Raw genomic sequence first — 111,209 nt, forward strand, 5'->3', positions numbered from 1 at the left:
CATACATACACATACATGCATGCATTGTGGAATGATTAAATCAGGCCAATTACATTTCTATCACTTCACATTCTTAATCTTCCTTTATGATGAGAATATCTAAGATTTACCCTCTTAGCAATTTTGAAATATACATTAATTGTAGTCACCATGCTGTACAGCCAATTACTAAAATTTATTCCTCCTGTATCACTGAAACTTTATTTACCCCTTGACTAATATCTTTCCTTTCCCCACCTCTATCCTCTGGTAACCACTATTCTGCTCCCTAATTTGTGTGTGTGTGTGTGTGTGTGTGTGTGTGTCCATGCGCACGCACACATGCACGTGCACACACATGCGTATGAGCTGGGGATTGAACCTAGGACCTCATGATTGTTAAGCCTATACTTTACCATGGAGGTACACTTCCAGCCTCCAAATCCCATTTTTAATAGGTGCACAGAATAGTCAAGTGATAAATACCATAAAAGATAATAAACACTATAAGATTGAGAACAATTATAATAACCAGGAAGGGAGGAATCAGGGTTAAAGCTTTGCCCTAGGTATATAATTCAAGTCCACAGCCCTAGCCCCCAAGAGTACCCAGCAATTCTACCTTGTCTTCTCAGGTATAGGAAGCTGGTAGGGAGGAAAATGCAAGAGAGGAAAAGGGGGTGATTCAACACATTAATTCTTAGGCCAGATTCTCTCTTTTTTTAATATAATTTTTTAAAAAATATTTATTTTTTAGTTCTCGGCGGACACAACATCTTTGTTTGTATGTGGTGCTGAGGATCGAACCTGGGCCGCACGCATGCCAGGCGAGCGCGCTACCGCTTGAGCCACATCCCCAGCCCCAGGCCAGATTCTCTATGAGGACATGTGAACTAGTTTAAGCAGGATATGAAATGCAATTTCTGGAAAATACTTTTGTTGATTCCTAAGAATCAATCTGGATAATGCTGTTGGATTTCTACCGTACTGATTTCTGTAATATTCAAACACAGCAAATAAAAGACATTTTTTTTTAAGTTAAAAAGCTTCTATTGTAGGATTTGCCAAGAACAGGAGAAAAAAGTCACATAGCAAAAATTTTTTTTCTGGTTAACTTTGGGTATTAGGGTCATGTTTCTTATTTATTTATTTATTTATTTGCACTTGTTAGTTTTTAAATTCTTTTTATATACACATGACAGTAGAGTGTATTTTGACATATTATACATACACAGAGTATAACTTATTCTAATTAGGATCACCATTCTTGTGGTTTAACATGATATGGAATTATACTGGTAGTTTATTCACGTATGAACATAGGAAAGTTATGACTGATTCAGGCTACTGTTTTTCCTATTCCCAATCCCCTCTCTCCCTCTCCCTTCCCTTCATTCTCCTTCATTAAATCCAATGAACTTCTATTCTTCTCTCCCTCTCCCTTTATTGTGTTAATTTCCACATATCAGAGAATATTCAGCCTTTGTTTTCTGGGGGATTGGCTAATTTCACTTAGCATGATAGTGTCCAGGTCCATTCATTTACTGGCTAATGCCATAATTTCATTCTTCTTTATGGCTGAGTAATATTTCATTGTGTGTGTGTGTGTGTATGTATCACATTTTCTTTATCCATTCATCTTTTGGAGGGCACTTAGGTTGGTCCTATAACCTAGGTATTGTGAATTGAGCTGCTATAAACATTGATGTGGCTGCATCATTATAGTATGCTGATTTTAAGTCCTTTGGGTATATATTGAGGGGTGGGATAACTGGGTCTAATGGTAGTTCATTTCAAATTTTCTCACGAATCTCCATACTGCTTTCCATATTGGCTACACCAATTTGCAATCCTACCAGCAATGTATGTGTGTATGTGCTTTTTCCCCACATCCTCACCAACATTTATTGTTACTTGTGTTCTTGATAATTGCCATACTGACTAGAGTGAGATAAAATCTCAATGTGGTTTTAATTTGTATTTTTTTAATTGCTAAAGATGTTGAACTTTTTTTGCTATATTTGTTGACCATTCATATTTCTTCTGTGAAATGTTTGTTTAGTTCCTTTGCCCACTTAATTGATTAGGTTATTTTATTTTATTTTGGTGTTAAGTTTTTTGAGTTCTTTATATATCCAAGAGTTTAATGCTATATCTGAAGTGTAGGTCGAAAAGATTTTCTTCCATTCTGTAGGCTCTCTCTTCACATTATTTATTGTTTCCTTTGCTGAGAAGATTTTTAGTTTGACACCATCCCATTTATTCTTTTTAAGTTTTTTTTTAGTTGACACAATGCCTTTATTTTATTTATTTTTATGTGGTGCTGAGGATTGAACCCAGTGCCTTACAGGTGCAAGGCAAGTGCTCTACTGCTGAGCCACAACCCAGCCCCATTTATTGATTCTTGATTTTACTTCTTATGCTTTAGGAGTCTTATTGAGGAAGTCAGTTCTTAAGCCGACATGATGGAAAGCTGAGCCTAGATTTTCTTCTAGTAGGCAAAGGATCTCTGGTCTAAAGCCGAGGTCTTTGACCCACTTAGAGTTGAGTTTCATGCAGGGTGAGAGATCAGGGTTCAATTTCATTCTGCTACATATGGATTTCCAGTTTTCCCAGCACCACTTGTTGAAGAGGTTATCTTTTCTCTAATGTATGTTAATGCAACTTTGTCTAGTATGGGATAGCTGTATTTCTGTGGGTTTGTCTTGGTGTCTTCTATTCTGTTCCATTGGTCTTCATGTCTCTTTGGTGCCAGTACCATGCTGTTTTTGTTACTATAGTTCTGTAGTTTAATTTAATGTCTGATATTATGATGCCTTTTGCTTTGCCTTTCTTGCTAAGGATTGCTTTGGCTATTCTGGGCCTCTTATTATCCCAAATGAAATTTCATGACTTTTTCTATTTCTATAAAGAAAATCACTGGAATTTTAATAAGAATTGCATCAAATCTGTATGTCGCTTTTGGTAGTATGGCCATTTTGACAATGTTAATTCTGCCTATGGGAAATCTTTCTAAGGTCTTTTTCACTTTGTTTGGTGTTCTGTAATTTTCATTGTAGAGTTCTCTCACCTCTTTTGTTAGATTGATTCTAACAATTTTTTTGAGGCTATTGTGAATGGGATAGTTTTCCTAATTTCTCTTTCAGTTGATTCATCATTGATGTATAGAAACACAATTGATTTTGGGGTGTTAGTTTTATATCCTGCTACTTTGCTGAATTTGTTTATAAGTTCTAGAAGTTTTCTGGTGGAATTTTTTGGATTTTCTAAATCATGTTGTCAGCAAATGGTGATAGTTTTTCTTCTTTTTCTATTCAGATCCGTTTAATATCTTTCATCTGTCTAATTGCTCTGGCCAGAGTTTCAAGGACTATGTTAAATAGAAGTGGTAAAAGAGGGCATCCATGTCTTGTTCCAGTACTTAGAGGGAATGCTTTCAATTTTTCTGCATTTAGAATGATGTTAGCCTTAGGCTTAGAATAGATAGTTTCTACAATGTTGAGTTATGTTCTTGTTTCTACAATGTTGAGTTATGTTCCTACTATCCCTAGTTTTTCTAATGTTTTGAACATGAATGGAGTCTGTATTTTGTCAAATGCTTTTTCTGCATCTAATGGGATAATTATGTGATTCTTGTCTTTAAGTCTATTGTTGTGGTGAATTACGTTTATCAATTTCTGCATGTTAAACCAACATTGTATCCCTGAGATAAATCCCACTCAATCATGTTGCACTATCCTTTTTTTTTTTTTTTTTTTTGGTGCTGGGGATTGAATCTAGGGCTTGTGCATGCAAGGCAAGCATTCTACCAACTGAGCTATATCCCCAACCCTACACTGTCAATTTAATATGTTTTCGTATATGACTTGTCAGTATTTTATTAACAATTTTTGCATCTATGTTCATCAGAGGTATTGGTCTGAGGTTTTCTTTCCCTGATGTGCCTTTGTCTAGTATTGGTTATTGGGGTGATACTAGCTTTATAGAATGAGTTTGAAAGGGTTCCCTCCTTTTCTATTTCATGGAATAATTTGAGAAGGTCTTCTTTGATGGTCTCGTAGAACTTGGCTGAGAATCCATCTGGTCCTTGGCTTTTCTTTGTTGGTAGGCTTTTGATAGTGTCTTTAATTTCATTGCCTGAAATTGATCTGTTTAAATTTTCTATGTCTTCCTGATTCAATTTGTGTAGGTCACATGTCTCTACAAATTTGTTGATGTCTTCAAGATTTTCTATTTTATTAAAGTATAAATTTTCAAAATAGTTTCTGATTATCATTTGTACTTCTAAAGTGTCCATCATGATATTTCCTTTTCATCATGAATTTTAGTAATTTGAGTTTTCTTTCTCTTCATAGCCTGGTTAATGGTTTATCAATTTTATTTGATTTTTTTAAGAACCGACTTTTTGTTTCATTGATTTTTGGGATTTTTTTTTTTTTTGCTTCAGTTTCATTGATTTCAGCTCTGATTTTTAATTATTTCCTGTCTTCTACTGCTTTTGGTATTGATTTGTTCTTTTTCTAGCACTTAGAGATGTAATGTTAGGTTATTTATTTGGTGACTTTTTATTCTTTAAATAATGCACTCAATGCAATGAACTTTCCTCTTAAAACTACCTTCACAGTGTCCCAGAGATTTTAATAAGTTGTGTTGCTATTCTTATTTACCTATAAGTTTTTTTTAAAAATTTCATCCCTGATTTCTTCTGCTATCCATTGGTCATTCAATATTGTATTATTTAGCCTTCAGGTGTTACAGCAACTTCTATTTTTTTTTTATGTTATCATTGATTTCTAATTTCATTCACCATGATCTGATAGAATGCAAGGTATTACATCTATTTATTTGTATTTGCTAATAATTAATTTGTGACCTGAGATATGGTCTATTCTAGAGAAGAATCTGTGTGCTCTTGAGAAGAAAGTGTATTCAGTCAATGATGGATAAAATATTGTATATACGTCTGTAATTGTATGTTAGTTCTATAGCTTATTTATTGAGTTTTTGTTTGGAAGGTCTATCCAGTGATGAGAGGGGCATGTTAAAGTTACCTGGTATTGTTGTGTTGTGGTCTATTTGATTCTTGAAAATTAGAAGGGTTTGTTTGATGTACATAGATGCTCCATTGGGGCATAAATATTTATGATTGTTATGTCTTGTTGATGTATAATTCTCTTAAGCAGGATGAAATGACTTTCTTGATCCCTTCTGTTTAACTTTGGCTTGAAGTCCACTTTATCTGAGAATAGAAGCCCCTGCTTGTTTATAAGATCTATGTGAATGAGATGGTTTTGACCATCTATTAACCTTCATTCTGTGGATGTCTTTGCCTATCAGGTGAGTGTCTTGGACAGCATACTGTTGGGTGTTGGTTTTTAATCCAATCTGCCAGTCTATGTCTTTTGATCTGTTGGGTCTGTTGTAATTTTGTATATTTTGGGGTCCTATAAACCTCCTATATTTGGTTTTCCAGTTCATTCTTAAGGTTTGGAAATTTTTCTGATATTATTTCATTGAAAAAATTTGTGCATCCTTTAGTTTGCATCTCCAAGCCTTCATTTGTCCCAGTAAATATTAAGTTTGGTCTTTCCATTTTATCCCATATTTCTCGTTCTGTTCATGGTCTCTTAACATCTTTTCTCCATGGTCAACTTTATTTTCAAGGTTATATATTTTGTCTTTAATGCCTGAAACTCTGTCTTCCAAGTGGTCCTGTCTGTTGGTGATGCTTTCCAATGAATTTTTAGTTCAGTTTATTGATTCATTTCAAAGGTATCCAACTGAGTCTTCTTCAGAATTTCTATTTCCTTATTAAGGTGATCTTTCACTTATTTTTTGATTTCATTTCTTATGTCATCTTTTAACTCATAGATAAGTTTAAGCATGAACTTTCTGATTTCATGTCTTGACATTTCCTCCATTGTGGTATCAATGGAGTCTATCATTGAGGTATTCTGTGTTGTTTGGGATGGTTTGTTCTCTTGCTTTTTCATATTGTTTGTGGGTCTGCCCAACTATGTGGATAGATCTGATGCTGTAGAGTTTCTACTTTATGAGTTTATAGGATCCCTCTATATTACTGGTACCTTACAGATGGGGTGGGGCAATAAGAGCAACAGTCTACTGTTGAGAGCCACAGCCGAAGGGGCCCCAGCAAACTTCCAGCTGCCGGCTGATGATTGGCTCACAGCAGCCCCCAGCAACATCTAGCTGATTGGCTCCTCTGCGGTGATGCTCATTGGGCTGTTTCCCTGCCCTTTCAGACCACGGAGCTGCTCATTGGGGGACTTTTTTGGCTCCGCCCACGTGACCCAGCCAATCGGCCTCAAGAGCAGGAGGATTGTGGGAGGTGGAGAGAGGCTTGTGAGAGAGAGAGGCTTGTGTTGGAGAGAGAGGCTTGTGGAAAGCCGGTGGTGGCAGTTGGGGCTCTGAGGGTTTTTCCTGAGAGGCTGTTTTGTTTGGCGTGTGTGGTTCTAAAAATAAAGTTAGTTTCTTTTGACAAGTGGCTCCTGATTGTGCCCAGCCAGACTGCGGCAGTCTATGCAAACAATATAAAGCAGTAGACAGGTACTTAGATGCTATTTTGATGTCTACTGTTAACTGGTACACTATGTAGGAACAGTAGGATCAACATTTCCATGAGTAAAAACAATAGAGTCATGAATTATGTTTGGCTCAAAATCAAACAATAGGTGTTGTCTGACTTCTGCTGTATTAATTATTGCTGTGACATTGGTGGTAGGGGCAGACATTATATACATCAATTAGTATTATGAGGTGTTAAGGATAGAGTTGAGGATGAGGAAAGAAGAAGAGATCAGAAAATTGTTTACAATTTCAAAGGATGAATAGGGCAGATACAGTGGTAACTTAGAATATGTTGTTAATGTGAAAGGGGAAGAAAAAGTAGAATATAGAAGAAAAGAGAGAAAATGGAATTTAGGTGTCAGCAACAGAAAAAAAGAGAGGGAGAAAGGGAGTTAGAGTAGTGGCAAAGACAATACAAAACAAAATATGATAATCAAAAACCCTAACCCTCAAAATAAAGAGCATGGGAAAATAACATCTTCAGAAAAAGAAAAAAAGGGGGTGGGGGGCTAGAAAAGAGGAGAAACAAGTATGTGTATGTACAGAAGTGTTTGAATCAATCAGTACACATCCAAATAAAAAACTCAATATAGAAATCAAAAACAAAAAGGAAAACAAAACAACAACAAAAAAGGAAAAATCTTGGTGAAATGCTAAGAAATTAAGGAGTCATTTCCACTATCATGGACAAAACAGTCAGTGAGTATATGTTCACTATGCCCAGCTGATTTTATTTTTGTTTCTTCTTGAGGTATGGTCTAAGCGTCAATATGTGGGTTGCCGAGTCCTTCCTTTTTATTTTGTTGCTCATTGAGTTGAAGGTGGGGGTTTAAGACTTCCCAATTTCCCTTCTTGGGACATCAGTTTGGGTAGGACAAATGGTGAAGCCATTAGCTGGGGTAGATGGGCCTAGTAGTGGATTGGTGTGTTAAGCAAGCTGGGCTGCAGCTGGGCAATGACACAACTGGCCATGACCTAGGGGCCTAGCTGGCCTGGGCCAGGTGGATCAGGGGCAGATGCTAGGTCCTGTGGACTAGTGGCAAAGATGTGTGCTGGGCCAGAAAGGCCTGGCAGCCAGGTGGCAGCCTGGCTTGCAGGGCTATGGGCCAATGGTAAAGCTGTGGGCCTAGTAGGCTGAGCTGTGGTCCAAGGTCTGAGGATTGGGAGACTGGGGACTCAAGGTCCGGAGGGCCCAAGTTGAGTGCTAGACTGGTGCAGCACCTGGCATGTCTCTGATCCAGTGGGTGTTGTAGACTGGGGCGGGAGCCAGGGACAGAGCTGGTGGGCCTGGTGGGCAAGCCAAGAGCCAAGTACCCTCACACCCAACCTTCTAGTCTCCTGACCTGCTACAGCCAGCCCTGTCATCCCCTCAAGGCTGCAGGACTCATAGGGCTGGGGAGAATGGGTATCTCTCCAGCCTTTCTAACCTGTTCTCCTGGGAAAAATGCTCCTTTCTGACTTTCCAGGGTTTGCTTGGCCCAATCAAGCTCTTGCTAGGCTCAGACAGGCCCACACAGACCTAGCTACAAACTCACAGATCTGGGTTTCTAGTTTCTGTTTGCTCCACTGCCTGTCTTTTTGTTCTTTGTGCATTCTCATTTTCTCAAAATAAATGTATGTTGCTCTGGTATTTTAAAAAAATATTGTATAGAGAGAATCTACTTTGTAAAAAGTTACTGTTTCTACCTCTAAACTAAATAAGAGAAAGTTGGTTTAGCATTTGCAAAAGTATCCCTGTTTGAACTCAGTGTCCATTACCTGGAACAGATAACCTGATCCAGGAACAAACTACAAAACACCAGACTTTTCAAATTCCACTTTCCTTAAGAATATATTTTTTTTAGCTATATGACTATGGGCCAATCATATGTTCTATTAATTTATCAAAAATAGTCATGTGGAGCACATCTGTAATCTTACTGAGGCAGGAAGATCCAAGTTCAAGGCCAGACTCAACAACTTAGACCCTGTCTCAAAAAAAAAAAAAAAAAAAAAAGTCATACCATGGACATCTGCCTTATCTTAGGCATGTGTTTTTTTTTTCTTTTATAACTTGAAAATTGATGATGGGGATGAAAACCCAGGGACACAATCAGTCTTAACATATGAACTCTCTAAAATGCCTCATACTGAATTGTGGGAACTTTTTTTTTTTAATGTCAATATGAATTTGGAAGCAGATTTGAGTCAGATGAGCTTGTTGAAGAGTTCCAGTCCTTAGGGATTCACTCTTTGACACACACTTGTATAGTACCTGGATGAAGTCAGAACATAGTTTCAACTAAATATAAAGATGAATATTGAAATAAGGCAGTGTTTTTTAAGTCTTTGCTGGCTATCCTAGGACTGTTTATTAAATAATCTCACATTTTTAGTGAAATATATTTCCTTGAAAGAAACATTTATCTTTATTGGTTCAACAGTTTCAAACAAATCCAGAACAAGTTTTCACACTTTGAGCCTTAGTGCAAAGACACTATGTCATGCAGGAAATAAAATACTTATTCGGTAAAGCTCTCTCCTGATGCAATTAGATATTAAAATGATCAGGCAGAAGACAATTTATGTGATGGAAATTTGCTTGAAAAAGGACACGATTAAAACCTCTATTAAGGTTGTTCATAACATAATACTTATAATTTCAAAACAAAACACCCCAAGAATCAACTATCCCTTTAAATAAAAAAAATAATCAATTTATACTCTTCTTAAAAGAATTCCAACAATTTAAAATAAGTTCCAATTCCATATATATATATATGTACATTTATAACTTAGGTGCTCTTTTGCACTATATACTTTTATTCATGCAACAGTGATGGGACTGGACTTGAGGCTCTACAGTGGTCTTTCCGAGAAAGCAGTATAACTCCTTACTCTGGCAAAGAACAAGGGGGTGTACATCTTGTCAATCTCAAAAGCACTGACTGCAGTCTCACCAGTTGATCTGGAAAGAAAACACAAAATTATTAGTACTGGTATGGATCGGAACATCTCCCAAAGGCTCATTTGTTGAAGGCTTGGTCACCAATGCATCAATGTTCAAAGGTGGAGCTTGTGGAAAGTGACTGAAATTATGAGAGGTCTGAGCTCATCAGTGGGTTAACTCACTGATGAACAATCTGATGGCATTATAGAGGGTGACAGAAACTATAGGAGGTGAGGCCTAGTTAGAGGCATGTCCTGGAAGGAAATTTCTTGTCTCTGGAACCTTCCTTTTTCTCTTTCTCTGCTTCCTGGCTGCCGAGAGGAGAGCAATCTTCCCCTGCCTTACCTCAGCCCAAGGCAATGGAGCTGTCCCACCACGGACTGATAACCTCTGAAACATAAATCTTTCCTCCTCAGTTATTTCTCATAGTGATGAAAAGCTGACTAACAGGAAAATTCCAACTCCTTTAGAAACCTTCTGTGTTTGTAGGGGTGAGTTTATTTTATGCATCATTAACTTTTTAATTTTTAATTTATCTCAGTAAGTTCTAAGTAACTTAGGCACACTGTAGAACATTTAGAAAATTTAGGAAAGTATAAAGGTTACTAATTGTTCTACCACCCATATGAAGTACTTCTCATGCTTTTCCCAAGCACCTGTCTATGGAGGGATCATACTCCATCATTATTATGGTTTGGAGAGAAGGTGTTCCCCCAAAACTCCTGTTAATACAGGAATGTCTAGAGGTAAAATGATTGGATTGTGAGAGCTGCAACATAATCATTCTGTCCTTGTTTGAATGGACTGGGTGCTACCTGTAGATAGGTGGGGGTCTGACTGGAGAGTTTGGTCACTGGGGGCATGGCATAGAAAGGTTGTTCATTCAGAGGCCCCTTCCTCTCTCTGCTTTTTGACTCCATCATTACTCCTCTGGGCACTTCCACCATGATGTGCTGCTGCACCTCAGGCCCAGAGCAATGAAGTTGGCTGTCTATGGACTGAGACATGAGCCCCAAATAAACTTTTTCTCCTCTAAGTTGTTCTTATGAGGTATTTTGGTCTCACAGTAATGAAAAAGTAAAACAGTAATCCTGTTTCCTCTACATTATACTGCCTGTCTGAACAATTTATTTAATTCTTCTTTTGGAGATTCAGGTTGTTTTTGGTATTTGGCAATCTTAAAATGGTTTGGTTTTTTTTTGTGTGTGTGTGGTGCAGTGGATGGAACTGAGAGTCTCATGCATGCTAGGCAATTGTTCTATCACTGAGCTATAACCCCAGCCTTTTTCATTTTATCTTAAGAAAGGGTCTCACTCAATTGCCCAAGTTCACTTCAAACTTGGGATTCTCCTGCCTGAGCCTCATAAGTAGTTGGGATTATAGGTATATGCTACTGTACCCTACAATGTGGTACTTTTATTATGTCCTTCAAACATATTCCTAAATATTCCTAAGAGAATTTCTAAGATACATATAGATAATTTAAAACTCTTGTTAAAATATGTTTCAAAATAAATTATATTCCTAGAACAAAATACTTGCTTCCACAACGGAAAAATAACAGGTGAAGAAGAAGAAAAGCAGATGATAAATTATGCTACCACAGCCTTTTATTACACTGTTCCCACTAAAAAGAGACATAAGCAGAAAATTTAAGTGATTTTGCAAATATTAAAGTAAATCAATGTGATCACTAGTAGCTTCAAACAACACCTATTATAATATCCTTTTTGTCCTAAAAACAGATCCTAGTGAGTGCAGTGGCACTTGCCTACAATCCCAGCTACTTTAGAGGCAGAGGCAGGAGGACTGCAAGTTTGAAGCCAGCTTCAAGCAAGACCCTATCTCAAAAGGACTGAGGATGTAGCTCAGTGGTAAAGTGGCCCTGTATTTAATCCTCAATACTATCAAAACAATCAATAACCAGAACAAAACAAACAAACTAAAATACCTAGTCCCAGTTTTCTATGGGTCAAGCATGAAATATAGCTAATAAGTATTAGCTTGGTTCTACTTAATGGCTTTTCTTTCTTTGCACCAAATTACAAACAGAAGCAAAAAGGACTGGTAGCTAAGGTATACAAAGAAAAATATTCTCAGTTGTCAGAGCTTATCCAAATAAGTAGGGAAAAGTCATATGTAAGGTGGAAATGTAACGAGGAAAGTTTTCAATAATATGTCAAGATTGCAAACTTTCAGGATTTTTGATTCAATCTGAATGGTGAATCCTTAGTCATATACAGATATTCTTTCAAATCTACCACTGCTAACTTTAATTTATCAACATGAGTTGGTATTTCACTTCCAATTCCTTTGTTTTATTTAACTTATTTTTGTACTGCTCCTTTTTCACACACATCCTTCAGTTCATTGATTATTCCATACAGGTTAAATCCTACCTCATAAGGACCTTTAAACACAAGTCACCTACTATGTTTGACTTTGAAGTACATGAAATCTTATTATTTTTCATTTTATTTCCATTGATTCATCTTAAGGAATTCTAAAAAATAATACTGAACTGTAGGAGAGTAAAAATGATCTGGAAATTTAAAAGTGCCTTGAGTATGTCAATGAATAAGTAAGTAATAAAATGCCAATTTCATTTCCATGATGGTAGTACCAATTCACTGTGAGAGTGCTCTGCATGCTCTACTTCTTCACTTAGGCTTAGCCTTTTTAATTTTGGCCTTTTTTTTTGGTTTGCAGTAGTATTACATTGTGGTTTTGCTTTGTTACGCAAATTGAAAACATTTAAGAGTTTCCTGAGCTGGATATTAACTATACATTTATGCTAATTTTGGTACTTTTTATTGCATTCACCTACTTGTAGGTAATGTGACAAGAATGATGGATCCAGATGAGTTTGTTGAACCTCTGGTGGCCACTGGAACACAGCTGTAGCCCCACATGAAAACTGTGATCTGCTTCTTGTACAGGGACACGACGAAAATATCTATATTTGTAGTCAAGTGGTTTCTGTAAAAGAAAAGGTGCATGAGCAATAACAAAGCTATTACACTTGTATATAAACATTTATGTGATATATTATGTAAGAGTAACACTGGAAGTAACAATATTTGCACAAAATAGAGAGCTGTCTTGGGCATCACTTATATAAAAGTGTACAAGTTCTTTGAAAAATGGCAGGCACTCTAAAAATATAAGGTTTCCCCCATCATCATAATAACTCCATGTGTTAAACATGACTGCATTATTTCTACTAATGGCTGAAGAAAAGAAGATCCAGAGAGGTCAAACAAATTAACCAAAGTTAAACTACCATCCCTTAAACCTAGTACTTCCTTCTACTAAAAAACACTAGGAATATTTTATTAGAATGTGATAAACTGGTACAAGCTGCAGAAAAAGTGCAGAGTAAAACTTAATGGAGAAATAGATGTGACAAGGTTCATTAAATCACACTTTTGTAAACGCTAAAGCACAAAAATGGAAACACTGTGAATGGTTTCATTATAAAAGAAAACTGAAAATCTTCATGGTATTTCCTAAACACTTATATTAGACAGAGCCTACTCAACTAGAGTCTTATAATTCCCAATTTTGACCTCAGAACACTCTTGGTTGTAGTCAAAGCAGTTATCTCTGTTCCTTAGACTGCTGCCCTGCATTCTCAGGGAGGCAGAGAAGCTAGTGACAGGTGGTTACAAGCAGAGAGGACTCACAGATGAAATGCTGCCCTATTTTGATACATGAGGCTAGAGAAGAGGGATTTCATACAACAAATTCCTTTCGAAACCTACTATTTACAAAGGCAATAGGCAAATACTTATTCTACTTACCTACCAACTGATTTCTTACATACACATTATGTTTTTTAACCAGGATTTAAAAAAATACATAAGGAGAAAGTTGTATAAAAAATTAGGTCTAGGGGAGGGGGGACAGTAGAGGATAGGAAAGGCAGCGGAGCACAACAAACACTAGTATGGCAACATGTAAATCAATGGATGTGTAACTGATGTGATTCTGCAATCTGTATACGGGGTAAAAATGGGAGTTCATAACCCACTTGAATCAAAGTGTGAAATATGATATATCAAGAACTATGTAATGTTTTGAACAACCAATAATAAAAAATTTAAAAAAAATTAGGTCTTCAATCTGTTAAGAGAATTTAAAGTACTCTAGAATACAGAATATATCAGTAATCACATTTGCTTAGCATTTTTTTTTTTTTCTGCAAGAACAGGAGGAAGGAAAGCAGATTTCTAGTAGAAACTGAAATTCTCTCCAAGATACCTTTATATTTACTATATGGCTAACTTAGAAAGAAAAAACCTCTATGATTCAAAGTGAGAAGAGACAGAAAATATATTCAGGTTTAATTTTTTCACAGGAGATTTTGGCTTTACCTTTCATGTATAAAATCACTAGACTAAAAAAAGGAAACTCTCCAGCTCCCCTCAGATACTTTAAGTTGCCATATATTTTGTGAAGTAGTATAATAAAACAGCACTTTATTCTGAGAATGCTTGAATCAATAGTTAAATGAAAATTCTCAATTCCACCTTGCATACTCACTTCTTCTTTTTTCTTAGTTATTACAGCAAATACTTTGGTCTGATTGTCTGTATCTTGTGACAAGCGATAATGACCCAGCAGAATTGCATCGGTTCTAAAAAATAAAAACAACACTTTATTTATCAGTTACTGTGAGTATTTAAGTAATCTAGGAAGTTATGAATTACAATAGCATTTACTCAACTTGCCTAAAGACAATCAGGTTATAAGTGAACCTTGATTCCAAGTCCCCCCAAACCTACTAAAGTATATTCTCTTGGAAGAGGCCCTGGTATTTTCACAACTGTCTTCCCCACCCCCATGATTGCTTTTTTGATTATCCAGGATTAATAATCCAATATTAATGTAAGCACTAGCTTACATGAACCTGAAAATGTGAACTGCATAGAAAGTTACAAAAAAATACTACCTGGTATTCCTAGTTCTTAGACGCGGAACAATGGACTGAGGCTCTTCAGGGGTTGTCAACATCATCACATGGCCATCAGGAAAGAATCTTATGTATCTACATTAAAAAAAAAAAAATCACCAGGCTGGGGTTGTGGCTCAGTGACAGAGTACTTGCCTAGCATGTGTGAGGCACTGGGTTTGATCCTCAACACCACATAAAAATAAGTAAATAAAATAAAGGTATTGTGTCCATCTACAACTACAAAATATTAAAAAAAAAAAAGAAAAAGGAAAATTTAAAAATCAAAGCATACTATACACACAAAGCATAAAACAAGTCCTTATTTTTCAGTATCTAAACCTGTTCATGGTTTTGAAACCAAAACTGAAATACCATGGGCCAAAAAACTGAAAAAATATCACTGAAGCAAAATTTGATGGACAATCTGTTAGTCCAGTTGGTTTTGTTTTTTTCCCATTTCCCTTAGGGGGAACTGGTAAACTTAATTTCACTCACTGAATAAAAATGAAATATTGCTCTTTTATTAAAGTTCTTTGCTTTTCTAAAGCACTAATTAATGTCACACAAAAAGTAAAATCTGATAATTAATACATACATCTATTTCTCAATGACAGTAATATTTGGTGAACTGTGAATAACTATGGCTAGATAAAAAGCTATTTGAGGGCTGGGATTGTGGCTCAGTGGCAGAGCACTTGCCTAGAATATGTGAGGCACTGGGTTCGATTCTCAGTACCACATATAAATAAATAAAATAAAGATCCACTGACAACAAAAAAATTTTAAATAAAAAAAAAAAAGCTATTTGAAAAAGTAAATAGGTAAAGCCATGACAAAAGAAAAGGAGAGCTTGAAAATATATTTAGAGGCCAGAAGGAATTACATAATTTACATTAAACTTTTGGTTTGAGCGCAGTTTCTATGTCATAACACTGGATAAAAACACCAAGGGGCTTTTGTGGATAAACCAAATGTGACAAAGAGCAGACCAAATAACTATTGAGCTAATACTTGGAGAGAGAATTTTCCACTCACTCAGTTTACTACAGTTGTACCTGTAATATTCCACTTGGTGCCAGGCTCTATAGAAACCATCAAGAGACTGTTCCCCTTGACGAATATATGTAGTTTTACTGATATACACGCCTATTAACAACAAAAAAATTTTAAAAGCACATAAATAAAACTTTAAAAGTTACAATCATAACACATATCCAGCTTTATTTTTATTGTTTCCTTTAAATATGCTCATAGTACTTATATTTATTACAGAAAATTAAAATCATGTAATTATCAAATACATCACATATCATTATTTCTCCTGGGTTCTAGGGTCCAACTTACCATCAAATCGAACACGAGGCCGTTCTAAAAACATCTCTCTCCATGATGAGTAAGGAACAAGTTTAATACAGCTTCTGCCCCACACTTTCAGGCAGGCCAGACGCCATATTTCAGGGTCTCTAGGTTTAAAAAAAAAAAAAAAAAAGGACAACATCAAATATAAAAAGGTAACCTATAGGTAGCCGTAAAAATTTCTGCTATCAACTATCCTTTTTTCAACAAGTATTTATTAAGCACCTGCATGGCACAGTTCTAAGGGAGAGAATAAAAGGCAAGGGAAAGGCTCTGTTCCTTTAATGATAAAAAAGTAAAATGAGAGAGAAAACTTTCAGGCAGTATACTCAGTACAAAAATTCAATTGACAAAGTAGAATAAGTGGACAGGAATGATAATGTGTTGAGGAAACAGACTACTTCAGAGAAAATGGCTGGGAGAGGTCTCTGGGAAGGTATTGCCGGGATGGGAAAGAGTATGCTGGGCAGCAGCCACAATAAGTACAAGGCTCAGAGGCCAAAGGGTGACCTGTGGGCTCAGCTAAGAGTCAGAAGTAGCATGTGGCTGCAGCAAGGTGAGAAGAGACTACATAATCTAACAGGTAGTAAGGAACAGATGAGGTAAGTACCTTATAGCAGGGAGTGACTATTTATACAAGATGGAAGCCAATGGAGCATTTTATGCATGATTTATGCTTTTAAAAGATCACTGTGGTGGGGTTGGGGTTGTGGCTCAGTGGTAGAGTGCTTGCCTAGCATGTGTGAGGCACTGGGTTCGATTCTCAGCACCATATACACATAAATAAAATAAAGGTCCATCAATAGCAAAATAAATAAATAAATAAATAAATAAAAGATCACTGTGGGAATGTCAGGCATGGTGGTGCATGCCTAATCCCAGAGACTTGGGAGGTTATGGCAGGAGGATCACAAGTTCAAGCCCAGCATGAGCAACTTAGCAAGACCCCATCTCAAAATGAAAAATTAAAATGGCTCAGTGGTAAAGAGTCCTTATTTTGTACCCCCCAAAAAGAGATCACTGTGGGAGAGAGGGCAGATCAAGATGGTAGGACAGGACTCTGATAAATTTAACAGAAATTGAATGAAAAAAATCTGAAATCCTGAGCTGAAAAATACAATGAATGACACAATTCAACAGAGCATCAACAGAAGAAGTGATCAAGCAAAAGAATTTGTGAAGATAGGTTATTTGAACAGTCAAGAAGAGGAAAAAAGAAAAAAATGAAGGTAGGTCAGGAAACTTATGGGATAGTATCAAAAGAGCAAACGTAGTAATTAGTGGTGCTCAAAAGAGTAGAGAATGAAAAAAGAATAGAAAGCTTTTCTTTCCTTCTTTTTCTTTGCTGACGATTGAACCCAGAGCCTTGCATGTACCAGGCAAGTGCTCTTCCACTCAGCTACATCCTCAGCCCTGGTAAAGACCTTATTTAAAGAAATAACAGTAGACAACTTTCCAAACCTAGAGAAAGATAAATATCCAGGTATGTGAAGTTCAAAAAATTCCAATCAGATACAAACCCAAATAAGACTCTTTCATGACATATCATAATCAAACTGTTAAAGATCAAAAAGAGGATACTGAAATCAGAAAAAAAAAATAAAAGGAAAGAAAGAAAAAAAGCAAATGACTTGTAAGGAAGTTCCAATATGCCTCGCAGCAGACGTCTCAACAGAAACTTAAAAGACCAAGAGAATGTAGGACAATATAGTTCGAGTGCTAAAAGGAAAACAAAAACAAAAACAAAACCAACAACCTGCCAGTTGAAGATGAAGGATCCAACATGGCTAAAGAGAGGTGCTCTGCATGCAACTCTACCACAGAGAACCAGGGCAATCAAGGAAAACCTATATTTCAAGGAGAGTGATTATAGAAGAACTCTGGAAATGAGCAAGGAAGTGATGAGAACTCTAAAAAGCAAGGAGAATTAGAAAGGCAACATGGAGAAAAGAACAAAGTAAATCACAACTTCAATCCTAGTGTCCAGTCCGAGGAGCTCCACACTGCTAATAAAAGGGAAGCAGGAAATACCAGCAACTGCCATCGCACCAGGAGACTGGCATCCTAACTACAAACTTCCATGGTCCTTACAAGCTTTAAGTACAATCTGGGAAGCTGGCTAAGAGTGGCTGCCCGTCTCCTAAAAGGGAACTCACATTGGATGTCCCCTACCCTCCAGAACCCCCGAGCTGCTACAACACCCATGGCAAGATTCCACCCTGCCTTAGGTGCCATCAGTTCTGGTTTTCTATAGCACAGCAGAGTGACTACTGGTTAAAAAATGATTTATGCTATTTAAAAATGACTAGAAATATGAAATTCCCAGCACATAAAAATAATTTATATTTGAGGAGATGGAAGTGCTTATTACCCCAATTTGATTGAGGTACACTGTATACATACATGTATTGGGTTACTATAATATACATTGTAAAGAAGTACGTTTCAATTTAAAAAGGGGGCATAACAAGATGACACTTGAATTAAGATTTTCCTGTAATCTCTTTCTATAGAAATACCAAACTGTTCACAGCTACTTATGCACCAAACTACCTTCAAGTGCTAAGAAAATCAGGTGCCTGCAGTATAACAAAATGGAAAAAAAGCATTGAAGAAGGAAAAGAGATGCCCTTGTCACACCTGCCAACTCCAAGCAGCTCTACATGGAGAGAGAATTAAGTCCAGGCCTTGAACTTAAAATCTAGTACCAGGCCTGCCATGGTGAAACCTAGGCTGGGCAAAAACCCAACCCCTACTGTCAGGACAACACCCAGGACTGAGCCTATGGAATTGAGTTAGGCCAGGAGGCCAACTCCCGCTACCACTTTTCCTTAGGCAATAAAGAGGAGACAAGACTTTACTTACTGGAAAGTAGGGTACAAAAGCTAGCAGAGAGCCTTGGAGTCTAGTACCAGTCCTGCTGAGGTGATACCAAACACTGGGGTAGAAACTGAAGGCCTTATACACAGGCCACACCTCACAGATGGAGACTCTAGAACAGCCCTGGCGCTTGGTGGAGACCTGTGTGCCAGTAATACACTTGAGTTTTGCCCTACATCAGTTCCAGCCTTAGAATGGACCACAGGCACACCCAGTGCAGGCTACTTGCAGCTGGGAGACTTAAGTACAACCAAGCTCAACACCAGCCTTGACAGACAAGGGGTTATTTCCACTACCCATCTCTCCAACCCCAGGTAGCACAGTTATCACCAGGCCAGTGCTCCAGAAGGGGAGCACTACTCCAGCACAAAGCAAAGACCTGCATCCAAGTGGGATGAACTATGTTTTGGCCGGCATCACTGCCCGCTGTGGCATGGACCCTAGTGCACCCTTGAGCTATTCAGGTCCTTGTGGATGTGAGACTCAGGCACAACCCATCTTACCATCAGCCTGGATTGGAGAAGTCTGCCTTCAACAATGCATAGCATGGTGTAAGACCCCACATGCTGGGGATAGGACAGTTCAGTAAGCACAAGAGTTTGCCCTGGATCTCAGTACTGGATAATTTAAAACCTGATACTCAGCAGATCCTAATGGTCCCTATCCTTAGGCCTTCTTGTGAATGGAACCTGTGGAATAGTTCTAATGCATGGGTAAGACACATAGCCCTAGTCCATCAGATTGCTATTCCAGCTGGCATCACTTGTGACAAATTGCAGTGGTCTTGGGCCACAAATCTACCTCAGCAATAGGCAGCCCATAGCAATGTGGGCCACTGCCCTACTCCAGTGTTACTGCTAATCTTAGCAGGCTGTGAGCTCAAGGGTATGAGACGGCTTGGAAGCATGGGTCACCACACCCATGATGTAGGAGCACAGGGATGGTCCACATATGATAGCCTGCATCCTGAATTCCTGCACACAACAGACAAAACACTGCACCCTCGGAGCAGTCAGCTGCAGGCCCCTGAGGTGGCAAACCAGAACCAGTTGGTGGGTAGTCCATAGGAACTAGGGAAGTGACTCCTGTGCCCTAGCAACTCTGGAGGGATCCACAGTCAAAGAATGATGGACACCTGCTAAATGTCAAATGAAATCCAAACCAAGATTCAACAAGAATTTTCTTCACCTTTGCATGGTTTATTATAAATAACTCTAATGTCAACTGAGATCACATATATCATTCTCTAACTTGATTGACAGTTATTACCCTAAAGGCCAATATTGCAATTTATCTTTAACCCATTTGATTGTATATCTTCTTCTTCTTCTTCTTTTTTTTCTTTTGGTTGAAAACAGGGACACTTTACCTCTGAGCTACATTCCCAGCCCTTTTTACTTTTTGAGACAGGGTCTTGCTAAGTTGCTTGCACCTTGCTAAGTTGCTGACATTGACCTTGAACTTGTGATCCTTCTGCCTCAGCCTCCCAAGTTGCTGGGATGACAGGCATGCTCCACAGTGCCTGGCTGAATGCATGTTCTCTAATTATTTAAAGCATTAATTGGAATCAACCTTTCTATCTTTGTTTATTTGTCCTCTTATATTATCTGCTACTACCACAAACAGCCACCATTCATTTCTCCTTTCTACTTTGGTGTACATTATTCTTTTCTATATTTTCTTTCTCTCTTTTTTGCCCAATCTTTCTTCTTTTCTCCTTTTAGTCCTCATTTAATGTTATAGCAATTTTGCTAAATTTAATAACTTATTTTTCAACCTACCCCAGAACTTTACTACAAAGTTTATACCTGGATTTGAGGAACTGGGAGAACAGTATCAACAAGCTTTTTGGTTTTCCTAAGTTTAAACAATATGAGGCTTGGCTCTCAAGTGATTGTAGTAAATAGGGTTCAGTGGCACCTCTCAAAGTGGTGCTGATAATGGATCAAGCAGTGGTCACACACTGACTTAAAACATCAATAGATGGATATTCACCCAACCTAGGGCTCTTAAGAGAAAGAAATTCACAGAGTAGAAGTGATAACTATTCCAGGAGATAGGTAAAATTGAGAGCCAATAATGCTTCAACAACTGACTCCATTGACAACACAGTGGAGGAAATGTCAGAGAAAGAATTTAGAAAGTTCATAATTAAAATGTTGTATAAGCTAAAAGAAGATGTAAACAATAAAATTAGAGAGAAAATAAGGAAGTGAAAGATCACTTTCAATGAAGAGAGATTCTGAGAATCAAACAGAAATTCTGGAAATGAAAGACTCAAAAAAAGCCAATTAAAAATTCAATGGAAAGCATCACCTATAAATTAGACAATTTTGAAGACAGATTTTCAGGTATATAATCTTGAAAATAAAGCCAACCATAAAGAAAAGATGTTAAGAGACTATGACCAGAATATTCAAGAAATCTGGGATAACATCAAGGGGCCAAATTTATGCCAGGCATCATATCATGTCTCTATAATCCCAGCATCTTGAGAGGCTGAGGTAAGAGGATTACAAATCCAAAGTCAGTCTCAACAACTTGGTGGCCCTAAGCAACTTAGGAAACCCCATCTCAAAAAAGAAAATAAAAAGGGCTAAGGACATGCTCATGGATTAAGTGCCCCTGGGTTCAATCCCCGATACAAAAACAAACAAACAAGCCAAATTTAAGACTTATTGGGATAGATGAAGGCTCTGAAATACAAAATAATGGGATACACAATCTTTTCAATGAAATAATATCTGAAATTTTTCCAAACCTTAAGAATGAGATGGAAATTCAGATATAAAAAGCATATAGGACTCCAAATATATAAAATCACAACAGATCTACTCTAAGACACATAATAATAAAAATGCCTAACATACAGAATAAGGATAGAATTTTAACAACTGCAAGAGAAAAGCACCTGGTCACATTTAGAGGTAAACCAATGCAGATTTCAACTGATTTCTCAACCCAGACCCTAAACACCAGGAGGGTTTGAAATAACATATACTTTGCTCTGAAAGAAAATGAATGCCAACTAAGAATACTATACCTAGGCAAAAGCTAGCTTCAGAATTTAAGATGAAATAACCTTCCATGATAAACTGAAGCTACAAGAATTCATAACCAGGAAGACTGTACTACAAAACATACTCAAATATTTCATGAAGTAATTAAAAAAAAAACAGTGATGAATAGTCAATTAAAGGAGAATAAAGTCCAACTTAGAAATACATCAAATGGCACAAATAAGTAGCATCTCTGCATAACAATACTGGATGTAAATGGTCTAAGCTCTTTAATCAAAAGACATATATTGACAGATTGGATTAAAAAACAAGACTTAACAATATTGTTTATCAACTCACAGGCACAGACATCCACAGTCTGAAAGTGAAGGATGAGAAAAGACATACAATGCAAAAGGAACTTGAAAACAAGCAAGGGTAGCTACTCTTTTACCAGACAAAGTAGATAGTAAATATTTATGTCCCAAACAATGGTACATCTATATATATACAACAAATCCTTCTCAAAACTAAGAATCAAACAGACCACAATAAAATAATGTCAGGTGACTTTAACAGACCTCTATCATCACAACATAGATCTTCCAGACATAAACTAAAGATTCTACTAAACTAAAAAATACAATAATCTGGACCTAACAGACATATAAAGAACATTTCATCCATCAATGATTTAATTCATTTTCTTCTCAGCAACATATGAAATATTTTAGGAAACAGATATATTTTAGGTTACAAAACAAATCTTAGCAAATATGAAAAAAATGGAGATAATACCTTCACTCTATCAGATCATAATAGAATGAAAGGAGAAATCAATGGTAAGATACAAAACAGAAAATTCTCTAACACCTGGAGATTAAATAATACACTTTTGGCTGGGCATGGTGGTGCACACCTGTAATCCCAGAAGCTTAGGAGGCTGAGGCTGCAAGTTCAAAACCAGTCTCAGCAACTTAGTGAGGCCCTAAGCAACTTAGTGAGGTCTTGTCTCAAAATAAAAATAGAGAAGGGCTGGAGATGTAGTTCAGTGGTTGAGCATCCCTGGGTTCAATTTCCAGGTACCTGCACCCCCCAATACACTTTTAGATGATAAATAGATACCAGAAGAAGTCAGGGGAAAAATAAGAACGTTCTTAGAAATTAATGAGAATAGTGATGAAACATCAAAATCTCTGGGACAGTAGGAAGGCAGTGCTAAGAGGAAAGTTTATAACACTGAGTTTATACATTAAAATATTAGAAAGATGTCAAATAAATAACCTAACATGGCCCCAGAAAAGGAACAAACACCCAAATCAGCAAAAGACAGGAAATAATAAAAATCACATCAGAAATTAATGGAATTGAGAATAAAAAACAATACATAAGATCAATAAAATGAAGAGTTCATTTTTGAAAGCATAAACAAGACTGAAAACCCCTTAGTCAAACTAACCCAAATAGAGAAAATTAACAAAAGTAGAGATGAAGTATCATGACAGTCACTACTGAAATCCCGAAGATTACCAGAAACTATTTTGAAAATTTGCACTTCAATAAGCTAAAAAATCTTGAAGATATTGACAAATTCCTAGAGACATATGACCTACCCAAATTGAACCATGAGGCTACAGAAAACTTAAACAAATCATTATCAAGTAATGGAAATGAAGCAGCTATCAAAAGCCTTCCAAAACAGAAATACCCAGAACTGGATGGATTCTCAGTTGAGCTGTACCAGAACTTAAAAAACTAATATCAATACCTCTCAAATTATTCCATGAAATAGAAAAGAGGGAACACTGCTAATCATTCTACAAAACCAGTATCACCCTCATACCAAAACTCAACTAAAACATATCAAGAAAAAAATTTCAGGTCAATATCCTTCATGAACATAGATACAAAATTTCTTAATATTGGTAAACCACATACAAAAACACATTAAAAGGATAGTGCACCATGATCAAGTGGGTTTCATCCCAGGGATACAAGGTTGGTTCAACATATGTAAATCAATAGAAAAAGCCTTTGACAAAGTATAGCGCCCATTCATGTTTAAAACACTGGAAAAATGAGGGATAGAAGAAACTTGTCTCAATATTGTAAAGGCCATATGTGACAAACCCAAGGCCAATTACACTAAATGGAGAAAAACTGAAAGCATTTCCTTTAAAAACAGGAACAAAACAAGGATGCCCACTTTCAACACTCCTATTCAACATAGTCCTTGAAACTCTAGCCAGAGCAATAAGGCAAGAGAAGGAAATTAAAGGGATACAAATAGGAAAAGAAGAGCACAAATTATCTGTTTGCTGGTAACATGATCCTATATCTAGAAGACTAAAAATGCCACCAGAAGATTTTTAGAGATGATAAATAAATTCAGCAAAGTAGAGGATACAAGATAACACTTATGTTCCTATACTCCAATAATGAATCGGTTGAAAAGAAATTGGGAAAACTATCCCATTCACAATAATCTGAAAACAAAACAAAATGAAAAAAACAAACAATAACAACAACAACAACAACAACAAACCTTGGGAATCAACCTAACAAAAGGGTAAAAGACCTCTACAATGAAAACTTTTGAACACTAAAGAAAGAAACTGAATACCTTAGAAGAGAGGAAAGACCTCCTATGTTCTTGGATAGGCAGAATTAATATTGTCAATTACCAAAAACACTATATAGATTCAACACAATCCCCACAAAATTCGAATGACATTCTTCACGGAACTAGAAAAAGTAGTGCTGAGGGGCTGGGGATGTGTCTCAAGTGGTAGCGCGCTCACCTAGCATGCATGAGGCACTGGGTTTGATTCTCAGCACCATATAGAAATAAGATAGAGATATTGTGTCCACCTAAAACTAAAAAATAAATATTTTAAAAGGAAAAAAAAAAGAAAAAGAGTGCTGAAATTCATTTGGAAAAATAAGAGATTCAATAGCCAAAGCCATCCTTGGTGAGAAAAGTGAAGTTGAAGGCATCACAATAATGGAGCTCAAATTATACAACAGAGCAATAGTAACAAAAACACCACGGTACTGGCACCCAAAGAGACATGAAGACCAATGGAACAGAACAGAAAACACAGAGACAAACCCACAGAAATACAGTTATTCCATACTAGACAAAGGTACCAAAAACATAACTTTGGAGAAAAGATAGCCTTTTAAACAAATGGTGCTGAAGAAAACTGGAAATCCATATGTAGAAGAATAAAATTTGATGCTTATTTCTCACTCAGCACAAAAATCATCTGAAACTGGATAAAAAAACCTAGGAATTAGACCAGAAGCTCTGCAACTGCTAGAAGAAAATATATGCCCAACCTTCCAAAATGGTGGCACAGGAACCTACTGACTTAATAACTGATTTTCTTAACACTCCTAATGCACAAGAATAAAATCAATAAGTAGGATGTCATCAAATTAAAAAGCATCTTCACAGCAAAGAAAACAATTGAGAACATGAAGAGAGAATGGGAGATCATCTTTGCCACTTGCTCCTCAGAGCATCAATATTTAGAATATACACAGAACTCAAAAAACTTAACACTAAAAACAAACACCAAGAAACCCAATCAATAAATGGGCAAAAGAACTAAAGAGAAACTTCTCAAAAGAATACAAATTGTCAACAAATATTTGAAAAAATGTTCAATATCTCTAGCAATTAGAGAAATGCAAATCAAAACTACATTGAGATTACATCTCATTCTAGTCAGAATGATAATTATCAAGAATACAAATAATAAATGTTGGCAGTAGAGAAAAGGATACATTCATACACTGTTGGTAGGACTGCAACTTCATGCAACCACTCTGGAAAGCAATATGGATGTTCCTCATAGAACCAGAAATGGAACCACCATATCACCCAGCTATCCTACTCCCAATATATATACAAAAGATCTAAAAATCAGCATACCACAGTGATACAGCAATTCACAATGTTTATAGCAGCACAATTCATAATAGCCAACTATGGAACCAAACTAGATACTCTTCAACAGATGAATGGATAAAGAAAATGTGGTGTATATACACAATGGAGTATTAGTCATAAAGAAGAATGAAATTACTGCATTTGCCAGTAAATGGAAGAAACTGGAGACGATCATAGTAAGTGAAACAAGCCAGTCTCAAAAAGTCAAAGGTTGAATATTTTCTCTGATATACAGAAGCCAATCCAAAATAAAGCGAGGACAAGGAGAAAGAAAAGGGAGAGGGAATTTCATCAAAATAGAGGAAAGATCAGTAGAGTAGGTAAACGGGATTAAGAGGGAGGAAGGAGGGATGGGAAAAGAAAAGAACAAGTGGAATGAATCCGACTGAACTTTCATATGTAAATATATGAATATAGCACAGTGAATCCCGATATCAAGTATATACATAAGACACTAATTTAAAAAAACTGTAAATAAATTGTAGAAGATCAGTAGAGGGAAGTGAACAGGGGGTAGAGGAGGGGAGGAGAGAAGTGTTGGAGACTGTATCTAGTAAACTATGTTCTGTGCTTTTGTGATTATGTTAAAATGTATCCTTTTTATACATAAATAAAAAGAATCAATAATAAAATCTCATCAAATTTCACACTTTAAATAGATGCAATCAATTGTATTTCAATAAAGCTGTTTTTTTTAAATTCTAAAAAAATCCTTGATCTACAAAATATACTCAGCAAATTAAAAACATAGCCTAAGAATCAATAGCAGGATAGATCAAACAGAGGAAAGAATTAGCTTGAAGACAGACTATTTGAAAACATAAAGTTGAAGGAAAAAAGAAAGGAGCAAGAAAGTTTATGAATTTAGGACAGTACTAAAAGAATAAATATTCAGGTAATTTGGGTTCAAGAAGGGCTTGAGGATGTCAAAGGGATAGAAAACTTATTAAAATTATAAGAGAAAACTTTCCAAACCTAGAGGATACAAATATCCTTATACAGAAAAGTGAAAGGTTACCAGAAAAATTTAAGCCAATCTACCCCAAGACAGCTTACAATCAAGCTCTCAAAGGTAAATGACAGAAAAAATAATCACGTGGTATTACAATTCTCCTGACAGCAGACTTCTCAGTAGAAAGTTTACAGACCAGGAGAAAGTGGCATGAGTACTGAAGGAAAAAACTTGTCAACCAAAAATACTGTACCCAGAAAAGAAAGATATCCTTTAGGAATGAAAGAGGAATAAAGACATTCCTAAACAAAAGCTGAGCGAATATATCTCCACCAAACCTATTCCATAAGAAATGCTAAAGGAAGTTCTTCAAACTGAAACAGATACTACTAAGAAAGAAGAAAACTCACTGGTTAAGAGTAATTATACAAACGGGCTGGGGATGTGGCTCAAGCGGTAGCGCACTTGCCTGGCATGCGTGCGGCCCGGGTTCGATCCTCAGCACCACATACAAACAAAAATGTTGTGTCCACGGAAAACTAAATAAATAAATAAATATTTAAAAAAAAAAAAAAAAAAAAGAGTAATTATACAAACAAATTCAGAATGCTCTGAATGGGTAAGCCATTCATATTACTATGAAGCTAAAAAACAAAACAATTAAAAATGTACAGATCTAATGCAATCTCCATCAAAACACCAATGACATTCTTCAAGGAACTAGAAAAAAAACAATTCAAAAATTATACAGAGCACAAAAATCTCAGAATAGCTAAAATCATACTTAGTAAAAAGAACATAGCAAGGGGCAGTATATCACCTGACTTCAAAACATTACAGAGCTTTAGTAATCAGAACACGAAGCTACTGGCATAAAGTCAGACACACAGAACAGAACAGAGGGCCTAAAAGGAAGCCCATGCATCTCTAGCCAACTGATTTTTTGACAAAGAGGCTAAGAACATGCACTGGAGAAAGGATAACCTCTTCAGTAAATGGTGCTGGGAAAATTGGCTCTTTGTATAAAGATTAAGGAAGCCAGTTACAAAAATCAATTCAAAATGGGTTAAAGACTTAAATGTAAGACCTGAAATTATGAAAACAGTAGAAGAAAACATAGAAGAAACTTCAGAAGGTTGGAATGGGCACGAATGTTTTGGACAAGACCTCAAAAGCAAATATTGACAAATGGGATTATATCAAACTGATGAATTTCTGCACAGCAAAGGTAACAATCTACATAGACCAGAAATAAAGGAATATCCTATAGAGTAGGAAAAAATATTTGCAGACTACATATTTGACAACAAGCTGATATCTAAAATGTATAAGGGACTCTAAAAACTCAATATATCCCAATTAAAAGTGGGTAATAGGCCAGCACAGTGGCATACACCTGTATCCTCAGAGATTTGGGATGCTAAAGTAGGAGGATTCCAAGTTCAAGGCCTTGCTACTTAGAGAGGATCTGTCTCAAAAAAAATTAAAAGGGCTGAAGATGTAGCCTGGGTTTAATCCCCAGTATCAACAACAACAACAAAAAAGTGGGTAATAAATCTCAATAGACATAAAATACAAATGGCCAATACATACATAAAAAATGCTTAGCATCAGTAATTAGCAGAAATGCAAATCAAAACCACAATGAGCTATTCCTTATTCCAGTAAAGAACGGCCAATTTCAAAGACTAGGTATAACAAATGCTGGTGAGGATGTGATAAAAAAGGAACCCTTGAACACTGTTGGTGGGAATGTAAATTGGTATAGCCATTATGGAAATCAGTATGGTGGTTCCTCAAAATATTAAAAATAGATCTACCATATGATTCAGCAATCACACTACTGGGTATATATACAAAGGAAATGAAATCAATATGTTGAATAGACACCTGCACTCCCATGTTCCCTGTAGCATTATTCATAAAAGCCAAGAAATGGAAACAACCTAAATGTCCATTGACTGATGAATGGATAAAGAAAACAGGATACATATACACAATGGAATGCTATTCAGCCACAAATGGGAAATCCTGTCATCTGTAGCAAACATGGATGAAAATATAAATCATTATTAAGTGAAATAAGCCAGGCTCAGAAAGATAAGCACCACATAATCTCACTTATGTGAAATATATATATAAAAAAAAACTGATCTCATAGAAGTTAGGAGAATGTTGATTGCCAAAGGATGGGGAAAGTAGCTGGAGGAGGAATGAGGAAAGGCTGATCAAAGGGTACTAAATAATTATAAGATAGGAGCAAGCTCGGGTGCACTACTGTACAGTAGGGTAATTACAGATACCAATAATATGCTGTACATTTCAAAACATTGGAAGAAAGGATTTTAGAAGTCTTCACTGTAAAGAAACAATATTTGAGGAAGAATGTTTAAACTTATTTGAATATTATGTGATATATATGTGTATTGAACACTAATTATGTGGTACTCCATTAATATGAACAATTTTTTAATTTTTGTGAATCAAATAAACAGTAAATAAACACAAAAATTCAAACAAAACAAACTTGCCAACCAATACTGTATCAAGCTAAGCAGTTCTTCAAAAAAATGACTTTCCCAGATAAACAAACCTTATGGTGTTCACCGAACACCAACTTGTCTTACAAAACACAACATACCCAAATCAATGGAATTCAGCAAAAGCAGTTCTAAATATTGCACCTCAAGGAACTGAAAAAAAAAAAAAAAAAGGAAAAAAACTCAACCTAGAATCAGAAGAACATAAAGGTGAGAGCAGAAATAAATGAAAGAGAACAGTAAAATATGAAAATAAGCCCAACAAAATAAAGGATATTTTTAAAATGAGAAAAATCAACCAACCAATCAATAGACTAAGGAAAGAGAGGACTCAAAATCAGAGACGAAAAGACAGTCATTATAACTGATACTGCAGAAGTACAAAGAATCATAAGAAGAGATAGTCTCTTCAATAATTGGTGTTGGGAAAACAATATTAAATGTGCAGTAGAATGAATTAGACCTTTATTTCACACATATACAAAACCAACTCAAAGTGGACTAAAGATTTAAAAGTAAGACCCCAAATCACACAACTACTAAATATGTATATGATAAGCTCATGACATGGATAAGAGTTTTTGATACAACCTCAAAGGCACAGGCAATAAAACCAAAAATAAACAAACGGAATTACAACAAATTAAAAAGCTTCTGTACAGTAATGGAAATAATTAGGATGAAGAGAGCCTACAGAATGGGAGAAAATATTTGTAAACTATATATCTGGTAAGATATTAACATACAAAATATGTAAGTAACTCAATCAACCTGATAGTAAGAAAACAATAACCCAATTTAGAAATAGGCAAAAGATTGAAACAGTTCTCAAAATAAGGTATATAAATGAAAAACGGGTTCATGAAAAAATCCTCAACATCACTATCAGGAAATTTAAATCCAAACCAGTGAGCCATTACCTCATGCTTATTAGAATGGCCATCATCAAACAAAGAAAAGATCACAGGTGTTGACAAGGATATGGAGGAAAGGGAATCCTTATGAATTGTTAGTGAGAATGTAAATTAGTACAGCCATTATTGAAATTGGTATGGAGATTCCTCAAAATATTAAAACTAGAACTACCATATGATTCAGCAATTCTACTTCTGGGTATATATCCAAAAGAACTGAAATTAGTATGTTGAAGAGATATATTCACTTGCATATTTACGACAGCACTATTCGCAACAGGCAAGATACAGAATCAACCTCAGTGTCCACTAAGGGATGAATGGATAAAGTAAATGTGGTACATATACACAATGGAATATGATTCAGCTATAAAAAAGAATGGAGAACATTATGTTAAGTGAAATAAGTCAGACACAAAAAGACTCTGCCGCATGATCTCACTAAAAACAAACAAACAAAACCAGTTGATTCATTAGCTAAACTATGGAACCAACCTAGATGCCCTTCAACAGATGAATGGATAAAGAAAATGTGGTACATATACACAATGGAATATTACTCAGCCTTAAAGAAGAATGAAATTATGGCATTTGCAGGTAAATGGATAGAACTGAAAACATCATGCTAAGTGAAATAAGCCAATCCCCAAAAACCTAAGGCCAAATGTTTTCTCTGATAAGCAGATGCTGATCCACAGTGGGGCAGGGAGGATAATGTAGGGAAGAATGAAGGAACTTTGGATCAGGTAGAGGGGAATGAGTGGAGGGGTGGAATGGTGGGGAAGGGAAGGACAGTAGAATGAGACAGCCATTATTATCCTATTTATGTGTATGATTACACTAGTGGTATGACTCTGCAGCATGTACAACCAAAGGAATGAGAAGTTCCATTTGTATACAATGTGTCAAAATGCATTCCACTGCCATGTACAACTAATTATAACAAACTAAAGAAGATAGAAGTGAGACCAACAGAATAGAAGAGGAACAGGGGGAGGAAGAGGGGTAAAGGGGATAGACTGGGGATTGAAATTGATCAAATTATATTATTTTATTATGTGACTATATGAATATATTATAACAAATTTTTTTTTTTTTTAAATTGATCTCATACAAGTAGAGAACAGAATGGTGGCTAACAGAAGCAGGGGTGGTTCAGGAGGGAAGTGGAAGATGTTGATTAAAGAATATATAAACACAGAAGAAAATACATTCAAGAAATCTATTGTACAGCAGGTGACTAGAGTTAATAATAACTGTATCCTTTGAAAATGCAGAGTGGATGTTGAGTACTATCATCACAAAATGATAATTATCTGAACCACTCCACAGTATAATAAATGGAATAACACTGCTTGAAGCTTCAATTTTGAAAGGTTGGTTATGATTCAACAGTTGCTTACCATTTTAAATTACAAGTTTTCAATTCTGCAAATACTTTAATGACACAGGTGCATTAAAATAAACTACTTCAAAGTATATGTACTTCAAAACATCATGCTGTATGCAATACACATATTTTTTCTATCAATTTTTTTTGAGAGAGAGAGAGAGTATTTTTTAGTTTTCAGTGGACACAACATCTTTATTTTATTTTTATGTGGTGCTGAGGATTGAACCCAGTGCCCCGCGCATGCCAGGCAAGTGCACTACTGCTTGAGCTACATCCCCAGCCCCGCAATTTTTTAAAAATAAAAAATTTTAAAAACCCAATTACTGAGGATTTATAGAGATATGTGCTAGGATTAGAAGAGTGAAAGCAGCAAGGCCATGAAAGATGCCACTGCATTTTTTCATGCAGAATGGTGGCTGAGTAGGAATGTCAGTTGCATAAGTAGTGAAATGGTCAAACTGGGAATAAATTTCCAGAATAAGCCAAACCCAACAGAACTTTGTTATGGAATTAGTAAAATGAGCTGAATAAAAGATGTATTGAAAATTGACATGATACTGATAAACTCAAAATATGTTTAACTCCATTTACAACTTAAAATACCCAGTTTTAAAGAAGCAAAATCTACTTATATTGGTGTCAGACTCGAAAAGATAAATCCTTCAAAATTTATGTTGAAATGTCTATTTAAATTTTTTTCTCACTTTTATGACACATGAAATTTTATTCCTGAAAATTTCCTTTCTTAACCAAATTTTTGTTTCTTATACATAATAAATGGAATAATACTGCTTGAATCTCCAATTTTGAAAGGCTGGTTGTAATTCAACAGTTGCTTACCATGTTAAATTACAAGTTTTTAATTCTGCCAATACTTCAATGACACAGATGCATTAAAATAAACTAATAATACTCAATTTAAGTGTTCATAGGTGTTCTACATCTGGAATGATAATGGGATAAAATGCGCTAATAGGTACTTGTTAAGTAGAATAACACAGAGAATGAGCAAAAACAAAGGTTTCAAGAAATTATAATATTTTATGCAAAATAAGATTCCAAATGGAATTAGGTTATTAAAAAATAATGCATCTGAATTTTAACAACCAGACATGAAAAGATTCTAGATTCTAAGGACTACATATATTAATTTATATAAGAAACTCATGAAGATCAGCTTCAAACAATTTTATACTCAACTATTTTTCACATAAAAATATTTTAAAAGTTATATTATTTAAAGAAAGTTCTTGTACAATATAAATTCAAATCATTATCACTTAATGGGTTTAGAATCACTATAAAAATAACTTAAGCCTTAAAGAAGAATGAAATTATGGCATTTGTAGGTTAAATGGATGGAGCTGGAAAATATGATAAGTGAAAGAGGCCAAACCTAAAAAAGCAAAGGCTGAATGTTTTCTCTGATAAGCAGATGCTGATTCATATTGAGAGGGGCGGGAAGAATAAAGGAACTTTGGATTGGGCAGAGAGGAGTAAAGGGAAAGGATGGGGTGTGAGGGTGGGAAGGACGGTGGAATGAAATGGACATTATTACCCTATATACGTATGTGACTACACCACTGGTGTGACTATAACATGTCCAGCCAGAAGAAGTTGTGCTCCATTTGTGTCCAATGTGTCAAAATGTATTCTCCTGTCATGCATAACTAATTAGAACAAATTGTTCAATTTTCAAAAATAAAACAAAAAAATAACTTGAACATACTTTTCTAATATAATTATTTTTTCCAAGTGGGCTACTCTGGCATACAAACCCTATGGAAGCAGGATGTGAGACTGCATCTTTTCTACATATTTTTTCTATACCCTGGAAATAGTCAAATCGTAAATGCTAAGTTATTTTAGAAAATCATGCTAAGTATAGCTTTGCAAAACTTTTGTTCATTCTAAGCTTTTACTCAAAACACCAACCAAGTTCTTTAACGATACTGGCAGAAAAATAATAATCCTTTTCCCCACTTCATGAGTTATTTAAAAAAAGAAGCACCTGGCACAGATATAGAATCCTCTGCACACTAGAGACAACTGCTCTAATGATCTGAGGTCCAAGTCACTGGACACCACCCATCGGAAGATGTACATCAGGACTTCCATTGGCAGCACTGCAAAAGAAAATCATCCTTCAATTACTCTCCTGTTTGTCATTGCACTGTCAAAAAAAACTACATTCTCAGTGCATTTGTGCATTACTAGAAATTTATGAATGTATAAATCACACTATTAGTACTGCTCAGAGATACAGCATTAGTGTATTTAACTACCCAATAGTATCAATATTTTTAGCATCAAAAGACAAATATCATTGTTTTTTTCAGTAGAGAATAAATTTGAAGCTACTTCTATAAAGCACACTTTTCCTTTATAAGATTATTTTACCAGGAAGTTATATTAAAATAAATGTTAGAAAAATAATCTAATGTATGTGTGTGATCCATATTGCATTCATTAACACTAAAGAATTATTTGCTTGAAAACTTTAAATTGTCTTCCTCTGAAAAATTCTTTAACAATATTCAACATTTGAAGAAAAATTACAGTAACTTCAAACATTTGGCTGCCTCAAGACAATTTTCTACCCTGCTAAAATCTTTATGGTAGCAGCATTACTCCAATTTTCTGAGGACTACTTCAGCAACTCCAACTGACCCATTCAGATCTTCACTGAAAAAAGTATGGCACCCTTGAACAATTGCATTTCAACTCTTATCTGTTTCAGATTTTGAAAAGTTTATTAGTATATACAAACAAATCTAGGTAAGTGGATCTCTCACCATATTGCAATTATCTGGCAATATGTAGGTCCAGAAAACTTCAACCTAAGGTAAAAACAACCAAGAATCCACACCTGATATGTGAGTCTGACTGCTCTCAAGCTCAGGCTGACACAGTTTGAGCACAGACTCCTGAAATGTGAGCTGCTGCTGGAAGTAGGACAAGAGATCTGCCATCTTGCTATCATCATCATTATCTTCAATGCTGAAAAAAGAAGGGAGATGAATAAAGTGTCTCAGACTATGAACATAAATTTAGAAACTGATTTTTCATAACACTTTCAAATCTGTTTTAGAAAGTCATTAAAAACAAGCTTTCTTACTGCTTTAAAAAACTGCAATAGTAGTTTATCCTGCCTTGCAAAGGAGTTATCACACCAAGTTTTTCAAAGAAAAACATTTCAGTGATAACCCATTAAGAATTAGGGTTTGGGGATTTAGGTAATGAGATTACTTAGTTTCATTTTAGACATTTCATAAGTTAAGTGAAAATTGTCAAATGAACTGAAAATCTTACATAAGTAATTCTTTAAGTAATCTAAATTCTTTCTAACTAGATAAAAATCAAATATTCTGATATCATTTGAGGTTCTTACTTACCAAGATTTTTCTTATAGATATATCTATCTTTTAAAAGAAAACATCTACTTTGGAAAGATCTTAGGGTCCACACGTATCACCTACCATGATATAATAATGTGTAGTTAAGAATTTTTAAAGTCTAGCTCTCCATTTTTCTTGACATTAACATTAAAGATGATCAGACTTATAAAAGGCTTGAATGAGAAATAAGGGAACCAGAAAGGTTTTTTTATAATACAACAAAAAGCAAGTCTGACTGAGGTTAGTTGGACTCAATGGCTAGTTTACTAATATTTTACTGGGGAAGGCAAAAACCAAAACAATAATAAGCCCATCAAACTTCCAAGGTTTATCAATCAGGTAATTAAAAACTGACTATCTTTGAAAAACTCTGATAGTACTTGGGTTTGTATAAAAGAATGGGACAGAAAAACAAATGCTTCTTTAATGTTCTAACACAATTTTCCTTAACAGCACTCAGCCCTTTTTTTTTTTTTTAATTGGCTAAAGACCTAGCTCTGAATGACTCTACCCAAACTTAAAGAAGGTTTAGAAAAAGCCCAAATGATTCATTTTAAGTATGAACTCTCTCACACTGTTAACTCCAATTTGGTGAAAAATACTGTTAGATCAAAGTCTCAAACAGGCAGTTAACATTGACTTCATTGGATGTTTACAATATGGTTTATCCAATTCTTAAATGCTTATATATGTGTGTTTATATACATATGTGTGTATTAAATATATATACATAAAATATACATATACACATACACATATACACATACACACACATCACACATGCATTTAAGAAACACTGGCAAATGCATGCCTATAATCTAAGTTACTAATGAGGCTGAGGCAGGAGAACTGCAAGTTCAAGGCCAGCCTGGACAAGCTAGCAAGACCCTGTCTCAAAAATAATTAAAATGGCTTAGAATTTAGCTCAGTGGTAGAGCACCTGCCTAATATGCATGAGGACCTGGCTTCAATCCTCAAAACCACACACACACACACACACACACACACACACGGCAATAAGCATATATCACTGATAAACGTAACCTAATTATTCATAACAATGAATATAGTAATAGTCAAAATCTCCTTACCAAAAGTCTATTTTTAAAACCTGACATTCTCCCATAGGTACAGACACCCTTTCCTTCTAATATCATCAAAATGGACTCCTGGGGATAGAGGTATTGGACCAAAACAATTTTATAGTTGTCTTACAAATATCTTTGATAACATTGACTTAAAAATATGTTCTCTTGGTCTTTGTTCATATTAAACCTTCAGTGTAACTTCATAACTTTGATGCAAATGACATCCACAGAGTGAAATGCAATTTCTTTTAGAAATATTTCCATCTTACATCTTTTTTTTTTTTCTTTTAAAGTATTGGGAATTGAACTCAATGGTACTCTACCACTGAGCTACATTCCCAGTCCTTTTTTTAAATTTGAGACAAGGTCTCACTAAGTTGTCCAGGCTGGCCTTGAACTTGTGATCCTTCTTCCTTGGCTTCCTAATTTGCTGGAATTTTAGGCCTGTGTCACCCTGCCCGGCTATACCTATAGTTTTAAACAATGTTACTTTAGAATTTATGAGATTAATATTTTGTTAGAGTTCAGCATTTTCCTAATAAAATCCCACTTTTAAAATGTAAAATGTTTTGCTATGCTCTGTGGCACACACCTAGCAACTTGGAGGCTAAGGCAGGAGGATTGCAAGTTTGAGGTCAGCCTCAGCAACTCAGTGAGATAAAAAAAAGAAAACAAGGACTGGGAATGTAGCTCTGTGGTAAAGTGCCTCTGGGATCAATCCCTAGTACTGCAAAAAATAAAAAATAAATAAAGTTTAAACACAAAAGCAGAAAGACTGATGTAATGAAATTTCATGTACGCACCATCTGATTTTAACCACTATTAACATTTGGTCAACTAGCCCTATTTTATATTTTAGTATTTTTATTTCAAATGTTTCAAAAGGATGAAGTGTATTCTTTAATTTACTCCTTTCAGCAATCATTGCTTTTATTTAAAAAATTCATCACCTTACTTTTGTTAAAGCTATTTAAAATGTACATTTTCATATTTTAATCTAAGAGTTTCCTAATTTAAAAATTTCTGTAAGTTATAAATAAGGATATACTAAATACTACATAGCTTAACAGAATTAGCACCATCTTCTCATCATGTTAAGAGTCAGCATGGCAAAGACACTTAACTTTAACACACTATGCATTACTGTCTATCAAATTATATACGCACTAGCTGTTTCCAACGCCATCACCATCTGGAGACCGGGTATAAGTAATCTTGAACTCTATATCAGGTACAAGTTGCATAGCCCTACGATAAAACTTGATGGCTAAAAGAAGAAATAAAGCTAAATTAGCTAGGACCACACATTTTTGTCATTTCCTTTGATTACCCTTAACTGTAGTTTAATTTTGTAAACTTCTTTACAAACAGCCAAACTCTCTTTTTATAGATGCAATAGAAGCATAGTGAAGAAACTTATTTCCAAATCTTACTAGAAGATTTGGAAACTTTTTCTCTTAAAGTTAATGTGTTATGGAAACTCATGATGTATTTTACTGGTATCTTTTTTTCCCGTCTCAGGGTTTTCCTCACCCTTTTATGTCTCTCTTCAGAAGTCTTTCTTCTGACTCTGAAATTGCAATTTCTACGGCCCCAACAAAAAAATTTCTAAGCAAATATTTTCATTCTAAGACACAGCTATTAAAATCAAGTGCCTCCTACTGGATGTAACAGAAAGTGTTTGAAATTTTACCTTCAAATCCAATTTCCTTTAGCTTAGTTGCTTCTTATTTAGCTAAATAACTTTAAAACCGATTTTTTTATAATCCTCCTGGCCAAGTGGTTTAGAACTGTAATACTCAATAGTCTGGGGCTGCGGAGGCTAATTAGTTCTTTTTCCCCTTGGATGAATTCTATTCAATTCAATATATTCTGCCATGTTCATTTTTTCCACCTTTTAAAAAACTGGTGCATTAATGATGGTATTCGTTATTACATATTTGTACATGCACACAATATAATTTGACTAATATCACTACCCAGCACTTCTTCCCTCCCACCACTTGGTCCCTTTCCTCTACTGATCTTCCTTTGATTTTCATGAGATCCACCCCCACTTTTTTCTTTTTCCTTTCTAGCTTCCACATGACAGAAAATATACAACCCTTGACCTTCTGAGTTTGACTTATTTTATCAGAATGTTCTTTAGTTCCATCCATTTTCCTGCAAATAATATGTCATTCTTCATTATGGCTGAATGAAACTCCACTGTGTATATAAACCACATTTTATATGTTGTTGGCCATTTGTATTCCTTCTTTTGAGAAGTTTAATTCATTTGCCCATTTACTAATTGTGTTATTTGATTTTTTGTTGTAAAGTTTTGACTTCTTTATATATTTTAGATATTAATCTTGTCAGAAAAGTAGTTAGCAAAGATTTTTCTCCCATTCTGTTGGTTTTCTCTTCACATTCCTAATTGTTTCCTTTGCTATGCAGAACCTTTTAAATTTAATGCTGTCCCATATTAACTCTTGGCATTATTTCCTATGCTTTAAGGGTCCTATTGAGAAACTTGCTGCTTATGCTAGAGTGTTGACCCTAAGTTTTTTCCTAGGAGTTGCATAGTTTCTGTTCATATATCTAGATATTTGATATATTTTAATTTGATTTTTGTGCAGGGTGAGAGATAAGAGTCTAGTTTCATTCTTCTACTTATGGATAAGCAGTTTTCCCAGCAACATTTGTTTTAAAAAGGCTCTTTTTTTCTTTAATGTATGTTTTTGGCACATATGTCAAGGATCAGATGACTGCAGGTGTGGATTTGTTTTTGTGTCTTCTATTCTGTAACACTGGTCTATGTGTGGTTTTTTGCCAGAACCCTGCACTTTTTGTTAATATAACTCTGTAGTATAATTTGGAGTCAGGTATTATAATGCCTCCAGCATTGCCTTTTTTTGCTATGTTCTATTTCATTCTGGGTGAATTACCATATTTTAAGCTGAATTGGAAGTATTACAAACAAGACGGAAGACTGATAGAGATGTGACCAACTGGACCCTTTAAAAATGTGTAAGAAACTTGCAAGTAAATAAAGTAACTGTAAATGTTGTTTTTTTTTTTTTTGGTATTTCCAAATGCTTCAAGCAAGAACATTTTCCCCATGATTATATTTACCATAAAAAATGAAAACACATTTGAATTTCTATTGGGTTATTAAAACAAACTATTAAAGATGAAGCATATACTTTTGACAAAATGTAAATTAGAACTCAAAAAGGAAAACATCTATGTATTCCTTGATTTATCCTTTATATTTTCCTCCTTTGAAGTAACTTTCACCTATGAAAATATACCCTATTTTAAGATGAATACAATTTTTAAGGTTTTATTAATGAAGAATAAACACTAAAACTAAATGTAGAAAAGCATTGTTTTACTCATCCTTCCAATACAATGTTTCCCAGAAATTATTTTTTGAAACAGACAAGTTCTATAGAAATAAAGTCTTAAAACTCTTTGACTTAAAAACTCATTTCAAACATAGGAACATTGATGTTCTTTACTAAATAAGATTTAGTTTAAAAAAAATCAGTAACAAAGAGTTGTTCTTAAAAAAAAGTCATAACTACATAATCTTGGGCCTTGAGTTTTACCTTCATAGAGAGCTCCATTTTGTTCTTCTTCTACTGCTTTTAGGAAGAGTTCTCGAGCCTATATAAATAAAAAGTGGAAAATAACTTTTGAAAATCTGTATTAAAAGTGAATATGGATAGCAGTAGAGTCTTTTCAACAACTGGTGCTAGAGCAATTGCATACTAACAGGCAAACAATGTACTTCGATCTAAATCTCATATCTTACATAAAAATTAACTCAAAATGAACCATAGACTCAAATGTTAAACCTATAAAATTATTAGAGAGGAAAAGAAATGTAAGAAAATCTTGGAGACCTAGGATTATGTAAAAAGAGTTCTTACACTTGACACCAAAAGCAAGATTCATAAAAGAAAAAAGTTGGTTGGTAAACTGGACTTCATCAAAAAACTTTTGTTCTAGAAAATTCCAGGACTTGTATCTAGAATACATAAAGAACTCTCAAAACTCAACAGTAATAATATAAGCAATCCATTTTAAAAGGGCATAAACATTATTTTACAGAGAGATATATAGATGGGAAAAAAAGCACATGAAAAGATATGCAACATTATTATCCATTAAGGAAATGCAAGTTAAAATCATAATGAGATATCACTACACCTAGTAGAATGGCAAAAATTAAAAAGCAGTGACAATACCAAATGCTAATGAGGATGCATAGAAACTGGATCCCTCAGATATTGCTGGTGGAAATATGGTACAGACACTTGGGAAAAGTTTGGCAATTTCTCTTATGACAAAACATGTACTTACCATAGAACCCAGCAATTGCATTCTTGGGTATTTATATCAGAGAAATAAAAACTTACTTTTGTAAAAAAAAAAAACCTGCATACAAATATTCATAGCAGTTGGTTAAAAAAAAAACTGGGGAACATTTATACCAGGCAATACTACCCTGAAATAAAAGAGAACAAACTGATGACACACAACATGGACAGATTTCAAAGGAATTATGTCCACTGAAAAAGTCAACTTCAGGAGGTTATATATTGTGTGATGCTACTTTCCAAACATTCTTGGAATGTAAAAATTATAAAATGAAGAACAGATCAGTGGTAGCTGCCAGTGGTTAGGAATAGCTGGGGAAAGTGGGAGGAAAGGGAGAGCATAACTATAAGAATAAAGGATCCTTGAGGCAATACAATAATTTGTGAAAGTTGTCAAGACTCTAAATGAAGTCACTATGTCGACTTTAGCAAAATAAAGCTGGAGGATCATGAGGGAAAGGCTCTCACATATGATTTGCCTGAAAACAAGAACAGACTCTGCCATAACTGCAAACTTGCCCAAAGACCATGGCAGCTCACAAAGAATACTTCTATAAGAACATTTGCCCAGCAGTTAATTGCCTGTCAACCTTGAGTTGATACCACAGTTGTTATTAACTCTTGAATACAAGGTTAATTGTTTCAAAACAACTTATGCAATCTTATTCATTGTACCTTTTAAAACATTTCATTTGCCTCCCTGAATATGCCTAATAGATCTATCATAGCATCCATATTCCAGATTGCAATTTGCTCATTCTACAATAAAATCTTTTTTTTTTTTTTTTTTTGTACCAGGGATTGACCCAGGGGTGCTTAACCACCGAGCCACATCCCCAGCCCTTTTTAAACTTTTTTATTTAGAAATAGGGTGTTGCTGAGTTGCTAAGTGCCTCACTAAGTTGCTGAGGCTAGCTTTGAACTCAAGATTCTCCTGCCTCAGCCTCCCAAGCTTCTGGGATTATAGGCATGTGCCACCTCCAATGGGGAGACAAGTTCTATATCTTGATTGTGGTAGTGGTTATATAAGCTACCCATGTAATAAAATTACATAGAACTATTTATACACATACACATGGATAAGTAATTGTAAACCCAGAGAATATGAATAAGCTCTAAGGACTGTACCAATGTTTATTTCCTATTTTTTTGATTTTGTACTATAGTTAGGTAAAACATTACTAAGGAAAGTAGGGGGAGGCTAAGTGAAGGGTGCATGGAACTTCCCTGCATCTGTGAACCTATAATTATTTCTAAATAAAAGTTAAAACAAGTTTGGCAGATTTTAATCGTCATTAATAATGTCAATTATTTGAGTAATTATAAACAAAAACTTGGATCTGGTTGTGTGAAGATGAAGCCTCTATAAATGAGGATAATGAAAAATGAAATGGTGTGCTGTGCTTACTCCATGTGACTAAGTACAGGAGAGCAGTGAGCATTAGTATTCAAAATATTTTCACTGTAAGCACATTCAAATTTTTCCAAAATAACTAATATAGCATTATAATATTTCGACTTAAAATATAAAGAAACATTACACGAAGTAAAGATTGCCTTTCAAAAGACATTAATATTTGAACAATTTCTTTTTTATTTCTGGGTTTCTATTAATAAATTCAGAGGCATCAATCTTTTAGAGACTAAGTGATTCTAAAGGTTCTACAAATTAACAAAAGACAATACCATGATGATAGCATATCTACAGGGAGAGAAGCCCATGGCAGTGGTATCAAGAAAAGCATCTGAAAATTAGGAATGTATAAACTGGCATTTTAGTTGAAATTTTTTTACATAAAGAAAAACTCTTTTATTTTACAAATTATATGTTTATGTCACCAGAGTATGATAAATGATTACTTATGCCAGTGAAAATTCTATGTGGCGAAAAAAAAGTAATTTGTTAAAATGTCATTAATACTTAACTTTTCTTCTTTTGCCAGTTCTTGTTTTCCTTTGGCATCTGCTGCTGCTTTCAGTAAAGAGCCTCTTGTTGCTTTGCAAGGTCGAGTTTCTAAACTGCTAGAGCCTACACCTGGGGCAAGTTCAAACATCCACTGAGCACGGAACATCTGGAGTTGTGCCTAAAAGGGAAAAGCATTTTAGGACACATTAAAGAAGGATAGCTAAACTCTGGAACAATTCATCAATATTTCCAGGTATATTTCTTGTTATTCTAAGACCAGAAAACAGTCTTATAAATTACTAACTACCCAATAAATATTTATCATCTTCTCAAATAATTTTCTACTTAAAATCTTAAAAAATTAAAATTAACCTCAAATAAGTCTGATTATACAGCAAAAGAATTAATAGTATTGGACAGCCAAATTTAAATTAGAATTAAAAATATAAGTCATGACTGAGGGACTGAAATGTAAAGCTTCCAATAATTTGTTAATAAGTTTATCATTTGGTAGACATTAAGAATGCTGCTATCGTGCGAGGCCCTGGGTTCAATCCTCAGCACCACATAAAAATAAATAAAATAAAGATATTGTGTCCAACTACAACTAAAAAATAAATATTAAAAAAAGAATGCTGCTAAAAGTTCCGTAGATGAGTTCAAAGTATTTCTTTTAATAAAAGTCTCTATTTCAAAGAGAATATAATTTTTTCTAACACCTACCATATTAAATATGTAAAACAAAAATGTGAAGACCTGTATAAGGTAGACTATGATGAGCTCTTTTTTGGGGAATAAAGAACTTGTAACCCCAAATTTCTGAAGAATTATTTGAAAACAGCCCTGAACTGTCAACCCTTCTGGTATTGCCTCAGCATGGTCACACTGCCCTGGGCACTGATGCTAAGTGCCCAATAAAATCTAGCATGGCAATTTCCACTCCTCTGCTTCCTTCCCACTGAGCCCACAATGGGGTATCCCCCCTCCCAAAGATAGCTATTGTTAATAGAACTGTATTATTGTTAGATTCCTTCTTAATGGTAAATATGAAATGTTTTAAAAATAGTTTGTCTATATCCTGGACACTGCTTGGTCCCACACATGGTTCTAGCATGTCATACATGTACCTCTTACAGCATCTTCAATAGCATTCCAAATAAACAAGTATTAGAAAGCTTATGAATTCCCTATTTCAATGCACAAAGATTTACACCATCTTTTTAAACGGCTGTAGTGTATCTCATCCTATGAATGCATCATTATTTAACAAAAGAAGTGGATATTTAGAGCTAGGCATGGTGGTACAAGCATGTAATCCCAGAGGCTCTGAAGCTGAGGCAGGAGGATCATGAGTTCAAAGCCAGTCTCAACAAAAGTGAGGTGCTAAGCAAAAAAGAAGTGGATATTTAGGCTGTGTGACACTTCTGCATATAAACATTTTTGCCTATGCGTATTTACTCACTTCCTCCATTATTTCCTTAGGAATGATGTACTAGAACTGCTATTCAAGGGGAATGCATGGTTTTCATTTTGATCCATATTGCCAATCTGACTTCCAGAAAAGCTGTGGCAATTTAAACTTTCATGTATACTGCATGAGTGATCTCATAGCCAGCTCAGCAATAAACACTATTTACCATACAGATTAAAAAAAAAAATTTTGTTTTCCAGATGGAACCCAAGGGCACTTTACCACTGAGCACCCACCTCCTCCCCTTTTTTGGTCTTCTGAAATTGCTGAGGCTGGCCTTGAACTTGCAGTTTTAGCCTCCTCAATAACTGGGATTATAGGTACTTTTCTGTTAACTGTCAATTCACATATTTCTACCCCATGTTCCTCTAATTTACTAGAGTGGTCAGCAGATTAAGAATATGAATCCTCTGCCCATATGTGGTAAACAGTTGTTCTTAGCTATTTGTTAACTTTATTTTATATGGGTTTTAAAACTTTTAGCAGGTCAAACTCATCAATCTTTTTCTTTAAAGTTATGAGTTTTGAGTGATGCTTAAGCCTTATTTTGAATACTTCAAAACCATATAATACATGGCAATAATTAATACTTCTTTCATAGAAAAAGAAATCTATAAGTTATGTTATATAAGTATTCTATAAAGCAATATGAAAATTGTTAAATTCAACACAAACACAAACCTGCAAATTTCCATAATCATGACCAATTTCTGTTTATGTATGGGAAGCAGTGGAATAAGAATCAAAAATATAATTGAAAATACATGCCTGCAGATCTGTTTCAGCAGGACTTTCATTTTCTTCATCATCTCCTGCTCTGACAGTATCAGAATGACAATCTTCCTCAGCTTCTGCCTGAGGAAAAAATAACAAAATAACATAAGGATTAATACACTTAATTTTTTTTTTTAATATTTATTTTTTAGTTATAGGTGAACACAATGTCTTTATTTTACTTTATGTGGTGCCAAGGACCGAACCCAGTGCCTCATGCATGCCAGGCGAGCGCTCGACCTCTAAGCCACAACCCCAGCCCCAGGATTAATACACTTTCATGTATACTGCATAAGTGTTTCCCTTTGTAATCTAATCTCCTACTCAGCTACTTGGTACTTAATACCACAATGTCAATAGTTAGTGGAATCCTCTTTAAAAAGCAAGGCTGTAGGGTGCATTGGGGACCTTACTATTTATTTCCAAAGGAAAATAAGTCTGAAAGGCATATTCTTAATTCAAAACCACAGTATTAATATCACCATGAATCTTAACATTCTGTTCCCCCAAATTTAACATCAACTCCATTCATCCTCCAATCAATCTAATCTTATATAAAATAATTCAACTCCATTACTATAAATAAATGATTTAATATAATTAGGTAAATGAAGCCAATTCCTCCATCAATATATATCCTGTAAGCATTAATTTATTATCTAAACTATTTCACTTTTTCTTAGAAAAAGATGAAATAAAATACAACATCTCTGTTTTCCTTTTTGGTTCCATAACAACAACAACAACAAAGTACTGTCTTAACTTTTTATGAGAAAAATATTTAAATATACTCAAGAGTAAGGAGAATAGTGTAATTAATCTCCAACTAATTATGATTCAGCTTTAATAGTTATCTATATAAACAAAAATTTCTCAATATCAAATATCCATTCTTTGTATTCATATTTCTGAAAATAGTTTGTGAAATTAAGATTCAATATGTACATGATTTCACAACCAATGTAACTCTACATTATATACAACCAGAAGAATGATTGAGTTATACTCCAAATATGTCAAATATATTCTACTGTCATGTATAATAAGATTTTTTAAAAAAGATTCAAATAAGGTATCCATATCCTAGTTTATTGGTACATTTCAATTCTTTTGTAATCCTCTCATTCTGTTGTTCTCCCTCCACCACCACCTCCATACTGGGGATTGAACGCAGGGCCTCAAGCCTCTAGGGAAGTACTCTGCCACTAAACTATGTCCATAGTCCTTTTTTGGAGACAGGGTCTTGCTATGTTGCTGAGGCTGTCCTTGAACCTGTGATTCTTCTGCATTAGCCTTCTGAGTAAATCTCCTGAGTAGTTAAAATTACAGGTGTGTGCTAGAATGTCTTGTTTCTCTTTTTAATAATTTATTTGTGGTGAAAAGGGGACATTTTTCTTTATGGTTTGCAGCATTAGTAAATATGTTCCTTTGTCCTCTTACTTCCTATAAATTGTGACTAGATCTAGACAGGCTTATTTGATTTTGGTTTATTTTCTTCTTCTTACCCAAGACTACCTCTTGGGTGAGGTTACATTTTCCATCCAGAAGGGAAGTTCTGAAATGCCACTGACAAAGTGAAATGGCAGATGTTTTAAACACAATTGTTACAGTACAACAGACCAAAAAAAAAACCCTCAAATAATTTTAGTGCCCACAAACTTCAGCAAGTTCTTAAACCAGAATATTGTTTCATATTAATGAAACAGGGTTGTTTTCCCATAGATTATCTTCTACACTGGTAAGTTTAATGATAACCAATCAGATAAAATTTGATACAATTTTTTTTAATACTATAAAATCAACTCCATTGGACACTAGTTTACCATGTTTTAGTAGGTGGTCAGAAAGAACAATTTTGCTCAGAAAATGCTTAGTTGTGGTACAGAATTATGTAAACAGTTTTTATTTTATGGATGGCTTAAGATTACAGTCCAGGGCTGGGGGTGTAGCTTAGTGGCAGAACACTTACTTAGCATATGATCCCTGGGCTGGATCCCCAGCATCACAGGGAGGCAAAACAAAATGAAAAACTAGTCCACAGAAAGATAGCCCTTCTTTTTTATAAGAGGCACATTATTAAATGTGCTCTCTGTACTATGACTTCTGCTTATTAATATTTTAAATGTACTAGAAAAGCTTATCAAAGAATTATAACAAGAAACCTATTTTATTTGTCTTATAATCCGACTTTTACATATTGGAGTGGTTTAAGGTGGAATAATTCTGGACTAGAAATTGTGTGTGTGGCTTTGGACTTAACAGAGGTCTCATGTTGGAATCCATCCATTTTATCCTTTTATTTTCAATGTTTGTTAAAATGAATCCTACCTTCTAGTGAAAATGTTGCCTCAGTTCAGTCTGTTAGCTAACAGACTTATTAGCAAACAGAATTTGCTCAACATTCAATGTGCTCAGTCCTATTTAGAAATGTGGCAATCAGGAAAATTATGTTGGAGTTTAACTAGAACTAATAATAAAACCAATTTTACCTAGTTCCAAAGTTGGCAAGTTTTATGATTGCAAATTTTAGCTGTAAATTATTTCCAGGAAAAAAAAATGTTTCTATAACACAGTTCTTTGAACACAAAAACTTGATACACTTGCACTACATTACAGTGCAACATAAATAAGTCTTTTGTATCTTATCTCTGGAAGCCAGACTCAAAGTAGGGATGCTTTTGACACTTGAACTAGTTACATTAGTAGGTAGTAAAATACTTGGCAACTGTGAAGGCTAAACCAGTAAAAAAAAATAAATATGAGGCAGTTAAATTGGCAGGTTTGCCTACTGCTTTGGTTTGGCTTAGTGTCCCCCCAAGGTTCATGTGTTGAAGGCTCAGTTACCAGGGTGGCACTACTGGGATTTGGCAGAACATTTAGGATGTGGAGGCCTGTGGGTGTAAGTGTCCTTAAGTCACTGGGGATGTGCCCTCCAAATGAGTAATGTGACTCCCTTTTTTCCCCTGCTTATTAGCTATAAGATGAGCAGTTTGTTCCATGTGCTCCTACTATGATGTACTACCTCATCAGAGGCTCAAAGCAATGGGGCCACTGGATATTGAAGTAAAACCTCTACAACCATGAGCCAAAATAAACTTCTTGTCTTCAAAAACTTAGCTCAGAGTATTTTGTTATACTAACAGGAAGCTAATACTAAGAACATCACTAGTAGGAAAATACGAGGGACTGAATTTATAGATCTCTTTGAGAAGTGTATTTCTCAGGAGCCTGATTTATTACTGTAAACTCGAAGCACTGCCAATGGGAGAAAAGGGTTCTATAGGTATTTTTTTTAGTAACGTACCTTTCTTTCTCTTGCCTAGCAATGAGACTATGCTGATTTCATCTGAAGAAATGCCCCTGCTTTCTCTAGATAGTGCTCTTGGTCAACCTTTCTAATTATCCGTTTTGTGTCCTCTAATACTGATAAATTATTTTTGATTCCTTCACTGGAGTTAGTGCACTGAGGACAGGGAATGCATCTTGGTCATCTTTGTAACCTTAGGGCCAATACATTGCTTGATTCACAGTACAGGCCCATCTAGGCTTCAGCTGTCCCCTCTTCAGAAACTTCTGTGAAGAGATTTGGTGATTTCTGAGATCCCTTTTCAGACGTGACATTTCATGATCAAAAGTTTATCATAAATCACCTTACAGATTTGGTTGAAAATGTATTATACTAAAGTCTAACACCATACCAGGCTGAAAACAGGTACTCAAAAAAATTAGTTGAATTAATAAAATGTCATGTGGCTATATAGTGCATACCTCAAGAATGGAGAAAACTGTAACAAGGCAACATCTTCCTTCTCCCCTGAACTTTGTGTTATAATACAGTTCTAGCCATTACCTTGATTTTGACAGTAAAAAATTGTTGTTTTACTACATTTGGTCAATTCAAATCGTACTTGAAATAAGTTGGTCCTCAGTTACCACCCAGAAGTTTCCACTTTTCTTCATAATTGAATTTGATCTAAATATCACCTTTCACTAGAATAGTTCATATGTTGAGGAGCTCAAGTCTTCATTTTACTTATTCGGCAGATAGGATTAACATAAAGGTTAAGAGCTTAATTCCGGGCAAAGGACTCAAAGTTTAGAGAGAGAGTCAAATGGTTCTTCTTCCATCATCCAGCACTAGTTACAAGAAATAAATGCATTCAGCCATTTGCTTATTCAATAAGTATTTGAGTTTTCTAAGAGCTAGTGTGGTACTATTTCATTCTTGATTCATCCAGCCCTGGCCAGAGTACTTTTATCAGATGGACAATTTATTCGATACCAAAGAAAGGCACAGGGGAAGGTCTATATAGTTCATGCAACAGTTCCATGACATTTGTGCTGTCAAACTCTGGAGCTTAGCTGTTTCTCCTTTCGGACTTTAAAGAAGCTGCTTAGGCCCTCAATGCCATGAAAGTGAGACAGGATCTTTCCATCCCCACTCCTCCAGGACCACCTGCCAACATCCTAGCCAGGCACTGCGTTTAAACTCAGAGCTCCTGAAAGGGGCTGGAATCGCCGCCTCTCTGTGGGCTTTGCTTTCCAGAAGAGGAGTAATCAACAAGTGTCTGCTTGCCAGGGCTCCCTCCCAAATTCGGATGCTGGGAATGCTCACCTCAATCCTCAAAAGCACACTGCTTTTGATAAAATCACTGAAGAGGGACGAGACTAGTTCTGACTAGTAAGTCTGGGGCATTTTTCTGCGATGTACTGCAAAACGCTCACTCCTCGCATCAGGGCTCACTTGGGTGGGGGTGTCGTTTACCAGAAATGAACCCTAGGGACCTGCAGAACCAGTATCCCCTTCACTCCCCCTTGGACCAGGGCCCTATATTGGTGGTGACCGTGCAGCTCCCACTCGGCCTTCAGCCCCAGGCCCGGCCCCTCTTGCACACCGCACCCGCGCCCGCCCCGCAGCGTCCCCAAGACCCCCTCCCCAAGTTACCATGCTGGCGGGGCGGCTGGCCGCGGTCGAGGGGCTCTCTGCGCCCCCTCTGCACCGCCCCGCTGGAGAGGGGTGCTCGGTGTCGGGTGTCTACTCCTGCCTGTCTACTGCAGCTGGGCTTAGCAGAGTTCTCGGTCGGAGAAGCGCACCAGGCAGCGGCAGTAACTGCGGGCCCGGCGTACGGCAGCCATCTTCGCGGGACAGGGGGCCAGATCCGGGCGCGCTGGAGCGGCGGCCGGGAACTCGGGCTGCGGAGGGGCGCCGGTTGCCCACCGAGGACCGTACGAGCACAAGAGCGTCGGCCCTGCTGGAGACCTCAGACGCCGCTGCGGAGCTGCCCGCTCTGCTGCGGAAGCCTGCGCCGACGCACCGAGCATGCGCAGTGTCGCCTCCGCGGTCCGTGCGCGCCGCGGGCTGTCCGGCCGCTTTGCCCTAGCTACGGGCCAGCGGGGCGTCGGCCTACTATGTGCGCGACCAGAATCCGGAGTGCGGCACTCTGTCCCCTGTGTTCGGCCCAGTGAACACCCAGGGAAATGTGAACAGACATTAACTCAAAAAAATGTTTTCTCCTAAATTTGAGGGTAAGCCCTAATTAAGCCGTCCGGAGGAGAATCAAACCCGAGACTCCAGAAGATCGCGACACCGTCCTGGGTACTCTGTGTGTGCGCGCGCCAGAAATGCAGCCGCACTCATAGGCTGTTATGAAAATTAATCTTAAGTGCACAGACTCTTAAGACTGAGGAAAGGATGCGCTTATGTGCGCTGCAACAGGGTAGGAAAACGGCCAAAGTGAGGAGCATCCCACTACAGATCCCACAATGCAATGGGGGAGGCGTGCAGCTCTGGCGGAGCTGGAGTCCTGCCGAGGCGGGCTGGCGGTGCACTCTGGGATTTACAGTCCGCTACTGCACGCTGCGCGCCAGGATTTACTCACCGGCCTGCCCCACCTCTTAAAGCTCAAACACCTCATTTCACTTGAAGGGGAGGCCCACTGGTTTAGCACTACAAATCTTTATGGGTGTATGTTTTAAGAAAACATATAGGCTACATAGCCTCTTACCTTCATTTAGCAAATAAGAGTTTCTAAAGTTTCTGTAAGTGCCAGCGATTAATGGTCACCAGGATTCCAAGAACCCACATTTAGCAAGCTCACAGAATTTAAATTTCATTATTTTATTCTGAAGCGCCTAGAAATGCATCTATTGCAGAGAACTGGATGCCAAAAAAACAAAAAACAAACAAACAAAAAACGGGCAGGTTTGATGAGCTACAAATAAGAAAACCCAAATGCTATATTTTAATTTTAGGATACACCTTTTGGTTGGGTGTGTTTTTATTTATACCCCCAAACTAACTACATATAAAAAAGTACCCCCATATTTAACAAGGGCCAACAATTTAATAGTTTTAAAAGGAGACTATAAGATTTAAGTCTTTTAAGGAAAAATTTCCTCCCAATGACCTCTTTAAAATTGAATTTTGAAATTTAAATTGAGGAAAAGGTTTAGGATTTATAGCAGAAGAAAATGATTAAAGGGACTCTTGAATTCTAAATATCAATTTTGCAAACGAAGAATGGGATTTGAAATAGTTTGAGAACTATTGAAAAGTGTGGCATGTTTAAGGTGGTCTGGTCAATTAGCACAGATGGTTTTTGTTATTCTAGCAAGTAATTAAATAATAAAAATAAATATTTATAAAGATAAGTTGAATACCCGTTTTATTAAAATACTGTTATACTTCACAGTTATTAGTTTTCTCATTTAGATCAGTTCCACTGTATCAAATAGCCCTCATTACAGGATTGTATTTTGTCATATTGTATTTACAGGGCTGTAATTTTTCCAGAAAGTTTGTTCCATTTGTGAGGTAGACTTGCCTGGACAATTAGACTAAAAACTAATCATTTTAGTTACTTTAAAAATTGTTTTTCATAAGAGTAGTATATGATTCATTAGACTCCTTGTCTCCCTATGTTTTCACTGATGATGATTTGCAATTTTCATTTGCCATATGGTTTGGCTATTGCTAAGTAAACACAAAGGTAGATAAATGTTATATGTTTCCCCAGTAGGATGACCCTTTATCCCTTGGGAGAGGAAACCTAAGGGTTCTTAACCAACTAGTAGGTTTCTTCAACAGGAGAAAGAGGAGGGATATAGTGATGAACTGGGAAATTTAAACTCAGAGAAAAATCCTCAATGTGTTGAAGAGTTACTGATTTGTTAATTAAAATTGTGTTGTTTAAGGAAGTCTGATTCTCCTGACCAGCAACATCAACACCAGAAACGCCAAGTGTAGGTCCCTCAAATTTGTTTTAAATAGCCCTCCAGGTGATTCTGGTTGCTCCTGAAAATGATTGAGACGCACTGGCTTGCAACAGTTAGGTAAATTTAAACGAGGGATCTGAAAGCAATTTCTTTTTATAAAGTGCTTCACAGCCAAGCCTTATGATTTAAGGTAAAGTCTATAATATAATTGTGAAAAAGATAATATGTTTAAAAGGCATATGTGTTAGATGAAACATAACTAGCACAGAAAGAACGAATATTATGTAGAGGACATGTATTAAGCCTCCCAACCTGGATAAGGAATTCAGTCTTTTAAGTTAAAGATGCTAATATTGTAGACACTCTTAAAGATTCAAGGGAATGCTACAGTGAATTGGTTGAGTTTTTATTTTAAACATTTTTCTATTATAAAATATATATAACAAAATTTGCTGTTTTAAACATTTGGGAGGGTACCATTCAATGGCACTGGTTGCACTCACAATGTCGCTCAGCTTACATTTTTTAAAACCAGGAACATGTTTCAGCCGGATTACCTTTAATTAGTGGTTCTCAGAGCATGCAGCGACAGTCTCCATTTCTAAATCTTGACAGCCCATCTGTAGGTGGACTTCGGGTCCTGGGCAGCCGGTCCCCGAGCTCTCAGCCTCCTCGGCGGGGCGCAGGGCGAACTGGCCGCGCTGCAGGGACGCGCAGGGCCAGCGAGGGGAGCTGCAGGGTAACTTTTCCCAGGGAAAGCGGCCGGTCGTCCTCACTAGCAGCCACCCTGCCTTTTGTTTGTTTTCCTGAAGGAGGCTGGAGAGCAGCCGGGTTCCAGCTGCACTGCCATGCGCCCCGCGGCCCGGGCGACTCGCCGGACCTGCCGGGCGTCCCTACGCGGAGCCTGCGGCCCATCCTAGCAGGCATCGCCCCGCTTGCCAGTTCCGGGGCCGGCGGCGGCGCCCCACTCGCCGACGAGCTGCGCTCTCCGCAGGGGCGGGCCCCCGCCTGAGTCCGCGGCGCCAGTAAGTGGGGCTCGTGGATGGAGGGGCTGCACCCCGCACCTTGCCAGGCGCGGTGGGGAGTGGGCTGGGGCAGCTGAGGTCCCCTGTCGATGGCCCCGCGAAGCCTGGGGGGGCAGGAAGAAGCTAAGCCGCCTGTGGTTCCTCAGAAACCGCGGTTGTATGGGTGTCTCTCTCCTGGCATGAAAACTCTGGACGATTTTGATGGGTGTGTTTACCTTTTCCTCTGAGAGAGGGGGGAAGATCTTGGCCCTCTTGAAGCCTCTCTGGGGATGTTGAGGACTTGGTCTTGCAATTTTCTTAACTAGGCCCTTGGCTGTCCCGCAAGGGGTCTGTCTGAGCAAGAACCCCCACATACTTATTTGCAACCATTTTTCACTGAATATCTTTCTGCTCTGATTTCTGTTTTACTAACCTGAGTAGATGTTTTGAGAAGAAGACTGAAGGATTTGACTGAATAACTGTTTCTTTTGTAACGTTGGCCTTTTAAACTTTGACAACAACAGTAAGAGCTTATGTAGAACGTAGTTTAATGCATCATTCTGCTGAGAAGAACATTCATTCCCACTTATAACTAAGTAAAATTTTGTGTTTGCTATAAAGCTGGGCTAGGCTGAGGGAATACCACCCTGAATTTTGCCAGCGGACTGGATTTTTATAAGGTATTGATGTTCGTTATTAATTTATTTTTTTGGCCTTCAGCAGTCTTTATTAATAGAAGTTTGATAGTTACAGTTTTCATTTCCTAGTGAGTAGGGTTTCAGGGTGTGCCTCAATAGTGAGTGGTGCCAATGCTGAATATAAAATTTAAATGAGTTTTAAATTTGATTAACATATAAATTATTAAGAAGAATTTGTGCCTCAGCCATATGCCTAACTGTGTAAGGAGTTAATATATGCATAAATATGCACATTTGAAATAGTTTCGGAACAAAGCTCTACAATTTGGTAAAGAATCTTTACCAAAAAAAAAAAAAACCCTCTTCCTATCTATTTGAGGACCAAGAATTATAAAACCGTAGGAAGTGGGTGTAGAAATGAGAGAAGTGCTGGGATGTTTTTATTTTAAATGACATCCTGTACCATTTCCCATCCCAATCCCTAAGGTCTAACTCTATAGTGACCCTGCACATTTTTGGTTTCTCCCTTTCCACTTTGTCTTGTCCCCTCTGCCAAGTCAAAATGGTGGCTGGGTGGGAAGGGGGCAGCCATGATTCAGATGGTGGAAGGCCCGTGTTGGAGGCTTGATAGAGCTTCCTGGGTAAGCACAACCGCTCTTCCTTGCCAAGGCAAGAGCATTTACAGCAGTCACAAAGAAGTGTTTTTCCTCACTGAAGTTTCTTCCCTACAACGTGTACAGGCACTACCAGGGTAATGAACAGGCCATTTGGAGTTTTATTTATTGACTTTTCAACATCATCAAAGCCCTTTTCATACTTTCCCTGTTTGCTGTTTGTTTTTATCCTCGTTGCCTTTTGAGGTTCCTAGTAAAGGTGGAAATTATGTCAATCTTGAAACTTTGGAATTTCCCTTTATGATCTTCTCCTTCATTTCTGACATCCTTTGTATTATCAAGTCATCAAGACCTTTGAAACATGTTTTCTACAGATCATTCCCTCTGTACTCTACTTCTGCCCTCGCACTTCCTCTCCTACAGCACTGGATCCACCTTTTATTCAGCCTCCCAAGACTGACTCTTAGTGAGCCTTCAATAAATGTTTGCCCAATGAATGAATGAACAAATGAACGAGAAGCTTCCTTCTCTGGGCTCTTCAGCCTTCTGTTGCCCATCTAATTTTCTTAAATGATCCTTTTATCATGTCTCTTCTGGCCTTGCAAACTTTAGTTCCTCTCCATGATCTATTATCTCAAGTCAATTCTAGTATGTCTGATTTTTTTCAAGATTTTTCATAATGGGCCTCACCCTTCTTTGTGCAAAGGATTCTTTTGGTTTTCTTTCTGTCCTGAGAGGCCCAGTCTTGTTTCTACTGAAATGTCATTTATATTGCTTTCTCTAGAAATTCCTTTCCTTCTCTCCACTCTTCTGTACAACTCCATCCTTTGGAGAGGAGTCCAAGTCCTACTTTTTTATCATATTTTCTCTAAGTATTCATTTCTCTTTCTTTAAAGTCTTGAGATACTTGTTTGTTAGCCCTTCATTACATTGCCTGTATTGATCTCTAATTCGCTTAGGTTATTTTAAGCCTCTTTAGGTCAGGAGCCATATTTTATGCATGGTAATGTGGTATTGTGGGCTTTGGAGTCAGGCAGAATTGTGGTCAGGGCTTGACTACTCTTTTTAGTCACGTGGCCATGTGGAATATTTCTAGCATTACGATTCTTGAGTGTAAAATAGAGGAATGTTTTCCCCAGCCAATTGTGGTGTGAAGGTGGTCTACAGTGCCTACTCAGTAACTGCCATCCACCTGACGAAGTTCTGTTCCTCCCTTGACAATGACTAGTTCTGAATATGTGGCGTATATTTAGTAAATGTTTATGGTCAGATTTGTAATAGACCATAAGTCATGGGTCAGCCAAGAGGCCCAGAGGATCAGGGTAACTATGCTGTGAATCCTTAGTAAGTATTATTCTGCCCTTACTGAATATGACTTGAGCTTAAGTTATTCCTGGCTACAGCTCTGCTTCTGGGATCTGTTGCTATTTTTCCATCTGAACCTTGCCAGGAACACTCTGCCTTTGGAAAAAAAAAAAAGAAAAAAAAATTTTTTTTTTAACTTCTGCTCTTGCAGCAAGCTCTTCCATTTTCTTTTATAGGATCTTACTGAGTTAAAGATGTACCTAACCCTTCTATTGATGTCTGCCCTTATAAAAGCATTTTTCTTCTTGTGGAGTATATGATTTATGCAGGACTACTTACTTGTGGTTTTGGGGCAGTTTCTGTGTATTGTGACCTTTATATGTAAGTATATGAATAGTATCTCACTTACTGTTGATTCTTTAATCAACATTCTTTAGCCATGGCATTCTGAGAAGGCCTTATGACTAGAATATCAGCAATCTACTTCCTGTGACCCTTGGTATTTATGGGTGATGTGGGTGACTAGGAGAATATACAGAGGTGTGTCCTGAATGACTTATGTTGTCTTGAGGTCAACTGTATGCTAGTGTGTAGCTGTGCTTACCTTTGGATCATAGCCTTAACTTTCTTATAAAAATACATATTTTCTAGAAAGTTACATTGTAAAAATAATTTGGTGAATCAAGTAATTTTCCAGAACAAATAGCATTAAAATTCTAAGGAAATATTGTGGCAGGGAGAAAATCAGAGATGTTTTTACTGCAGCCAGAGAAGAAAAGTAAAAGAAGCCACTCAGAGTCACCTGAAAATGATAACTGAGGTTCTGTGTGCATTCATGCTCAGACTCTGCTCCCCTTGATCTGCTGACTGATGTTAGGAAATTACCACTGTTCAACAAATTTTTGGGAAATATTTAATACAAGCAGAAGGCTGCCTCCATTCCTGATTTCCTTGCAGGGAAATTGAAGTGTCCTTGTACGTTAAGTGTCTCACTTGCTGTGCCTTGAACATTGAAATCTTCATTGACAAATGCAGATAGTCCCCCTCTCATGAAGAAATTCCTCTCTCATGGTGGGACTCGCTGTGCAGGCTACAGTCATAGCCTATGTAGATTGGCTTATGAAGTTTGGGCTCAGGATTAGCAAAATATTCACATACATTTACCAAAGAAAGGAAGAGGCATTGTGGTACATCTTTTGTAGAATAAAATATGATATACTCACACATTTAAAAAATATGCTATTTCTGAAGATAACAAAGGTTCTTTTGTTATTTGTTGAGTCTCTGAACCTCATCTTTCAAAGTGAGAATGTTGGATGATCATTAAGTTCCCTTAGAGGAAGAAAAAAAAAGAGTTTTTATTTTATGGTCTGAGGGTTTCCTTAACATTATGCTTTGAACTTAGATCATACTGAACTTAGCTTTCAAATCTACCCTAATGAGCATTCAGTTATTTATTATCATACTTTAAAAATTTTCCTAAACTTTAAGTTTGTCATCCTAACTCAATTTTTGAAATGAAATAGCCACCGTAGAACCTCACATTTCACTTGGTTCTTTCTCCACCACGATGGAGTTCTGTACTGGGCCCTTGATAAAATCTATGACATGATAACTGAGAATTGGGAGAACCACACTTTTTTGAGGAAAGCTCAAAGTCGATTTTTAACCTTTCTGTGGGTACAGAATGACCTGTGATGAAGTGCTGTTGATATGTGACTGCCCTTGTGACTGCTTTAAAAGATAAATGCCCCAGAACCACAAGGATAAAGTATTATGGTGTAATGTAATGTCTAACTACTAATTGGACAAGACCATGAATGTTACTAAAGATTGAGCATTCTTAACCCAGAAATTCAAAATCTGAAATTTTTTAAGCACCAACCTAATACTACAGGTGGAAGATTCCACACCTGACTTTATGTGATAAATGGCAGCCAAAATACAGGGGTACTCAAAATATTGTATAAAATTACCTTCAGACTATGTATATACAATATATATGAAACATAAATAAATTTCATGTTCAGACTTGGGTCCCATCCCCAAGCTATCTCATTTAATATGCACATATTCCAAAATCTGGGAAAAAAATCCCAAATCTGAAACACCTCCGATGGCAAGCATTTTGGATAGGGATATTCAGCCTTAATCTGCATAAACTTGAAGTTCCCAGAATATACCAGTTAATGGTTTTGTCTTTTTGCATATTAACTTTGTTTTCAAAGTGAATTTATCAGAATGATTTAACTAAAACAAAGTTGAATGAGAGGAAAGCAAGATATACATGTCTTTCTGTTAACTGTTGAAAAGCCAGTGTTTTCCAAATTAATGTTACGTTTTTAGAAGTACTCATATTTTGGTACCTTAGTCTCACTATCATTATTCAATTTTGAAAAGAAAAAAGAAAAAGAAGGGCATTATGGATGGCAATGGGGTGAATTTCATGGTACAGGAAAATCAGCAATAATCAGAATTACCTTCAGAGGTCTATAGTTGCTCATTCATTCATTCACTCATTCATTTAATACATCTTTCTTATGAGAACCTATAAGTACCAACTGTATGCTAGATACTCTTCTAGATATCAGGAATACAGTTGTGAACATAACAAAATTTCTATTCCCATAGAGCTTACGTTCTGGTGATAAACACACTTTTGTGTAGGTGACCCTGTAACCTGGAAGTAAATAAGCTGTATATGAAAAGTGCTGAAGTAAGCAAAAATGTTTTTGCTTATATGTGGGATTCCTATTTCACGGGTTGATAAGCTATGGCCTGTGGACTATATCCTACCTGCTGCCTGTTTTTTGTAAATAAAATTGTCTTGGAACACGGTGAAGCCATTTATTGATGTATGGTCTATGGCTGCTTCTGCGCTACAACAAGAGAGTTCAGTAATTGTGACAGACATGTAGTCTTCAAAGCCCAAAATAGTCACTGGCCCTTCACAGATAAGTTTGCTGACCCCTACTCTGTTTTATTCTTGTATTAAGTTCCTGTTTCTTCCTTAATAGACTTGTTGATTTATTTGTTATATATGGTAGTGAAGTGCCTTATAATGAGGTCCACTCCTTAGTTAAATGTGTAATATCTGTATAGATTATGAATATATGATATTTTTATTTGTCCCTTCCCCCATCTTAATCTCACCCACCCTGCCCACCTCTAAAACATGGGGTGGCAAAAAGTTGGAGTGAGATTATTGCCTCCCTCGCTGCTCTTTGTTAAGCTGGGGAGCTCTCATCCCAGCTTATCCAGTTTCACAAAACTCCAGATGAGGTTATTTTTCTCTAACCCTCGAACATTTTGCTCTTCCTTTAGTTCTTCACATTCCACAAAAGCCACCTATGTGTCATAGTTGAAAATCATCTGCAGGTGATCGAAGATTTTTCCTTCAGGCGTGGGGCATGAGCACCCTTGGTGGTACAGGAGAAGTGATGGGGAGCCATAGGCCCTTCTTAGAAGATTAGGACTTGGTGCGTGAGGAATTCTTTTCTCAGAAGCTGGGGTTAGAGGAGTGGGGGAAAAAAGTATGAAGCAGTTTCTTGGGCATAGAAAGCACACCAGAATAACTGATTGTCTTCTGTTAGCATCTAGTTGAGGCAATAACTGAAAACATCTTGAGTGAAGTCCTCTGTCAAGGTAAAGATAAAGCAAGTTCCACAGAAATAAGTTCATTTGGCCTTGTAGCTAGCTGTTGTTCTCAATGAAGAAAAAAGCACTCCTCCAAGAGGCAAAATGCATAAAAGATTTGTTTGCCAAAATGTGTATGGACAGAAGAATTAGACCCTAGAGTCATAAACAAGCTATACTTACTATTTTTAGTACCCCTTTAAAATAATTTATTCACTCTTATGAAGTTATGGCACACTTGAACCTAGAATGTGAAGTGTAGTTATAAGCCTGTAAAGGTAGAATGAATTCAAAAATATCATGAGAAGGGTCATTTATGAAGTTTTCACATAATCCAGGTTTCTTATGAGGACAGATGAACATAACAGAATCTTTTCAGTGTACAGTGATTAAGACTAGGGAGCCAAACTTCTTCTAAGGGTCTGAAGAGTGTAAATGTGCTTGGTAAATCACAACTCCCAAAGAATCCCAAGTTTGCACATAATTTTATGTCTGTGATCTTTAAAAAAAAAAAACGTATAATTGTGACATTTATCCCATAACTATTAGGATTTCAAAATAAAAAACAGAATACATTTGTCCTGGCTCCCAGCTTGTTTTCTGGGCTATGAATGAGCAGGGCCCCTGATGTTAGTCAACTGGTGGTCATGAACAGATGTTCTTTGCCTCCACTGAGGATTGAAGCTGAGGGGAGGGAATTGGGGCAGAGGACAACAGGAAGGCTTCCCCAATATAGCCTAGCAAGGAAAGTCATAACGTGTACTTCAAATTTGCTAGAATCCTTTCTCTGTTTGTGGGATACAGCCTTACCCAAAGGCCAAAGACCTGATCTGGTAGCATAGAGAGGCCTCTCTGTGATTGAGGGCCCCCAGCATTCTATGGTATTTACTATTTTTCCACTTCAGAACTTCAAAACATTTCTGTTCAAGTCAAACAATTTTCTGATCTTTACTTTGGACATGAGGAAATAGAAGCACTGAGAGTTTTGAAGTACTTATATAAGGAGGTACAGAAAATAAATTGCTAAGTTTAAACTTCAAATTTGGGCCAAGCAGTCTTTGAGGACCTGCTGTGTGCAAACACAAAGCCAAAGGTGGTACAGGTTGCCTTCTGGTGGACATGCAGAGGACTAGCTTGAGAGTCATTCACCACAGGGGCAGGAGCTGCAGTGAGGTGAAGGGTGAGGTGTTGTCATGGGTGAGGACCCTTAGCTATTTCTGTCTGTGTGGGTTGAACAGGAGGCCCTGGAAACTATGCGTTAGCTGGACTGATGGAAGAAAAGGAAGCGATTCTTAACTTTGGGGCCTGGCTGAGGCACTGGGGTACCTGTTCCTCTCTTGACTGAGAGACATTGCATAGCATAGAGAGCCCTGTCTTCTTCATTAGCCTTTGTGCATGGGATGAGAAAAGTGGAAATGTTTATCCATCTTAGACAAACTCTAGCTTCACAAAATCACAGAGCATTCAAGGAGGTAATCACCTCGCATCATTGAGTCCAATGCCTGATTCCACTGAAAAAGTAAACCTGGAGACTAAGAAGTGCCCTAAGAAGTTATAGTTGGCTAGTGCTGAGTGAAAACTGGGACCCAGTCCCTCTTCATCTGCATTCACTTTGCATCTACTGAGGCTGTTTAGTGCTACTAAAGGCCCTTGCAGATTTACTGATTATTATCATTGAATTTTGGGCTTATTTGATGTATGAAGACACTCTGTGTGTATTAGTTATAATGAGTGATTCATTCAGGTTAACTCTGTGACTCAGTGGTATTTAGGAGTATGCTGGTTCTGACATGCTAATTCCCAAGATAATGAATGGGCCCCTACATTCCATTTTCTTCCTGGCAGTGTTAGCTGTCTATACCAGGAGCTGAACTTAAACACACTCAGTAGTAGGGAGGAAATAGAAGAGACTCAAGAAGCTGCGTGTGTGCTTATCAAATGGTCAGAAATAGTGCTTCTTTTCTAAAAAAGAGCATTTTTTTCTTCTCTCTTAATTTTTCTTTAAACAAAAACATTTTTTTTTAAATTTTTTTCTTCATCCTTTTACTTTGTCACTTTGGGTAGAGGCATAGGAACAGGAATTTATTTTTTTTTTCTAGTAAAACAAGTGGCTGTGAAGACACACACAAGGACAATTGAAAAACAAACAAACAGACAAAAAACAATGGCACCTGACAACAGGGAAGATAGGGTCCTGAAGAACTGCAGAGCATACCCAGCCACAAAGCTAGTAGCATTTCTCTAGCTTTCTATTGGTATGGAGGGCAAAAGACCCTGTGTTGTTAGCTTTTTGGTTTTCCAGGGAAACCCCAAATTTGGATTTATATATGAACTTTGTTATTTTTAAACATAGACTCAAAACACACTTCTGGATTCACCACCCAGACTGCCCATTTGTGGCCTATGGTCATACAGTGTGAAAACTCCATATGCTAATGTCATGTATGTGGAGATTTCAGGCTAGAGGTGTGAAGTTCAGTCCACTGTGCAAAGTTAAATAGAAATCCTCTATACTTCAAAAAGGAAAGCCCTTGTGTTCATTGGGTAAGCATAGATTTCTGATTTCATTTTTTTTTTTTTTTTGTACAGGGATTGTACTAGCGTGTGTAACCCTTTTTATTTTTTATTTTGAGAGAGATTCTCACTAAGTTGCTTAGGCCTTTATTTAGTTGCTAAGGCTGGCTTTGAACTTGTAATCTTCTTACCTCAACCTCCCGAACCACTTCCATTTATTTCTAATGTACTCAATTTTGAATGAATGAATACCAGTGCTGTATAATTTAGATAACTGTGTGTCTTTGGGATGTTGTATTGGAGAATGTTAATTAACTTCTTAAAACTATTTCAGCTATTCCTGTATATGTGAAATAAATAAATAAATAAATATGGGTGTGTGTGTGTGTGTGTATATATATATATATATATATATTTTTTTTTTCTTTTCTTTTTTTATTTTCTTGGAATTTAGCCCAGGGTACTTTACCACTAAGACAGGGTTTCTGCTGAGGCTGGCTTCAAACTTGCAATCCTTCTGTCTTAGCTTCCCCAAGTTGCTGGAATTACAGTCATGTGCCACTGTGCTTGGCTTGAAATACATATTCTATAAAAATAAATATTTCACATATTTTTATATCATACAACACAAATGTGGGTAGACCTCACAATCATAGAAAAGATATGTGTTAGTCTTTTTACCAAGTTGTAAAGAACCCAATGGTAGAAACTGCCTTCTACTTTTGGACTGAGGGGTAAGTGGAATGACTTATGGGTAGATGTAGAAAGGAGTAGACAAGATATGCTTGAGTGGAACCAGAGTGGCATGGTAGTGCTTTGTTTCTATACTGAATTGAAACTTGAGTTAGATATAATTGAAGACACAGGGTATATTTGTGGTCATTGTTTTTAAAAGAGCACTCCAAAACTTTGGGTCAATAAAATCTATCTAGGAATACAACTTAAAAATAGCTGTTTCACATATGCATTTTACATCTTTGGTATTTTTTTTTCTTCTTTAAAGAACGGACTCTAGATTTAGATGTCTCCCATTAAATATCAAAGAAGAATTACAATAAAAATAGTTGTTAATGTGCTAAAGCCTTTTTTTCCTGCTTAAACCTGAGAGTTGTTTTCTCTTGCTGCTTTTGACATAAGCTCTGCTGATAACTGTGGTAAATTTCATCAGTGACATGGAGAATGAGCCCCACTGGACTCTACTTGTCATGCAAGGTATGATCCATTCATGATTGCCACCTGCCATGTTACAGGGTTGGGGCGGATTCTAGAAGCTCATGCAACATGGATTGAGGAAGAGGTTCTACTGGAGAAACTTTCAAATCAAGAGTAGCAAGAAAGAAATGGAGGTTGCAGTTTCTTATCATTTTCATGGAGAGCCATACTGGTCCACCTTCTTTGTTGAACATGCCATGTGGGCATGAGAACAGTCCTGTCTGAGGGGGAATAATCAGAGAATTGGCAGTCTGAGTTTAGATGCCAGCTGTGGATAGCAGTTTTCTGGGAGAACATCTGCTCACCCTGTGGGGAACTTAAAGTTCCAAAGGAAGTCTGGTTTAGAAACAACCCAGGTAGAAGACAGAAGCCTCAGTTCCAGCTAGCTAGTTGTCCAGGTAACCCTGAATGATACCCAGGGCCTTTTTTTTTTTTTTTTTTAACATTCTTTATTGTATCACATTGGTTTATGTCATTTTTATATTAGATATTCTTCCAAAATGGAAGCACATAATGGTGGGTTAAAAATGAACCTTAGGCTAATAGAGAATTACTTCTAATTTGTCTCCAGCTACATACCTTTAAAACTATGTTAACTATCAAGGTCTATCACCCCCTGTGTAGAATTTTGTATTGCATTTCCTTTGTGAGTGAAGCCTTAGCCTGCTGTATCTGGAATGCAATCAGCTGTACTTGATAGACTAATAGTGACTGTGGCAACAAAGACCTTTAATTAGGTCATCTAGCAAGAAATCAAAGGCAGTTTTTTTTTTTTTTTTTTTTTCCAGAGATCATGCAGCAGCCCACTGATGTCATGGAGGACTTAGCCTCTTTGTTCATCCTCAGTGGACAGAATTCTTATCTTTAGAATTGATTTCTTATAGTCACCAGGCTTTCTAAGCCCTATATAATACAGTTTTACACAACCATGCTCATGGTGGAAATGATACAAAGGGTCAACTGTTTTTATCAGGGAGTGGATTCCTTCTTAGAAGCCTTCCTCTCCCTCACCAGCTCACTTCCTTTTATTCCCATAAGTGAGAGCCATAGTTATAGTCCTAAACAGCTTTCAGTAGTAAGTACAATTGCTTTGCTTGGCTTAGATTTATCTAGTTTATACCCCGGAGCAGGAGTAGGGGGCTCCTGAGCCTAACTATGTTGAATTCTGAATAAAATCAGTTCTATAAACTAAGCAATAAGGGTAATGTGGCTGTTGGGTAGACAAGCAATGGCATCTGCCAGAGCTCCCTTCTTTTCCCTAGGGCATTGTCCAATTTCCCTATTGTTTTCCCAGAGCAACAATGAGTTTTTTTTTCTTTACTTTCTGATTTTGACATGAGTCAACATATTTGGGCCACCACAAAAATGATGAATAACTGAAAAATAGGGATCTCACATGAACATAACCACTTCTTGCTAGGATATGCTTAGAACCGATTGTGGGCTCATTAATGCTTCTTGTCTGAAGCTAATTTGGCTAATACCATTTCATTTTTTTTTCTTTGTATGAGAACTAATTCACCAGTGTGAGGATAGAACTGTGACAACGATCATGGTTCTATTTTATGAGTTCATACATAAATGCAGCTAATCTTTCTCTATGTTGTCCCTTTGTATACTTGAAATAATTATTTTGACTCCCCAATTCTCCTTTGCCTCTAGCATCCTGTGTTTCTTCATCTACTCTTCTTGTGTTTTCATTTAGGCCCTCATTATGTTCTTTACTCTCTCTCTCTTGCAGTTGGCATCGGAAATTGAACAGGAATTCAGTGATGTGATGAGACTGTTGCATCCCTAGGTCTGAGCCCAGGGCTGCCCTGTTGTTTAACTCTGCTGGGAACATTTACGTTGTGTTCTGTGTGAATGCAATACTCCACAGTTGTGCAGTCCATTAGCCTTGTCTGAATGCTGTGTTCCTAGTAAGAACTAAATAGAACAGCCTTAGACCTGTTTGCAGCCGCCTTGTGAGAATTTCTGGTGAGAGCTTTTATACATACCTCGAATTCAATACCCTAGAAATCAGAACCCACATCTCTTCACATTGCCAAAAAGCACATGCCCACACATTCCCTATCCCAAAGTGAATGTCCCTAGGTATCTCAGATTCACCCAGTCTAGTGCCTTTGTTCATGTATCACCTGGCCTATTACAGTAGCCCTCTAACTACTCTCTCTGCCTGAATTCTAACATCTATTAATCTCCATAGGGATCCTTCTCTTGCTGTTTCTGTGCTTAAAGACTCTGGAGAACTTTCCTCTGCAGAATAAAGACCAAACTCCTACATGATACACATATCCTTCATAATTAGTCCCTGCCCTGAGTTTCTAGCTGGTTCCTGCTATTTCTCCACTGTCTTCCATTGATTTGGTGCCCTAACCTCACCTGGAGAGCTTTCAAAGCTACCAAAGTTCTGTGCCCACTCTTGACCTGCCTCTTGGGTAGAAGTGGGCATCAGTAGATGTTAAAAGTTCCCCAGGTGATTCTAATGTTCAGTGAGGGTAAGAACCATTAGGCTTTTGCCCTCCTGTGAGCATGTGAAGCTCTTTTACCTGCCAATCGTTTGCACAGTTTTTTCCACCTTTCTCTCTTCTAGTGATGAACATTGCTTATTCTTCAGTATCTCAGCACTGTCTTTTCTCTAAAGGATTGTCTGATCTCTCCCGTCCTTTCAAGAGTTGGCTCCTCTCTCTCATCACTTTCTATTATGTGTCAGATATGAATTATTTAAAGGAAAGACTCTCATCTTATATCCTTAATGTGTCCCCAAAGCCTTGTATAATGTTTAGCATCTCAGTAAAATTTGACTAGAATTTTATACTGTCAACTTGGCATATAAAGAGACACTAATCTGTTGTAGAATTGTTATGTAATTACCTGAAACAACACATTAGAAAGCAACTACTGTGCTGTGATAAGAGTAAGATCTTGCCAGAATAACTAAATGTTGTTCCTTGATAATATGACAAACTGTAGCAAGGAGGAATATTAGTGTAACTGTGTGTTGAATGAATGTCTCTGTCTGTCTGTCTGTCTCTCTCTCTCTCTCTCTCTCTTTTTTTTTTTTTTTTTTGGCAATACTGGATAAAACCCCAGGGGTGCTCTACCACTGAGCTACATCCCCAGCCCTTTTTTATTTTGAGACAAGATCTTGCTAAGTTGCCCAAGCTAACCTCAAACTTGGGATCCTCCTGCCTCATCCTCCTGAGTAGCTGGTGTTTTACAGGTGTTTGCCATTGTGTTGGGGGACCCAATCTATCTCCATTTCAGTAAAGTTTTCAATTCATTCAGTTTTCTCCATGATAATCTAGGAAAATCTTGATCTAATTATACATCTTAATTGAGGCATTAGCTGTCACAGAAAGATTTCTATTATTATTATTTAGTAATAATTGGTAGATTATTATTTATTAATAATTGGTCATGCCAATGCAAAAAAAAGAACTATCACTCTAACATAGATCATTATTATTATTTCTTAAATCTTTATGTGTTTATTTATTTTTGTGGTGCTGGGACTGAACTCAGGGCCTTGTACTTGGTAGGCCAGCGCTGTACCACTGAGCCACATCCTCAGCCCAACATAGATCATTATTAAGTTTTGGTCACCAGAATTCATCAAGGAAATGGAGAAGTATGTGAGGATTCAAAGATGAATGCCAAAGATAATTAAAGGAGTGGAAAATAGGTCCTATGAGAAAAGGTTGTGCAATTAGGGTAGAAGAAGGCTGAAAGGCACACACTTGATTACTAATTTCACGTGCATACAATTATGACATGGTTTCATTATATACACAAAAAATTAAACACGAAGAAATTAATTTAAATTAGCTTTGCTTGAACATGAATTAAAATTTTCTAACTGGATTATAAAGTGCAATCTTGATTATGTTATACCCTGGTTAAAATACGACAAACAAACTAACGACAACAACAAAATAAAACCTTAATTGACCATGTTATCTCTAGGACAACGCTGCCTTTTTTTTTTAATAAAAGACATAGCTTATTAGATGATTTTTGACAAATCAAATTTCCAGTGATTTATTTTTTAAAGGGAGATGACATGCAATGATGGGTTGGAAATTTTAATTTGTTAGAGAAATAAATTATTATAAATAAATATGATGCTATAGAAAACATATGTGCTATGTCAAAAAATAGATGAAGATAAATATGAGAAAGAAGAAAAAGAGTAGTAAACAATGCATAGCCATGGTTGTTGATGCTGTGACCCAGATGCCCTTTTTATGTTATGTTGAAGTGTACCCTGAATCTAAAACGCTCCACCGTATAGTGACCATAGGCAGAGGAACGCTCTTACAGTGTTGTCTTCTGAACAACTCAACATTAAATAAGTCTACACTTTTTTTTTTAATATTTATTTTTTAGTTGGACACAATACCTTTATTTATTTATTTATTTTTTAATGTGGTGCTGAGGATTAAACCCAAGGCCTCCCCACTGAGCCACAACCCCAGCCCCTACACTTTTGTTTTTTGAGCTAAAATAAAATGTTTAGTAAGACGTACCTATTATTTTAAAGATTTAATTCCTGTACCATTTTGAGGAGAATTTTTAACACTTTTAATCATTAATAATTTGAAATTTGCAGGAAAGTTATAAGAGCAGCACAAACAACTTCATATATCCTTGGTTGGCTCAGGCCACCAAAACAAGGTATCATAGATTGGGTGTCTTAAACATCAGAAATTTATTTTCTCATTGTTCAAGAGACTGTGAAGTCTAAGACCAAGGTTCTCATAGGATTGCACTTCTGCAGGCAAGGGCTCTCTTCTAGCTTTTAGGTATATGGCTTGCAGAAGGCCCTCATGGCAGGGACTGTGCAACACTCATCCTTTCTTATCAGGGTCCTGCCTTTATGACCTATGACCTCATTTAACCTAATTATCTTTTTAGGCTCATTCTCCAAATACAGTCACATTGGGAGTTTGAGCTTTAAATTACAAATTCGAGGGAGGGAGATACAATTCAGAACATAATTTATCCTTTACCAAGATTTACCTACTGTTAACATTTTACCCTGTTTGTTCCCTGAAGCTTTGTGCAGGTGAGCACACACACACACAATTTTGTTCTACTCACTTGAGAGTATAAATGATCCTTGACTTTACAATGGTTCGACTTAAAGAGTTTTTCAACTTTATGTTAGTGTGAAAGTGACATGTATTAGGTGGAGACCATACTTTGAATTTTGGGTTTTGATCTTTTCTCAACCTAGCAATATTTATTACTGTACTCTCTCTCATTGTTGAGAAGCATCAGTGAGCCCCAGTTCCCAGTCGGGCACACCATCAGAGGAGAAGCAGCTGATAATCTACAGCATACTATGTTGCCAGCACTTTTTAGATCTTATATTTTGTGTTTTCACATCCCATCATGTCTATGAATTTTATCTCTTTGTGTACATAAGGTATTCAATATTTTATCATAAAATAGACTTTGTAAGTCTCGATGATTTTCCCCAGCTGTAGGCTAATGTAAATGTTTTGAGCACTTTGGAGATAGTTAAGCCAAGCTATGATGTTTGGGATGTTAGGTCTATTAAATGCATTTTCAATTTACAGTGGTTTTTTCAAGACATAACCACATGGTAAGTCAGGAGACTCTGTCAATTCCTTTACAGATAAATTCCTCTGTTTGTAAATTCTTCAGGGTACGTTTTCCAAAAATAAGACTGTGTTCTTTTGATGGTACACAGGCATCATCTTCAGTAAATTTAACAGATTCTAGCTTTTTCTAATCTATTGTCCATATTCCAGTTGTTCCCATTGACCAAATAGTGTCCTTGATAGCATTTTTTTTCTTTTCCAGTACAGAATTCAGTTGAAGTCTCTTTTTGGGGGGAGGAGGATACTAGGAGTTAAATCAGGGGTGCTTTACCACTGAGCTGCATCCCTAGACCTTTTTATTTTTTTCTTTTGAGACAGGGTCTTACTAAGTTGTTAAAGGTCTATTTAAGTTGCTGAGGTTGGCCTTGAACTTGGGATCCTTCCCCCTCAGCTTTCAGAATCTTTGGGATTGTAGGCATATGCCACCACACCTGCTAAAGCCTATGCCTTTAAAATGCCATCCAAAGTCCTCCAAAATAAAACTCAGGGATTGTTTCCTTGCAGTTTCATGTTCCCCACCTTCTCCCCAGTTCCAGGTTAAGCCCCTATGCCTTCATTTCTATTCCTTGGAATGTTAGAACCCCTATCTGCCACACAAAAAAAACCCCTACTTTTTCTGACTTAATTTGTTTTTGACACGGTTTTCTTACTGCCTCCTGAACTCACATGGGATTTACCCAGTTGGAAGCCAAAGGGACTTTCTCCTTCCCCCTCCCACAGCTGACACCCTAACCAAACTTGGAATACCTTAGTTTGTATTCATAAGGAGTATATGGCCTCCCACTTTTATTTCCTGCTTTGAGATTCTAAGTTCTTTGAAAGAGGGGACCATATTTTTATTGTTCTTTGTATCCCCAGAACTTAAATATAGGATCTGTCACATAGGAGGTGCTTCATAGGTATGTATTAATTAGCAGCAGAGTACATCACTGTAAAGAGCTGCCTAAGGAAATTGTAGAGTCTGATCCTAAAGGGTTTTAAGAGGAAACCTCTAACCAGTGGTTTTAAAATGGTTCCAGGGGAAAGAGGAATGAGTAGGTCCTTGCTAGATCTCCAGAGTCCCTTTCAGTTATATGTGGAGTATGGTGAAATCAGTCATGACCTTGTTTTTCTTTAGGCTTCTCAATCTCACACATACCCTTCAGGAGAACACAGTCTATATTTTTAATTTTTAAAAAAAATTTGAACTAATTTTAAACAGAAAGTTTACAAAAATAGTACTGCAAGTTCTAGAAACCCTTCATCCAGCTTCTAATACTAAAATCTTAGATAACCATAGAATGATGATCGAAAGCAGGAAATTAATGATGGTCTTGAACTTAATCACTTGGGTAAAGGGGTTTCTGCTGAATTTCTTCTTGTGAAATTACCATATTTCTCCTTGAAGTTAATAATTTATCTTAGAGATTCTCCAAGACTATGCAGATATCCTGTTAATCCCATCCATTGGTATTTGTACCCATCAATGTTCCTTGCATGAAACAAATCTTATTTTCTTTATCTAATAGTGAATTTCTTATTCTTCTCTTTCCTTCTACATTTATTGATGGGAGCTTGTCTCAAATGAGAAGCTGCATGGACTGTATTTGATGATACAGAATGTCAAATCCTTCCAGTCATTTCCTATCTTTTCATTCTTCAGATTATTAGTTTGACAGTCATATATATTTTTTAAATATACCTTTATCATTCTTATTTAAGCATTTACATGTTATTAATATTGTATAAAGTCATTGAAATTATTTCAGTTTTTTTAATTACAGACAGACTGATTGACTCTCAATTATATAAGTGAAAAAAATCAGCGACTTATTATTTTAAAAAACCACAAAACTGAGTTATATTAAAAGGGGCATACTCTATAGATCTTGAATTGTTAGTTCTTTGTTTAGCTTCTAAATGTCTAGTTGTAAAAAAAAAAATACTGTTGATGCTTAGCCACAAAGAGTTTATGGAGTACATGCTGATTCTCTTTTTGTTTAACTTAATGTTAGCCTTCTGTGGCTTTTTACATGTTTACATGGTTAATTGTAGCTGAAATGAACCTAACAGTATATTTAGGACTAATTTTCATAAGTCAGCAATTTTCACCAACCATAGTTATTGGGAAGAGTTTGCTCAGAATGGTCAGCAGAAAAGCATTGAATTGGAGCTGATTCATTTCATTACTTTCTAAGCATGGTATCTCTAGTTTTATAAAGTGTTGGAAAAGAACATTATTTAGACCATGGGTTAACAGTTTTTTTTTTCTGTAAAGAGCCAGACAGTAAATACTTGAGACTTTGGAAGCCATACAGTGTCACAAACATCAACTTTGCTGTTGTAGCCACAGACAGTCTGCAAGTGTGTGGGTATAACTCTGTCTCAATGAAACTTTATTCACAATACTGGGTGGTGAACTGGGAGTTACAGTTCACTGACCCCTGATTTAGATTATCAAAATATAAAAACTCAAAATGTATATTAGCATTTGTCCTTGTCTCATTTTTTTCTCTATAGGCAGAAGACTGATCTTTGAAAATATGTATTTGGGAGATAGTCACGTTCTATTGAATACCTTGTGCTGTTGCTGCCATCGAAAAATCTGGTTACACTCTGGGGAGGCCTGCTACCACTGCAGGACTGAACCGCCGCGGCCCTGAGATGAGTGTCCGGCCTGAGCAGGCACACCATGAATAGATACACAACGATCAAGCAGCTTGGGGATGGAACCTATGGTTCCGTCCTGCTAGGAAGAAGCATTGAGTCTGGGGAACTGATTGCCATTAAGAAGTAAGTTGTATCCTTCACTTTTCTGACATCATCTTTAGCTACATGTTATCAAGATAGTTTCCACTCCACCTTCTCCAGTCCTGGTCTTAGGAACAATCTTAAAGGGGAATGGGGGGAGGTTGTGCAGAAGAACCTTAGCTGATGACTACTATGGATTATACTATGGATTAGATGAGTGTATTAATGCTGTAGTACTCTTGTTAGAGGCCTTCAAAATCTCCACTTTAGACTTACTTACCACTTACTGGTTACTACTTACCACTTGGAAAAAGTACTAGTGAAGTACTAGTACTGTCTATATGCACTAGTACTTTTCCATAGTATTTTCTCATCTTGTAAACAGATGAATAAACATCATTTTACAGGAGAGGATACAATTTCTGTGCTTGCGTATTTACATGTGTGGTGATCTGATGACTTCTGTCTTGTTCCCTCTACCTTCTTGATCTTTGCAGCCAGTGTCCAGACATATTATGTAGTTATCTGTTGCTGTATAATAAGCTACTCCAATACCTAGCAGTTTAAAACAACACATTTATCATCTTTCGATTTCTGTGGATCAGCACATCTTAGCTGAGTTCTCTAGTGTAGGGATAGTGTTTTAAAAGGGTGCAGTCAAGGTACTAGCCAGGACCAGGGTCTCACTGAAGGCTGGACTGGGGAAGAACTCACTCCCAAACTCACTCATATGATTACAGGAGCATTGAGTACGTAGTGTGTTGGACTGAGGGCCTCAGTTCCCTGTTGGCTGTTGGCTGGAGGCTGGCCTTTAGTTCCTTGACCTGGGGGGGGGCTCTTCAAGAGCAACTCACAGGATGATAGTTTGCTTTAGAGTCTTCTAAGGTAGAAGTGTTATCTTTTCCTTTTATAAACTAATCACAGAAATGACATCCTCTGAAATTGCTATATTGGTTAGAAGCAAGTCATTGAAGGAGAAGGGGGTCACATGAGGCTCTAATACCGGGAGTGGGAGGTCTTTGGGATCCACATTAGAGTATGCCTGCTGTGCTCATCTGTGGCCAGTTGCCTTCCTGCCAGCTGTGTTTGGATGTCCTGCAGACATTGCAAATGCATCAGACTGAACTCATATTCAACCTACTCTTCCTCTCTTACCCCAGTCTTTTTCTCTATCAGTATTCCTCGTGTTCATAAATGATACTACCATCTCTTCAAAACCTGAGAATCCTCCTGACTTCCCTCCCCTTATGCCTCACCTTTGGTCACCTAGTCCTGTCAATTCTACCAATCCCTTGTCTAATCCTCCTACTTCTCTGTATTCCCACTGAAGGCCTCATTAACCCCTTCACCAACTGACCATTAGGTCCTCTGCAGGGCTGCAGGTTTCCATTCATTCCCCTCTTCCTACCAGACTGAAGAGATTATCCTAAGCACATGAATCTAATTGACTAAAACCATTTGCAGCAAGCCTTTTTTGAGTCCTGCTGCCCCATCACAGCCCCTGATCCCCCCTGACTTTCAGTGTCCCCAATAGGCCTGAGCCCCACTTGCCCACCTTGGTACCAGCTCAGTCATGTGCTGCTTATTGAGCTTCCCGTCTCTTCACCGTTTCTCTGCTCTTTGCTCTGACTTTCTGGAATCATCTCCCAAATAAACTATCTGTACCCGAGTCCTTGCCTCTGCTTTTGGAGGAGCGTACAAACTAGATTGCTTTCAATGTCTTCCTGTCAGTTTTAGGACTAAGAACTACATTTTAAATGTGACCTACAAATTGCTGCATCATTTGACTGGGTCCTGTTTGCTTCAGCCTTGTCTCTTGTCACTGATCCCTTGCCTATTTTTTGCTTCGGTCTCTGCTTCTTGAACTCCTCAAATACCTTTCTGCTTAGATCCTTTATTTCAGATGTCCACTTCATTTCTCCTACTAAATTCTTCTCATCCTTCAGGTATGGGTTGAAATATCTTTTCATTAGAGAAGTGTTCCCTGATACCTAAGACTAGATTCCAACCCTCTGAGATCCATTCTCATATTGCCCTATGTCTTTTCTTCATAGCACTTAGTGCAGAAAATTATTGTTTACCTCCTACTACAACCATTAGTTCCAGGAGAGACATCTTTCTCATCACTTTACCCCTAGTGCCTACAAAGTCCCTACCACATAGAGGAGATAAATAATATTTACCATGAATAAAGGAATTGACCACTCAACCAGGAAACACTGTGACAAGGGAAAATGTGTTGGAGTGATCTGGAGAGATGGAGGTTGGTCTGTTAGTAACCAGCAGTGGGAAAGCTGTGTACCTTCTCTGTATCTTGCTCTCCTCATTTATTCCATCTGTTTCACAGGGCAGCATAAAAACAAATGAGTGAGTATGACTGTGTTCCCATAAACTTTCATTTATGGAAACTAAATTTTGATTGCATATAATTTTCACATATTACAAAATATTATTCATCTTTTGAGTTGTTTTCCCCAATTAAATTTAAAATGCAAATGCCATTCTTAGCTCATCGACTACATAAAACAAATGTTGGGGTGGATATGTCCTGTGAGTCATCATTTGCCCATCCTGTACTAGAGGGTCTAGAACTGTGCTGTCCAATATATTAGTGAGCTACCATATACAATATTTAAATTTAAATTTAATTGAAATTAAAATTCAGTTCCTACATTGCACTAGCCACATTCCAAGGGTTCAGTAGTCACAGATCTAGTGGCTACTATACCAGACAGCAGAGAACATTTTCACCAACACAGAAAGCTCTGCTGGACAGCTCTGATCCAGACAGAAGCAGCCCGAGAGATTTCCCTCCAGGACAAGTTAGCGCATTAGTAGTAGAGAAAGTACAGGCTCTTTGCACTGTACCATATCACCACTGCTGGGCAATTTTGTGACTTAGGCTTGATTGTAATGTCAACATTTAACAACACTTTTTAAAATGTTGTTTTGGGGGCTGGGGATGTGGCTCAAGCCGTAGCGCGCTCGCCTGGCATGTGTGCGGCCCAGGTTCGATCCTCAGCACCACATACAAACAAAGATGTTGTGTCCACTGAAAAACTAAAAAATAAATATTAAAAACTCTCTCTCTTTAAAAAAAAAAAAGTTGTTTTGGATGCTATATTATTTGGTAGAAATTGAAACCAACTTCAAGCAGTATTGACTAGGTTCAGAATGAAAATGCTTTTTTTAAAAAAAAAGTTTATTTTGGGAAATAAGTATGCTGTTTCTTTCTTCTCTTCTAGAATGAAAAGAAAGTTTTATTCCTGGGAAGAATGCATGAACCTTCGGGAGGTTAAGGTATTTATTAACATATCAGGAAATAATTTTTGTTTGGCCAATTAAAATAGATTTATATTATCATTAGGTTTATAGTTGATATAGTCAGTCTGTTTGTATTTTTTTCACTAATGCTAACAATGTGGGCAAATGATACAGAGTGTTTTAGTCAGCTTTTGTATTGCTGTGACCAAAATACCCAACAAAAACAACTTAGAAGAGGAAAGTTTATTTGGGGCTCATGATTTCAGAGGTTATTAGTCCAGAGATGGCTGAATCCATTGCTCTAGGCCCAAGGTGAGGGCCCAGCAGAGGAAAACTGCTCAGTTCCTGGTGAGGTCAAAAAATAGAAAGAGAGGAGGGGGAGGAGCTGCAGGACAGATGCACCCTTCCAAGACACACCCCTATGACCCACCTGCCTACAGTTACCATCCAGTCAGTCCATTCACTAGGAAGGACTGATTAGGTTACAGCTTTCACAGTTCAATCATTTTATCTCTGAACATTCCTGCATTAACACAGAAGTTCTGGGGAGAACCCTATATCCAAAACATAATATATAGCTATTAGCTGAACACAGAAGATTATTAGGTTATTGTATTAGTGAATGTACTATTAATAGAAAGTTTTACCTTTACTGGAATACTTATGTCAATATATTTCAATACAAATAAGTTGAGAGTATTGATTTAGTGAATTATTGTTGCCTCTAAAGGTGATCATTGCTGGGACCTTACCTTGTTTGTGTAGTTTTCTTCCTGGATATAACAGCAGTACCAATTTTAGTTTCTTGCTCTAATGATGCGTGCTCTATTTCTGTGGTGGAATTCTTGGATCAAGATGTGAGTTGTGTCAGCATTGCGTAGCATATTTCTTCACATTTACTTAGCCTTCCGGCTAGGGTAATCACTCCTTTCCTTCTTCCTTTTCTTTTTTATTTCTATTTTAATTCTATTTTTTCTGTCCAAATAGATTGACCACTTTGGTTTTGCATGTTTAGTTCTCTTTCTTGTGCACCTGAGTGGTGTTTCATCCACTTAATCTTCTCATTCAGCTCTATTAGAGATGCTAGTAGAGCATTGGAACCAGTTCTGCCTATTCTTCCAGGGGACTCCTGTACATTGAGGAGGTTTCAGGCTTAGAGCAAAGATCTGCCGTCTCTTCCTATAAAGGGTCAGACAGTAGATCTTTTAGACATCATGGACCAAAAGGTCACATAGGGGATATAAGGATATATGTAACAGGATTAAAAATTTTCACAAAATCTTCATTTATGAAATATAAAGTATAATAATAATAGACATCATTTTCTTATCTCATGATATCATTTTTTGTATTCATCCAATGAGATGAATAATATTCTTTTGTGAGGGGACATCATATGGAACTTAATTAGGTTCAAAGTTAGTGTTTTCTGCTGTCAAATTCTTAGCTCATGGACCATACAAAAACAGGTGGTGAGCTGGATTTTCCCCATGGTTCAGAGTGTGCCAGCCTCTTGCTTATAGAGTATAAACTCTATAGATCCAAAAACATGAGTTGGAAAAAAAGGATGATCCAAGGACATTTTCTCAGTGATATGAAGCTCTGAGAGATATCCTTGGCTTAGATGCTAAACCTTTCCTTTTTTGTACAACTAACAGTGTGTTAGTTTTCATGGAAGAAGATCACTCACACAAACAGCTTAGAAAAACACAGCATCTTGGGAAGCAAGTGACTGCTTGTCAAGATAGTTGAGGGCACTGCTCCTTATCTGGTGACCACCATCATTCCCTACTCTTATCTTGCCTGCACAGATGCTACGTCTCCTGCAAGCACAGTCTTCCTCACCCCACCTACCCCTGTTGATCCTCACACAAACGTACCAGCATTGGGCCAGAGCCAGGCTTGGAATATGGAGGGGAGGGAAGGGAAGGAAGAAGGAGTAGAAAGGAGGTACCTTTCTTCATGTTCTTCATCCCTTCCTCCTTGCTGAAGTCCTTCTCTTCTGCTTGCTGATGCAGAAGGGGATTGGAAAGGAGTCACTAGAGGACCTTGTTTCCATTTGTCCTGCTTAATTCCAGCAGCAAGAGGAAATGAAGAAAATTCTGCACTTTGGTACTCATTATACAATGGTTCCTTCTTCATCTCTTTTCTTTTGCATTTCCATCTGCCATCTATCCCCACGTGTACCTGTCAAGATTCTGTAGCTGATGACCTAATACAAGGACAGGAATCCTGTCTCTGTGATATCCCAGTGACATTTTTCTTTGAGCATTGTCTTACGAGGTGCTGTGGTGTTCCAGCTGCCATTCTGAGGTAGCAGGGAGCCTGCAGCCTGCCTACTGTGTTCCAGTGCTGTTTGTTTGTTTAACCATTTTAACTTCTGATGTGTTAGATCCTTGATCCACCAGTGTTCCCTCCCCATATCTTTAAGCTCTTCCTTTCCAATGACTTCTTCCCTCCAGTCTATAAGTATGCCCACCGTTCTCCCCATTCCAAACAAATCTCAACTTTCTTCCTCCTTGGTCTTCCACCTCTTTCCTTTCTTTATCTTTTTTTTTTTTTTTTATAATGGAATCTTTTTTTTTTTTTTAAAGAATTTTTTTAATATTTATTTTTCAATTCTCGGCGGACACAATATCTTTGTTGGTATGTGGTGCTGAGGATCGAACCCAGGCCGCACGCATGCCGGGCGAGCGCGCTACCGCTTGAGCCACATCCCCAGCCCTCCTTTCTTATGTTTTAAACTTCTCCCTTCAGTGAGCTTTACGTACCATTTACTTTTCAACCGAATTAAATCAGTCATCTTCCTCTGCAACTTTACCAAAGCTTCAAGATTCATCAGAACAACTCAACGTTTTTATATCTGGAACAGATATTATATTATAGAACAGTTTGACCCCTGCTCACTTCTCTAACCAAATTCTTCCAGATAAGCCTCCTTCAGAGTCAAAATGGATGAATCTTATCCTTCAAGTCTGCAGCATAGAGTCTATTCCATTCCCATGCCTTACACAGAATAAGCTTTCCTTATGAGGACTCCTTCCCTCCCTATGCACTTGTCTGGATGTAACTCTTATTTGAGTAACATCCTGGAGATGCTCTCAATGGCCACCCAGTTTTTGCTAATTACTCCTGTTTGAAATACTTCTAATGTTTCTATCATTCCTGTGATATGATAATTAATATGACTTTCCTTATTCTGTTACATGGATTTTGAATTTATGCACTGTCTTCCCAATTACATTGTTTGCCTCTTAAGAGCAGACACTGTGTCTTATTTATGCCTCAGAATATTATGGGGTCTAGTACATTGTAATTTTATTTTATTTTTGGTACCAGGGATTGAACCAATGAACCACATCCCCACTCCTTTTTTATTTTTTATTTTGAGCCAGGGTCTCATTAAGTTGCTTAGGACCTTTTCTCAGTTCCTGAGGCTCGCTTTGAACTTGTAATCCTCCTGCTTCAGCCTCCAAGGTACATTATAGTTTTAGATCCATCCCTGTGGATCCATCCCTGAGGAGGACAGAATTGATTATATCCAACTGGAATCTTCATCCATGGGGACTGTCCCTACGTGGACCACTTACTAGGTTTGCTTTGCTATGTATTCTTCTCTGCTCTGATACAGGTGACCTGCCTCTACTGCTTCTTTGAAATCCTTTCATAAGCCAAATAAGGTGCTTCGTTTAGAAATACATCTGTGTAAAGTTAATCATGTGAAGTCCTCCACACAAAGTTTATTCTTTTTATATTAGACTACTATAGACTTTAATTTGTTCATAAGCTCACTTAGAGACAAGAACTCTTGCCAGACACAGTGGTACACATCTATAGTTTCAGCTATTCAGGGAACTGAGGCAAGAGGATTGCAAGTTCTAGACCAGCCTTAGCAAATTAGCAAGACTGTGTCTCAAAACAAAAAATAAAGGCTGCAGATGTAGCTCAATGGTAAAACACCCCTGAATTTAATCCTAGTACCACCAAAAAAAAAAAAAGAAAGAAAGAAAGAAAGAAAGAAAAAGAAAAAACAAGCAAGCAAGGAAAATAAAAAGAGAGAGAGAGCTGTGAGCCACCCTTAGACTTGGGCCAGTAATTTGTGCTCAAAACAGACTTTAGTCTGAGAGCTAAAGGTATTGCACTACTTACACAGAAATCTCTTCTAGAAAAGCTCTAAAATTGACTTTGTTTTCTCTAGATGAATTTGCCCTGAGGCTGCTTATCCAAGGACTATCTCCCCTACTGTTTGTGATGCATTTTAAGCAAACAGTCATAAAAGAAGGCTACAGTCAGGAGAGTTAGTGAATGCTTAAAAGTTAAGCAATGTTGATGTTTGTTACTCATGGAGAACCAGGAATTCAACCCAACTAAAAGAAATAGTCATCCTGGTTGGGTCATTCTGGAAGGATCTGGCCAAGACAGTTGAGAATCTGTGCCAGAGAAATGTCTTGGCATGAACTTGTCTTTGGGGAGAAAGTTCCAGAATAGTCTTATTGTGTCCTCATTCACTGACAATACTCCATCTCTCTTCCCAGCTGCTTGAACTAACTTGATCATATTACACATTCCCAAACTCTGATCCCTTGAGTACCTTGTTACTGAATGTCCTTCCAGATTTGGATATTCATTTTTTAACATTTCCATCTTTAAACATTTTTTTTTTTCATTTTATAAAAGGGATGTTCTTTTAAATGAAATTCAAAGATAAAGAGGGTGTTATAATTTGTTATTAATGGACTCACTGCTCTATGAGGAAAAGGCTGTTGGAACTAAAAGGTTCATTTTACTGACCAGAGTGAACCTTGGAAGCTTCCTTGAAGGAGTCAGACTATCAAATTCTGATCATCCCAGGAGCAAACTGACAGTTGGGTGTCTCTGGATGTTGTGTATGAACAGGATTGCTGCTCACCAATACAGGTTTTATTCACCACTAACAGAACTGATGATGCAAACAGAAAGAAGTGTACACCTGGCTATGCTCACACGAACTCACAAAACAACACACGTGTGAGCATGAGTGACCATGTCGTACACCATTTTCTGTAACCCCCTCTTAGTCCTCATCTACCGCCTGACTTTTTTATCTTTGCTCTTGGAAGCAGAGGAATTTCTCTCATCTTACTGCAGGTCCTTTCCCATAAGGTATCTCTTTCCTCCTCTGTAATTAAAACTCACATTGTAAGAAGGAGCCTTCTAGGTCTCATGGACACACGTGTCAGACAGAAGTCAAGAGAATCAGGCTGTCAGCCTCAGTCTATTTGAGCAATATTCTATTTAAAGTCTCTGTACACTGTTAGCTGGTGATCTCAGCCCAAAGCAGCTGCATTCTCCAGTGCTAGAAAATTCAAAGCCTCAGCTTTCTTTATTGGTTCCCTTCTGGCTATTTCCACAGCCTGAATGAATTCCATGGTCTGGAGGGGGTGAGCCTAAAATAGCCCTGGCTTATTGCCGGGTGCTGGATGCAGCCAGGAATACCAGTTACTGATGGAATGGAGACTTATCTTCTAGTCGGTTCATCAAAATAGTTTTTCTGGGGGCTGGGGTTGGGGCTGTGGCTCAATGGCAGAGCGCTTGCCTAGCACATGTGAGGTCCTGGGTTTGATCCTCAGCACCACATAAAAATAAACAAATAAAAATAAAGGCATGTTCTCCATTTACAACTACAAAAAAATTTTTAAATATTTTTTCTAGGTAAAGTTACTATTGATTTCAGAGAAAAACTGGTAATTACATTAAGAATAAAATATAACTTATGGCATGTGTGTCTGTGGTTCTAAAATTAGGCATTTCTTCCTGAGCACACATAGGATTAATTTTCTTTTTCAACAACAGATTTTCTCTAAATTTTTTTGTGTTTTTCTTCTTCATGTTTTAGTCACTGAAGAAGCTTAATCATGCCAATGTAGTAAAATTAAAAGAAGTTATCAGGGAAAATGATCATCTTTATTTTATCTTCGAGTACATGAAGGAAAATCTTTATCAGCTCATTAAAGAAAGGTAAAACCCTTTGGTCATCATGATCTTAGAAACAAATATTGCAAAGTGGATGTGCTTTCTTTCTCCTTTTGATTATCTCAGTCTCCCAGTTATTTGTCTGGTCATTTAAAGGTCAAGCTACTGGGCCTCTGGGAAGTTGCTCTCAGGGCAACAGTTTTCAGATTTTAAAGATTTAATCCCCCAAAAGAAGCTCACAGAGCTTACAGACTATCTGCAATTCTGCTTTCCTACAAGGATGTATGGGCAGAGCAACTACAAGTTGGGGTGGACACAGCTTCATTTATTTTGAGACCTCTGTTGAAAAGTTCTAGGTTTATTTTGGCTCCTGACTTGCTACAGTGCTTAGGTGCTTGCATGCTGGGAAAGGGAGTCTAATAAAAAACTTACCTGCTATGGTAATTTTGAACTTTGAAAGTAGACTGTATAGAACCTCTTGGGCACACTTTCTTGGTGGCAAAGTGAATGCCATCCAGAGCATCCCTTTGGGGGCTTTGAGTGAACAAATATTATCTCGATTGTCAACAACAGCACGGGGGCTGTGAGGTTTGCCTACCAGAGAAAAATGTTAGCATCCATTACAGCTCATAAGGGCTTTATCTAAAAGACCTCAAACTGTTCCCACTAAATTTTTTTAAAGTTTTAACTTATAGCACGAGAAACTTTGGGGTTTTTATATGTTACATTGGAGGGATTTCTGGTATTATAAATTTCTTCATAATATAACTGAATATATTTGATGTTTATAAGGTATCTCCCTTGTATGGACAAATGATTGTTTTTCTTTGGTATTTATTATCAAACGATCTGACCCAAAATTAGTATACCAGCAATTTTTTAAAAAATTTCTTACTATGTAATCAAAAGGATATGAATGCAGGAGTTTCTTTTTAATACATAAACCCAGATTTATAACTTCATATTCCTCTATCCCATACAGAAACAAGTTGTTTCCTGAGTCTGCTATAAGGAATATCATGTATCAGATATTGCAAGGACTTGCATTTATTCACAAGCACGGTAGGTGATGGATGTGGAGCATTGTGCGTTAAAATAGCAGTGAAATATCATCAAGTAGAAGATGTAGGAAGCACTAGTGTCTTTTGTAACTAACCCCCAGAAAAGGCTGAAGAGTCAAGAGGCTGATAATGAATTTTGAAATATATTATCTTTTGGAACTTTATTTCTGAGTTTTCTTCAATTGTCATGTCCTTGTGTTTTTACTCTTTTAAAAAAAAATTTATTACTGCATTTTAGTTATAGGTGATAGTGGAATTCATTTTGACATATTCATCTATGCATGTCGTGTTTTTGTTCTTCAAGTTTTAACATTATGATTGTTAGTTTAGACCTAAGAATTATCCTGACCAGGTGTATTAATAAGAAACTTCAAATTAGAATTCTGAGACATTTCAGGTGTTATGTTCAACCCACTAACATCCCTCCCTTGTCGCTTCTCATTTTTCTAAGCTATTTGTATTTCAGTTTGTTTTGAAAGGGTTTAAAAGTGAAAGTGGCCTAACATACCATTTGTGTGATACAGGAAAATAAAATAAATTAAAAATTAGCAAAATGAAGAAAGAAGCAAAAGCAAAATAAGGCATAGATAGCCAGGCGTGAGTTTAATCCTTAAGATGCATATTAGCAACTTTTATTTCAGTAGAAGCAGGCCACAGATTTGGTTCTGAGCTTCATTTCATATCAAGCAAAATGTGAAACTTGACCAATTAAAACATATATTATTTCCCTGAGGTAAGAACAGATCAGTTGCACAAGAGAAGCAGAACTACTCTTTTTTTTTTCCCCCTGGGTGCTAGAGATTGAACTCAGGGGCACTCAACCACTGAGCCACATCCCCAACCATATTTTGTATTTTATTTAGAGACAGGCTCTCACTAAGTTGTTTGGCGCCTCGCCCTTGCTAAGGCTGGCTTTGAACTTGCCATCCTTCTGCCCCAGCCTTCGGAGGAGGTGCTGGGATTATAGGCAAGAACTATTCTTGATACCAAGACCAGAGAGAAACTTGACCCTTTAGAGGGATAGTATGTTACATGACTTTGTAGAAAACATAGTGATGTTTGTGTAGGGCAGCTTTGTGTCATATTCCTCAATGTAGGCTAATTAGATCACCTGATTAGAGACACCAGGGATGATCCATCGTATGGGGAGAGATTTAGACTATCTAGAGGAAAAGACAACTCTGTATGCTTCAGGAAATTCTCTATTTTGATTTTTCTTCTTAGCTGAACTTTTGAAAGTTTTTAAGCAGCAATGAGTTTGAGGCTGTAGTATCTAGCACCTACCTAGGACTTGGCTGGTCTTTGTTACTAACTGAATGCAGAACCCACATGGGGTTAGATCAATAACCATGTGAGCACAGAGCTGCCAGATGGACGTATCTATGTATGGAGCCAGAAGTCCTCTGAGAAGGTCATCTGAGGTCATTTAAACATACAGACAGATGGGCAAGTGACTGATTTTGCACAGGCCGAATACATTCACTGTTAGTCTGAACATGTTGTTGGTGTTGCAAGAACTGCACCAACAAATGAGTTTTGTTACTCAATAAGGTGACTTGAATTGAAACCCTTTGACAACACCATCAGTTTAGATTTGATGTAAATTGGCAGTGAGGAGAAAAGTCTTGTGTTGCACAGGTGGCACAGTGCATCTGGGATCATTACCAGCTTTCTCTTCACCCCTTAAGTAGCCCCTCACAGAGATTAAATGGAACACAAGTGGCTAAACACAGGCTATCCACGCAAATCCCTGTCAGCCTCAGGCAAGTGCAGAGTGGTCAGCATGACCCAAGCAAGACTGAGTTTAATCATGAACCAGTTCTAGTAAAAAGCATCTAGTACAATTCACCTGTGATTCATTCCACTGATATTCATGCACATTCACTTTGGCCCTTGTCCACAAGCAATCACAGGGGATAGTATGAATTTGCAAAACACTAAAAACTTTTGACATGTTGTCTTAGAGACAAATAGAAGGGCACTTACTAAATTTAAGAGCTCAAGGAAAAGAAATGATGAGATGTCAAAGGGGTTTTTCAAAAGACAAAGGTCAACCAGCTTGCTTTCAGATGGGTTGATCACAGCATTTTAGCTCTTCAGACTGTTTGCTCAGTACTAGAAACCAAGTGGACCTAAAAGAAAGTAAATATTCTTCAGCTTTCTTTTCTTTTCCTTTTTGCTACTTGTCACAAGACCCAGATATTTGTTGCCAGGAAGAACTTGCAGGCTTTCATTCAGGTCTTTACCTAATCAAATGGATATCTATATGTCTGTATACATATATAGAGAGATTGATTCCCCATCCCCCATTTTGGGGATTGAATCTAGGGGTGGTCTACCACTGAGCTACATCCCCATTAGTGAGATGGAGTCTCAGTAATTTATTGAAGCTAGCCTGAAACATGTGATCCTCCTGCCTCTGCCTCCTGAGTTGTTGGGATTATAGGTATATGACACCACTATGGTTAGAATCCGTATCTATATACAAACACATACACACCACACATAGCCCCCCAAATACATGTGTATGCATATATATATATATATATATATATATATATATATATATATATATTCATCCCATCCATGAGACCACATAGTTATATGTATCTACATATATACTCATCCCATATACACAAATATACATGCATGTACAAACATATATATATTTAAAATAAAATTTAACACCATTTATCAAAACAATCCTTTGGAACACTGTCCTTGCATGCCTTAGACACTTGCACTGTGTAGAAATGGTTCAAGGGAAGGCTCAGCTAATGGAGAAGATCAGACCTCTGCTTTTATAACCTTAGAACCTTTGCCATTACCAAAGATTCTTTTGGACACTTTTCCCTGGCAGTCATGTATACAGTTCTACTTTGAGCTTAATAAAGCTTCATCTGTTACCTTATTTATCTCCTCCCAACTTCTCAGGTAAACAGAACAGATGGTGTCTGTTCCTATCAAAGAAGTGGAAACTGAAGTTCAGAGAGGCTTAAAAACCAGAGGTTCCATGCAATAGAGTGTTAGAGTTCAGATCGTCTGTGCCCATCTGCCATGCTTCACTAGAAAAACCTGTCTGTTCTCAAAGAGAACAAGAGAGTATGAGATGAAGAAAATAATGATTTTAAGTGGGATTGATACTAATTGTACAGGTCCTGTTTTATGGTCATTCATAAATGATTTTTAGAAATTCATATGGCTTTCAAATGGTATTGACTTGACTTTAGCTAAGTTTGCATGCATTTCTGTATTATTTCTTTCCTCCAGTGATGGGAAAAATATCTAAAGCACTTCACAGAGTTGTCTTATGAGTCTCAGACTCTTCCCTGGTAGCTCGTTCTCACTGTAGGAAGGTACATTCTGTCCCTGGGGAATAGACTCCTCTGAGAGGGAAGAACAGCACTGCAGGTAGTTGCTATGGCCATATTTCATGTCACTGAGTATTCCCCCCGCCCAGTGGGAATGAATACACAGCTCTACTTGGTACTGATTGAACAATGTCAAAGCATACATACTTTGAAGAAATTAAATAACTAAAGCAAACTGGCCATTTCATCCTTGACCTGCCCTTATAAATATCTAGGTCATACTTCCCCATGCAGGTAATAGAAATACACTAGATGGTTTGGAGGACAAAGTTTTGCCCCAAGAGGTGGTTCTCTGCTTCTTTGTCTTACTACTATCTGGCTGAGCATGACCTACACACAGTTCTTTACATTTCTGTGCTTGCAGTTCTTATGGTCTTCTAGGGAAAACAATTATTGGTGTAAACTCAGTTTTTATCTAAAATTAAAACATCTACAGCAGGAAGGTGGGCTACATAAATTCATAGTGTTTAAATATTCTCTGGTCATTTCCGTATGTTTATATCAGATTCATTAATGAATTAGAATCCCTTAATGAATTATAACAGTGTGGTACAGGGAAAAGCCTTGAGTTTTCCTTGCCCATTTGTTATCAACAAAAAAAGTCAGCACAACAAATTTTCTGCCAAGATGAAAGGGAAAATCCCTTTGTTGTTCAACTGACATGCAGCCTCCTGAACTTAAATTGTAGGTCTGTTCCCAGTTTTGAACAAGAAGGCTCTTATAAAAACAGCACTCTGCTGTGGTGTGATCTCTGAATTACCCAGCTATAAGGATTTCCATTGTCAATTAGGAATCCAGAGGAAAAAATGGGCCCATTGTTATAGCCATATTATTGCTCATCAGCAGAACACATATCCTGCTAGGAATCAGATCAGAGTTGTCCTGCTACCATAACAATGTTAAGTGGGATGGATACTAATTGTGCAGGGCCTGTCCCATGTTCATTGATAAATGATTTTTTAAAACTTTTATGGATTTTGTTGGTTGACTTTGGTTAAGTGCATATGTACCTGCTTATTATTTCTTTCCTTCAGTAATGGAAACAAAATACCTAAAGCCCCTCACAGTTGGAGCACATCAGTAGCCTACAAGCCTTAATTCTTAACTGCAAAAAAAGATGGTTGTATGCTTGTGCATTCTGACAGATTGTTCGGCGGGTAAAATGAAAGAATTTTCTAATGCTAATACTAATAATGACTAGTTCTTCCAAGGTGCTGATGTGCCAAGCACCATACTAAAAGCTTTATAAATATACTTAATACTGTAAAACAACCCCATGACGTATGTGCTATTTTCCCTCCAGGTAGGGAAACTGAGACAAAGTTAAGTGATTTTTTTTAGTCAGTTAGTAACAGCATTGGGATTTGAAATGAGGTAACCTGGTAGGTCTGTACACTTAACTCCTAAGCTGTTTTGCTTTTGACATTAAAATAGTAATGTTTTGTTAAAACAGAAAAAAAAATCACTCTGTATGACATAAGGGTCTTATACTTTTAATTCTAAGAGATAGAACTCAGGGGCATAAGGCTAGTAAAAGCTAATTGTGATCTTATTCAGTAATTAAGAGGGTTAGATATTCTACAGACATATCCATGAATGTATCATAAAGGCTTATACCTGAAGACTGTATAACAGGTATAACATAGTTTTCAACAGTCACTTTTAAGAGTCTTTTGCAATTAATGTTTTTCCTTGCCATTTTCCCTCTGATTGTTTTAGAGGGAAACAATTAGGAGTGCAAAAGGGAAGATGCTTAGAAGGATGGGTGGGGACTTGGGATCCGCATTCTCCTCATTTCACTGGTGCACATGTTCTCTGAGGAAGGAGGATGAGAGGACTCAGTGGGGACAGAGGATAGAGCCTGTCTGTGGGAGGAAGAGGCTGATATTTACAGGAGCATAGCTCAGGTGGATATAGAGTACTGGGTCAGGAGCATGAGGATGATGCTCCTCCAAGTACAAATCAACGTGATAGGATGAACTGAGCAGGGAGAAGACATGGGTTTGTTGAGGTGGGTGTTATAGATGGAGTTGCCTTGGGGTGGGAGAGGCTGGAGGATAGTGAGTCATTATAAGAGAAATACCACGTTATTTTGGAAATAATAATTGCCCCAATTAGAGGAAAACAAAGAAGGAAAAACAGCATTAATCTAGTCTTGAGAGTACCAAAACCATAGACCATGATTTAGCTATATGGAAAGAGTGGAGCTTGACACTGATAGAGCTATGACACATTTCTTGGTGAGACTGTGAATAATTCATCTACCTCACCCCCTCCATGACTCAGTTTTCCCATCTGTTCAGTAAGAAAATGGTTTCTGCCATTTCTTTTTCACTGGAATGTTTTTAATGCTCTGAGTTTCTATAAACCCTGGCCTCACAGTTCATACCTTTTCAAGGGTCACTGGAATCCTCCTAGGTGTATTCACAAAGGTCATTCTTGAATAACTATTCTTTACACATTCTTCAGCCATGTCTAGGATGGGAGCATCTAGCCAGGCCTTCTGGGAGCTGGAGGGTGCTCTGAAGAACAGAGGGTCCAAACACAATGACTCAGTTATACCGAAGCTTAGAACAGACATCGCCCACTCTGGGGGATGGGGATAAACTTTATTTAATTAGGCTGATAATAAGTCATTCAAATTTGTCCTTATCAGAAATTCTTTTCTTTCATTTTAAAGGCCATTCCTGACTAATATTGAATTACTCTTGTACTTGTCAAGTTGACAGCCTCAAATTTGGTTCTTAATGTAATTTAGGTTTGATTTGCTATTAATTTGATTAGGATACTTCAAGGAATTGGTATATGGAAGGCTATTAGGTATATTATCAGATGTCAAGATGAAGAGTAAAGCAGTGACCTATACATATAATTTTATGGTATACATACAAATACACACACACACATACACATACACACACACACACACACATACACACACCTATGCCATAACAATCACCAACTTTTTTACCTGTCTCTGTGTAGCCCAGGGCTGTCTCCTTTGATCTCATCAGTGCCTTGGGTTATGAAAAAGCAGCAGCCCTGTGGTGAAAAGAAAAACTTTCTCCTCTCATTTGTGTCTATCTTGAATGTATTTGATAAGTTCTGTATCTCCATCCTCTTATGTGTGAGCTAGATTATAGGCTCCATAACCATATTCATCTGTCCATATAAGCTAGCTGTTGCCCTGCAGATCCCTCGCTATGCCATAATATTGTCCATGTGGAACTCGACCCAATACTAAGCCCTGTTTTCTTCAGAATGATAAACAGAGAGGAATGTCTTTTCACTATAACACTGTTGCTTCCCATAGTACATTACACATAGTGCATTTTCACATGTGACCACGTCACAGTTGCCCTTTCCCTAGGGCAGAGACAGTTTTTGGAAAATGACCTTGACTAACAGATTTAGTCCTGCTGGAACTCCCTCTGTGGCATTCGAATTCAGCTCTGCGCCCTCACTGTCTCCACACTGCTTCAGAGCCATTGCTCTTCTTTCTCAGTCATCAGTTCCTGTCTTGTGCGCCTTCTTCCTTGTACTCTGCCCCCAGCTCTGCTCTGCTGTCCATTGACCCTGCCTTCTTGGCCCAAGTAGATATATTCAGCTCCTTCATGTTCCCTACAAGCCCACACAAATCCTTTGTTTAATCAACAAGAATTTATTAAGAGACCACCATGCTCCTGACCTTGTGTTAGGCATTCAGTAGAAATATAAATGTGGCCTCTAATGTGCTTCTAATTTAAGAATAATGGTTAACATTATTAAAACATTAACTAAAAATTATTATTAACATTAACTAAAAATGACAGAGCTCTAAAGAAGTTCAGAGGGAAGGCCTATTGTATGCACAGAGGCATAAAGAGAACTAAGAACCACAGGCATTTGGATTGCTTCTGAATCCACACAGCTGATCTATGGATTGCCTGGCACAGCCCCTCTGAATATTTCTTGCTAGAATAAAGGAATGAAGAAGGCTAGCATGTTAGAAGGGCTTTGTGGAAGCAAGGAAATTCAAAATAAGTCTTGAAGAATGGCAAAGTTGGGATTGTTGTAGACAAAAAAGGAGCAAGAGTACAATAGTATTAACCAGAATAAATGCAACAAACTTAAAGGGAATGAAGAATTTTACTTGATTGGAACACATTTTATACAAACTGATGAAACGTGTTAGAAAACACATTTATCCGTTTAGGTGGGATAAAAGGAGTACAACCTTGTTAAATAGTCTTAAAAATGCAATGGAAGGTGTTTTTGTCTGTGTGGATAGGAGCGTGGCAAGGTAAAGATGGTGCCTAAGAATCAGGATGTGTGGGGATCCAGTGAAGCTGGAGCTAGGCAAGCGTGTAAAAACACAGTGAGACAGAGGCAGACAAGAGAGCAAGTGTTGGGGAGGCTTGAAGGGATAGACAGGGATGGATAGGGGATACTGCAATGGAAAAGGCACCACAATCCCATCACTGTCTGTGGAAGGATGGACTCAGTATGACTACAAGGTATCTAGCAATTTCATCAAAGATCTGAGAAGGAGAGATGATTTGGAAGAGGAGAAAAACAGTTTGCCCAAGCTGATACAGGGGTATCAGCTTGCTATGTTATTAGAGAGGAGTAGAGATGGCATGTTAGAAATGTAAATTATCAGCACAGAGGAGGTCTAGGAGTAGTGTAGGTTTTCAGTGATGGCTATTAATTTCTCTCATAATGTGCTAGTTAGTCCAGCTCTCACAACATTGCTAATGGTGGCATATAATAGTGCATCAATTGAGCTGTATTTCCAGTTTGGGCATCCCGTTGAGATTTAGCATCACACTGAATGCTGTCCATGTTGGTAAGACAGTCAGAGAGTGGGTAAAAATTGCTGATCACTAGGTGTTTGAGAAAACCTAGAAGGCTGTCATGGTGAATATCTCCTGCCTGTGCCATCAGAGCACCACTGCAGCTGACATGGGCTTTTCATTTGATGAGATTCCTTTGCCTTTCACAATGTGAGCTACAGATACACCTCTGTACTTCATTAGGCAAAGTAATAAGCACTTAACATTTAAACATGTGTCACAACATGCATTGGAATTTCAGGCACGAGTAGATCATATTCATAAATCCTTTGTCTTTTAGAAAAAAATTATAACTGTGATATAAACTCAATACCCATTAAGACTGTTTTCTTTTGAAATTGTTTCAATCTCAATTTTTTTTTTCCTGACTGATTTGGGCAAAGTAGGAATGGTATTTTTCCCTTGAGTGACAGTTTGTTTTACAAAGTTATCTCAGTTCATGGGTTTTGGTATTTTAAGTGAAGTTTTCTCTTATAAAGAAAAATCTTTTACAAGAAGTTGATCAACTTTTAGGTGATTTTGCAAAGGTAAATGATTGAAGTCCTGTGAGAAGACCAAAACTTTGTGCGTTATTGTGGATAGATGCATAGTCTTTGGTATCATATCAGGGTGCTTTATGAGAAGCTGTTATGAGAAGAGTAGTATGGCTGAAAAGAGTAATGCAGCAGATTTGCATTTGGATTCTTCTTTGTTCCTCCAGGCTTTTTCCATCGGGACTTAAAGCCTGAGAACCTCCTCTGTATGGGACCAGAACTTGTGAAAATCGCAGACTTTGGATTGGCCCGAGAAATCCGATCAAGACCTCCATACACAGACTACGTATCTACCAGATGGTGAATATTTTTTTTCTCAAAATTACTGAAGAGCACTTATTTTAAAAGATACCATTCTAGGGAGGGTTGATTGTCAATCATAAATAGTAACTTTTCACAAGAGGAGGAGTGCAGTCTGAAACACTGGTTTGTAGGTGTGTTGGCATTGGACACAGTTAAAAACTTGGATGTAAATAATTTTTAAGGAAATCCATCATGCCCCTCCATAGTATGAATAAGATGCTATATATGGACCTTCCTGAGGACAGTTTCATAAAGGAGTCATAAAAGATTCTCCAAATACCTATTTGAAAGACTATTTTATTGCTATTGCTAAAACTTTCAGACCCCAGGAGCTGATATACAGCTTGCCATGATCAAGAAGTATCTCCCACATGCTTTATTTTCTCTTTTACTTTCTCTCCTGGCTCTCTTCCTCTCAAAGATGCTATAGAGAAGACTCTTATAGAGAAACGCTCAATAGAAAATAATGTGAATAGAGAAGGCAGCCATGGCAGAAGCCAAATCCTCTAAAAGTTCATTTACCACACTGAACTAGAAAGAAAACAAATATATAAATTTTGCTGAGAACTGCTTGCTATTTAATTTCTGGCCAGTGGAAGTGATAGCTCTCAGTTAACTTTGTCCCTCCAGGTACAGGGCTCCAGAAGTTCTCCTGAGGTCTACCAACTACAGCTCCCCCATTGACATCTGGGCTGTGGGCTGCATCATGGCAGAGGTGTACACCCTCAGGCCACTCTTCCCTGGGGCCAGTGAAATTGACACGATATTCAAAATTTGCCAACTGTTGGGGACACCAAAAAAGGTAATGATATGAAACAAAGGCCTGTGGGCCAAAGCCAATGACTTCTCATCCCTTCCCATCTTCTCCACTTTGGACTTCCTGGCAATGTTCCCTGAAATTTCTCTATTTCTGTGCCTTGCACATGCACTTTGTCTGAGTGACTGTCTCTGTGTGACCAACTCCCGCTTTTCTTCTAAGACTCCCCATCTCCCTCCCCCCACCACTGTTTCTCCAGTCTCATCTTCATCTTCTGCTGTATTCTGCATTATTAGTGTAATTATCTGTTTATAGATCTCTCTTGGACCATAAGCTCATTCAGAGCAAAGATTTGTCTTGCATTTATTTATGTCCCAGCACCATTATTGGTATGAGCTAGACCCTCAAAAAATGTTTTAATCATTTACATGAATCATTATTGCCACTTCTTCAAGAAGGTTTCCAAAGTCCCCTGCTGGCATTTGTCCCTCCTCTGCCCATCTGTAGCTATACCTTTCTTGTGTCTTTTTTTACTCTGTATTATTGTGCTTTTAAATAAATGACCTATTTTCTCTATTAAGGACAGTGATATTCTTCTTCTTCTTCTTCTTCTTCTTCTTCTTCTTTTTTTTTTGATTGAGCCCAGGGTTACTTAACCAAGGGACAGTGATATTCTTAAGTTTAGGATTTATATTGAATTATTTTTTTTATATTCAGTAACATTAAATGTTCACTCAGAAACCATCTAAGTGAATGGATGTTTTAAGATATACATAGTGCCACTTGGCTTTAGAAAAAAAGAAGTGGGGGAGGTAATATATATCAGGATGTATCTTACAGAACAGTAGTTTTAGAACTAGAAGGAACCTTAAATACCAGTTGCTCAGCACTTTCTGTTATTTGTTCTAGCCTTCAGAGTCCCACAGGTTTGATACATGAAAAAGTGGGGAGCCAGAGATGGGGTAGAGCAGCTCTCTTTACCACTTGTTTCCTCAGCATGTGTATTTCAAATCATCAAGTTGGAGATATAATAATATGAAGGGTTTCAAACATTTAACTAGGAGACTGAGGCAGGAGAATTGCAAGTTCAAAGCCAGTCTCAGCAAAAGCGAGGCACTAAGCAACTCAGTGAAACCCTGTCTCTAAATAAAATACAAAATTGGGCTGGGGATGTGTCTCAGTGGTCAAGTGCCCCTGAGTTCAATTCCTTGTACCAAAAACAAGAACAAAACAAAACAAAAAGACATTTAACCACGACAAGGTGTTTTGTTTTATTTTGTCTTTTCCCCACAAATATCTCATTAGCAATTTCTAAAAGCTTTGTCTCCTGGCACACAGTTGGGGAAATACTAATTTGGTACAAACCCCAAATTTCAAGAGATGGATTATCTTACGTAAAGGTCATAAAACAATTTGGTGTGTCTCTTCTGCAGTTCTCCAGAATTCGTGTTCTTCAGAGTCTCTTCGATGTGACTGTGTGTCTCATCACATACACTGCTGCCTGCTGCCACAATCACTCTGGCAGGGCAGTGGCATGATTGCCTGTCCAGATGGGCACACTTGAGGCACAGCGATTAGGTGAGAAAGACTTTCTGTTTTTTTCTTTTTTCAGACGGACTGGCCTGAAGGCTACCAACTTTCAAATGCTATGAACTTCCACTGGCCCCAGTGCATACCCAATAACCTGAAGACCCTGATTCCGAATGCTAGCAGTGAAGCAATTCAGCTCCTGAGAGACATGCTTCAGTGGGATCCCAAGAAACGGCCAACAGCTAGTCAGGTTTTTGCTCCATTTTCTGCCTTCTGATGCATTTCTTATGAAGTTCATATCTAACTCTGATTTCACATGGGAAATATTTAATATTATGGGTGAAAAATTGTATTGAATACCACTAGTGGTACACACATAAGAACTTTAAATAGCTTGAAACTTATAGTGTATAATTAAAGAGGTTAAGGTTAAACAATCTTGTTGCTTTGGAAAATGGCATATTCACAGGATACATCACTATATATGTACAAATTAAAATAAACAGATATATGTATCTCGTCTTTGGAAAATGTTTTTAAACATATTCTCTATGAGTTAAGATTAGAGAGTAGTTTAATGGTTATCAACCATCACTGGTTGTTGAAAGGTAACCTCAGACCTTGAGAGAATGACAGATGGGATGAAGTCAGGCCGAATATCTGCAATTCCTATTTTGTAGCACTTTATGGTTTACAAACTCTTGAATATATTTTATATGATTTTTAACCTGATGAGGACTCCATGAGATAGGCATTTTTGGTTTTACCTCCATAGGTGAGAAAACTGAATCTCAGAAAGTTTAAGTGATTTGCCCTGATTGCTCATCCAGTAACTAGTATGGAGAGTGCGGCCAGCTGCAGTCCTGTCATGCAGATGGCAGGTCTCTGAATGACTTCATGCCTCCTGGCTTCTCATCCACCCTCCCCTAAGCCACTGTGAATTAAATTATGAAGAGCAGCCAAAAGAGATGTGATGCTGTGAGCTCTGACCCCTCACCTTCCTACTGCAAGCCTCCTGTTGACTTAATTGTACCTGACCTTTTCTCAACTGGTCTCATGAACAATTAACACTGCTCAGAGAATCGAATGAATAACAGATTTTTTTTTATTTGTTATTTTCCAATATACATGACAGTAGGGTATATTTTGACATACTATGCATACGTGGAGGATAACTTTCCATTTTGGACCAGGGATTGAACTCAGGGGCACTTGACCACTGAACCACACCCCTAACCCTATTTTGTATTATATTTAGAGACAGGGTCTCACTGAGTTTCTTAGCACCTCACTTTTGCTGAGGCCGGCTTTGAACTCACTATCCTACTGTATCAGCCTCCCAAGCCACAGGAATTACAGGCATGCACCACTGTGCCCAGCAACTTCCCATTCTTGTGGTTGTGCATGATATAGGATTTCACTGGTCATGTATTCATATATGAACATAGGAAAGTTATGTCGGATTTATTTTACTGTCTTTCTAATCCCATGCTCCCTCCCTTCCTTTCATTCTCCTTTGACTACTCCGTTGAATTTCTGTTCTCCCCTCCCCTCATGACTATGTTTATGTGGGTTTGTTTCTGTGTCTTCTGTTCTGTTCCATTGGTCTTCAAGTCTGTTTTTGTGCCAATACCATGCTGTTTTTGTTACTATAGCTCTGTAGTACAATTTAAGGTCTGGTATTGTGATGCTTCCTGCTTCATAAGTGAACAATTCTAATCAGAGATGGTTTGGTGGGGATATATAAAGAAAATGATAATGTGATGTTAGAATTGGTGGTAGTTGGAGAGATGATAGTTGTGAGAAAAATGAAGGAGTGTAGAAAAACACTTTCCCAAGGACTCAATGAAGAAATTGCTATAATCTGGTGCCCGAGGACTCTGACTCACTCAAGAGAGTTGGAAAGCTTTCTGAAATGTCCCTCTTGTGGTGACATTCACAAACAGCTTTAGGGCAGAAAGGAAGATTGCTGATGAACCACTTTTTAACTATATATATATATATATATATATATACACACACATACATACATATACATACATACATACATACATATATATATATATATACACACACACACCCCAGGGATTGAACCCAGGGGTACTTTATCACTGAGCCACATCCCTAGTCCTTTTTACTTTTAATTTTGAGACAGGCTTTCAAGAAGTTGCTTAGAGCCTCACTAAGTTGCTATGGCTGGCTTTGAACTTGTGATCGTCTTGCCTCAGCTTCCTGAGCCACTAGACTTATAGACATGCACCACCATGCCCAGTTGAGCCATTATTTTAAATGATGCAAGAGATGGAAAGAAAAAGATTCTATAACAGGGAATCGAGAGGAATGTGTGCTCTTAAGAATAGTATCAGAAAAGCTAAAAATACCTCGGATCAATCCAGACTTGCTTGAATGCCTAGCACTACAGAGAAGACTTTCCAAGTTAAAAGCCAGAATTCAAGACCTCTATAAGGGTACCCATATTATTTTCCTCTGTATCTACATTTATGTATGATTGTTCCTGATGTTTACAACTATGTCCCAGAGTAATGAAGAAATACTGTTGTTTTCAACAACATCTAGGTAACCAAAGAAGGGAATATAGGTCATTTTTCAAAAAGATTTATAAGCCCCAGAAATTTAAGATTTATCCCTTGGCTATCCTGAAAACTTGATAATCCAGAACAACTGGCAACTAAACCTTGTCTTTCTGGGGAAGGTTTAACTATGTCATGTGTTATACTATTGGCACTCCTGAGAGAAAAGCAGATGTACCTGCTTATTTTGAACTTGATTTTTCAGAGTCCTCCAGGATCATTATATTTGGCTCTTTCTGTTTTAATTTATTTTTTCTCTTTCTGAAGAATGAAAAAAAATGGGTTTAGAAGTGTAAAATACCATATTTAACACAAATTGCAAGTAAGTTATAAAATCAGGATCTACATTGAACCAGGATGCTCTTCAAAAATAATAGGGCCAGGATTGTGGCTCAGTGGCAGAGCGCTTGCCTTGCATGTATGAGGCACTGGGTTCAATCCTCAGCACCACATAAATATAAATAAATAATGGTATTGTGTCCATCTACAACTAAAAAAAAAAAAAAGTATCAGCATAATTGGCTACTTTCTCCAAATAATTTTAAGTATTGCAAATAGTACATAAATTTTATGGTATCTTAGATAAGGAAAGTCATAAGAGGTGTTACTAATTCAGGATGCTCTTAGAGTTGGTTTGAGCTGGAAACCTGCAGTAAACTGGTCACATGTGTTATTGCCCAGTGATCAAGATGGTGTTTACCCTCCTGGCTAGATTTTTCTCCTAACACCTCATTTGTCATTCCAGGCACTTCGATATCCTTACTTTCAGGTTGGACATCCACTAGGCAGCACCACACAGAGCCTTCAGGATTCAGGAAAGTCACAGAAAGATGTCCTGGAAAAGAAAGGCCCACCTCCTCTCATCAAACCAGTCCCTCCAGCCCAGCCTCCAACGAAGCCACACACCAGAATTTCTTCCCGACAGCAACAAGCCGGCCAGCCCCCTCAGCATCTCATCTACCCCTACAAAGCAGAAGCCTCCAGGACAGACCACCCAAGTCATCTTCAGGAGGACAAGCCGAGCCCGCTGCTCTTCCCATCCCTCCACAGCAAGAATCCTCAGTCGGTAAGCAGCAAGAGTTTGCCGGGGAGCTTTGTGTCTCCTGATTCCTCCTTATTCCTCTTCTGACTTACATATTATGTGAAGTATTTTCTTTTTTGCTACATAAGGCCCAAATATAATTCATTTATCTTTGCAATAGCACTTGTGAAGAGAATTTGGTTCAAGGTCTAAATAGGAATTGTGAAGAGACCTTTGGTTCTAGGTCTAAATTCAAGTTTAGGCTCTGCCTCTTGATAGTGGTGCCATTCCTGGAATCAGTTGAGGTAATGGCTGAGAACTGGATTCTGCAGCCAGATCACTAGAGTTTCAAATCTTGGCCCTGGTATTTAATATCTCAGTGACCCTAAGCAAGTTATTTAGCTTTTCCACTCTTCCTCACCTCATCTGTAAAATACAAATAATAATAGCCTTTTTTGATATAATTGTTGTAAGGACTAAATAAGTTAATACTTGAGAAGAATTTAGAATGGCACCTGGCACATAGTTAGAACTCAGTAAGTGTTAGTAGTCATTGTTATTATTAATCCCTATAGACACAGTTTTCTTACCTATAAAAAGAAGATCATAACACATATCGTCCTCCAGGCAGTGTGGTTCATGAGGATCAAAGGTCATGAAGCTTGTGAAGATGTTTCAAAAATCACAGCGAGGCACAGTGGTGCATGTCTGTAATCCCAGCAACTCAGGAGGCTGAAGCAGTAGGATCACAAGTTCAAGGCCAGCCTAAGCAACTTAATGAGACCCTGTCTCAAAATAAAAAATAAAAAGGGTTGAGGATGTAGCTCAGTGACAAAGTACCGATGGGTTTAATCCCCAGTACCAAAAAAAAAAACAAAACAACAATAACAACAAAAAAAAACCCATAAGATACCTACCTCCTGGTTGCTATTCATATTACTGGTATAAATGGATACTGTTAATGCTGAGCTATTAATTGAGCCCAGATCTTTCTTTTCTTGGGCTGGTTTTCAAAAGGAAACAATGAGTGTTAGATTCAGTAGAATGATAACCTGACAAGGGATTGTAGTTATCGTTAGCTTTGTAATACTATCTGAAGAGTCTAAAACTTTCATGCGAAAGAGGTACCTTTCTGTCAACTAGTATTCACTGAGTGTGGGCTCCCAACCAGCAAAATGTGGATACTGCCAGAGGTGGCAGGGTTGGTATGTTGCTCACTTTACCCTAGCCCATGATTTGGTAGTGGTGCCTATTTGGAAATTTGCTGTGGTAGCTATTTTATAGTCAAAGATAGTGTCCAGATCTACTGAGAAAGCAAAGCAGGCATTGTTGGCACTATTTTCTATAAAAGAGCAGGATGGCTGACACCTTAGCTATAATCTCTTACGTCTCTATGGTAACAGCAGAAATCATAGTAACTCTCAGGGATGAGGCCCAAATGAGAATCCAGCCATCTTCCAAGTGTGTAAGAAGAATTCTAAGATTCCTTTTTTAAAACCTTGTGTTACATAGCTTAGTGCACTCAATGGCTGGCAACCAATGAAATCTGTCAGAGTAGGTGAGAGACAGGAGGTCTGGGAATGTATATTCCACAAGTGTCCTTTCAAATAAGCAGTGAATATTGAAGAATGCTGTGCTTCAGGATCCTGCTTTTCATTACAAAAGAAGTTCACGGTAGGAATTATTCCTGGTTGAACTCCATTAATGCCAGTATTGCTTTTTTCCTTCCCCATCCTTGTATGCACAGAAAATCCTGGCTGGCCTGGAACACAAAAATGGTGAGATCAAGCCAAAGAGTAGGAGAAGATGGGGTCTCATATCCAGGTCAACAAAGGATTCTGATGACTGGGCTGAGTTGGATGACTTGGATTTCAGTCCATCCTTCACCAGGATTGACCTGAAAAACAAGAAAAGACAGAGTGATGATGCTCTTTGCAGGCAAGTGTGCTGCTTATACCTGTGAACAGAGTGAATCTGGGATTTGTGATTATCTATACCTGTCAGATGATGTTCATTCTCTCTCTCGCTCGCTCTCACTCTCGCTCTCACTCTCTGATTCTCTGTACCTGTCAGATGATGTTCATTCTCTCTCTCTCTCTTTCTCTCTCTCTCTCTCACTCACACACACACACACACACACACACACACACACACACACACTCATTCTCTCTATGATTTAAACCATGTTTTTTTTTTTAATTCAGATTTGAGAGTGTTTTGGACCTGAAGCCCTCTGAGCCTGTGGGTACAGGAAATAGTGCCCCCATCCAGACTTCTTATCAGAGGCGAGACACACCAACTCTGAGATCTGCAGCCAAACAGCACTACTTAAAGCACTCTCGATACTTGCCTGGTAACATAAGTGACTTTCCTTTACTTTGATCAGTGACAAGAAATCTTATCCTTGGAATCACATATTCAGAAAGATTCTGTTTTGGGAGGCAAGTTCTTCCAAATTGGTTCTTGTACCAACTCAGTACACGAATATAGATAATAATATCTTGTTACTTCTCTATTTAAAACCCTTCAACAGCTTCCCATTGCTCATGAAAATTGAAATCCAATTTTTTTTACCAGGTCAAAAGATGCCTCATGGTACCAACTATAGCCTCATTTTTTGCTATGCCCTGGGCACACTGACCTCTGCCAGAATTGGTAGTAAAATCATAGAAATATTTGCTGAGTCCTGGTTCTCACATTTTTACCTTGTATAGTCACCTGAGGTAAGAAATTTGGAAATATTTGGAAGAAATATAGGAAACTAGGTTCAGCCTCAGAGGAGGGAGGAATTGCCAAGAACTAAGAAACACATCTGAAGCTTTCTATCAGGTCAGGTTTAGGAGAAATTGCCAGTCAGGAAGCCGTGAGAGGAGCTTAGTAACACCCTTTGGCAGAGGGCTTAGGTTTGGTGGGTACCTGAACCTCTCTCTAGATTCTTCATGTTCTAAACTAACAAATTCATTAAATTAGTAACTATGTATTGAACATCTACTGTATGCTAAGCACTGGGAATATTACCATGAACAAAACAGCCAAGCAGGGCCCCTAGGATGCACAACCCCATGGAGCTCCTTCTCATCAGAGTCTCCACAGTGGCTTCACACAGCAGCCTGCAGACAAAGCCCTCAGGCATGTGCAGCTTGGATCCTAGTGGAGAAGAGAGACTTTGGTACAGAGACAAGCAATAATCAGATAGTAATAAAGTGGTTAGGAAAGGCCTCTCCGAGCAAGTGGCTCTTAGCTGGGCCCCCAAAGAAGGAGAAAGAACCAAATATACAGAAAGAAAATGCAAGAAAATGTGGGGCAGCAGAAATAGTAGCACAAGGCCTTGAGGCAGGAGAAGGATTAATGTGTGAGAGAAATAGCAGAGGCCAGTGTGCCAGAGCATGGCAAGAGAGGAGGCCATGTAGTGTAGAGTGTGAGACATTTTGGGGGGCCTTGGAAGAAATTTGGGTTCATTTCATCAGCAATGGGAAAGCTTGAAGGGTGTTAACTGGAAGAGTTAATTGGGTTTTTATACATCTGTGCACTGAGTGGGTGAGGGCCTGCAAGCCACAGCTGTTACCTAGACAAGGGAAGTGGTAGCCTGAGCTGGAGGTACAGTCATCGGGGAAGAGATGGGGTGGGTACATTGGGTCCCCCTGTACATTCAAGTTTTCACTGTTGGATTAAGAAAAGGGCAAATACTATCAGACTTCATAGGTATTGACATTGTGTTCTAGAGGACTGGCCTGACAGTTCCCAGGATGACCTGGGAGAAGAGATCAGATGATGGGTGTAGAGGGGTCCAGGCATGAGGGAACCACAGTAACCACAGGCAAAAAGATCAAGGAGTGAATTGGAGAGTTGTTTATTTTTGGCTGTGGGGCAGCAGGAGAAGGATAAAAGAGGTATTTAGACTTTCAGTTTTGAAATAGTTGCAGTGTCTGACATAAGTGGGACCACCTCTAAACTTAGGGGGAGAGGAATGAGTCTTGAGATCAAATTGATCAAGGTCAAAGTCAAGTCAGCTTGTTTTGGGAGGCTTTGGATGTGAGGGACCAGAGTTTATGAGAGTTGGTGGTGCAAACCAACATCATTAGCATGTGACAGTGAGAATGGTCCAGGAGAGGTAAGAAGATGAAACCTCAGAGGACAAAGAAAGAGGAGAGCAGCAGGTTGCAGAGCTGGGGTGTGGGGATGGGGAAGAGGAAGGAAGAGAACCTGGACAGGTGACAAAAATGAAGTTGTCTGGAAAGGGGGAAGATTAGACTGCCCAGGACCACTGAAGCCAGGACAGTGCCAGAAGGTCAAGACAAGGGACAAGAGATCTTTCTCAGGCTACCCAAAAATCAGATACATACTAACCTCCTTTGCCCTCTGTTAGATGATATCATCAGTCAGATTTTGCTTTGATTTTGCACCATAGGTAGTTTTTGATCAGTTGGGTTCAGTTTCATTTGTGATGTCCAGTACAAGATTAAATGTGTATTTTGCATTTTAAATAAACTGCATTGTGTATAAATAAGGCATGTGACATGATATTACATGTATCTAGTACGAAGTGGCAAATTAACACCCAGCATCTCATGTCATTAGCTTTTTTCCCCCAGTGGCAAGAAAAGCTAGATTCTACTCATTAGTACAAATCCCGTGTGCTGTACAGTTTTATTACCTATGGTCCTCATGTTGCACGTTAGATCTTTAGACTTGTTCATCCTACATATCTGCTGTATATGACCTACATCATCTCCCTATTTTTTCTCCTTATTCCACCCCTGGAAGCTACCACCCCTGGGAACTACTATGTGTGGTCTCTGCATATTTTTTTTTTGGTAGATCCCACATATAAGTGAGATCATGCATTATTTTTCTTTCTGGCTTATTGCATTTAGCATAATGTCCTCCAGGCTCATCCATGTTGTAGCACATGGTAAAATCTCATTCTCTTTTAGGGATGAATAATATTCCATAGTATAAATGTATTATAGTTACTTTATCCATTTTGTCTGTTGTATTTTGCTTTATAAAACCATTTCTTCTCTATTAGGAATAAATATAAGAAATGGCATGCTCCCAAATCCAGGCAAAGACTTTATTCCATCTAACCCATGGTCCAGTTCTGGTTTGTCTGGAAAGTCTTCAGGGACAGTATCAGTAATCAGCAAAATAAATTCAGGTGAGTACCGGTTACTAATCCCTAAATGACAAAAAGCAGATTCTCCGTATGTGGCTAAGTGGGTATAGAGAGAGATGGGACAAGGCCTCTTTTGTATAGGGATGTGGACCTTTTTTCCAACCCTTCCCTCTTCTCCCTTTCTTGGCAGCATACCATGGGGCTCAGCCAGCCCCCATGGGGGTCTGCCCTCGAGGATAGCTATGGAGTGAGGCCTGGTGTACTGTGGGCAGCGGCCTTCTGAGGTAGATGTTGAGCATGGGGCCATTTTCCTTGTTCCCGATGGTACTTTGTTGATGACCCAGCCTTAGGCCTAGGACATCAGCATCCCTGCTGGTTGGAAGGTGAACTGTTTAGAAAGCCGTCCCCATTTTTTTCTGTTAAATGAGTCTTTCAAATTGACTGACCCCATTCTCAGTAGACCTGTTTGCCATGTTGTGTTTCCCCTGCCACGTGCTGTTTCCCCTGCAGTATGGCCAAATAAACATCTGGAGTTCACTTTCCCCACTTTTACCCATTAGGGTTCCTTTATTTTTAAGGAGCACACACAAAAAAGTAGAAGATAATATATCAATACCCATGTACCCACCACCTGGTTAAAGAAGTCAAATTTAGCATATACCTGAAGCCCAGTGGCTAGGTCTTTCCCTCCTCCATTCAGACTGCCTCACACCAGCCTGATTTAGGTGTTTATTATTCCTGTACATTAAAAAAAAAAAAAAAGTGTGAGATTCATATGTTTCACATGTTTTCAAGTTTAAATGAACACAATCCTGGCTCACCACTTCAATCATTTTAATAAATGTGTGTGTAGCAATTATATATGTACATATATGTGTATATCATTGTAGATTATATGACTGTATAATACTATAACTTATTATACTAGATCATTATTTATTCTTTCTCTTCTTGACAAACATGTAAGTTGTTTACAGTTTTTACTATTAGAAGGAGTGCTGAAATGAACAGTATTGTATCCTATTTTGTGCACGTATGCAAGGGTTTCTCTGCTGGAATAAACTCTTTAGGTATACTTATCTTTGGCTTTACAGATATTGCCAAATTGCTCTCCAGCAGGGTAATGGAGTTGCACTTCATCCTTGATGTTACTTGGTACTGTCAAATCTAAAATTTGTGCTAAATCTGATGAATGTGAAATGGTATCTTACTGTGGTTTAAACTTGCATGTCTTGTTTACTGATGGGGTTCATCATCTTTTTTGTGTGTTGATTCTACTTTTTTCCCCTTTTGTTATTTCTTCAAATTCTCTTCTTGGTTTTCTTCATATCTTTCTTATTCACCAGAACCGCCAAATGTGCTCCAGCTGACAGCATAGTTCCTCACACATGCATTCCAGGCCATTTTCCCATTCTGCCCTAGGCAATGGCTGAGAGCCTTCCATGTTATACAGACAGAGCAACTGCACCACTTATTAACTCCTCCCCAGGGATGGAACTTCTGTTCATGTAATGGCCAGGAATAACATTTTTTATCATTCTTTGTGTACCTTTAAGCCCTAATAATAAACATTATAGATATTCACCCACCCAATAGTAATTGATTATTGCTATATACAAGTTATATCATTAACCTACTGGAACACAAAAATGAGAAGCACATAGTCCCTGCCCTTAACACATTTACATGGAAATGACATCAATGACAAATGTAGTTCATATTTTTATTAAGGAGTAATTTCCTGATTATCAGTAAGAGTATTTAGTGTTTATATAGTATTTAGTATTTATTTATAATACCTAAATAATTAAGACAATCTTTGTGTTGCTCAGGAAGCAAATGGTTAACTTAGTTATGTTAAGCTATAATTTTGAATTTATATACTGACATGGAAGGATACTATATGAGTGGAAAAAGCAAATTTCAGAACAGGCTAAGCTTACTTTTACAAAAAACAAAGGAATATGTTACATATCATTTCTCTTTCTTGTTTCTTTTTCTGATACTGGGGATTCAACCCACTTACCACTTAACTACATCCCCAGTCCTTTTTATTTTTTATTCTGAGACAGAGTCTCACTTAAGTTACCCATGCTGGTTTCAAACTTTCTATCCTCCCACCTCAGCCTCCCAAGTATCTGGGATTATAGGTGTGTGCCTGGCTTCAAATAATCCTTTTTTCATTTAACAAGCAACCCCCTACTTGGTTGCCAGCTATGGGAGCAGCACTGTCTTTGCCCCTCCTTACCTTCCTGAGAGTGTGGCATGGTGGAATGCTCAATTCAGAATTCACTGTTTTCATCATGCTTTTTTTTTAACCCCTAAAAGTAAAATTTTAATTCTTTATTGTTCTGCACAGCTGTCCTTTAACTCTGTTGGTGTCATATGAATATGCCTTTGTAGTAACAAGCTTTTGCTTTTGTAAATTAGTTGGTTCCAGCTCTACAAGTTCTAGTGGACTGACTGGAAATTATATCCCTTCCTTCCTGAAAAAAGAAATCGGTTCTGCTATGCAGAGGGTACACCTAGCATCTATTCCAGATCCTTCCCCAGGTAGGTTCTACCTCGAATTATTCATAAATTGATTCAATAATTAACTGAACAATTGCTTTGTGCTAGTCCTGTTGTAACCCTGAAATGAGCTAGAATGTGCTAGAACTCCTGGCCCTGGGAGAACTTGCAGACAATGAGTGAGTTGAATAAGTACAACATGTAGTAAGTCAGATTCTCATAAGTACTCAGGAAAAAATAAAACAGGCAGGAAGTGTAGGGATGGTGGAGGTGGGAGTGTGGGGTGCAGATTGCAGTTTTAGGCAAAGGAGCCAAAGAAGATCTTGCTGCAAAGGAGTTATTGAGTAAAGATCTGAAGGAAGCATGAACAAGCATGCAAAATGGGTAAGACTGTTGCAGACATGGAATTCTTGAGTGCACAGGCTTTGAAGCAGAACGTGCCTGGCAAACTCAAGGACTAGCAAGGAGGTCAGAGTGCAAGAGGAGCATGAGTGAAAAAGTATCAAGAGGAGGACAAGGGTGACTGAGAGGCCCAAGGGTATGAGGCCCTGGGGCAAGCTACTCCCTCTCTGTAAGCATGTTTTCACTGACTGAAGGACAAGGGAGCCACCTGAGGCTTTTGAGCAGAGTAACATTATCTGACCACCATCTTCACAGTCTTGCTCAGGCTTCTGGTTGTCATTTGAATAAGTAAGAAGAGGGTTGGGAACAGGAGTCTTTTCTAGTTATCCAGGCAGGAAATGATGCTAGTTTAGGCCATTGTATCAATAGTTGATTTGGTAAAAGTGGTAAGTGGGATCTGAGAAAAAGAAAGGAGTCAAGATTGACATCTGTACTTTTGGCTTGACAACTCTACTTAACTGAGAAAGGGAAGACTAGAGAAAAAGACAAATGCTCTTTTTGAATTTCTCATTTTCTGACATTTTTGTTACCCTGAGACATTTATCTGTGCTTTGATTGTTTGTGTCTTTTATCATCAGACCAGCCTTTCTCTTCCATTGCAGGTTATTCTTCCCTGAAGGCTATGAGACCTCATCCTGGGCGACCTTTTTTCCACACCCAGCCTAGAAGCAATCCGGGGTTGATCCCACGGCCTCCAGCCGCCCAACCAGTGCATGGCCGGACAGACTGGGCTTCCAAGTACCCATCTCGGCGATGACTGTCTCAGCAACCAGGCCCTTGGTCAGGGAGAGCAGGACACTTTCCCTAGACTGACTGTGTTCCACCCACAAGAGACATGTTGATGATACAAAGGCAAACCAACACTTTATTCTTCTGAACTAAGACATTTCAATATTCTTTTTTAAAGTTTTTTTTAACATTGATTTGAATGCAGTACCTTTTTTGTATAAAATTATTTTATTCTAAAACTGGGTCCCATTATTTTCTTAAACAACAGCATTTTGTACATATGGGTTATGTTTTAGCATTTTATACAGTTCAACTTTGTAATGACCTTTTTAAAGATTAAGTGTTTTTCCTTTGGGGTTCCAGGTAATATTTTATACAGATTTTGAAAAATGTAATACTATTGATGCAGTATTGCAATAGGGGTGCAATTTTAAGGCTATGACTTAAGGGTTATCTACTCCATACGTGCGAGTATTGTGAAATGATTACATTTAAATATGGCTTGTTAGGTGCTTCAGGCTTTCTTGGACTGACCTTAGGAAAGTGATCCTTTGCTTTTCTTAATATCCTGTCATCGGTTTGATTTTTTTTCATACCACGGTTATAATTCATTTTGTTTTATTTTTGTTCCCCAGAACAAAGAACTCTACATAAAATTTTTTTGGAAATTTCTACAACACCCTTTAATGTGATTGCAGATATCCAAATGAATCATACTAAGCCATCACATTCTATTTTCTTCCATTTTTGAAATCAAATTGTATATATGTATACACACATACACAAATTGTAGATATATAAAAGGGCAGCTTTGGGGGTCAAATGGTTTTCAACATAAAGGGATTCACACAGCACAGTCAATTAAACTTATATGCCCTTGCCAAGATGCATGATCAAAAATACCAAGTTTCAAAGCAACAGAAAAATTTTTATTGTAATAACTGAGATGGAATCTTGCATTCAGCTCAGTTCTCTAGACATGGTTAGGAGCAGCTCATAAATAATCTATCCTAGCCAAATTCTCAGGACAATTTGGGGAAGAGAAAAGATTTAGAGCAGGGGTCCCACTGACCTAGGAAACCACGGTTATCTTAATGTTAGTGTCCATAGTGTGCCACATTTGAACTCCTAACCTGCATAGTTTCTTTCAAGAGTGAGAACTCTATTTGTTGGACAGAGGCTATTCCATTGAGAGGAATGTTTACAGCAGTTTTGCAAATGACAAAGCTAGTTTGGAGACAGAAAAAGACAGAAGATCCACTCCCATCCATCTCTGTATAGTGTAAGCACTTCTGCCTCCCCTCACAGTTACCTCAGAGGCAAGAGGGACAGTCATCACCAGTGAATTCGATAGTGACCTCAACAGCATTATCGTTTCACATTCTCCCAGGGCTCAAAGTACTCTTTTGGTTCCAGGTTCTAGGATACAGCAAGCTGAACCATATGAAGTGATCTAATTGGTAGGTTAAAATGATTGGTAGGTTAAGTGAATGTAGATACTTTCATATGGTTCAAACTAGTAAGTTGGCAAATGATTGCTTGGTGTATTAGTGATATGTGGCAGCCTGAACACATTATCATGACTTCCAAAGGGCTCTAACCTAAAATCAGGGAGTAATTTATGCTTTGGAGAATCTGACTCAGAAATGTACTTGACCAAGCACTATGATGGTGAAGGCCATGAGAGAAGGACATAATGGATGTGAATTTGACAGATAATATTTTCCTGTTAACAAGCTGGCGGCAAAGCTTCAGAAAATGTAAATGCAAGCACAACTTGAAGCTGAATTAATTTCTGTATTATATTCTTAACTTGTTATCTAAAGCAACAGAAAATGTGTTTTCAGAGATGAGTCCTTTACTGTGAGGTTAATATTTATTTTTCTCTTTGTATTATATATAAAAGGTAAATTAATCTGAAACCTTACCCAGCTTGCTGGAAAGCTGGTTTTAAATTGTAAATACCTACCCCTTAGAAAAACTAATGGATTGTCAATGCCATATTCTCTGTATTCTAGCTTGTGTTAAGGTCAGTACTTTATTTTAAATTGAAAAACCTAGTTACCTGGTTATTACACATTGTAAAATTGTTTTCCTAATACTTTTATAAGGTTCACCTTCAGAGAATACTTCATTTTCTTCCTTTTATCTTTTCCTTAGTTTGCCAGCAAACACCTTCCCCTGGGAAGCTAAACATGTTTAGCAAGTCAAAAACCTGATGTGCAGTTGAGAAAACTAGATTACTGAAAAATAAACTTTAAAGAGCTAGCAAAATCCCATATAGTATTCTTTGCTATCCCCCAAATAGGTAAGGGACAAATTGTATATACAAGCTATATAGTATAAAAGGAAATAGGGACCATTTTTTGTTAAGTGAAAATAAAATGTTACCTGTTGCATATATTTTTATTTGCTATAGAATTATAAAATGAAAGCAAGACATCAACAGGAGTGATGAGTTCTTATGTACCTATCCAATGACTATACCTCATTTACAGTCAGAAAGCTTTCGGGATGTCAGATATGGTACAGGGTGGCTCTTGTTCCACGTCCAAAGGTTTGGTGACAGTGGTGTGCTGAGGGGCACAGCAAGCACAACAGGGAAACTGCATTTCCATAAAAGCTATTCTACTCTTGGCATGATTATTCATTTTATATTAAAATTCCTTTCATTACCAAGTCCTCACCCAGCTCAAGTATGGTAGGATTTACATAGGCAGAAAATTGAGCTTGAAACAATTTTTTGGACACATTGCTTGCCTAAAGGACCACATAGATCTAAAAAAGTGACACTGTGTCATCTTCTGAAATTATATGAAATTGAATACAATCAAGGCAACGTGAGTCAAACAAAATCATTGTTTCATTTTTAAGTGCAAAAACAGGTACTGTTGAAATTAATGTGCACCTGGTTTTCATATGAAGTAGCACTTCTTTCATCATCAAGCCATTCAATTGTGCCATGTAGAAGAGGGAGAGGAAAGAAAGGCAGACTGTGTGCTTCAGCTCGGTGTATGGCCAAAAGCAATATGTTTATAATAAAATGTTTGACATACTAATTGTTTTATATCATTTTAAGCATACTGTAGCAACTTGTTTGTTTACTATATGTGCTTAGTTTTTAGAATTATTTTTACAATTTCCAACCAAATGTACTGTACATTTATATAATTTATTGTGAGGACCTTCTCATGGAAACCATCAAGGAGACAAACTGGGGGCAAATATCACATTAATCTGTATTATCGATTTCTTAAAGACACTGTGCTAATGTGAATTTAAAATGACCTGAATAAATATATCTGTTATCTCAATACAGATAGCAGTTTGGTCACCTGAGTTGATTACAATGGAGTAACTGAGAATATATTTATTTATAAAGCAAACATTCATAATAATGAGAAGATTGGAGGGCAGAAACCACTGAAGCAAGATCATTCTGAAATAAAATGTCATGTTTTGAATAGTTTGTCCTAAGGTGTTTAATAATGTTAACTTTATGTAAGGAAAATTCTCCTGCTCCAAATAAAGTTACAGTTTAACAAAAAACTGATTTGAGTATTTTGTTCCTGTTCTTATATTCTTCATCAAAAAAACTTTGAGGATGGGGCTGGTATAGTGCTTATTTAGCATATGCAAGGCAATGGGTTTTATTCTCAGCGCTACGATAAATAAATAAGAATAAAAATGTAACTATAGTAGTTCCTAATTTTCATATTTTAGTTAGTTCATTTGGAACTTTGATATTTATAACTTCTTAATCCTAGTATAGTGTTACTGCTGTGAAATTGGAAGCATACACTTGGAGTAGCAATATGAATATTTATTTTGCAATTAAAGGATTTTTAAAATTTTTAATTCATTATATATAACAGCGGAATGCATTATAATTCATATTACACATAGAGCACAATTTTTCATATCTCTGGTTGTATTCACACCATTCATGTCTTCATACATGTACTTAGGGTAATGATGTCCATCTCATTCCACAGTCTTTCCTACCACCATTCCCCCTTCCTTCCCCTCCCACACCTATCTAGAGTTCATCCCTCCCATGCCCTCCCCACCATTATGAATCAGCATCCTTAAATCAGGGAAAACATTCAGCATTTGTTTTGGGGGGGATTAGCTAACTTCACTTAGCATTATATTCTTCAACTCTATCCATTTACCTGCAAAGGGATTTTTTTTTTTTTTTTAATTTAGGCTTTAGCTAGTTAGGTGAATGGGGACATTTTTTAAAAAGCTGATCAAAGCAAGTTTTGTTGCTGATTTCATCATGCTCGTTTTTTTTTTCCACTGCAAATTTATATATAACTGAAACCTTCAAAAGAAATTCATAATTCATGAACCATATGTAGAATGCTACAGGAAATTCATTTTCTAAACATTCTTTGAATCCTTGAGAGATTTTGTAGGAACATAATCTACCAATCAAACATAACGATGAAGCCCTAAATGTGTCCCTCACATTGGAACGTGGCTGATCCCTATGGTACCTCAATGAGCATTCGTCTAAACTTTTGGCAATCCTGACCCTTCAAAAGTCTGGCACCTTTCAAGATCTCAGGCATCCTTTCATTCAGGATGAAAACCTACTATTAAAATGGGTCTGATATCAGGCAGTTATAGCTAAGGTTGAATTTAAGCCAATAATTTCCCTCTTCCTGGTATATTTACCTATAAAGCTTCCCTCAAACAAATTTAAATCTCTCAATTTTTGTTCAAGCCATTTTACATGCTACTGAGTGAGCAGGTGAAGGATTAAGGCTGAGAAGACTTGCCAAAAGTACATCAGATAAGCGGGTAGAGACTCAGATTGTCTCAGATCCAGAGCAACTCCAAGGTCTCCAAAAATAGTATGAATTCATGGGCTTCCATGAATAAAAGACAATGGCAGAATTATTATAACAGGATTTTTCATTTCTCTATACATCTGTATAATTATAGGTGCTTATGGTACTGCCTTACATACTGGTGAGAAGATTGGTAGGATGATGTTACCCATATTTTATGAGATTAGACATATGGAATTAGCATTTTTTAAGATTAAGAACAATAGTCAAATATCAGCAATTTGATAAGATTAAAACAGGTAGAACTAAGCAAAGTCGAATAATGACACTGTGCATCTAGCTCAATTAAGTAAATCCCTGTATAAAGATTCACTAGAAAAAATAAAGAATGATCACTTTCAGTAGGGTGGAAAATGCAATTTCTTACCCATGTTAACCTGAATAATCGCTGTATCAGGTAAGAATTTGGAAGACGAAATTGGACACATGCTGTCAGTGTTATTTTAAAGTGACTCTTCAGACTCCTGGGGTGCATAATTGTCCTAGAATTGCTTTATCTTTTACTGACCTGTCCTGCTGCCAGTTTGATCCATCATTAATCCTCTCTTCCAAGTCATAACTGGGTATTCAATTGTCTAGTGGACATTTCCAGGTGGATGGCTGATTGGAACAAAAGATATGTAATGTCTCCAAAACTTTGTCTTCCTCCCCTGGAATTAACTGAGGTAAAAAAAGAAAGCATTATTCATTCATTCATTCACGCAACAAGTTTTCTCTGAATGTGTACCCCATAGTAAGCAGGGTACAATAAAGGAAACAAACAAAAAAAATCAAAGACAAAAATCTTTAACCTCTTGGAATTTACATTTTAGTAAATCTATAGATAAATAAATAATATGATAGATGACAATGTTATGAAAAATAGGGTATAAAAGGAAGTGTGTATGTGTGTGTGTGTGTGTGTATGTGTATACACCCAATCACTTGTGAATGGGAGAAAAAGGAAAAATTGGTAGGAAGGCATTATTCTAGACATTTCCTCTTTCTTCCTTCCCTCATTAGTAAATCCTCTGCCTTTTATCTATATCTTGTCTTTTCTTACCCATCTTCTTCAAACTCACAATACTACCTGAGTTCACACACTTAACAGAGCTCCATTTCTATACTGGCACATTTCTAAATCATTCTCCACAGTCCTGTCAGAGCAATCTACTAAAAATAAAATCTCATAAGGTTAAGGTATTGTCAAGAGTCCCTCATGGGTGAAGACAATAATCAACAACATGCTATAGCCGAGAAATCACAGAAGCTGCCTCTAAAAAACAGCAAAAAAAAATGTTTATATATGTATAAACAATATATATTGCTGGAGATCAAACATACCAGGCAAGTGCTCTGCTGCTGAGCCACATCTTTATGCCACAGGTATATATTTTTTAACTTTAAAATCTACTTGAATTTTGCATTTTTTTCCGTTTATATAA

At 37.4% G+C, this 111,209-nt stretch overlaps 3 protein-coding genes across 3 annotated transcripts; 2 read left to right on the plus strand and 1 right to left on the minus strand.

Moving 5' to 3' along the window:
* Positions 1-8,951: 8,951 nt before the first annotated feature.
* Fbxo9 (F-box protein 9) lies at positions 8,952-49,724 on the minus strand. The gene is made up of 13 exons (XM_046458591.2): positions 49,398-49,724; positions 44,447-44,533; positions 42,227-42,385; positions 39,528-39,585; positions 37,099-37,198; positions 34,315-34,445; positions 33,457-33,571; positions 15,798-15,916; positions 15,509-15,599; positions 14,451-14,546; positions 14,042-14,135; positions 12,324-12,475; positions 8,952-9,514 (listed from the first exon to the last, which is right to left on the minus strand). The coding sequence occupies exons 1-13, from the start codon at positions 49,398-49,400 to the stop codon at positions 9,406-9,408; spliced, it is 1,314 nt and encodes a 437-aa protein (XP_046314547.1). The 5' UTR covers positions 49,401-49,724; the 3' UTR covers positions 8,952-9,405.
* A 2,718-nt stretch (positions 49,725-52,442) lies between these two features.
* Positions 52,443-70,862, plus strand: LOC131424695 (uncharacterized). The gene is made up of 2 exons (XM_058583694.1): positions 52,443-52,692; positions 70,720-70,862. Exon 2 carries the CDS (start codon positions 70,743-70,745, stop codon positions 70,860-70,862), a length of 120 nt encoding a protein of 39 aa, XP_058439677.1. The 5' UTR covers positions 52,443-52,692; positions 70,720-70,742.
* Positions 70,750-108,475, plus strand: Cilk1 (ciliogenesis associated kinase 1). Its single transcript, XM_046458551.2, has 13 exons — positions 70,750-70,992; positions 74,196-74,250; positions 80,090-80,211; positions 81,149-81,228; positions 90,134-90,266; positions 90,900-91,071; positions 92,639-92,806; positions 95,893-96,213; positions 97,916-98,106; positions 98,373-98,521; positions 101,198-101,326; positions 103,715-103,837; positions 104,800-108,475. The coding sequence occupies exons 1-13, from the start codon at positions 70,892-70,894 to the stop codon at positions 104,952-104,954; spliced, it is 1,899 nt and encodes a 632-aa protein (XP_046314507.1). The 5' UTR covers positions 70,750-70,891; the 3' UTR covers positions 104,955-108,475.
* Positions 108,476-111,209: the final 2,734 nt, after the last annotated feature.

Source organism: Marmota monax, unplaced genomic scaffold (assembly GCF_021218885.2).
Source record: "Marmota monax isolate L192 unplaced genomic scaffold, Marmota_monax_Labrador192_F-V1.1 WCK01_AAM20220418_F8-fsc00191, whole genome shotgun sequence".
NCBI lineage: Eukaryota > Metazoa > Chordata > Mammalia > Rodentia > Sciuridae > Marmota > Marmota monax.

Excerpts from the sequence above, each read along its gene's own strand:
- Fbxo9 (XM_046458591.2), bottom strand. Across the intron at positions 42,386-44,446 it reads CTGCTGAAACAGATCTGCAG|GCACAACTCCAGATGTTCCG; the intron begins GCATGTATTTTC and ends TTTCCCTTTTAG. Across the intron at positions 14,136-14,450 it reads CTAAGAACTAGGAATACCAG|AACCGATGCAATTCTGCTGG; the intron begins GTAGTATTTTTT and ends TTTATTTTTTAG.
- LOC131424695 (XM_058583694.1), top strand. The coding sequence starts at position 70,743 with ATGTATTTGGGAGATAGTCACGTTCTATTGAATACCTTGTGCTGTTGC.
- Cilk1 (XM_046458551.2), top strand. The coding sequence starts at position 70,892 with ATGAATAGATACACAACGATCAAGCAGCTTGGGGATGGAACCTATGGT. Across the intron at positions 90,267-90,899 it reads GACTACGTATCTACCAGATG|GTACAGGGCTCCAGAAGTTC; the intron begins GTGAATATTTTT and ends TTGTCCCTCCAG. Across the intron at positions 98,522-101,197 it reads GCACTCTCGATACTTGCCTG|GAATAAATATAAGAAATGGC; the intron begins GTAACATAAGTG and ends CTTCTCTATTAG.